Source organism: Megalops cyprinoides, chromosome 14 (assembly GCF_013368585.1).
Source record: "Megalops cyprinoides isolate fMegCyp1 chromosome 14, fMegCyp1.pri, whole genome shotgun sequence".
Taxonomy (NCBI): Eukaryota; Metazoa; Chordata; class Actinopteri; order Elopiformes; family Megalopidae; genus Megalops; species Megalops cyprinoides.
Window position 1 is genome coordinate 17,486,220 of NC_050596.1, and position 127,345 is coordinate 17,613,564.

The 127,345-nt window shown below is 40.7% G+C and overlaps 2 protein-coding genes across 2 annotated transcripts; one reads left to right on the plus strand and one right to left on the minus strand.

Annotated features, from left to right (window-relative positions):
• Positions 1–19,368: 19,368 nt before the first annotated feature.
• LOC118789367 (heparan-sulfate 6-O-sulfotransferase 3-B-like) lies at positions 19,369–97,324 on the plus strand. The gene is made up of 2 exons (XM_036545756.1): positions 19,369–20,218; positions 96,522–97,324. Exons 1-2 carry the CDS (start codon positions 19,677–19,679, stop codon positions 97,264–97,266), a joined length of 1,287 nt encoding a protein of 428 aa, XP_036401649.1. The 5' UTR covers positions 19,369–19,676; the 3' UTR covers positions 97,267–97,324.
• An 11,969-nt stretch (positions 97,325–109,293) lies between these two features.
• On the minus strand, positions 109,294–112,600 carry LOC118789272 (2-oxoglutarate receptor 1-like). Its single transcript, XM_036545615.1, has 3 exons — positions 112,571–112,600; positions 110,931–110,986; positions 109,294–110,323 (listed from the first exon to the last, which is right to left on the minus strand). The coding sequence occupies exons 1-3, from the start codon at positions 112,598–112,600 to the stop codon at positions 109,294–109,296; spliced, it is 1,116 nt and encodes a 371-aa protein (XP_036401508.1).
• Between the last annotated feature and the right edge of the window lie 14,745 nt (positions 112,601–127,345).

The following is a 127,345-nucleotide window of genomic DNA, read 5'->3' on the forward strand; positions in this document are numbered from 1 at the left end:
CCCTTGGAAAATCTGTGGCTCGAGTGATGAATGAAGGCTTTGTTGGCCCCTGATGCATGTCAGGGAGTGTGCTGCAGCCGGGCAGAATGAAACAAACCACAGCAGACAAATCAATAGAGAGGGGCAGGCGTCATGGTCTGGACTGGTGTGTCAGGTTGCTGCAGAACTCCACTTGTAGTGATTGATGGCTACCTGACTGCACAGCGCTACATTGATGAGGTCCTGGGACCTCACTTGCTATCCTTCCTATGAGCTCATTCGGACGTGACAAAGTCCCAGCAGAAAAATTGCAGGCCCTCGCCCCGCTCATGTAACAGCCGTCTTGCAGAATGAGAATGTGACAGTATTGCCATACTTGCTAGCCCTGGAATGAGCTGGGACGATGTGCTCATCTCGAGGGCTCTAGCACTACAGAAGACACATCCTTTTCTGCAAGAGAAGCAGGAGGAAATCCCACAGGAGTGTTTGCAACCTGGTGCAAAGCATGCATCACAAATGTACAGCAGGTATTGCTCACAGCAGTGGCGGCACATGCTTTCAAATGACCAATGTTAATCAGCATATGGGAGTTGCCTGCAGTGTGTGTGTTGTCCATACAATAAAATCTCACTTCTCCTGCTATAAATGTAGTCATCTTCCCTGTAGAAACTTTCGGTCTTGCTGCTGGGATATGTGAAATTACTGGCCATGACTCCACAGTATGAGCGACAGTGCGTTAACTTACTCCAGCCTCAGACATGCTGATGGCACAAAGGTATCATCTTCTGAGCGGGCTAGACATATTGGTCTCTTTCTCTGCTTGTCATTCCGGACATGCTTCTTATTTGTGTCATCACCAAAACTCAATATCTGCATTCTGTTGACTTGACACATTCTGTGAAGTGTACCCTGTTAGAAAAACACTGCCATGTACAAAAATAGAATGTAGTCAAAATCACTTAATTAGAATGAAATCTCTGTGAGAATCTGACTCTGAATCTGAGATTTCTGCATGAGAGGCAGACGACAATAACTCATTAAAGCTACTAGTTCCCTAGCATTTTTTGCCACCATTGAGTACACTCTTTGATGATAGTCAGATACGGCTTCAGAGGTTTTTGGCTATGCTTGTAACTGAGGTTAGAGAGAATAGACAAGGATGCTTATATTAAATAGAGAGGACATCTGCTATGAAATCCCTCAGAACTGTCCCCAGTGTCCAGCTGGATGTGTGATTTCCTGTCTCACTGAAGGGCTTGCACTACTCATCAGTGTCTCATATCAGACACAGAATAAAGAGGCTCCCGTGGCAGATCCCTACGTGCCTGTGCCTCCTCTTCTTATAACACATACAAAATGGCTTCTGAAAAAGAAAACATTGGAGACACTGTTGAGATCAACAATGCCGTCACCTCAGGGAGTACAGATGTATCTCTCAAGGCAAGAGATACTTCGCCAACTGCTGCAATCAGAAGACATCTTCACATCCCCATAAAGCACGTTGGCCTTGTTTCCACAGTGATTGAGCATAAATAGCTAATCTAGGGGAGGGCTGACGGAGACTCCTGCCTGCCAGATGGTCAGTGTGGGCCTCATCGTATTTGGATGTGACTGACACGACTACAACCGGATGCAAAGTGATATTAATTGCTGCTGCCGTCTCAGGGCTCGGCCTTTTCATCCCCTGCTGTCGCCAGCGTTTGGGCAGCAGCATCAATCACAGGCCCCACGCCATAGCAACACGGGCACCCGGACACCATGGGCCATCTGATAACCCGCCTCTGTGACCTCGGGGAAGCAAGACGCATGACGACCAGACTGAATCACACTGTCCACACTTTTGCTGGTGGCTTGTTTCTACTGTGGTATTCCAACTATATTGATAGAGGCTTCTGGCCTTCTTTACACAGGATATCACATGTCACGTTCAAATAGTAGGGACCTATATATATATATATAGTTTGTAATTCAGTAAAACTCTGACATTTTACTGAATTACAAACTATATATATATATATATATATATATATATATATATTTATTTCTTATATATTTCATAACTGCATAGCAAAGCCATCAAATATTGCCCTTGGCAGAATAAATTATCTGGGTTTAATTACTTTCATTATAATTTTACAAAAGCCCTTTAATAAAATCAAACGCTTAGTATGAGAGTATTTTTGCAGAGCTGAATTATTAGTTTTGCCAGCACCATTACAAGATGGGAAAGGCAAAATGATTATGTCAGCATGATTCAAGCAGCCTGCTTGGCACCCTGTACTGAAATATTATGGCCTACCAGTGCTATTCAAAATCTCAGATCACGGTTTTTCATCACACTTTTCTACTCATCTTTCTGCAAGACTTTAATTTAACACAAAGCTCCTTTCCCCTAGAGAGGCTTCTAAACATTGCATTCCAGCTTTCCAAACCTCTCCCATGTACTTACTCTTAGATGGACAAAAGAGCAGCTGGCAGCTAATTTGTTGATTGATCCCATTGAGGGGTCTTTTTGTGAACGGGCACGTGTCCATCAGTCCATGAACCGATTCACCAAAGCGGGTGACAGATTAGCGAGCACCTGTGGCTCTCCTGTGGTCAGAGGAGGCTAACTAGAACAGCCTTCCTTTAAGGTTTATGGTGCAGCACTGAAGCTTCCATTCTTCACATGTTAAATGTTGTCAAAGAGGAGCGGTAAAATCACAAAATCACATCTAAAGCAAAAATTGCAAATACCAGGTAACATTTAGGATCGGTGAGAAATTAAGAACAATATACACTGCAATCATCAACTACTGCTTGAGAGTTCATGGTAACTCTTATGAGACAGAATTTCAGGAATTTAGTTGGAGGAATCTGTAGAATTGATTTGTACTTGGGGATGAATTAACATTTTGCTCCAGTGATTCTGCCAGTGCATCGCAGAAACCTGGTATTGGCAGAGCAGGGTGCTGCACCGCTTGCATATGCAGCCTCCCCCCACCCCCCCCTGAGCCGTTTCTGCCATGACTCATGTCGACACGTCGCTAACGGACAGGCGCACAGCTGCTGAGCAATGAATAATACATCCATCTCATAATTAGAGACAGCTCCCCCTCCGCTCGGCACATTTTAAAAAAAGCTGTCAGAACATCGTCATTAATGACCCTTTAAACGATGCCCATCAGGACTGTGCACTATATCACCTGGTCCCCTCTGCTGCCTGACAGGTGTCAAATTGGGACCGAAAAGGAATCTTTGTGGGTAAAGGAGGAGACGGCATAAAGGGACTCAAAGAAAGCATAAGATGAGGAAGAGACTAGCCAAAGCTCTGTTGCATTACATTTAAAACCTCTCAGCATCACAGTGTCACAGAAATGTGCATTAACAGATTTAGTAAAGGGTGTGCAAAGTTATTATTTATTTGCTTGGGAGACACTGATGTAATGACATAAGTTAACTTCATATTGTTGATTTATGCAGATAGATACTTTGTGACTTAAGGAGATAACAACAGCGTCCATCCTGGGAGTCCGTTTACAATATACATATCTATATACATATCCATATACAATCTGCTGTTTACTTGGCCACTTCCCTAAAACACCACACAACATCACTACCAGTCAACAAATGGTGTATATGTTGATCAAAGTATACAGAAATTCTATACCTTGCAACTTTCCTCACCTAGCAGAGTGCCTTCCCAACTTTCAAACATAGCTGTGCTTCTGTTGGTGGCACTTTAGACAGAACAACAAGCAAGTCCCACAATCTGAACAGCTTGTTCTTGATGTGTCACAAACTAGCAGTTGTTACATATGTCACCTGTTTGAAGGTGGAATCAATTGTAGTCTGGAACACAATAATAGCTTTAATGTAATCAGCAGAGTACTTATTCCAAGAATCACATAGGTTCATACAATCTGTACATTTTAGTATTTTCCTTTGTACATTCCATACTGCACATTTGTTTCATTATTGACAGGTTATTAAATGGTTTACAGTCAGTTTTGGGGAACATATGGCTGCCATCTTATCGCAGATTTTTGCAGTTTAAGATACACTAAAATGGGTTTGTGAGGAGCTACAACCGTGCTCAGCTCAAGTAAACTGTAGGCTACTGTATGGTTAACCATGCTGTTAGCTTTGACCTCTGCTTGCAGCTCTCTAGTTTCAGTCTAATTATTTTAACAAATATTAATGCCTTAGCATTTTGAAAAATGGTCTATTTTCATTTTAATGTATGGCATGCAGTGAGCGTTTTCTCTATTAGTGTTGGCACAGGGAGGTGGGGCAAGAGGTGATGCACATGGCATATGGCTCATGTCCAAAACCCAAGCCTCTGCAAGGAAAAAGGTCTTTTCACTCATTGTTCATTCAATTAACTGAAGTTTAGCTGAGGCTAAATATGATATTCATAAGCTCGAAGAATTTTCTTCTTTTAGTGCATTTTGTTTTCTTTGAGGCGCTTCTGCAAAAGGTGTTGATTAACATTTAATAGAACTACTTTTTTGAGAACTTTCTCCTTCTTCAAACTGACTGAAAAATAAAGCTTCTGGGAGGCCCCACTGTCACACAGCCTTCCAAACATTTTGCCATTTCTTTTTTCTTTTGTGTAATATTCTCACAGAATGAAAGGTAATTATTATTTTTTTTTATTTATATATTTATACTGGTGCTACCTTGGAAAGGGTAGGCTTCTATGCGCCACATTTTCCTGAGCTTTAAGTGGAAAGTGACTTTCTGAACATTGATTTCTCACAATTTTTTTAGCATCAAAGTATTTCCAAGGTTAAATTTACAGTCATCTGAGACATTTACTTCGTTCTGAGAAAATGAGCTTTCATTCACCTCCCCCTAGCAGCCTGCTGTTTTGATATGTGTTTGGGGTCAATAAAAAGTAGTCCAATCCACACAAAGAGTTCCACTAAAGAGGGAATACAATGTATTCTCTCTTTAGATAATGATTTATTGGGGATGAAAGCAGAGCCCACAAGCATCTTATCGCTGTGTTTCACATCATTCAATTGCCGTCCTCACCCTCCTAGCTTGTCAACATTTATAATAATCCAGATGATCACTCCATAAATCTTGTGCTCATTTAACAAGAAAAAGCACAAATACGACTCGAAAATGTGCTATTAACTGACAAGAAAAGGGAACACCTTATGAAACGCACTCACCACAATGAATCAAGGTGACACAACTTGATCTTTGGAATCAGAAGCAAAATTCAGGTTTTGGCTTTTTAGATTATTATGAACATTCAATATTTGATTTCAATGTGATCCTCTGTGAGAGAGGTTTATTTATCTAACAATTTCCCAGTTCAGACAAAGGTATGTTTTAAAGAAATCCTGATGAGAAATCCTGAGATGATACTGCCCAGATATCTACTGCATGAAACATAGACTGATTTCAGGGTTATAGGAAGTGGGAGAAAGTGGGAGATGGAAAAGGACGACCAAAAAATCTCCTCATAAATCTCCTTATAAATGAATCGTCAGCTTTAGAAATTAGTGTACACAACAAGATTACATCATGTGTTGCACCAAAAGAGTGTCGAAGCATTGCACTGAGTTAGAGATTTAACTACAGCATCTTGGTCTGATGCAGGACCAATATTTCTCTTTGAATAAAAATAACCAGTCAAAATAAACATTATTGAAAATGGATGTCACTACAGAAACACTTGCATTGTGAAACACCCAGTACTAGAGTGTGGTTCTTTTATAACACAGCATAAAGGCTGTCATATTAGTGCAGTCATGACAGAAACTGTGTAAATATATTTCTTTTTACATAAACCTGTCTTCCTGTGATTCTCTTCTGCCTCTTGCTCGTGATGGGGGACCCAGATATGAACAATAATCATTTCCTATAAACGTTACGAAGACTTTGCCTATGAATCATACACACATATTTGTTGAAGTCACATTAAAATGAAATTCCAAAACCAGTAAATCATAAACAAACACCCAGAAGATTGAATGATGAGCCCGTAAGTCACCGGCAGCTTTCAGCATGTCATATTCCTATTCCTTTAACATTCCCCTCAAACTGGTCATCTGTTGGTGGTGGCGATGGCGGCAGAGAATGCAATTAAATTCTGCTGAAGTTATAGCTCCTAGATAGACACAGTCCTTGAGGGAAGCGCACTAAATCAGGAGGGGATGGTGCTGAGTGTCAGGGTTTACTGCATTGTCTCCAATGCCTCCTCATCTTCACCAGTAAAACACAGCCCCTGCGTTATCGACAGAGCTGAAACCAAACAATAGCCTAATGCTAAACCTGGGTTTCCTCATAGCACAGGAAAATTGAGGAGATGAGTTTGAACTTACATAACTATAATGTGTGTGACATGGTCTGTTCCTTGTTTTCCCTTATTTTGCTGGATTACTGGGGTGATTGAAATACCTTGTGCAATGTTATAATGGCATATTATTCAATCCCACAACTCTTAAGCACAAAGCACCGCACCATATGGTGTACCTGTTGTTCTCATCTCCATGGAAGTGTTCTGTCACTAACATAATGGTTCCAGATAATGGCTCCAAAGCATAATCAGCATAAAAGAGACAACCACAATGAAGGCTGGTGTAATACTGAGAAACACACACCTGGTGGGTTACTTTCCTCCCCGTCCTTGTATGAATAGGTAAAGGACAAGTGCACCATTTTCATTCTTGGGTTTATGCTTTATAGTAGTTCAGCCAATAGCAGTATCACCCCTGGAAACCTAGCAAAGGAGCATAATCGTGTGTTCCCTGATTTCAGGACTACAGAACTACAAAGAAAAATAAAAAGCATGTATCCTGTCCCGGCAAAAGGATAACAAGGTTAAATGTTGTGTTACACATGCCTGATATTCTTTCTGAGGGTATTTGAATCAGTCATCTGTCAGATATAACATTGTGTGACTGTTTGTGCTACCAGGAGAGACCTGTGCTGGTATTTCGTGTTTGTACTTAGGAAGAGGGGTTGCAATGCTAAGGCTTACTCCAACATGAAATTCACCACATTCATCTCCTCACACCACTGGCCCTGGTGGTGGCAGCCCAGCTACAGAACATTTCCAGTTTCCAGCAGCACAGAAGTGATCTGTATTCAAGGTCAGTCTGGTTAGGAACATTGCTAATATATTTAAATAATATTATTTAATATATTTAAATATTTTTTTTCTTTTTCTTTCCCCATTTTGGAATCGCCGATTGTACACAAGGCTAGTCCCATTGTGTCAACCTCTGCCCTTGCACAGGAGTGCTGAGGTGAGACCAACACAATCCTCCAACACAACTGCATGCAGCCATTCGATATTTTTACTACAAGTCACACAGCGGACTACAGTGAAGTGGGCGCTAATTGGAGGATGGGCGCTACTCTGCTGACGTCATCCGTGCAACCCACAGTCACTTAGCGAATCACAGGGTGCCTGTGAGTGGTGAGACAAGAAAACCCTGGCTGACCTAGCCCCCAAAATCCCTGGCAGAACAAAGGTAATTTGTTCTACAGCTGTCTCAGTCAGTGTGGGCAAAAGACATGGCCTGTTTCAAATCCAGACTGTAGGACTTAACCGTGTGTGCAAAGCAAATGCCTTGCAGACTGAGCAGCTCAGGACTAACTATTGTATTCTTATGAGAAAGGAAAGCACAATGTCATGTATATATGATATTGGGGATCATATTGCATATAGTATGCCATATGTATATAGTGATATTGTGTATATGATGTATATCTATATACATCTGTATCGATATCTGATCTATATCTATACATAATGTATATATGAGTGAATATTTTCACTCAAGACCCCCAGCAGGAAGATGGCCTTCTGATGGTGTCCATGCTACACTAGAGAAGAACAGTTTCTAGCTCTTCCCACTCTGTCTCCTCGCTGGTGTGTGGGCGCTTTTTTCCCAGAGCCAGAAGGAAGGGACATCGTGCACAACAACCCCTTCTGGCTCATGCACCAGACACCCCTCTTTCAATAACTGACTGAGGGCAGCTCTTTAAATGATTCAAGGCCAACACCCAACATTCCACACACTCCTACTGAAAACATAGACCTACAGAGTCCTTTCAATGCTGTACCTCAGTAACCTGGTCCTCTATGCTGTTCAAGCTTTATACAACACTTCATATCATATACTTTCTTGTGTTTAAATCTATGGGCAGATTAAGGTTTGATGCCTTAACAGTTATGTGTTTGCAAAACTGATGTCTCAGACTGATGTTCTTCGGTATGGATGTTTCACATGAAAGCCCCCTGAACTGTTACCCACTGTATTAAACTGAAATCAGGCCAGTTATTGGTCTCCCAGCATTTTCCCCTTAGACTAAAGCAGTGTGTCCCTAATATTCACTGCAACGTCAAGCAACTCTTATAGACAAGAATAAAAAATGTCTGATGTAGAGTACTGTTTAGTGGCAAATTGTACTGGAATTTATTTATGAATTACTGATTAATAAACTTGATGGTTTTACCCTTTTCAATGATTGCAATTAGCTGGCACACTCTTCAAGGAACATTACACACATTAAAGTACACTGAAGACTAATCACAAAGCAAAAGTAAAAAAAAAAATCCTTAGGGCCCTTATTATTTCTGAGTTAACCTCAGCTGTATTAAAAGTTCAGTGTAGTGAGCTATTACCCAAAACAAACAATGCTTTTCTGAAATTAACCTTTATGATTTCATTCATCATATTAATTTATCATTTTTTCCCAAAGTACATCATTTCTCTAAATTGTCTGTATTGTCTCCAAATCAAGAATTTATAGCCTTGTGTTTTGAAATTTCTTCCCCAAATACACAATGACTACATCAACTGTCTCTCCTCCTGTCTGTACTCACTGTACCTGCGCAAGTGCACAATAAGGTCAAAGACACAGTCATCATTCTCCATTAGTTTCAAAGCATTGTCAATAGCCTAATGAGAAGCTAATGCCTGAGGCAAACTGTCTTCACTCTCCTCTGTTCCTGTAATGTCTCCGACAGGAGGCCAAGGGGTAGGTACAATTAGAAACATCTCAGGAGGCGTTTCAAAAGTGGCAGGAGCTGACAACGTCTGCGCTTTAATAACCCTTTAGTCTGCACAATTACAAGTCAGTGTTTTCACATGAAATGCTAGAATATGCATGAGATACCGACTGATGCCATACCGTGTTCGATAAGCCAAAACACCTCCACAATGTATCTCTGCTCTCTGAAAAATTGCTGGGCATCAGCTTTGTCTGTTAAATTGACATCAAACTCAAAACTATTCTAAAGTCCTAAAAATGCAATCATGCATCCAGATTTGCAAGTAAAACGTGAAGCAGTCCACTACGAATGCAAGTGAAACCATCTGAAAGACAGTAAGATATCAAAAAGTAAGAGGGTTAGGGTTAGGGTCAGGATCTCACACTGTCACTGGGGAAGTTCATCAAACTCAGATCTCCACATGATCTCCCTTTCTTGAATTCCTACCTCTTTGCTCAGCATATATTTTCTATAAAAAAGTTTATATATTCATCATCATCATCATCAGCAGCAGCAGCACACTTATTTGTTACTTTTCACCTGGAGGAGAGACAGAAGATGTCTGCCCTCATGCTCCACACAGGAAGAGGGTGACAGTCAGCAGCACCCTGGCTGCAGCAGGCTCTGAAGCGCACAGGGGATTATGAGCCACTGTGCTGGGGGGGGGGGGGGGGGGGGGGGGTGAGGAGGAGGAGTAGGAGGAGAGTAGCTGAGTAATCCATTACTGCACCGAAAGGCCCGGACTCGGTTCCCTCTCTCCCTCTCACTTTATCAGAGCTGCAGTGTCGTCTGAACCACAGAAACCTTCCTGCATACACAGCCTCTGCTCTCGCATACTAATGAGTCACTCCCTCTCATGCACTAAAAATCAGGGAAGGAACCTCTCTAGACTCAGCTAGGACGAGAACCCGACTGGAGGAAAACACTCCCCCAGACAATTGCCACACTTCTTTTTTTTTTTGTTTTTTTTGGGTGGGGGGGGGGGGGGGGTGGATTTTATACATAAAATGAATCCTAGTTTCAAAAGATGGTACAAGAATACTTTTGGCTGGCTGCCTGAAAGATTTACAAAAGAATGCGTGTGACTAAATGTGAGTTTTCTGATAAAAAATGAAGCGGCAAACATCAGACAGATAAGACTGATGCTGTACAGTCTGTAGTTTCATTGTGTCAGAGTGAGCTGTTCTGGAGGGGAGAAAAAGCCAGAGAGATTGATGTTATTGCCAGCAGGCTCAAATGCAGGTGCAGTAGTTTTAAATTAATCCGAGAGCTTTCATTGGCATGTTTTCCAGGACGGCTCTCTGAGACTCTTTGGCAGGCTTAGGAGGTTGCAATAGTTAATGGTCTGATTGATCCACATTTCCCACTTGAGCACTGAATACACAGCGCCTGCACCGCTGACTGAAGGGTGCTGGAGAAATGGGTCTGTGCAGCAGAACTGTTCTTGGAACAGGGCTTAATGGGTTAACAAATGCTCATCCATCATCGTGCTCCACTCAGTTTATAAGCAGTATACATTATTTGTCCTCCTCATTGATGATGTTGACCACTGAGGGTCAGACTGAAAAAGCCAAACTTTTACCAGCAGGAAAAATGCCTGAAATTTAGGTCCATTTATGAAGAGTAGTCTAGCTTGAGTATGTAACCATAAACATGAAACGTGCTTCCGCATGTCATGCAAAAAGAATGGTTTGCTTATTCTACAGCCTTATATATTCAACAACCTCATATACATAAGCACCCACAAACACCACCGTAAATCCATTGTCTCCAATCCATTGCATCTTCAGGTAAAGCGACATCTTACAGTTAAGAAAGTGTGACAATACTGTGGGCCATCTGTAGCATGCCAGAAAAAGGCCTGCTCTCCCACAGGGCACCAAGCACACAGGCAAGGGGAGGTATTGCTGTTGCCAGGGAGACTTGCGATGAGACATGACATTTTTTCCCCCTTTTTTTCTGAGCCCAGTCCCTTTCTGGCATCTGTGATGTTTTGTTAGCACGTGCCGGGTAACTATTTCAGTCCTGGCTCCAGTGGAAAGTGGCACAGGGCAAGCCTGCCTCTTTGTTCCCTCTCAAATACAGCAGCTGACTGTGCCCACACCGGCTGAGAGCGGACAGGCGGACTCGGATTAGCAGGTAAAACCTTCTCCCATACCCCCGCTTCCTGTTGGACAGAGGCGGGCATCACACACGCTGCGTCTGCTGCAGAGACAGGCAGCCTGCCGTCCCACAGTGTCTGTGGGAGGGAGGGGATGCTTTCATATCGAGCCAAACAGCCCCAGAGACTGAACGGGAGCGGTGGCACAGTGGGCTTAATACACCGACGTCAGAGGCTCAGAGTGGACTGAAGCTAGAGATCGTCCAGACTGCCCCCGATTCGGAACAGAGCGCGAGGCATCAAAAGCCTGACGTGACACGCTCAGCCTTCTGAAAACATCTGTGGCATTTGTAGAACAGGCATGGCTTTTTGCGAAAATGCATATGCATGAAAATGCATAACCTTTCCAAATAGCCTTTTTGAATACATGCAACTCTGCCTGAGGTTTTTGACTCCATGACAGTACACCATGAAACAGCTATAGCAGATGTATTGTAACATAATATAAAATATGGAATAACATGACATGTCTTGTCACTGGGATTTGTTTTTAAAGTTGCTTTAAAATGCTCTGCACGTTTTGTGAGGTTCCACATGACACAGAAGGCTGTGTCTTAAAAGGCTGAATGGATTTCAAAAGACTGCGTATGCAACAGAGAAGCCTGCTTGGTCATTTCAAAAAGCTAAGCCTGCTTTCAAAATGCTGCACCTGTGCAACAGACTTTTCTGTGTCGCCTTTTAGTGAAGCACTAAGGATGAAAAGGAGAGAAATCACACATGTGTTGTTGTATTCTTTGCCAGTCTATCCCAAGCTGTTCTATTATTTTACGAATATTGGAAGCAATTAATTCAAACTCTGAATGTTAGCATTTGGGAATTACTGTATTCAGAGAAGCGAGCATTGGTTCAGCAATTGTCAACAAAATACTTTGCTGATACGTTAGATTTATCTGGGTAAACAGGGTGTTCTGTATGCTTGACGTATTTTAATATTGTATGAAACAGTGTCAATAAATGTGTATTTGTTTAGGAAAACCCTAATAATCACACAGCATCAATTTATATGAGTTCTTCCAACGCAGAGAACAAAGCCAGTACAAGACAAATTCCCATTAAGCAGGATGTTGGGTCTTTGGATATTACTGCCAGTGCTTGTGGATGAAATCCCACCTTCTGATTCCCCCAATTTCATTTCTCATTTCCTGGTTTACGGCCGCTCATGTCAGTGATCTGTGGGAACAATAAAACACGGACAGTCACCATCAGCTCTTTATACATCCAGGCCGAGCTGCAAAATCCAATTTTAATTTTCAAAATCTCCAGGCCCTCAGATCATATATCTGGTGCTGACTCTCTTTAAACTCAAGGTGTAAAGCTGAGTCAGCAATTCTCAGTTATTTCTCACAGTGTTGTCTGTGCCACAGGCCATATAAAAAATGCCTGCAAGCAGTGAAAGTGACAGGATGTAACTACACCAGGCAAACTTTCAATGATCAAACACAGGTACTCAGGTCAGGGAGGAAAGTTTCATTTCCAAATGGCCTGACAAATACTGTTTTCTGAATGAATTAATAAATTATCTAAATCTATGCTGTCTACATATACTGTCTCGATGGTAACACATACATACAGTGCAAGGATGATAATGAGGCATTCCAGTTCCATTTTTCTTTGAAGCAGCATCTGAATCCCATGATTACCTGGCTTTGGTGAATAAATTCTGACTGATGTCTCTTATTAGCATATAGCATGTAGCATTTTAGCTCAGAAAAACATTGTGGTCCTTCACATTTATCATTCTGCATTAAGAGACTTAAATAAACATGCCGCACAATATCTGAAACAGTTGAGATAATAGTTTAAAGCATAAACAGGTACATTGTACTAAACATAAGTTCATGGCGTAAAAAAAGATTATGTTAAAATAATACTTTTCTGCACAATAAGAGCCTTTTATGTGGCTGTCACTTTCTGTCATACATTTTGTCTCTCAAATATTTATTCTCATAAATATTTTCTCAGTAAATTAAAGCCAAATCCATTACATCAGAGAAAAATGGAATGGCATAAAAAAGAAAAAAAGAACTGTCCATAACATTAAAAGAACTGAAAAAGGTTACTTCTGCAACAACAAATACAACAACACATGCAAGGGATGATCGTTTATGAATAAATGTAAACATTGTGAGTATTGTCATGAATTCCAACATTCACAGCATTCCATATCAGCCAACTGGCATCTGTCCCCGTAAACTTTACAGGAAGTCCCTGAACATCATTTTCTGTCCTTAAATGTGTCAATCAAAAATGCATCAGGTAGGGCAGGGCAACAAAGACAGATAAGATTTTGATTCATAGGGAAAGGCAAAAGATTTTGACATTTTTGTGACATTCACTTCCTACAAAAAATTTCTTTTTCCACTTGATTTAACATATTCTTTCACAGTGTGACGGCATAAGACTTGAAGAAGGGGAAAACATACTTTTAAAGCACTAAGATGAGCAATGGACCAGTGAATTAACACTGGCTACCTTACAGTTTTATCATTAAAATTACTTATGTGATGTTTGTTTATACACGCATATACATATAAACATATACAACATCAAAGATGGGATATGTCATTCCACAAATGGGTACAGGCTAGAATTCCCAGGAGCAAAGTGTGTTTCATGTGAAATGTGAGGTGTGAATGCCAGATGCAGCGGTTCACTCCTCCTCATAACCCATACTGCCTTCCCTCCAGCCCTTAAAAGGGACAGCAATATTCTGCTAAAACCAACATGCAGAGAGGGTTCAGAGGGAGGGGAGCACGCACATCAAAGCCACAACAACATGAGGTGAGTGGAATACAGACAGGGAAAAAAATCCACAAACACCGCATTCAGATTTTACAAAGGCAGGAATAAATGTCAGTCTAATGCAGCAGATCACATAGCGTAGGAGGTGCCTACCAGAACTGTCCGTAAAACCATGTGTTGCATAGAGTGCATTGTACTTTGTACATAATTTGGTCATTTTTGTAACAGCCAAATTTGACATGAAATAATGTGTTTCTTATCAAAAGAGGAAAACTTACAGTTGTTTGTTTGTATTGCCAGCTCATTGCATGTTTGCCATGCTATTTTACCAGCATGCACTGTATCAGAGTGAAACGTTTACATTTAAACACGTTGTCCTAAAATGTGTCTGGATATGAAGATCATGGTGCCTGCCATGATCTCCATATCCAGACTGCCACTTCAGGAAATGGTGTGGTGCCCAACAATGTCTTAGGAGTGAGTGGTCCAAGTAGGCAAAGAGCTAATTATATGTCTGTTAAAGTAAATTTGCATTGTTTTGTATCGTTATCAATTGTTTTCTTTTATTTTGGTGAACTTGTTCGGGGAGGAATTTCCCTGCAGGTAGTTTTCAATTAAGCTTGCCTCTGCAGGAGCAGATGAGGCCCAGGGAGGGTACATCCATGCAATGGTTCCAGAAGCAGAAGGCTCATTTCAACTTGGGAAGGTTCAGCTGCTGTAACATGCAGTTAGGGCAGAGTTACAGTTATGTTTGCCTCACGCAGTGTTAAACCAAGCAGCATACATCTGTTCCACATTTAGGCATTGTTTTGGCTGCTCTTGTTATGTATTTCTTTCTCTCTTCATTTGTATACTTTATTTATTTGAGGGGTGTATTTCAGTGACTTGTTTTTCATCTAAATAGATAGTTGAAAATTGTTATCAGCAAGTTCTTAAGACCCTTTCAGTTCCTGCTTCAGAGCGGTATATAAGTCTGAAGCTGAGGCCAGGTTCCAGCATTTTCAAGCCTTTTCCAGAAAGGGGTTAAATGCTGCTTATTTTAGTTGTGTTTGTAGCTTCCAAGACCTGTAAGACCTCGTAGCTATTTTTGCAATGGAAACAAGGACTCTTATGTTCCCCGGTGAATGAATTCTGCTGTGGTTTTCCACTACATCTCCAATGAAGGCACTGTTTTCTGAATTGCAGCTCGGAAAAAGATCACACTACTTTGATGTATAATGAATACTTCCAAAAACTATAAATAATTTCTTTCATGATTTAAAAAAGTGCAAGAAGGGTTTTACAATCTCAAAGTAAAGAGAGTCCAGGAGGGCCATTCAAACAGTACACAGCAAGAAATATAGACTGCTGGCTGGTACACAAAGCTGAATTATGATGAAAGAGCTATTGGGCATCAGCATGGTTCCCCATCCAAAGAAATGCGATCAAATTAAATAAGTTCCAGAAAAGCAACCTTAGATTCCAAAGTGAAGTGAATTATGGTAACTTATTTGTGGTATGTACTGTAGACCTCAAAACTGTAAAAGAACAGTGGCAACATGGGATCTCATGTCAATGTCTTCTATGGCAGATTCGTCCTATAATTCAGGCACACCGCATTTTGACTTTTTGTCCAGCTGTGTTGTTTGGTTTTTTTTATACATTCAAATATGATGCTATTCCCCAAATAATATGATTTTGTTTTTCAGTTTGCAATAATGTAAGTTGTTCTTATAGGATAGCTTCAAATATTAAAAAATAGTTCTGAAACAGGTCCATTTCCAGATCAAATGCTGACATGCTTACTTAGCTACTGCAGAGCAGTAATAGTATTCAAATCATTTTAGGCCAGGTTGAGCTACACAAAAAATAGAGCTATTCCCTACAGGAGAAAGTCTCTTGCCATCTCAAAGATATTTTTGTCCATGGCTGTCCAAAACAGCTGAAAGAGTTCCAGCGGGGTCTCCACCACCTTCACCCCATTGAATTGGTAAGCATGAATGAAGATGGCTACCACTGTCAGCATTACATTATATTACATAACATTACATTCATTTAGCCAATGCTCTCATCCAGAGCAACTTCCAACACAACAGAACATAAGTGTATCCATTCAAGTTAAATCAGCAACAGTGTCAGACCAGGCTGACAATACTCCCAGACCTGTGAGTGTGAGCATAACACCATTCAAGCCCTACCCTGATTTAACTTGTGCAACCTGCCTAAACAAGAAAAGTGAAGTATACTACCATTTATCAGTCACAGATCACAGAATCCAAAACACATCGCAATACTATCCAAAGCAAGTACTACAAATAGCAGGTGTTAGGGGCAGGTATTAATGTGGAACCAAGATGCAGTCTGAAGAGGTGAGTCTTTAGTCTGTGTTGGAAAATGGTCAGTAATTCTGTCGTCCTGACCCCCATGGGGAACTCATTCCACCACTGAGGGACCAGACAGGGATCCCAAACAGTCACCGTGTTTGAGAGGAGTGATTCTGCCGGGACAGAACAGTCAGTTGCCCCATGGTTGCAGAGTGTAGTGATCTTAATGGAACATAGGGTTTAAAGACCCAACATAGTTATGAGGGTGCTGTCCCATTTACTCTCCTGTATGCCAGCACCAAGGTTTTGAACTCGATGCGAGTGATAACAAGGAAGCCAATGAAGCGAGGTGAGAAGGGGAGTAACTTGGCTACGTTTATGGAAACTGCCAGGCTCTGCTTCACTTCCTTGGTGTTACAGAGGTGGTTGCCCTGGATGGAGACAAAGGCAAAATATACTCACATGCCTTCACATTCAACACAAAACAGTCACAGACACAAAATTGTATTTAAATTGAAACTCTTCCTCAGTGACATTTTGCTGCAATGTCCTCAGATTTTTGGAAAAGGTTTTTAAAATGTTGGAGATGTGAGGTGCTCGGTAGGAAAACATGGAAACAAGGAAAAATAGAAAAAAAAATGTTTAAATTTCTCAAGGATAAGCACGATTTGTTCAATTGAAAGGAGGCCAATTTGTTTGGTTTATGGAGTAAAACTGACCATTTTATGTAATTAATTGTTTTACACTATAAACTAAGCCAGGACATGAAAGTTGTTCTTTTTGTTTGAAACTGATATTTCATCTCTTCCCAACACCCACTTAACACCTGTCGTGTATAATGCAAAGTTTTTTTTCACAGTGTCAACAAACTGCCAGACTTTTTGATCACCATCTTCTACAATAAATACACAGATGACTGAAACAAAAGTAAGCAGAGGCAGATAAAAATAGTGCAGTCAGCCACAGTAGGTGCTACAGCAGCAGTAACAGAATGACATATTTTACATTTAATATCACCACATGTGGCAACTAAACACAGTTTCACAGACGAAAAAACATAGCAATTTTAGAGGAAACACTAATATCTCATGCACATAAATAAACCAATGAAGTACACCTTAGGAGAAATACAAAATCATTGGACATGCTGACAAAAGTGATTTTTAATTCAGCATTACCAATGAGTTTTTTTTTTCTCTGTATTAACTTATTTTCATTGTTAAAAAGTGATCCTTACAAAAATATGACTCAATCAGTGGCCAATTTGGCTTTGTAGGAAGAAACCCAGATACCCTCAGTCTCCCACATCAAGCCTCTAAGGCATTTTGACACTAAGATAATTTCTCTTTTCAGTAAACCAAAATTCCTTTCATTCAACATATCTGTATATGTTTTATTAATATTTAGTTCAGTTGTCTCCAGTATCAAATGCCTAAGTAATGTTCATACGTTGGAAAACATGGTTGTGTTTATTCATCCCCTTGCTAATTAACCTGGAACTTTTATAAAATTTTATTTTATTTTTTTTTTTTATTTCTCTAACAGGTACTTGAAAAGCATTAAATGATGCAACTCAATCCACCTATGATATGTATATTGAGCATGACTTTCCATTCCAACTGTGTTTCTGATAATATAGCAGTTTAGCACTGTGAGAAAATAATCTTTGATAAACTCATTTTCAAAGCTACTGACAGTACATTAAAACAGTGGAGAGGTAAAGAAAGATACATAGTATACTTAATGCAGCTGATATGTTTTCATGATGATGGTAGTTTTAATAATCACGTGTCAATTCCTAGTCTGTTTTATTATTGATACATAACTTGTGAAGAGTTTCCATTGATTCAAAAGAGTTAATACTACATGAACTGCATTACTCCTCAATCTCTGCTCTAATCCATTACATAGACATCGTTCACATGCCTCCTCTTCTGAGTCACAATGCTAATGTAAGTCCTTAAAGTTATGGTATGGATTGTATCACAACAGTGAATATAATTAAACCCTAATTTATGATATCTGAATAAAATGCGATTTAAAAGTAATACTAGTAGTTACAGTAATCATAACAATCGTCATCACCATCATCATCATCATCATCATCAAAAGTAGAAAGTATGTTGATTTAAAACGGGGAGCAATAATTGTGCAGCCTAACTGGAACTGACCATGGTTCTGAAGCTTTTGCAAATTAGCATCACAGTGGGCCACAACTGACAATGCTGAAGTTATGAACATTAACATTTAAAAACAGAGCGAATGCAATACGAGGAAAAGACAATAGTGATTGAGAAGAGACAGAAAAAATAATAAAATATTTTTTTGACGTCTTGAAACTGGATCATTTCAATACAGCACAATTCATTCTCACTAACAATCCAATAACTCTGTGGCTCCCTTTTGAATCTTCCGGCGACGGTCAATTCACCTGGCTGCAGTTCTCTTGCTCTCTCTGGTCCTCGCATTGGGCAGTGTCCCGCGATGCCACTGTTTGATTGGCTGACATTAAAAGACTCGTTTTCTGTTGTGTCCCGGGAGTTGGCATTGCATTGGACGTTTCGCAATTATGTGAAATACTATTGGTTGCGTGATCTCCGCATAAAACGAACGATTGGTTAATTGCGTAAGGCACATACTACCCCGTTTTCAAGTGCTTTGAGATAAATATGCGAGCGTGAATTCTTTTGGTTTGTGCAGTGCGTGATACCGAACGGAGGGAGACACGCAGCAGCACGGAAGACGTTTTAGGACATTTTATGTGAAACAATTGACTCCCTCTAAATTTACAACACATAACGCGATATGAAGGAAATGTCGGAGGAAGCGTTTGATTGCCTTGGTGTTCGAAGATATTTCAAGATGTTATAATTGTTTCAGATACAGCTTGCGGTGCTGTAGGACTTGTTTCAGTGGTTTTATTGCAGGATCACCTTCCTGTGAATCCCGCCCCGTGGATTACAGGACTCTGGACTGAGAAACTCTCATTTTGCAAATAGTATGGACTTTTATCAACTGAACGCCAAGGCATGGATGTTTTACGGAAATCGATTGGCGTAATGTTATATTTTTGTTCGATAAGAAACACAACCGAATATATTGATTGGTTCTCCTCGCGTATCACAACCAACGACGCCGATTGTCAGATTGGGTAGCTGCAAAAGGAGAAGTAACATTTTGTTCGCTTGAAGTATAAATGCTTTTCTCAACGTTTAAAAAATCGCTTAAAGTTAAATCGTGTGTAAACTTTAACGTTCTCTTGGAAGTTTAGCACGTTTATTTGCCAGGAGCGGCTGAAGATGACCTGGTGTTGCTCCGATTTAAAGAAAAAACTTTGATTATTCACCAAAATACTATATGGCAGGGACCTCCTGACACTCTGTGAAACATGCAATGATAATCAGAATGGAGTTCGAAAATATCGTAGAATTGGAAAGTGTTTCCGAGTTAGTTGAACTAATGGCATGAAAATCACCTTCCCGTTATCATGGATGATAAATCCAATAAGCTGATCTTGGTTCCAATTTTAGCTATTCTTTTTGTGATGATAGGTTATCAATATATTTGCCCACCTGGCAGTAACTCGTGTCACTTCAGGACTGGGGATTCAAGGGGGATCAGCCCACCGCCGGCGCAGTTATCGCCAAGCGAGGACCTGTATCGAGACCAGGAGCTGGAAGATGACTCCCCTCCTAAACTGTCATCTAAGTTTAACTTCAGCGAAAGAGACCTTAAACGGCACGTGGATTTCAACATCAGAGGAAACGACGTGATCGTGTTTCTGCACATCCAGAAGACAGGGGGGACCACTTTTGGAAGACACTTGGTGAGGAATATTCGCTTGGAGCAGCCCTGCGACTGCCAGCCCGGGCAGAAGAAATGCACCTGCCACCGGCCGGGTAAAGCGGAGTCTTGGCTCTTCTCGAGATTTTCGACCGGCTGGAGCTGCGGTTTGCACGCCGACTGGACCGAGCTCACCAACTGCGTTCCGGCCATCATGGACAAGAGGGAAGCCCAGAAGAACCGAAGGTAAATATTTTGTACCATTTTCCAGTTTGCCCATAATTTTCTTTTTTCTCGGGTTTTAAGTTCGAGTGCGTGCCACGTACTGTCCAACTGCGATTGCCTTCTGACGCAAAACATGACTTCATTCATTTTCAGGATTTTAATTCAGAAATAGCGGGCCTTTATTTTGTAGATACACCTAGGTAATGGTTAGCCATAAACGATGTCAGTTTCAAATTAGGTGTATGTGATAAAGCGTGCATTGTCAGTGATATAAATGTGCAAGAGAATCATCGAGCTTGCTCAAATTTGACGACCTTATTGTAGCGAATTATTGAAGGTATTCAAGGACAGCAGTCGCAAAAATAACTTAGTTGTTTATTACCGGGAGGGTGGTAAAATGATGGCTGGATTGTGACATATTTGTGAAAGATTTTTGTGCTCACGAGACAAGGGAAATCCTGTAACTTTGCCTGTATCGTATGGAAAATATCTCAATATCAGTTACACAATAAAACTGAAGTCCAGACACTAAGTAAATAAAACGAACACTAAATTCGAACGGATTGGACGAAGTCTTCTTTTATTCAGTGCACGTTTCTTCTTTTCGTGTGTTGCACGATTTGGACACATCATGCAGTTTGATTGCCAGTGTGGTCTGCTGTACTGTAGCGACCTGCAACAGACAGTCTCCTGTATCGGTGCCAGTGATATGCGTGACTCCCTGTCCATAAACTCTTCAAAAATAAGAGACTTGCTGTATTCCATTTTAGCAGTCTGTAAAGAGTCTAACAAGACTTATACTGAGAAGAATCTTATCTTGTTTTGAAACTAAATTATTTTGCTTTAGATAGATGGATATTTGGTGAAAGGTGGTAAACGGGGGTCGGGGGGGGGGCAGGTCGAGTATTGGAGCCCATTCAGCACTCCAATTGCAGTAGATGGACCAGTTGTTCATTGGTGATGGGGGCTATATAGGCTATATACTTATAAAAACATGCTGTTGCAAATTTAACTCAAACTGAATTCCACCTACTCTCTGGGATAAATCTGAAATGTCTGGTTTCAGGAGTCCTATGAGGAGTTATTTATGTAGAATGACATAACGGGGCAGTAAATGCATACCAAAACATGAGGAATGCTGTCCTTTTTGTTTTACATTAAATATGAATCATTGATAATAATTATTTTTTTCATTTATATATATATATATATATACAACAAGTACAACACATGTGCTGAATATTTTAGACGATTCATTAAAGAGTTTTATCAAATCATTTATTGTATTTACTGTTAACAGGCCATGTCAACAAAGTTTCACATTTTACTGCATCAAAAAATAACTTGCTTGCCTTTTTTAGAAATTGAAAGATGTGCCCCTGATGTTTAAATGTGTTCAAAAAAATTTGTTCCTGATCTGTGACTGTCTTGACCACACCAAAATCAAACAAGTATAAGGCCTTGCAGGGCCTCCAGATACCTTAACCCAGAAAGTCTTGGTGATGTTATTGACTCAAAGTGTGTCTTTTGAGACAGAATGCTGTAGACACTTGAACAAATGCTAGTGCTATGAGTTGTGCATTTCCAGGGTATGCATCTCACAACCACTCATGTCCTTTTGAGAAAATCATGATATAAGTAAAGGGAATTCATTCATGTGTGGAGTAATGTTGAGCATCTGCTGTGTAAACATGCTGGAGTTGATTCACCTGCTTGGCTGCCAAGTCAAGGCTAAGTCATTTCCTTCCCCTGGATTAATGTTCACTTTTTGACAGGTTAATCTGTCCTGGGCTCAGCTTCACAGAGCACAGTGTAAATAAAAATGGCAAGTCATTTATGTGTTCCTCTTCATTAATGTTAACAGTTATATGATGATTATAAAAAGTGATGAAATGGAATGATTCGTCTCTGATTCTTGATGTTGCCAGTACAGCAACTACGTTTATGTAGTACTGGGCACATGTGCCAAAATATGCACAAGAGCTCTGAATAGATTATTATCTTGTTGTCAAACTGTTATTTCTGGGAAGATAAAACTACAAAAACATAACAAATCACCTCAAGAATAGAGTAACAGCACACTCTATTATTCAGGCTACCGGCTACATCTTCATAACGATTTAGATATCAGGAAGTGTTCGTAATTAATTTTTTGTTGCATCCACATTTTTTCCAGCCGCAGTCCAAGAACTTTTCAGGACAGAATTTAATCAAACCTAAAAGCAGGCATGAATAATTACTGTATTCAGATGGCTAAAAATGTGCAGGGATGATTGATTATATTTCCAGGCCTTTATTCCAGAGGAAAGGGCATCTATCTCTGTCCTGTCAGAGTTTTAAAGGTGTGGGCAGTGTGCAGGAGCCTATACTCTCTCTTGCGCTGACTCCCTCACTGTGACGTGTGGTAAGGATTACTGATCCAAGACCTGCCTTTAACTGCAGAGTCCCCGTCTGCCAACTGTGTCAAACCGACCTCAGTCAGCTCATTTAATTCCCAACTGCTGTGACGACAGCGTGCGACCACTGCACCAGCATATTCACCTTGTCATGCTTTTCAACAGGATAGTAGCTGGATAGCGCTATCAGTGCGGTAGCGCTGTTATAGAGGTGTGTTTGTAGTGTTGTTTAGCAGGGGTTATATGAAGGCATGGGTAATAGAAGGACAATGGTGCCAGCTTTGGAGTGGCGGTAAAGGGATGGTCCTCTTCCCTGAGAGGCCTGAGAGAGGGCCTTGTGGTGGCAGAATCTGGGCCTGCTAGGAGATAGTGTCATGCAGGAGATGGGAGCATAAGAAGTAGTGAAATGGGACTGGAAATTTACAGCATGAATGTGTTCACAGGAAGTGTATTGGTCTACATTTTTAAACAAGCTGACCTACATTATTTTTTAGTCGAGGCTGCGGGAACATCTAATTGTGTAGCTGAAGTACTCCTCGTCTTCATACACAAAGGATGCCTGGAATGAAGACATCTTCTCTCCACTCTTCAGCATTTGCTGGTACAATGAAGCCATGACAGTGGACAAATGGAGACTGGATTCAGTAAAGAGAGTTTCACTTTTCCTCTCACAAAACCAGCTTGCAAAGTTCTTCTCTTCTCTTCTCCTGAGTTGGGGAAAAGATGCTGTTTGCTGAATTAATTCTGCTAAATGAAGCCATCTTGTATGACAAGTCTTTGGGAGCGTGTTGTTTAAATGTGAATCTTGATGCTCTTAGGTCTTATCTCCTTACAGGAAAAAGGGAGTGTTTGGTTTAGAGGTTCAAATGGGAAATTATAAATTAAATCTCAGCAGTGGAAACAAGTAATGGGCACTCACCCTTGAGGATGCAGCTATTCAATAATGTTTCAACAAGACACACTGTAAAAATGTTTGTAATTTTCATTTAATTTTCCTTAGTCTGGAAATAACAGCACCAGGCCAGAAATACCAGTAAATTATGAAGTAAAAGTACCTACTTTTTTTGGAGTGTCTTCTGCTCACATATTTTAAATTGCCAGCATGATGGCAGGCTTTCTCCTATTCTGCCACGCAGGATGGATGGACAGTTTAAATATATTCTATTCATATATGTGTCCTGTTTTAATGATTTTATTTCCATTTCATTTGGTGTGTATAGACAGGATGTAGCGCTAAGGAGGGAAGCAGGGATAAATTTCATTGTGCAGTCATTCACAATTATTAATTGCTGGTGAATAAAAATGCCTAATCTGTCATCGCCCAGCAAAGTCAATTATTCCAACAAAGTGACTAATTGCTTTGTCATCATTCTGTGCTCCTACTCTAAGTGATGGGAGATACTCCAGCCCCACTGTTTAGGTGACTCATGTCTTACCTGCAGCAGACAGATTTTGGCACTTCTGCATTGACAGTCAAGAATTTTTTCCCAATACAGTAGGACTGCATACGCTTTCTGGAAATGGGTTTCCATATAATGAATACTTCCAGACTCTAACAGCATTAATTCAACTTTGGCAATGCGTGCGAAGGACAACGCTGTTGTGTTCAAACGGCATATGGTATGAAATGCATCCGACGAGACATACCATCACTCAGATTTGGTCCCCTACGTCAGCAAAAGAACTTTTCCCGAGCGGGACAAATGATCAGCGTCGGAAATTAAAATACGAGGAACATTCGGCAGTGCATTTTAATAGCTGAAAATTCACTCTATACCAAGCCCACTCACCACTTTCAGAGGAGCCTGCTAATCTCCGCTACTGGAGCTGCAGTGTATACAGAAGAGAAATCCCCCCCCCCTCCCCCTGTTTTGAGGAAGAAAAATACCAGGCACAAAGCTCCATGAATAGCTAGGCACAAGCACATGATTTATTTCTGCGGTGCCAAGTGTTTCTGTTATTCAGGGAAGTGCCTGGTAGATGTGACAGCAGCTTCACATTTCACATCTGCTTCATCAGTTTTCTACTTCATCCTCAGCTCCTTCCTTTTCATGGGCCTCGAATAGCTGGTCTAGGTGTGTATTTGTGGCAGGAGGATAATTCAGCTCTTTTCGCAGGGTCAGCTTCTGGTTTACAAATAAACTGTGAGGTATAATGAATAAGGATCTTTGCCTTCACAGGGTGGCAAAGGTACTTAACCTAAATTGCCTCTGTAGATATCTAACTGTGTACTGTGTACAGACAACATGTAATTGTGTACGTCATCCTGGCATCTGCGCATGCCAACACATAAATATAATATGTATTATTAAGAAATATTAAAATATGGCTGTGTTATTGTTGTAATGATGTAATCTCTTGCAGATAATACCCACTATATCAATGTAACAGTTTCTTTAATTGTAAGGGCATACCTTCAGTTAACACTGAGTGGAGATCACACATTGCTCATGCATACTGTCTTCACAGATTGACATTTTTGAAATCAATAAAAGATAAATTTAAAGTGAGTTCTGGTCATTTCCTGTAGCATTTATTTCTGCCTCCAAAGACAGACTGCTGGGCACAAATTAATCATCTGTGACAAGACCCGGCAGTATACTTCTGCGCATAGGAACCAATTGGTGTTGAAATAATCAAGCGTGTCATCCCCAACATCATTTGACTCTGTGGAATCAATGTGATTAGGCACTGGGCTTCCGTGGCTGAAGGAGTGTGGAAGGGAATGGTTATTACTAAGGATGTTTGGCCTTATCACTGTCTTGGTCATTGGCAGCTTTGTTTCACTGCATTCCGGAGTCTGGCTTCTCATTGTATAAAAATCCCTGATGCAGGAAGTGAGATGATTTCCTGACTGTCATAGCTGCTTGCTTTACTCATGCTCACTGCCCTGAGCAGGACCCTTTTACTGAGGAAAAGCGCTTCAGTTCAATAAATCTTTATTGTCTCTGATGGGCAATTCATTTTCCTGCCTTGTTATAAAAAGCGCACGATAAATAGATACACCAAAAAACACTGGATAGTTTCAAAAAGATAAACGGAGATTTGTTTCCACTCCACAAATAGGAAATGGGTATATCCGTCCTTTTTAGTGCTGATTAATGAAATTGCTCAGGGCCCAAAGGCTAATTTTGCCCTAGGTTCAGTACTTTGCGCTGCCTGCCAGATGTTACTGATTACCTAAGTTCCCCTTATTCTGTCACTGGGATTGCAAATGCCACAGACCGAGATTGCTGTACCATTTGTAAATACAGGCTGTCATTGTAGCATAGCATTAACTACAATGTGTGTGTGTGTGTGTGTGTGTGTGTGGGTGGATGGGTGTGTGTGGGTGTGTATTTGTTTGCACATTACAAACATCCCCAGAAGAAACATTGCTGGCAACACTTAACACTCGGAGACTTTGAGAGGGTAGAATCACCTCCCTGTCTTGAAGCTGCCGAAGGGGAACATTTCGTGCACTAAGGCTGATTTTGTTCACTCGTTTGTAGCAGAGAGGTGTTGGGCTGAAATGGCTCTCCGTCCTCCAGAGCCTCCCTCCTGGCTCTCAGATCCCCGCTCAGGGATGGAGTGAGTGTGGCAGCAGGGCCCGTCTCGCATGTCGCGGCCCACTCATAACAGCGTGCCGCGGCACGGCGCACCGAGAGCCAAGCGGGCTTCGAAAAGGTCACGCGTGTCAGAGCAGATCAGTGGAGTGCACCGCCAGTCAGGGGAAAAGCGCTTCTCATCTGCAGGGCCTCACAGAGAGCTCAACTGCAGGGCCTCACAGAGAGCTCAACTGCAGGGCCTCACAGAGAGCTCAACTCCAGGGCCTCACGGAGAGCTCAACTCCAGGGCCTCACGGAGAGCTCAACTCCAGGGCCTCACGGAGAGCTCAACTCCAGGGCCTCACGGAGAGCTCAACTCCAGGGCCTCACGGAGAGCTCAACTGCAGGGCCTCACAGAGAGCTCAACTCCAGGGCCTCACTGAGGGCTCAACTCCAGGGCCTCACAGAGAGCTCAACTGCAGGGGCTCACAAGACAACTCAACTGTAGGGCCTCATGGATGGATCAGCTCCAGGGCCTCACAGAGGGCTCAGCTCCAGGGCCTCACAGCTCTGACTTCGAAGACCAGGGTTTGGAGAGTGGCATTTTATATGAGATTTGATGCATGATTAACAAGAGCAAGAGTAAGCATGGGTTTTTGTCATGCAACCTTTTTAACTCCATGGAAGAGAGATAATGGCTGTTTGTGCTTTCTAGGTTATTTCCCCCAACCGCTTTGTAGTTAATGGTTTAACTATAAGCTTCATTGAGGTAATAAAGAAATGTGTGTTTCTGGATGCTCAGAATCAATCATTTCATTTCAGCCTCAGTCTACAGTCATTTCTGAAACATAAAAAATATGTAAAATCAGAATGGCATTTTGGTATGCCTTGCCGTGACTTTTGAAAAAATGCAGAGCTATGCAAAATGCAAATGCATCCAGCCCCCCCCCCCATATTTTCTGCCTTGCCCTGTCTGCCAGAGGGAAAGGTAATTTGACGGATCGAAAGGGAATCAACTGAAAAAACATCATGTTAGTAAAGTAAGTAACATAATGTAAGAGAATTAGGTAGAGAGCTCATGAATAATTCAGTGTTAGTGATTAATGCTTTTATCTCAGGTAACTGTGAGTATTTTTTCTGAGCAAAATTCAGAAAGCTAAATATTTAACAACACAGCAGCATGGTGTAGCAAACTGCAGCCCCAGTCAGTAGGGGACAACATTAAAGAAAACTACATAGGAAAATATGTAGCAGCAGCTGCTACCCCTGACCACCATATTGATTGGGATATGTAGAGGTATCAAACACAGTTGGTCCTATCTAAACCACAGAAGCACACTTCTCAAGTGGAGGCAGTAATACCTACCGTCATTATCAAAGGGATGTGTTCGAATCGGTTTCAGTATTTTAACACTGTAAACACACATGGGGCAAAACAAGCGTGTGCTGGGATGTGGGCTTCATTGATGAGAAGAGAGTGTGGCAATGGCCTGTCTCTACTGGCCAATCACGATGCTTAATGGGTTATCATTTGAATGGTACTCCCAGTCTGCATTATTCCCACAACTGAAAGGCAACACTCTTTCACTGCATTCTTCTTCTCACATGGATGTATTGACTTTAGATTTTAAACTCACGTTATGTTCAATAATCTACCATAGCAACAGTATATTGATGTAATCAAATGAATAAGTCTTACATTATTACATATGACTGACTCATTTAACAGCAATGCCTGAATCGAATCTAAGTGATTTTTCTGTCAAAGCCTTCATTTCTCTGCAGTCACATGTAGTTTCATGTAAAACATGTTGTTCCAGGCAGTAGCTCCTGTGCAAGCTAGCTATCTGTTCAGCTGAGAAGCTTAAAATGGGAAAGAGAAAGCTACAGCCACACCCCTCCTAGAATATCATCCATATTTACCGGTCATCTTTCATTTTATACAATTTGGGTAAAAATATTGTCAATGATCAGAGTTTAGGCTTACTGTCAAACATGTGGCTGGCTGTAGATTGACAGACTGGTCACATCCCTGGTGTGCACATGCATACCTCTGGGCCGCAGTGTAGCATACTGGTAAGGAGCAGGACCCATAATCTAAAGGTCGCCAGTTCAATTCCCCACTGGGGCACTGCTGTTGTACCCTTGGGCAAGGTTCTTAACCCAAAAGTGCTTTAGTAAGTATCCTGCTGTATAAATAGGTAACATACAAATACCTGTAACCTATGTAAGTTGCTCTGGATAAGAGAATCTGCTAAATGCCATCAATGTAATGTGTGTTTAGGGTAGCACACACAAACTTGCTAATGGGTTGACTCTTTAAATTGACGCTTTCTGTTGACCTGCAGGTGTAGCATCGCTAAATTGTCGATCGTTTAGTCTGAAATATTGGGTATGTCTTTCTGAGCCATTGTACTAATCCAATTTCAGTATAGTGCTTGGAGTCGTCAAACTCAGTAACATTATCCACAGCACACACACAAAATGTATCTGCACTGACAACTACTTGTCTTTTGCTGTAAATCTTTGAAGCAAAGATGAATGTAGGTCAGTGTATGAAGAACTGGGTTTGAGTAAGAGAAACCATATACAGCACTTAATTATTCATCTGTAAACTATATTATCGCCTGTCTCAGTCTCGGCTCTCTAAACTCTGAACAGAGACAGCTAACATCAATTAAATTACATCTGCTGTTGTAGTTCCACTGAGGTCTAACGGAATGAAATCATGTTTTGCAACGGAATGTTTTGGCTCAGCACCAGCAAAATGCACTTCATGTGTTCCTTGGATCAGTTGAAAGTTAGGTGTGAGATTACTGTTATGCGATATGAAAATACTCCTGTCATCATACCATCCTGAAAAAAACATCATAAAACATAGGGGAGGGGTCTGTATGCAATCTTACCTGATCAGGGTAACACACACAACACTTTTCAATTCTATGTTCTGGAAAAAGTCTTCAAATATTTCAAATTAAAATCTGGGGAAAGTATTTAGTTGAATACCCCTCTTTGGCTGAATTATAAACACCTGGCATGTATAGATACATGTGTTCTTGTGTGTATGTTTTTTTCTTAAAGGTATTGTTTTGAAAAGATTTACAGCACTACTGTTATAACTGCTGCTGTTTCTCCATTTTGTGGTGTTTCTTACACAACCCTAGAGATATGAGTCTGTAGGCTTGCTTTTTTTCTGAATGTGAAGTCACCTTGACTGTGAAAGAGAGAATAAGACCAACAGCACATTCTGCTGCTGCTTACATTCTCTGATTTCCTGCCTTTTTTGTGATAGTAGACGGTGGCTCTGCAATCACAACCATATAAAACAAATTGTTCAGTCGTAACTGTCCAATCAAAAGCACAAATGCCCACAATTACCCATTCTTTTCACAAGTTCAAATTGTACACGAGGCGTTGTTTGTCCTACATGGTGCAATGCTGTCACATTGATTCCCAGAACACAAGAACCTTGATTAGCATCTATTGAACGTGATAAAAATGCTGGCACATGAACGTATGACAGCATTAAATGGTGGCTATGTTAGCATTAGCCAATGCCAAACCTGTATGGTGCGTAGGTACTGAAAAGATGTATCTGTTGATGTTGTCAGTTCTGTTCTGAAAGACTGTTCATATCTGTATGAACTTTGTCTATTTTCTCTGGTCACCAAAGTGTTTCTATTTTGAGTTATTTTACTAGTCTGACAAAAAGTGTATATGTTTGATATTCACTCCTACACCCTTGGGAACCATCCAAATTGACATAATCCTACATATGATTGTTTTTGCATGTTCTGTACTGTATAATCACAATTATTCTCATCAAGATCATTCAAATTGACATTATATCCTCTTGCAAAATACTGATTGTTATACTTTCAAAACATTTTTACACAGGATTTTCTCCCAGTTTTAGCTAATGCTAATGATGAATAAGTATTAAAAATATGTATCTCTTATAAAATATGTAAGTAATGATTTTTAAATGTTTTGCATGTCCACCCAACACTTCCTGGGTTTAACTGCATTTAATTCAGACCACATTAGTTGCCTTTTTAAATGAAAGCAGGCAGGAGAATAGTATTAGGCTATGGGGCTTTGTTTGGCCATGCACAGGGTAGCTTCTGGGGATGTCTGGAGTGCTGTGTTATGTGGAGCAACCAGTGTCCATTCAACCTTAAGGTCACAGTGTGAGACATTCCTGCATGTTGTGCCTGATGCACATATATTAAACAGTGCTTTCGCAGGCTCTCCCTTCATAGAAGAATCAGAGTCACAAGAAAGCTTCAGCGCTAATAATTGTGGGTTATTGCTTCTGCTGTGGAGAAAGAACACACGTCTGCACCGCTCCCGGCAACAACAATACCCTGCATCATAGTTCATTCGTAAGAACAAACACAGAATTGCAGCATACAGCCCTGCTTTCCACCTCAGTTTATCAAGGCGTGTATCGCTGCCCACACCTGCACTTGCTGTCCAGAGCAGTTTGCAAGACCCTCCTTGTTGTTCACCTGAGCAGGCCTGTCATGCCGGGATGATCCTGACAGCTGTGGATCTTAGTGTTATTAACCTTGTTATTTAAGTCAGTGTTTCTCGCCCCTAGTCCTGGACACCTGCTGTGTGCCAGGCGTAGTCCAGCTGAGCTCTTTATAGGTTTAATGGACTTATCGTCAATATTAATCATTTGTTTGCGTTGCCAAGTGACAACAGTTGACAGAAAATGCGAATTTATGACAATCAGCTCCACTGATGTGTCAAATTTAGACCAGAATTCAGTTATTGAATTAATGAAGCTCAAGACACTAAGTGATCTGGTGCAGGTTTTGGAAACGCAGGTTTGCGTCCTGTTGTCTCATTCAATGCATCAGGCCTTGTACCTGGTACTGCAGGAGCAGTTTAACACAGAACTGATTATCATTGGGCAGGTTTGTGTTGTCGTCGCCCCTCTAACATGCTGCAGTTTGTGAGATACACTTCTTTAGTTCTGAAAACATCCCTGAAGGCATCATTATGGGTTTGCTTTGCTGCCGCTGTGCAGCGCAAGAGAAACAATGACTGCAAAAGGTGAAAGCTGAAGCACCCTGTATGTTACATTGGTTTGTTTATGGCTATGAGACATGATTTAAATCATTGTTTTTCACTGGGGCTTTTTCACGTGAGAACTGTATTCACTCATACAGTTGTTTTTTTTCACAGAATGATTCAAAGTGACATTGCATCTCGGGTTTGACTTTGGCATACTATTTAATACAGCGTTTGTTAGGGCCAGATCTCACTGCAAAGCTCTTTGTCCTTAACCTTGACCTTAAATTGAAAAATTAATTTAAGCAACTATTATAATTATTGTCAGATTACAAGATTTCAGCAGGGGTTAAACTAAACAAATGTTTTGCAGAAGAAACATTAGCAAAATTTTGTCATTTAAAGTTCAGTGCATAGCACACTCAAGTTATACTATCTGTATCACAATCAAGGTTGCAGGATTCATATGGATGCTGTAGAGAAGGGTGAGAGCAGTCACCCCACCCGGCCTCGAGCCCGGGTCTACGGGGTACCAACCATGCCACCGTGACGTCAAAGAGCCAGGCTCGTTGGTATGGCAGTCAGAGCACATACTCAACCATAGTGGCAGCACTCCGTCACACTGCCCTCCCCTTCGGGAAGCACGCCCATGCGCTTCACACACCAAGGTGTCCCTCACACATTCCCCTGCTGTACTTCTCCCATCCCAGGGTGCCCCACTCACTAGTGCTTCACTCATCTCTGGGGGGTCCCTCACACCGTGCTTCACCCATCTCTGGGGTCCTTCACACCAGGGTCAACCAAACCTGGGGGTCCCTCATACGGCTCACACACCGGGCACGCCTCAGATGGCCTCGCGGCAAGCCATCCCACTTCTGACACCATTTGTAGCGAAGGGTGAGAGCAGTCACCCCACCCGGCCTCGAACCCGAGTATATAGGATACCAACCATGCCACCGTGACGCCAAAGAGCCAGGCTTGTTGGTATGGCAGTCAGAGCGCATACTCAACCGTAGTGACCGCACTGCGTCACAATGCATAACCATAATCATATGTAAAAGGCATATCTGAGGCTCATCCTTCTGGTTTGACAGGTTTATAAAACACTGTGCTGTATAGTGTCAAACCTGAGGATAGAAGAGCATCTATCTGGGGAGAAATATCTGGCTTTTAATCTTGTTCACAGCAGCCTTGCATCTTAGATCTCCAGCTCACGACATCAGTGATTGCACATAAAAAAAATCAGTTTTATGACAAGATCTGCTGAAGTGGAGAGGGACAGATGTGAGCAAGCGCGTGTTGACACACTGGGGACTTTGAAAGCGTTTACCGCAAAAGAGAAAGTTTTTAGTGTTTGAGAGCCCTCACAAGCTCAAAAACCCTTTAACAATGTCACTTAGAGGAATTCACCCCTGTGTTCTGCCTCTTCCTTCAGATGAGAGAGGATGAATTTTAGCATCAGCATCGCTAGCCATATGAGAGGAAACTGGAGCAGTACAATGCCACTCGTGTGAGCAGAGATAAGGCTGGTTGGAGAGAGTTTCACATGCACTACACTGTGCATGACGACCATCCAGAGCTAAACGGTGTGTATATTATGTTTGAGGCCATCGTGCCTGGGACGTGCTTGAGTGCTTGGGTACACAGGGTCCTCAAGATGCATCATTATGCATCATGCATCATTAATCCAGCCAGGTTGAATCGCTGAGCCGCAGCCGTAATCCAGTTTGTTCAGTAATGGACCTGGAAAGGTGTTGTTACCTCAGCACTGAAATAGATGCCCTCTCTTGGCGAAGAATACAAGCAGGAGTTGGAGTTGTAATTACACGCATTAATGAACATAAATGAGTTGAAAGGCATTTCTGTGGAATGCACCTGAAGGTTATTAATGGACAGTATAGCTATGCTGTCCCTTTGTGTTCCACCATAGTTGCAGTGGCTGTTTCCTAAATGTGAAAGGCTCTGAGACCTGCTCTCCCATTGTGAATGTGGTAACATGTTGTCCAACAGGGACTTTGTGATTTTCGTACATTGTTTAGGCCAGAGAATGCAAGCTCTGCAGTTTTTCTTTGATCTCCAAGGGAAGTCACTATCTCCACCGCCCACCCTCCTTCGTGTAGTATTATTTTGGCAACTTATAATAAAGTCTAAAGCCTGATGTGGGGCAGTATGTTAGCGCAAACGGCAGAACCGGGTTGCATTTTAAGCAGCTGTTCAAGGCTTGCAATATTGGGTTTTCGATCAGCAAGCATTTACAACCATCTCCACTCCCTGAGTGCTTTTGTATGCCATTAGCTGATGTTAGTAGCCAGACATTGCGGTCAGGGTCAGCAGTGATATAACATGTATTCCAATAAGGAATTAGGGGGTTGTAATCTTGAGCTCCTTTAAGGAAGATTAGCAAAGGCGCAGGGAAGCCTCTTCATCTAAGGGGAGATTATAGTGCAGATTTATGCAGGAATCTGCTGCTTGATATGAGTGGTGCATCACAACGCTTCTCAGACAACACAAGTAGCTTATGTGGTTTACTCTCCCATGTGCTTTGATTAAACAGCAGAGTGCTGATTAGAATGTAGAGATTCCGCTCAATTTTAACAGCTGTGAGCATAAAGGAAGCTGTGTACGTTATGAGTCATTCTGCAAATGTGCTGTTTTTTTTATTTATCCTCCTGAAACGCCTCAGAATCAGAGCACAGAAGTATAAAACCACTCTGTGTAATGAAGGCAATGCAGCTGGCCAAGCAAATGCAGACCTCCTCTGATGCAGCTGTCAAATACTTGCTGGTCGGGCAAATATGCGTCTCCAATACACTGATTCAGCTGTTATTCACTGGTTAAGGGAGGGGTCCTGGCCCAGGGTTTGTCTGGCACCCTGTGCAGTGCCAACAGCAGACCGTCTCTCTGCGCTTAGCCACTTGGCAGAGCGGAGCAGCAGAACGTGTGCTTAAACCGACTCCATCTGCAGGAGGCATCAGCTGCCCCACACTCCGCGCAATAGTGCTTCTGGTAAACCTCACTTCATCCGATCCAATGGCCCCATACACTGAAAGCACATTGGGTCTATTTTAGGCATTGTTGTCATTATGACTTGGAGTGTGTTGATGAGTTGAGTTAGAGTCCCTCCTTAATGTTTAATAAATGGCTGTAGTTTCATTTCATTTCATTTCATTTCATACGGTTGTTTGCCATCATCACCTTATTTTTGAGAAATAACACTTTGATTACATTGGTTTGATTTTACCCTGCTAGTGTATAATACTCTTTAAAAAATAGTTACTTTTGAGATCTAATGAATTGAATTGAGTGAACTATTTTGTGAATGCAGGTAGGATCTACAGTGCGATGTGATGCCATTCCACAAGGTCAAATGTGACCTTGTGACAAACTCTATTATGATTAGAATTGTACATTATATCAGTTTCTTTGTTTAGTTATATGCATGGTTTTGTTTTGTTTTTCTAACACTAATATGAGACATGAAACCCGCTGAGGCAGTTTGCACTCTGTCAAAGTACCCTCGCTGTAAGGCCACCAGCTCGCTCACGAGTCCCTCTCTCAGTCTTTGTTTGGGTTATCTCAGCATCCATCCATTGACAGTGTGCACTGCGATCATAAAGAGGCTGTATGAACCTGGCTTTCCCATTTCCAGCTTGTGTTGTACACAATCCATTATGAACAAACAAAATACAGCAGACTGTATGTGACCAAGTGTGGCTTCTTAGCTTCTAGACTCTTTTCTTCATAGTTTTACGTGACCCTCCTACTAATCCTACTAATTGGGACTCAGTGCTTTCTCTCTCATGAAGTATGCATGTTTAAGCGTTATAATTCATTAGGAAGTCATTGAGAATTTATGAATGGATCGAATGTGCAAAATGTAGCAGCTGGTGTGTTCTGATGGATTTGACACATTTTTTTTTTTATCTTACCCTGGTTCTTCAGTTATTCCCCACATCTTTTCATTTAGTGTATCTGGAGAAGATTTCTCAATTTGCAGATCATCCACCACATTGAGAAGCAGTTTCAGAAAATATATTATCAATTTGCCTTGTTACCTTATCGATCTTTCAAATATGGAGGTTTCTTTTCATTTCCTTATTGATGTACTGCAGACACTGTATTTTGTAAAGCTTGTTTTGATACCTTTGGAAGTGCACACAGCTGGAATTGCATAGTGCTAAGCTCTCTGAGCCCCAATCAACCATATAGTAACTCTGCATCTTTGTACGGCAGAAAATGTCTGCTGTGCAACGTGGTGGAAGGTTTACTGTTAAGATTGTCTGTTCACAACTGTATGGGAGATTTAGAATCAGAATCAGATTCAGAACCCTTCAACTGAAATATGACACCTGTCTCCACTACGGGCTGATGAGTTTCTGGTGAAATATGTATTATGGCCCTGTAATATTGTGGTAGGCAGTGTCTACAGTGTGGTTACAGCTGCAAGTGAGAAACACCAACACTGACCCGGCAGTACATACGGTAAACCCAGCGACATCTATTATGCCCCGGCTGGCAATGGGGGAAATGCCTGGCTTCCAAGGCTTCACACAGCTGACAGTGTTCGGAGGTTAGTGTAGCACTTCCTGCCAGATAACTCTGAAAGACAGACGATCACCTGCAGCTGTAATCGGAGAACGTGCTGCAGGTGCCCTGAGTGGAAGGAGACAGTTGACTGTCCGTGGTGCTCTCGTCCTGTGCCTTCCTCTCCCATCACCATGGTGGTCAATCTGAAGCTAACCTTATGGCTGCATCTGGGAGATTTTCTAATATTCTACATTTCACTGTTTTTTTACAATAGTTAATTGCAATTGCAATTCTAAATTTTATGTTCTGAAATGAGAGATACAGGCCTCCAGTCTGCAACAGAACTTAGAGATATGAGCCTTGATATGAGGGTTGCACACTCGTCACTGGATGGGGGTCACAACCCTGTATAGAGAGATTTATTTCCAAATAGTTCTAAGCACCAATGTAGTCCTTGTTTCCTTGTTGAATAAATAAAATATATACTGTATGTTGCTCTCCTCATAGTAGAGCAGTCAGCATAACACTGTGGGCCTGGTTCTAACTAATAAGAATGCGGGTAAACATTTACAAATCAAAATTACATAATTCAATATTCAATAAGTGTCTCATTGGAAGTATAAGCACAGTTTAGGTCTATGGTAATATGTTTAAATTCCATTACTTTTTGCCTGATTACCTGGGGAGTGAATGGCTCATAATTGTTATCTCATCTCCAAAGCTAAATGTCTTTTTCAGCCTTGTGACCATATGACTAGATTTGGGCTCCAATATGACCAACATGATATATGCTCCAATATGACCAATCAGCTTACAAGCCAGTGGTCATAACTTCACAGGCAGCCATCACCACACACACACACACACACACACAAACAGAGTACCCTCAACTCCACTCTGCCAGAAGCATGCTCAAATCAGACCTACTAAGTCCCAGGCTGCCTGAACTACCAGCACTGAAAGTGCTGGTTTTCAACCCAGCCCATTAATTAGCCAGTCGTCGTATTTAAAAACATTATTACCCAACATACAGAGGTCTGGTTCATTACAAATGTTGCTGTCTTTTTAACAGGCAGGGGGTTTCAGTAGCCTTGTCCCCTCACACAGGAGTTAGGAGCCCAGCCTGATTCCGCCTGGCTGTCATTCAGTCAATTCATCAATCAATCAAACAAATCCAAACTCTTTGTGACGGAACTGCTACAGAGTGCATTGCAGTTAGTGCATCATATTCTAGAACTGTTCAGACTGATCAGCAAGAAGCATGCTACATAGATAATGCATTTACACTGTGGGCTTAAAGGGAAGATCATTGTAAATGCCTAATGTGTACTTGAGATCAATGAAAAGATCATTATAGTTGGAGGATTGCATTTTCAGTTGGAAGAAAAAGCAGCACACAGGAGTGCTATGGGACCTGATGTAGGGTCCAGACGCTTGTGCTGTCTACACTTGTCAACTACAGTCCGCTTCCTCCTGGCCTCCCAGCAGACCTCTGTAGCTGATTTAGAATGCAGAAGCATATCTGATCTGCAGATCAGCAGACTGATCCGCAGCCAACCCCAGATACTGTCATGTCACGCCTCTCTTCATCTCTCCGCATTGGCTACTCGCTATGGCTGGGATAAAAGTCTAAACTCTCATTCTAGGCTGCTGAGCAGTAACAAGAATGGCACCCTCATGTTTGCTATCTGTCAGGCCCTACTCTCCTGCGAGGGGACTCCACTCTATTTCGTCTGGTCGCCTTGTCGTCTCTTCCTGGAAGTCCTGCTCACCTCTGTCACGTCCCTTCTCTGCCCCTGGCCCCCAAGTGGTAGAATGAGCTCCTTACAGCTGTCAGAACAGCACTGGCCATCTGGTTTCCAGAATTCTTTCCCCTTCTAACATTGCAGTAAAAGCTTAAGTGGTGAATCTGATTGCACTGAAGGCAAATGCAGTATCTACTTGCCTACCGTATTGAATGCACTTTGCATAAGAGCTTCTGCCAAAGGATCTCAGAACAGTAAAAAAAAGCATACAGTAATGGCTGTCTTTGTAGTTGTTGGTGCAGCTGAGACCAATCCATATGCTGTATTGAGTATCGGGGTAATTTTTTTCTCTGGGGTTTTTCTGGCCTGGTTGAGCAAAGGGGTTGTGGAGCTTTCAGGGAAAACCAATCTTGATATGCAGTCTACTCTTTTTTTTAAACACTGCCAAGCTCCCCTCTAGGGTATTCCTCACCATTCTACCACAGTCTCACACCCAAGATCACAAGGTTGAATTTGAATTCCCACTCTTTCCGATAAAGAGAGGCGGTGAAAGCATGCTATTTTTCACATTCAGATATCCAGCTTGGAGATTTTCTGTCGAAAACACAGGTTTTCCCTAGCTTTTCCTCATAAGCATGCCAATGCCTGCTGCCTTCTGCCTCTGCAGATCAGTGCTTAAGAGACGCTAATGAAGACTAATAACGAGCGCCTCCCTCCATTGAGCATCATATGAAATATCAAAAGGCTGTTTCTGGTAAATACAGCTGACTGAGGGGAAAAAGATAACGGCGTTGTGCTACAGCGTCAGAGACTGCCAGCGCTTGATTATGCACGACAACGGAGACATCTTGTTTTATTAAATCGTTTACCGTCGCTGGAAATCGTAAGAAGCGGTCTGCCTTCAAGCCATGTCAGGCAGATGCGCATTTGTGCACGGGGCCGCCGCGTCCCTCTGTGGTAGGGGAAATGCAGAAAAGACGCTGCTCTCGGCATGTCACTCCCACCGCTTTATTTACTTGGCAGATTGACAGATCAAACAGCGACAGGGAAAATGCCAACTCCGGCACTTTCCAGTGTTATTTCTCAGCTGTCACAAGTCAGGCCTGACCGTAGGCATCTGCTGTAAGAAATAACTTACCGCAGGACCGATTTATCACAGCCAAGGCGAGAAAGGTCATATTTCCTTATTTAGGTCGAGTCGGTGACAGGTAAATGATGTTGCGGCAATACAGCGCAGGGAAGGTGCGAGTGTAGGGCCAAGATTCAGTTTAATCAGTTTGTTCTGTCCAGAACTATGAGCACTACATCTGAGAAAGGATTTGTTTTTCTTTTTTTTTTGTTTTTTTTTTTTGCACTCGCAAACACCCAGAAGATAGCCGTTGTTGAATTCAACAAAAAAGATGGTATGAACAAGAAAAAAACTGGATATGATGCGTGACCATCACTATGGCTTTATGGTTATGTTTCTCTCAGGTCTTTATTTATAGAAATTTGCATTGCAAAATGTGTCTAGTGGATCAGCTTGGTTTGTCTGCAGAGGTGGTCAGTGTTTACAGGTGAGAGTGTTGTGTTATGCAGGGTACTGCAAGAAGGAGAGAAGGGGCCTGGAGCTGTCTAAAATGACAAGGCAGCAGTACCCAAAAAGAGCAGTACATAGAGACTGCATGCTCACTGCAGAAAAAATGCAACAGTAGTATGCTTCAGACATCAGCTGATTCCACAAAATGAGTCTTTGCAGTGTCTCTATAAGGATTTCATTACAGTTCTGAGAACATCTAACCGTTAATATTTTAACATTTCTCTCTACAGGTTGAGAAGAGTTTTTGGTGGCTGACAGTATCTGATTACAAAGATGTACATAGCTATAGTTTGTAGTTAAGAATTGTATTCACATTAGTAAATACGTTGCTTTTATTCCAATGCAAATAACTTTTATCCCAATAAGATGGCAACTAATGACATCTGCTTTACAAAGCAGAACATAAGTCAAACCATGTCAGTTAAGTTCTACAGTGGGAAGGAAAATCATATAGCTGTCATACAATCATACAAAATCCAAATGTCAAATACAATGATCATTGTAATATCCTTCTGCAATACAATTGGTTGAACTATTTTTGAAGCATGTGATTATTTATAACCATAATTTATGAATTATATACCTTTAAAGCCTGATACCTCAAAACTATACTTTCTGGAGCTTGGACCCATTCATTCTAAGCGCTCCAGAGGTATGTGTACATTCCTGGAATAATTTGCAGGACCATTTCAGATCTGTTAAAGAAAGGGGTGCATTGTTTTTGGAAGGCGTATAATTTAAGTTAACATGCTTGAGAGAACTTTTTTATTTTCATCATTGCTTGCCTGCTTCTCTAATGTCATGTGTTCAGGCACCTCTGTCTGGAGTGGATGTTGTTAAATGAGTCTGTGCTCTGCTCTTGTATTCAATGCAGGATAACGCTGGCTCGTCAGACACTTAAGGAAATTTAGCTATCGCTCACAAAGGTCACCCCGTGATGTTTCAGCAAAGCCCCAAAGTTGAATCATTAGGACACAGAATATCCCAAACTGAAACGGGTACTCTCTCGTTGTAATTCCAGACTGAGAAGTACTGCATATGTCTGCTAGGGAGTCTAAAGAAAACAGTATCAGTTGACTCGCTGACTGACAGTGTGGAACAAATGACATAATGGCCTAAAACGGTACTCTGATATATCACATAAACCTCATCAGAGGAATCTGTATCCCTCAGTATAAACCAATGCTATTCACGCAACATAGTGAGGCCTCCAGAAACTACAGAAAATGTCCCATGTTCACTTTGCTTTTCAGGGTCCTCTCCAGGTGGTGTGACATGGCCGTGTTAGAATCCAGGAGAACATGTCTTGTTAAGGGAAGAATAATACCAGCAGATTATTTCACCTAAGGATATTTTTCAAAATGAAGTGACTTGTTTTTGGAACACCAAAAGGTGAGGTGCATAGTCTCATTATAATTATGCAACTAAACAACACAGATTTAATAGCAAGGCCTCTACTAATCTGGTTCTTTTTATTTCTGGAATTTGAATTTAATTGTCTCTATTTTTGTTGTGTTCAAAGACCTATTTTCATGTAATATAGGACTATCTTCACATGCATATTGCAGCATTCTTTAGCACACAGTACACAACATGCATGGTGTTCACTTTAATATATGGAATGTGCTATACATAGTCTTCAATAATCAATGTACACAGAATATTAAAATAGTATACAGTTCACTATACATAGTGCTCAGTATGTACCGAATAGACAATATACAGTAAATTGTTGAGAGTGTGTTTACAGCAAAATGTAAAGATATGCCTTTAATGTGGTGTTATTGGTCTTGCTTATTGAAGGTCTTGTTGGTTTTATCCTTGCCAAACCTCTGCTCAATGACAATGCAGGGATATCTGTATTGCTCCACTTCATCAATTTGTAGTGGTGAAATTGCTACAGTTCATTTTCAGAAAGCAAGTGTAAGCACCAAAAATCTATCAACATTTCTCTTGTCTTACTTATTTCATTGTTTTTTCTGCTTTAGATGATCACAGTTTTGGTTCAGCTATCTCATAGTTTTTATAGGAGGCCCAGGTGTCTGTCTTTGATGGGTGTGCTCTTACTGTCTGAATGTGAAGAGTAGATCATGATTGGAAGCCGCTACATCCACCAGTGGTATAATATATATACTGAGTATCAGTTTAATTTTCTAATAGCTTTGTTATTGTTTGCATTTTAAACTTTTGCACCATTTCCTTGTATGCAAACATCAGTGGAACTGGTAATTACTCTTTGTTTCTGTCGAAATTCAGGACCTTTTGATGAGATACTGTGTGATATTCGTTAATCTGATTTGCGAAGACTCTGCTGTTTAAATGCTCCTGAAACAACACAGAGTTGCAAAATTTGTTTGCTGGCATGTACTGCACATTTGGCTCAAAGTAATATACGCTTAACGAGAGACTGTTTTGCTCTAGAAGTTCTTCAGTCGATCTTACTAATTTGAATTTCCTGTCGTAATTGGCATTCCGTAACGTGAAGCGAAGGAAGAGGATTCCACAGCATGACATTGTTTGTTTAACGTGGGTGGCAATTATCTTAATAGGTAATTAACAAGTAATCCCTAAGATTTCTTTTAATTTTGTCTCAGGTTGTAGCATTCTCTGTCTCCTCATCATGTCAGAGAATATAAATGAAAATATGGAGCTTAATTTAGTAAAAATCAACTGAATAATTCAAAGAATATGTCTCACTTGTTCTCTGTTAATTAGCTGTATAGCACAGTGGCTTTGAGTGCAATGCATGATAGACATGAGGCTATAAACGTCAGTTTGGTGAAAACCTGACTTTATGAAAAATAGCCTTTTCATGAACATTGAATTTCCCAATCTGCACAGATCAGATTAACAGATAATTACTTCATCAATCTTCCTCAAATTCCATCATGGAGAACTAATGTGCATTTCTTCATAACAATGTAAAAATTATACAACTTTATGATGTAAAGGAAAATAATTCCACCAAAAATAAATTTTTCTGTAATGTAGTGCTACATGTACACTTACAATTCTATGTATTGTATTATTGTATTTAGGGAGCAGCAGTGTAGGATAGTGGTAAGGAGCAGGACTTATCCAGCTGTACAAATGGGTAAAAATGTAAAAAAAAAATTAAAATTGTAACCTATGTAAGTTGCTCTGGATAAGAGCATCTGCTAAAAATGCCAATAATGTAATAATGTAATGTGAAATTTGGAAGACATACATATTAGTATTGATTATTCAGCAGATTAACATATTAGTATTGATTATTCAGCAGATTAATTGTTTCAATGTTGATTAAAAAAGGTAGACGAAAAGTAACGATTGGTTTAGAGGTAAGGCTTGTGCATCCTCTACTCACAGCTCACCAGCCACTGCCGTCTGCCTGCCGGGCAGCCTGAGCACAGTCACAGTCCAGTGCTGAAATGCCAGCATTCACGAGCTTGTACTCAGCTCTGGAGAAGCGTTATTCCAGCTGTGTTAAATCCACTGAGTACATTTATAATGCACCTGAATGCTGGTGTCATACTTCTAATATAGGGACTTTGACCTTGGACTAGTTCCTGCAATGACAAAAACACATATCAATGCCAAAAACACTGCTACCCATAACAAATAAAAAGCCTGCAAACCAGATATGGTTTGTGTCAAAGTTTTAATCAGTTCAGACAATGTTTAAATTCAAAATACCTCCCTAATGAAGGCTGTGTAGTGTTTAATTAAGTGCTGAACCCTAGTTTGTAGTCCACCTTCAGTACCATTGACTTGCGTGCCTAATCAGTATACCACTACATGCTTTGCATTCTATTTCCCTGTGAATAGAACTCCCAGTTGATTCCACTGCTGATATTTTCACATGCACCGTTACAGCTGAGGGCTAGAGGCATTATGTGCATGGACAATGAGACGTCTGGCCTAAGAACTAGTATCGACGCAGTGCGGCAAGTTCTGGATCTCGCAGCCGCTGTCTCCCCTGGTGACGGGACACACGGGCCATGGCATCATGTTTGAAGCATCCAGGGGTTGAGGCAATACAGTTCTGAGGTCAGCGGCGGCCCTGCCTCATTTTTCTTCGCTGGGTTGACCTCTGCACGCGGGGGGCGCAGCGGGGGAGATTTCAGCCCCAGCTGCAGAACGCAGGGGTGCCAGCATGACAAATCGGCCCTACCTGCATCGGGTATTGACCGGCGAGAAATACAGTGTGATTGATTGGGCTGTTTACACCGCCGCCCATAATCTGCTTTCCAATTATTTAGCTGCATTGCCGACTACATAAAACGCTCTTGCAGGTTTCTCAACAAGGTCCCATACATTATCTGTCTGAACCCCTTCACGTCTGAATAGGGGGCGAGGCAAGAAGTTACAACAGTATTCACATTACTGTGACCTCTGAAGCGCACACATCTTGTTTTTTTCCTTCCTGCATGATGGGAATGATATTTTCTGCGTTGATATCCAAGTGTTAAATTCAATGATGGGGATTTCAGGAGCTTAAGTTTATTGCAAAACAAATATAGATCTCTCCATTGAGTATAGTTTCTTAGCGATTGCTGCCATAGACTGAGTTAAGGATAATATTTGTTGAAGGCTCCCTTAGGTCTGTTTAGATGAGATGTCATGCCAAATTATTAATCCTTCTCTTTTAGTTAAACACAGTAGGATTAGGAAAAATTAAAAGGAACACACAGTAACTGTCAGTACAGGAAAGGCAGTACAATGTGTGCCTTTTCTTGCAGTTCATTTTGCTCTGGCTGACAAGTCTGTGAATGTTTCCACTACAGAGTAATGTTCCTGATTTTGGAACAGCCACATGCTTTAGTGTTGGCTTAGAGACCTCCTTATGACTCACATTAATGATAAAATCATTAAAATGCAAAAGAGACACTTAAACACAGTGAAATGGAGGAAATGGAAGCACACATGGCCAGTGGAAGCCTTATTAAATCCTTAAAATATCAAATAATCAAAATAGGAGGCAGTGCATGCAATGCGGTCTACATTTCCCCTACATTTATTTGCGTATGTATGTATGTATGTATTTATTTATTTATTTATTCATTCATTAGTTCATTCATTCATATGCATGTCAGAGTCCAGTCTGTTTGAAAATAGCACTACCACCCTGTCTGCTCTTTACATTTAAACAGCATTGGTCAAGATTGCCTGGTAAAACCCACAAAAACCCTCAAGAGAATATTAACTAAACCTGACTCTGTCCAGAGTCCAGCAGTTTTTGCTAAGCATCTGCACCTACATAAATTCCTGCTGGTGAAATAATGCTGAAGTTCTCACTTGTGGTTGTGACCCAGACATCGAAGGCTTGTTTGTCACTACGCCCGTTCTGTCTGCCGGGGGGTTGTCCTGCACCCGTCTGGATCTGTCTGTATACCAAGTGAAGATGTCAGGAGTGCAATAGAGTTGATTGCTAACCACACTTAAAACTTGGCAAACAGATATCGCAAAGTTCCTGTATTGATCCGTGAAGACTTTAACAGCTGCAGACTGGGTGGTGTCCTACCCTCGCTCCATCAATATGTCAGCATTGCAACAGGAGACAACAATAACGTAATGTGAGCAGTGCCTCAGCCTTTTCAGGCTGACTTTCCTTCGCCCACAGCCTGCGCCAGTCTTATTCACCAAACACCAACAAATCAGCAATTGCCGAAAAGAATAAAACCTGCTCTCAAAGATCTGTTCCTAAATAGGTTGCTACAATGTGCCCATCTTCAGCCTTGTTTTTCCTGTACAGATTGGGGTGCGTTTAAATAAGATTTGCCATCCTGACAAACACTGTTAAAATGTACCTGAATTCCATACCAGAAATTACTCCTGAAATCGAGGACATACTGTTACTTAAACAGAACCAACTGAATTCCTCCCCAGTAACTGTCAGATCTGTGTATGTATGATAACAAAAAAGTAATTAGAAAGGATAAACATAAAGAGACAGATCAATTAGAAATAAGCAAAATTAATACATTTCATTAATACAAGTCATTTTTAATATATGGTGAAATTTCCAGGTTCTACAATAGATTCAAACTATTGTACCCTTCTCTGTTGTTAGTAAAGTAAAACATGTTTTCAGTATTGAAAAGTATCTAATTAATGTGTGGTGTCTAATGTTATTAGACCCCCAATACCTGAAGTACTGTGTCTCCATATAACATTGCAGAGCTCAATGGTCGTTGCATTATACCCAGAGCAAGTGCCACTGCATTGGGTGTCCCATATAGTGTGGCTTTGTTAACATTAATGTCAAGTTACTGAAAATCTCCAATATAGACATACCCAGTTCATTTAGAGCTCTATTGTAGGTGTAATAACTACCAAAAAAGTATCAACATTTGCACATTTAATGTTTAAGATGCATTTTCTCCTTGGTTTCAGTATGCGTTGGTCATTGTTGCTGTATTTACATCTGTATGAAGGTTAATATTATATGATTGTTGGGCAGATTTCCTTTTGACAAATCTGAGCCTGTGTTCATAATGTACATATATGTATTTTATACCAGTAGAGCACAGATAGGGCGGCTGAAATGCATTGTAGAAACCATATAGCAACACCAACACAGAACGGGAGTGATATTACACACCGAGGCAGGTAGGAAATACCATAGCTATGAAAAATATGGAGCTTTTCTTGGTTGATGATGGATTTCAAGTGTGTTGCAGAGGGAATGGAGGTCTGTTGGGCTTTTTTCTGCATTCATGAATCCATCATTCTGTGCAGTGGTAATAGTCAGGAGGCATTTTTCAACAAAGGCCAAAGATTAAAGTTGAAGGGGGGTGTTTTAACCGATCCCTCCCCCCAGCAATGTGATTCATCTATGCCAAAGGAAGAACGGGGCAGTGAATGGGTTCCAGTGCATTAATTTAAAACCAGTTTGACCATGTTCTTTATCATTTATTAACAAGGGATTTTTGATTGCAAATGGCAGTCCTTTGTTGCCCTACTGTTAGCCAAACCATTATTTTTGATATCCATTACTCTTAAATGATAAAAGAAGTTGCTGACTTGGGATTTCGATGATATTGGCCCAAGGGATATTGTACTTATTTCATATTTTAACTGAAATGCTAATTTTAACCTTGCAGCAGTGCCCAAGGGTTTTGCCTCACTGTAATGGTGTCCTGTGTCCTTAGCTGTTATCTTCTTTGTAAAGTTTGTCTGTTAACGTAGTTAATAATGTATGTTTAATCAGAATTACAGATATAATTATTGATACATAAATCTTTCTGTCTTACCCATCAATCCATACTCTGTTGTGTGTTTATTTGTCAGCAGAATACAGTGCAATCTCTGCTAATAATAAGAATGGTAATACAATAAAAGTGGTAATACAAACACATCAGACCAATCTGTGCAGAAAAACCACAAGTCGTATTTTTTTCATCAAGCAAAATATGAAACTGTGGATAGTTTTAAATGATGTGCATGAAACAAAAGTGATCAAATTTTAAACAATGCAACTGAGGCCACAGAAGGCACTCTTGGCTTTCAAGATAGCAGTAATGTGGAGAGGAAGCTGGAGTGAGACGCTCCTGAATTCTGTGTTTCCCAAAAGCAGTTACATTCAGTCACTGATGGATGCACAGGTGGTGATGTATGGACAGATGTCTGCGCATCTGCAGCAGCTGTGCTGGTTTAACAAGAATATCGCAGGTGCTGCTTGGTGGTCGTCAGCCCACACAAACAAAGCCACAAAAGGCTTCCAGCCTTGTCCACTCAAGGTCTGTCACAGTAAGGGAAAACAGCCTGTCTTTGGAGTAACAGCGTGAACATCGCTGTGGGGGACAGTGGAATTTCCTCCAGAGACAACCGCACACAAAACCATTTACATCAACAGGGCCAGTCATGTTAGAGGTGTCAAACTTTTCAGATGTGGAATGTGTACATCTTTACACGTTTTTTAGCAGCGAGGTCAAGAGAATTCAAATGTAGGAGCTTTTTCTCTGATTTCACAAATTGTCGTAATAAACCAGGGGCCATTGTTCCCTCTTGGTTGAACAAGCTAGATTGGGCAGGAGATTCAAGTAGTCTGTCCCTAATTCATCATGACAGTCATTTACCTAAAAGGAAAGTAACAGTCTCTCCAGAGGAAAAAAAAAACTTTTAAATGGTGAAGGGATTTACACTCCATCAAAAGCTGATTCACTGGCTAATTTGTCTCGATGCCTTGACTTTATTGAACAGCTTGCTGTCTGTTATTTCTGTGCAACTGTGTGAAGCTATTGTAAAACCGCAATTAGTTTCTGATTTATTTACTGTTAAAAACAGATAGCCCAAATGTGGTCTGTTCTTTCAGTACAGTTCAGGACTCAGAATGCTGAGCAGCTGTGAGCCACAAAGTTTATACCTGCATGATTCAATTTTATCAATGGTGTAGAAGATTCTGGTTCTGTAGGTTGTCCTGTGAGGTATCCCTGTAGAATGTCTTCGAGTTCCGATGGTGAGCCCATGTTGATTGCATGTCCCGTTTTCCATATTATGCACGAACTGGGTAAATGTTAAAATAGAAAGTGAGCAGTTGTTATAGGAAAACTATGTTTTGAGCTCTGGTGTTTGTAGATTGAAGGCAGTTGTACAAAGATGGCCATGTTGCTCTTGGTGTCTATTAAAACTGCAGCTGCATTTTTGTACTCATGGAAATGCATTGTGAAGAAGCACACATTATCCTTGAGGAGTCATTGCAATTGGATTGTCTGTATCAGAAGCATAACATTTACATGTTAATGTGCCATGTCTTAAAATCAGAGACTTCCCTGATTACGTTTTCTTCCGATTTATCTTAACACATGCTGTGATGGTTTAAAAGTCCCTTTTGCGCCCTGAGCAGAGATGCTTTCTCAAGCAAAGGAGTAAAGGAAAGCCCCAGTGCTCAGTGCATTAAAACAAACAGCCACAGGTTTATACATAACTTTTATTAATGGTTCTGGTTTTCAGACAGATAACACAAAAAGCAGGGGCTGCGTCTGTGTTTAATTTGCACGCTATATTTACAAGTTCAGCAATAAAACTGTCTGTCACCCTTGTCTACAGAAAGTGGTTTAGAACCTCTCCCCCCAGTCTTTATTGTTGGGCTGGCAATGGTACTGTATCTGTATTCCTACAAGGGGGAATATTACAGCACCATTCTGAGTTTGAACACATCTACTCATAGAAGGGTTTTTCTTCATTTTTACTGTTTTTCACATTTTAGAATAACAGTAAAGACATCTAAACCATGGAATAGCACAAATGAAAAATATGCAATGACTAAAAAAGTGGTAAACAAATCAAAATTATCTTATAATTTAGATTCTTCAAACTAGCCTAAAAATATTTTTAGCAATTTTTTTAGAAATTCATACATAGGCATCAACTTCACTATTTATACAGTATATTTATTTATACAGTATATGTTTGCAAAACAAATTTCAAGCTCCTTACATCAAAACATCTTGGAATGCATGTTTCCCAGTATCTTAATCAGGTGTGTCCAACCTGGACTGGTTCTGTATATTTGTACCGTTAATGTCAGCCAGCCGTTCACTGGGATTCTGAGCTTGTGGAATTCTCTTCCCCTGTGAGCCCTATGTGTCACACTGGAGTGAGTGTATTTAGGTGCAGATGAAAATGGAGGATGCTGCTCTGCTGCACTGGCCAAATTAGTTGGGGTGGCAGTGTGTCACAGTTGTAAGAAGCAGGGCTCGTAACTGAAAGGCTACAGGTTCAAGTCTCCACTGGGGCACTGCTGCTGTACCCTTGGGCAATGTACTTAACCCAGAATTGCCTCAGTAGATATCCAGCTGTATAAATAGATAACATGTAAACTTTGTAACCTATGTAAGCATTTCCTAAATGTCTGTAATGTAAAGAGACGAAACAAGCAGGGAGTAGCATTTAATGTGAGCAGGAGGAGTTTACTCTCAGTAGAAGCACAGTTTAAGAGAACAGCTGTGGTGAAGAACAGGGGCTGGATCATTCACAGCATGGTCCTGCATGTTATTCCAGGAGACAGAGAAAGAGGAAAGGGGTTATCTCAGCCAGCAGGCCTCTCCACAGACAGGCCAGACAAACGTGAAAATCAATAGGCTTGCTCCAAACAGCTCTCTACAAGGAGCTACTCAGCACTGCCTGTCAGCGGGTGTCCCTTAAGTAAGAGTGGAGGTGCTGACAAGGGTGGACACCAGAAAAGAGTGCCCTGGCCAATACACCCCACCAACTGAGTCGAACAGGTCATGGATTTCACGTTAAAGAATGCCCACAACAGGTTTGGAAGACTGTAGCGCAGGGATGGATGTGTCTAAGCCATAAATGCTTGGTTAAGATAAAGCTGTTGGCTACTGAGGATTTCTATGCCTCAGAGGATCCAAAGGCTAAAGACAGGTCATCTCTTCAATATTAAACTTTATGGAGCACACTGACAACCGTTTTTTGCTTAGGTGTCTATAAAAAATAACAGAGCTATAATATAAAAGTGCATTGAAAAATCATTTTCTTTTCCTTTGTTCTGCCCTTTTCATTTTAAGGACTTGTGCACTTGTGTTTTAATGTACTGTTGAAAGTGTATTGAATTGAACTGAAAGTTATTGCGCAGTCTTTATTTTGTGTTTGATTCTGATGTATTTAAGTGCCTACTAAACCACTTAAAAGTACACAGAAGAGATACAAATTATGCAAAGTCATGACAGACAATGATAAAATAAAATCAGTCCCATGGAACAATATTTGTTTATGATGCAAAAGGGGAAATAATAAGATATTCAGGGGGACCATAAAACCTTATACAGTCATATGATAAAATGCTGTGATGTATATTAAATAGGTTGAAATGACTCTTTTAGATTCATTCAATTCTGTCAAATTCAGTTGCAGTTGTGTATCACCCTCATAGTCAGTGTGCTGAATATATCCATATAAAAGTGCTTGTCTTCGAAGAGTGGGGTATTTTTTTATGTCGGGAGCTTAATCTTAATCTCTGTCATGCAAAATCTCTTATTCAGTACTTCTTCATTCAAAACCTACTCCCTCAACCCCCTACTGGGTGATGTGCACTGTTTAAAAGGCTTGAAGCTACTGAGGAAACACTTGTGTTAGAAATGATGTTACCTTGCACAGATGGCAAAACTATGCCCTGTAGGCCTTTGTGTAATTGGATTCATATGTTTTGTTGATTCATAGTTTTTTTTTTTTTTTTTCTGAAAGAATGCTTGCAATGTATTTGCAAGGAATGAACTTGTTTTGGACTCAAAGGATCTACATCCTGTTCTCCTTTTCATTCTGTGTTATGACAGATCCTATTAGAAGCTGAATCAGAGTGGAAGCACTGGAGAAGCATTGCGTGGAGCACTGTAGTCTTTTCATAGCAACTGAAGGTTGCCAGTGGTAATGAAGCCACCACTACAAACGAGCAAGTCATTTGGTGATTAAGTGGCGTGTCATGCTTCGAGTAATTGCCTTAATTAGCTATTGAACAGGTTTCTGGGTTAATGTGGTGACAGGTTTGCTGAGAATATGATTTACTGGTGGAAGTTAATGATTTCGCTCTCATCGTCTCATCATTCCTCGGAATGATTTGATTAACAGTACGGCAGAAGGAGATTCCGTGTTTGTTATTACAAAGTCAATTTCATGCCTGAGCAGACTATCTCTGACAGTGTTTTTGTTGTGGGAACAAAGTCCTCACTCACTTACTCACTGGTGGAGCTGGCAGCCAGAGCCCTGAGAAAGAACATCAAATCTGACACCATTTTCCAGTTGGGATTTACTGTGGATTTCTATGTTCCTCCGGTGGTGTTATGGCTTACCCATCCTCCGATAGGTCTGATAGTATTCCGTGAGGAGAGTTAAGTATACTGAGCTTCCTGGCCTGACCTCTCAGTGGCCCAATATGTATGCCTTTAAAGCACAACTGAGAAACAGGCAAAGACTGCTCTTTCCTGCAGAGAATGTGTACTCACCCCATTGTTTCCTAGTTTTCTTGTTGAATGGCTGGTACACTTGTACATCTGGTAAGTTATGAGTTGACAGGGCATACCCCATGCCTATACAGAGCTGACAGTTAGGCCTTTTGTTGGGCTTCTTGCAGAAATAACCACAATGACCATGACGTATGACCTTTTACAGAATTGTACTACCTTAATGTCTATCCTCATGTGCACACACAGAATTCTGGTGCGTTACTACAATCAGCCACACATTAAAACTTGGACCATTTGCACTTCCTTCAGTGTCATCATCGGCTACCTTAATGCCGCTGTCATGTTACATCATCACAAATCGATCAGCATTCCAGGTAAAGTTTCCCACCATAGGTCTCTTCTCCTATTCAGCTGATAGCCACATCTATTCAAGCCTGTGTTAAAGAAAACATTAACACTCGTACCTGCACTGATTACTTTCCAGTCTTTATAGATGTAAGCTTGTCTAATAATGCTAACCCTAACAATTTAGTTTTTATTCTGATTTAATGTAATTGCTGTAATTGTACATTGTTTCTTGTGGTGTTTTTGTTGATTTTTGTTAGGCCGTACTACTTGTAAATGTTTTAATGTTAAGTATCATGCATACACATCTTTTCTGGATAGTAATTTTTCAACTGTATTTTATTAATAACTCTCATGCTATTTGGCTTCTAATGCTTTGATGTGGCAGACTTCAAATATTGAGCATAGAAAAGGGGTATAGATGTGCCAAAGTACTGCTGCACTGTAAGTGGGGGTCTTTAGGCTTGGGCTGTTAGGTGGTAATATGAAGGTATATGGAACTTACAAGTTAACATAGACATGTCAAATGCAATCAAATGTTACAGCCTGACACGTTTTGGCATTTGACACGTGTATGTGATCAAGTTTGAAAGACCACATTTTCCTCAGATGGTAAGGTGAAAAATCACAGGGCCAGGTTATGCAGAAGAATTTAGGAAACATTGAGTAGAATTGCTTTGAAGTAGTGGTTGTTTAGTTGCTTAGCTTGAGGTAATTTGTAGAAATTTGTTTAATGTAACTTGGCCTCGTTCTGAAATTAAAAAAAAAATTAATTATAGACCTATTTTTGTTTTCTCATAACTTACAGATAATGTATTTTTGTACATATGAAAACTATGGAATTTTCAGGTACTGAAGATATCTTTATCATGCACTGTCCTTGGGACAGGAATTGCACTAGGGAACATATTCATCATTAAAATTAGCAGGAGAAATTGTGTTTGAAATCAGCAGTGAACGCCGCAAATGCCAGAAGGTGAATCGTGATAATGTCTCCTTTGTATCTGCATTATTGAGGGGACAGTACAATAAAAAGGGGGGATTAACCGAGATGGAAATATCACCACTTTATTGTTCAGCTCATTCGCTTCTCTGAGCTGGAGGCCCAGCACACACACACACACACACACACACACACACACAAACACACACACACAGCTCTGTTTTTCCTCTCTGTGGCTTTGATATGGAGACGCGGTCTGGCCAGCACCGCTGTGGCATTCATAGCTAGCACCATGGGCAGGGTATCTTGGCGTAGCGAGCGGCTGGCACGGTTGTTCCGGCAGACTCACCGCACAGGGAGCTGGACCTGCAGCCAGTTCTGAAGTTGGATTAGCACAGTAATGCCTATAATTAAAACCCTAATGCCCTGCTATCAAAAGGCTCTGTCATGAAACATGTGTGGAGGAAGAGTAGAGAATGGTAGTTTCTCACCACTCGGTTTAATGATAAGGCATCACTACCTTAATACCAGGGAACGTTTCAGCTATGCCGACTTTGCTGACTTAACGTTGAACAAGTCTTGTTTTGCTTTTTTTTTTTTTTTTTTAAATCAAGGTTATGCTTTTGTGTTGTGAAATCAATGTCAGAACCAGGGGTGTTTTTGTCTTTTGGTCATGTTTTTTTGGCCTATGATTGTTTTTGTTAAGCAGCGATTTTCCATCTGTAGTCACTTCGCACCATGCTGTAGACACTGACTACAATATTATCAAATGGCTGAAGTTACTCGATTGATCTTTTTTGTACATTTATTGACATGATCAGTATCAAATGTCAATGCCTACCAACGGGATTTAATGTAGCTGTTGAGCGGCAGCCTATTTGTAAGGATCTGCTCCCGTGTTGTGGGCTGCACTTTGTGACATGTTGAAAAGGGCACTCGAATCACCGTGTCACATGTCCTCGCCCCGTTCTATAGTGACGCATCTGCCATCGTTCATGTGTCTGCTTTGTTCTGTCATGTTTTCTTTCTCATAGAGTCTCCCAGAGGTTTGGCTCATGTGAAGGGTTTTATTGTAATATAAAGTAAATAATCAATGCATCCAAAAACAATTCTTTGAAGAACAAAGAAATTTCCCAGGTACCTTTTTATTAAAGCTATATCAAGCAGTAAATATTCTTTTTCTGTAGTGGGAAGGCTTTTATGAAATTCTTTTTAAAATTATCCACTGTTGTCCAGGAGTTCCTGAAATCTCTATGCCTAGTATTTTTTGGTAGAACTGTAAGGTGTGCTATGTGCTAATATTTATTTTTGTTGTCCTTGGTAGTAAGAGTATCTAATGTGTCAAACATTCTGCATATGGTCAAAAATGTTAACCTGAATAGACACATGGCTTGACTGTAGCAGTTTTTTGGAGCTTAATATTAAGTGTGTGCATTCAGTCTTCTTTTGTAATAATACTCTGACCATAGTAAATGAGCTGAACACCATTGTGTTTTTGTCTGGATTATTACTGTATTCAGCTCTGATCGCACAGGAGTGGTTTTCTGTGTCTGACTGTAGGGCGTGTAAAAGACTCATTTTCATCAGTCCATTAGTGCTGATGAAGGGAAGACAGTTGAGTGGATAGCAGTTGCATTCTCTTACTCCTGGGGGAGTATAATATTCCAAGGTCACCCTCCCCCTTCCCATAGTCCCTCCTGATAACACCCAGCAGACTGCCCCAGTGGTGTTCCCTAGAAGCAGACAACACCAGTCAACCTCTGTCCTCTATTATCACAGAATCATCTGTTGTCAAGTCTAGGCATGTTACTGACACAACCAGAATAAATGTGAAAAGGCACACCAGAGAATATAGTCCAGCCAGAGTATTTCTGTAGACACACTAAACCTTAATAAACCTGTATTGCAAAGGTAGTTAATTTGATGTGTGTTTGGCAGTGATAGTGTGTGGATTTGTGTTGGTAACCTGGTAACCCATCTCTAACCAGCTCATGATGTAATAAGATCCTCCAGGCCAGTTCATACCCTGCCTACAGGAAGCATTGGGGAAGATGACAACCAGAAAATGAAATGTGGATCAATATAAATTGCAGCACTTAGACAGTGACATAACACAGCATAAAAATCACTGTTTAAATTCATCAGCTCTATGCATTCATGGCAATCAAAGCATAAAAAAACTATCCGTGAAGGTCACATTACATACTAAGTCTGCCACTGTAACGCATCTCAACATGAAGGAAGACCCGATTAGATGCAAACGAACCCGACGCTGCGTCCTGGCTGCCAGCGCACGGGATGTATCTTCCTGCGGCAGCCCTGGTCCGGCGATGAACTGCAATAAACACGAGGAGCTCAAGAATGAGGGATCGCCGATGCTATCAGCGGTGAAGAGCAGGGCCGCGGCGCTCCTCGTAACAGCGCCGGAGCCCCCGTCGGGTTTCCGGCATGCCATGAACAGGCGAGCGCTGGCGCAGGGGCAGGAGTGCGCATCTGCTGCTCAGAGCCGGGGAGCTGGACAGCCGCCACCCGCGTTCAGTAAACGCCGGCGCAGATTCTCCTCCCGTTTTAACGTTCGCGGAAACGTTTTATAACCGGGTTGCAGAAATGACGTGCTCAGCTGGCCAGGGGAGCAGGAGTTCCAGAGGGCTAGGTTTTATGCAGCTGGCTGTAAACATAGCGTAGTGGTAAGGAGCAGAGCTCGTAACCAAAAGGTTGCCGGTTCAATTCCCCACTGGGGCCCTGCTGATGTATCCTTGGGCAAGGTACTTAACCCAGAATTGCTGCAGTAAAAATATCCGGCTGGATAAAATGGATAACATGTAAAAACAGTAACCTATGTAAGTCGCTATGGATAAGATGTCTGGTAAAATGACAATAATAAACCGGGCAGGATTGCAGTTGATCTGGACAGCGTCCCCACTATACAACTAACACACGAGAAGCTTATCTTGTGGGAAATTGCTGACAGACAGAGATCCAAACCAGGAGGCAACGGACAGGTTTTTGCAGCTTGTTGTATTTTCATCGGTCGACCTCTGATCAGTGTTGTTGACTCTGTGACGGTGGAAGATGAATGAGGAGTCTTGGTCAGTGGTGGGGGGGGGGGGGGGCGGGGGTTCCAGGGCCTGTGTGTGATGACGGACGTCAGCAGGGAGGGCTGGCTGCAGCGCTAGCGGACATGGTAATAAAACATACCGGCGCCCATCTGTGAGTGCATCTGGTGAGACGGGCGGCTCGCCCCACAGAACCGGCGGCCTGGTCCAGCGAGGAGGGAGCTCCGCCGCTCCCGTTCAGAGATCAGCCGGACTGCATCACAGCCCACATCGCGCATGTGAAACACCCTGAACCCGTGCACAGCGTTTGGTCTGCATAACTACCCTGTACTGCACTGGAGTGACGGCGTGCTGGGTGATCACTTGAATATGAATCCTTTCAAAATCTGATGCTTATTTCTCCCGCATCTAATGAGGCCCCGGGAGAGATACTGATGGCCGGATTCGCTAAACCCTTGCATGCAAGTGGAGAGAGAAAACAAAATGTCACAAAGACCTCAAAAAATGACATGGGATTGACTAACCAGTCACAATTGCTCAGACATCAGACTGACTAACTGGTCACAATTGCCAGACATTGGACTGACTAACCAATCAGGGGCCAGTATTCTGTCTATGTTAAGTGCCAGTATAATATCTCTGTGCAAATTTTAGCACCCCTATTAAGGCTCATGTTAAAGTGCCTATGAATTCAGTGTCATGAAGAAGCACAATGAATACTTTTACAGTGAAATTTAAGGTTACTTTTTTGTACTAGAGTCTCAGTCTTAACTAAAATGACTTGTGGTAGTACTTGAATGGTGTGCTCACACTCATTGGTTTGGGAGTGTTGTTGGCCTGGTCTGACACTGTTGCTCATTTAACTTGGATGGATACCCTTCCGTTTCTTGTGCCGGAAGACATTCTGGATAACTGAAATGAAATATAATGAATATAATGAATTGTGTAAAGCAGTATGATTTGGATCTGTAAAATATGATTGTTGATATTAAGGCTTTGGTATAATATTAAGAATAGTGCTGCAGTGCTACAATCCTATAGTGCCTTTGTTTCGCCTGTATGTTTTACTGGCACATCATTAATTATTTTTTTCTGAGGACACATCTTTTCTTAATTTGATGGTATAAATGTCATTCCCAACCAAATATATCTGGAGTGTGACTGCATTACAGAAAAAAACTGAGCTGGTTCAGGGATAGAAGTCTACATCATGTGTCAATATGTGTAGATGATGTCATTCTTTTTATTTTAAATTATGTATGAAATCTGTGACAAACAGAAGTACACTTTGAGGTCATCCACACAAACAGCCAAGGTACAAAATTAGAAGAAAAAAAGGAAATTGACTGGCAGAAAAGAGAGAGGAAGAACAGTATCACAGACTTAATAGCAGCGTTGGGACTTGCATGGCAGAGAGGAAGAACAGTATCACAGAAGCATTACGACTCACATCTTGTCCTACACCTAAAAAAAGGTAAAAAGTGACTGACCTAGATGCGACTGATGTTGAGACGTGGTGTAAGCCTAACCTACTTGGCTGCGTGTAAATGGGGTATTCAAACAAAAAGAGAGATATTGCGCTAACAGGAGAGAGCACCAACCCAGCAATAGCAAAGGGGTAACCGTACGCACCAGCTGTGGAGGCTCAGACAGCTTCACCTGAGCTGGCAGGCTAGGGTGGGGCCAGCTCTCTTGTGACAGTCTGTTGTGGTTGCTCTTTATAGTGGACACTACACAATGGCATTCAGAAATGTGTATTAGCAAAACAAAAGTAGGCAATTAAAGCACTATGCCCCAGGGCAGATGCAATATCTGGATGGCATATATTCTAAAACGGGCACAATAAAACCTGCCAAGGTGCTAAAAATGGAATGTTCTTCCGCACACGTCAGCTTGTACATTAACATCCAAAAACAGCCAAAATGGTTATTGCGATAATGCAATAATGCAGCAAAATGGTTCATAAGTCTGACAAAACCATGCAGAGGACCACTGCATTCCAAAATCGTCTTTAAAAATATTGTCATAATGTTGTGAAAATAAGTCATTGTAGTGTGTTTGTCATGTTGTATTTAATATTTAAAAACACACCATATTTGAAAAAGAACGTGTTATTCACTTTGGACAGTGAGTTGTGAGGGCTAGAAGTATTGATCTGGCGAGGTTATGAGGTAAGGCAATGAAATACTGTGAGAGGACATCATTACTGAGGCCACGGAAGGAGCAATACACAGTCACATGCCCTTGGTTCCTGCAATGATCAACATTACTTCAGCTGGATGTAACCGTTCTCCAAAATCATCAGCTGCTTGAACAGCCAATTAGGGTCGCGCTTTGACGATACAAGAAAAGGTCTCTCTTTTTTCACATGTATTTTCAATGTGCGGCCTACAGTGCTCGGGGGCACATGACCAAGGCTGGAGTGAAAAGGTGAAAGAGGGAAAGGCAATTCAGTTGGAGGGAGAAGGGAGAAGATTTGTCATGATGATAACAATTACCTCAGTCAGATACATGCAATATGTGAAAAGACGACAAACACGCCAAGAAGAAAATGATGCTGTTCCATGATTTTGCTATGGCAATGAACTCTTTCATGGCTTTTCCATATATGGCATAAGACCTTCAGGGACCCATTTTCATACTGTCAATATTTATTCTTATATTTATCTTAACAGGTCAATTACTAGTGATGAGTGATATGAAAACCTATTTCCATTTGTACAACATAAATAATTATGTCTGCTACACATGAAAATTTGTTGCTAAATTTTTGATTTTAAAGGTTGCAGTGAGAAAAAAATATTGCCTGATGAAATAAAAGAAAAAAAGGTTTTGTTTTTTTCTGAGCCTGTGTATTTATGAATAAACCTCAGAAACATATGGTGAATTTGTATGTAACAATTTAGCCATGAAGAAATATCCCTTTAAAGTCCTGCACGCAGCCTGCTCCCAAGATGTGGAGAGTTCATGACTGCAAAATGAAATCAAAGGTAGCATATGTTTATGCTGAGAACTCAGAAAAGTAATCCAATTTTGTACTAGGAAAAAAACAAAAACAGAACAAAACTAATAATTTAGTTTCAGCTCAACACTCCTCTCAAATAACAAGCTTAGATGCTAAAACCCTCTATAAACGTAATCTGAAATCTGCCATAGAGTGGCATTATAATGACATCAAAGCAGGACTGCTAATTCATGGCCTGCAAATCAGTGCATAGAAGAGACATTTTAATTCTTCGTACAGGCAGCAGGGGGAATGCTGGCGCTCTCAGTTCAGTTCAGGGTTCGGAGAGATGTTCTATTGCCAGAGATATTCTACAGTACCTCCCATGGCTCTCTCGGCCTTTTGGTCAGGCCCAGCGCCTGTGTTCAGTGTAGAGTTGCTTTTTAGTCCATTTCCGCTTCTCATTCTAAGGAACACAGGCTTTGTGTGAGTTTTTTAGGGGGTTTTGGCAGTATGGGGAGACGTGAAACTGCCTATCCCAAGAAGAACCCAAACAGCAGAACTAAGTTAGGTCATCTGGACCCTGTTCTGTTCTGAAAACTACATCTTGAAAAAAGTTTCTCAGCATGAACATTTGCAAAATAATAAGAGGCATATAAAAACCTGTGCATTGGTTAAATTTTCACATCATTTACAAACCATCATTGTTGAAACAGCTGCAAAAATATTACTGGTGGACCTACTTCAAGTTGTATTTTGTCTTTGATATTACAGTATTTGCTCATACATTAGTAGATGCTATATATACCACTGTAGAAACGTAATGTACTTTCATTTGTTCCTTTGGTGTAGTACTGATCTATCTCCTGGATGAACCTGACGAAAGTCTCTGAACATCCATTAGGTGCTTTATTTTTCAGTCACCAGCAGCTGATTTGCTTATGACTCAACATGATAAAAGAGGGGCTGTTCTGATAAGCATGCTGATAGATGCCCCTCAGGGAATTTATCATGATTGCATTTAATGAAGAGACCTAAGTGGGCACCACTTTTGATAATGCAGAAAGTCACATATTGTTCCTAGTGCAATATCTGGAGAAGCACTACATTGTGGTATGTTAATTATTTGTGTAGCAGACACTTATCCAGGGTATCTTGAATCTGCTACTCAGACCATGACTTTTTTATTTCCAGACTGTTTTTATCATTAATGTTTCTGTTTGTTGTGTCTCATATTTTATTGTATGTTCCCTGCTAAATACAGCATGGAGTACTCGTTTTCCATACAAGAAATTTCACATTGCACATCAAGTGTCTTCAATTTCAAGTGCATTTTTTAATGTTTCTGTCTTGCATATGGATTATATAATAGCGCTGACATAAATAATGCATTTAAGACTGTGCTTTCAGCAAAGCAGATGTTATATTGTACAGTACTGTGAACGGTGAGAGAAAGTGGAGCAGATAGAAGCAGCTCCCACTACTCACTGAAAAATGTCAGACTGCCTGGCATGGACTCTGTAATTAAAGTCTGTAGGCTGGCACCCTGCCTGGTTCAAGGACACTGCCGTCACTCTCAGTGTAATAGTTTTCCCTTTGCTATTGTAAGCTGCAGGCCAGGACAAGTCCCCATTTTAAATTCCCTAAAAAACTAGAGTTGTTTCGAGGGGGCAAGAGAGCTGAAACTGCCCCTTTGTGCGACCTTCCCGTTTCCACGTGTCATGTGGGGACATGGCTGGAGTCTTTGAAGTGGTGTTGTAGGTGGGTTTCCAGTTGTTGCATTGAAGGTAGCTTGCTAAACACAATGAGACAGTGCTCGTTCATTTAGAGAATAGGGTAGGCAACCCAGGTCTTGCAGTTGCTCAATCTTGCATATTTTCAAGGTCTCTCTGAACGGTGACAAGCTGAGCGCCTTGAGAAATGTGTAATATAAGCAACACATGCATTATGATAGGCTCTTCTGTCTATGGCTACATGTTTTTGTTTGTTTTTCCATTAACTATATTTATTAGGAATCCTTTTCCCCACAGATGGCATGGCGATAATGACCTAAAATTACAAGACAGCATGAGCAAAAGGTAAGGAGGGAGGGAGGAAAGAGAAATTAATGAGAATTCGCCAGGAGGCTGCTACTTGTTTCAGTTTTAGACACACCAAGTCAGCCACAGACCTGTGTAGTAAGACTGAAGACTTGGGCTGTGCTTCTTGCTGGTACAGATAAAAAGGGCCAGGGACCGGGATCACTGAGCCCTTGTCAGTTTCGGAGAGCTATTGGCAGAGACCTACAATGCTCACACAGACTACGGCAGAGCAGTGGGAGAGAGGTAAATAATTGCGTTGTCCTGATCCTGGATGGCGCGTAGGGCTGTGGGAATTGAAAAGAAATGGATACAGTAAAAGGTCAAATCTGTAAATGTGACCTTTTCCTTTGGGCTTTTCTGTCGAATGAAGAATATGGACCCCGAGCAAACTGAATATACAAACCTTTTTATTCTAAAACAATACACCATTTCTGAGCCAAGGAAAATGGCATGCGAGAAGCAGAACTATCAGAATTAATTATGAACATTTTTCTACAAATGATTCATGTGAAAACACTAATGTCGTGAGCCATATTTCATTTTGTGCAGCTGTCTGTGATTTGTAATTAAGTACAATAGCTTATCAAGTGTTTCTTGTTTTTCTTCCACCAGTGAAAAATGTATTTTATTTGTTGAACTCAGAGCAATATGGAGACTGCTGCAGTATTAGCCAAAAGAGAAGTTCGATAAACATATTTTATGCAGTATGTAAACTGGGTGTTCTGTCACACAAGTTTGATTGTCTGTCTGTGTGTGTGTGTGTGAGTTTGATTGTCTGTCTCTGTGTGTGTGTGTATGTGTGTGTGTGTGTGTGTGTGTGTGTGTTTGCTTTGATTGAGCAGAGTCTCACTAGACCACTGGAGCAACAAGAAGGAGTTTGAGGTGCATGGAATGTGGAGCAGGGGAATGGGGTGGCCAGGGATGATCATGGTAAACAACTGTATTCCTTAAAATATAGAATTATGGGGCTCAGTCAGTTAAATGCTGGTCCTGCACAAATTGAGCTCACTAATAGGAGTCCATAGTAGCGGAACACAATTGGCTATTTGCCGGGATAAGGTTGGTTTCCTCTGTCAGGGTCCACTCGCCTTGCCATTGTGGCACCCTCTAGCAGCTTGTGAAATACCTGCAACGATGTCAGTCCTGGTATAGCTATCCTCGAATTGACATTTGCTGTATTGTGGTGCACCGTGGGAGTCATTGGCTGCATGTGAGCGTATCAGAACTGCGTTTGCTTTTGCGAGAATAGAGGGAGTGTGAAAAGGAAAGCCCTCAGTAATGGTCGCTTATAAGATAATCTGTTCTTAACTTAAATGTATCAAGATTGACAAATGAATATGACAAATAGGTATCTTTGCTGAAGGTGTTTTTGTTTGTTTAAAGTCCTTTACCCTTCATCTGCTGTATCTGTATTTCTTGGCCATCAGCCAGAATCAGCAGAGGAAAATGGATTTCACTTTTGTTTAGGTTGTTTATAAGTGCCGTCACACACTGGGCCTGCTGTGTAAGTTAAAATATTTCAGTGGGCCCGCTGCAGTCATTAAGGAGAAAGTGAGCCATTAAAAATGAATCCTTGTCATTCCCTCACACCCTGACGTTTCTTCATTCCCTTGCAGATGAAAGAGTTCCACATTTCAGCATGATGAGGCTGAATAACAGAAAACAATCTCTGCCGATTTCGAAGGGACCAGCTCTCACTGATCACCTTCAAATAAGATTTATTTGTTTTGGATTTCCTTATTTCTGCTGTTGTCCTTTAACCTTCACATTGTTAGAAATTAGGGTAGAACAGAGATTAAAGTCCATACTTAGTCTATCTACAGTATACTTCATATTTAACAGCGAATAATCTTTTTCCATTACTTACTGTATGGAACCTTTTGTTAATTTTACTATCCACTGATCTTGCACTGTTGTTTGAACAACAATAACAGGTTGATGCACACGTCATTTAATTTAGGGTGAAGCACATGAGATAGAGTCTGGGTATTTATTTGAATTCAAAAGCACAACGCTTACCTCTGAAATGAGTCAGATTGCTTTACACTACGCAAGCAATTTTACATTGGCTCTATGTCATTGCCAATTTGATCTCAGATTTCCTTTAGTGGCCCAGAAAAGTGAGCAAGTCACAGTTAAAGAAGAAATTATCGCTGGAAAGAGGATTCTGGGCTTTGTAATGACACCAAAATTACAGTTATACTTCAAACCAAAGATACAGCTATTTAAAAGCAGCAATGATTTTACTCTGCAAAAAATGTGTTCACTATGAAAGCAAATGCAGTCAGACTCAGTCAGGCTCAGTGCCACATGGTCATATGTGGCTTGCATTTGTAATCAGTACAGGCTATATATAAGTTCGACCAGAGAAGAAAAAAATGGGATAGCTATGGCAGAGCTAAAGCCTTTCCTTGGAGAGCAAGAATTTATTTGCTTTTGTATGGCTTCCAAAGGGAGCGTTGTTTTGAAACACTCTGAGTTTGATATGTGCTGGGATATAGTCCTGCAACTGGTAGAAGCTGGTCACCTGAGCCCCTCAAAATCTTTTTAAAAATGTTGGTAGGTTTGAGTACTGCTGGCCATAAATTGGGAGAATATAATAATCTGAATAGAATAATCTGGTTTAAGACAGAAGACATTAGTGAAGATTAATGTGGGCTACCTCATTCAGAATATGCCAGGTGATCTGTTGGAGATGGAGTGAAGATTTTGAATTTAAAACAATAAAATTTTCTTTTAGGCTGTTGTCTACATTACATATGTATTTTGTTTGTAAGGCTTCGAAATTCTCTTTGTACTGTCAGCAAAAAGTTGGTCTGGGATATTTTATTCACTGAAATTATTGATATTCTGTAAGTGTAATTTTAAATGTATGTGTTTATGTAAAACTACCAATAATTTGGGCTGCCATTAGAGTAATGGACTGTACAATGCATAACAAGAAATGTTTCTGGGAACTAACTTTTACTAATTGGCCAAAAGCAGCAATAAAACTTTAGCCTGTTAGATCAGCACACAGAATGTCATCATTTTTGTGAAAACAACAGCACACCAGAGAGGATGGCTTGAGTTTCTAGACAATGCTTCATGGGAAATTTAAAGTTTCACATATTTTTCTAGTTTTAGTTGGACCCAATGTATGGGTACTATACTGACAACTGTGATGCTTTAATAACCCCTCAGCCTTTGACCCTTAATAAACAAGACTCCAAAAACTCTGCTAACTGTATTCTGTGGGCTGCTGTCTTTAGCTGCAGGCTCAGTGTTTTGGGCTTATGGGGGCAGATTATGCCATTGTGAGCCCACTTAGGTTAGAAATTCTTTTTGAAAATCCAGACTTCTTTTTCAACTAAAATAAAATAAGCCCAATATATCCAACAAAATGAATTGATCAATAATCAGGACATCACATTTAATGTGCCAGTTTAAATTACTGCGGCCCTGAATTGCAGTCTTTCAGGAAAAAAGTTATTCCTCCACTGATAAACACTGCTGAAAATGTATAAAATACGGCCAGCAAAAACAATGCTTGTGAAGATGACTGGGCCACGAGGCAGCATCCCCCGTGTCCTGTGAAATAGACCAGGAAAATCTTAGATATAAATGAAAGAATGAGTGAAGTCCATTTCAGCAAATCTGGCAATTGTGGCAGGAAAGGACTATCAGAAGTAACTCAGCATGAAATGACTCAGCAGTGCAAGTTAACTCCAGTGAGCTCACAGGAGATTCACTGAAATAACATGAAACAGAAAGCCTGGCTCCACCTTTGAGCTGAGTTCACCTGAATGGTTGCTTTCCATACCTGAACTGCTAAGCAGCTTACCAGACAGACAAAGAGGTTCCAGGTTTACCTGTCATGCAGTCCAGTTTCTCTGTTCAAAAACTGACTTCTAATCATCCACTGCTCATGAGCTGTTAAGGTTCTCGAAATAAGTGCAAATGCAGTCCTTGCTTTATATGTAAAGGCCTGTACCTGCCTGAAACTGCAACCTGAGCCCAACATGGCCCAATTGAACTGAACTGGGCCCAAAGACAATAGCTTCTCTTACCCAGCCTGAACCAAACCCACCCTGATGGAGGGACAGAATGTCATTCAGAATTCAGAATACAGCAAAAAGGTAGAACACACAATGCGCTTACTTATGCATAACAAGCATATTGTAAATTAAAGATGTGAAATTACAATCACATGTGATTACATGTGACCTAAACAGTGGAACATTCAACTGTCTGTAAATTTCTTACAGTATTATGTGCTCAAACGTCAGTATGAATATTACTAAGAATAATGCATTTATGTATACAAAGCTTTGTTGTACACCGAAAATATTTTATAACATAGTGCTTTTCATAAAGCAGTGATCATTAAATATAAGCTGAAACAGGCAAATCACAACACACAATACAAAAAATATAAGCAATTAATACAATGAAATTGCAGATTTAAACCAGTAAGATAAATGATGGATTAAAAGCCAATTTAGAATGGGGTGTTTTGAGAGGTGTTACACAAAAGCTCTGGGAGAAGCTGCGAAACTACTGTCCAAAAGGTTTTTGTTGTTGGTGGTCTAATCGGTTTCATTTCATTAGGTTTCTTGTTTTCATTAAGTTATGTGTTTACTCTTTATATATGTTATTTCGCTGTTCAGACCGAGTGCTTTTAATTAGTTCGGTTGCAGGTCCATACAGTATGACTTTTGAGTCATTTTGTGCAAATCTGTCAAACAGACCTCTCACCCACTCATGTAGGATAAACTAAAAACTTGCTTGAGATTCCTTGTTATGTTTAGCACACAAGGAGCTGCTGAAATGTGTTTTATTACTTCTACCCCTCATAGGTTTGTTTTGGAGCCAATTAAAATTACTTCCAACTTCTTCAAGACTCTGAGAGCCTAAATACTGAAAAACATATGTCATGTTGTGACTTATATCATTTATAGGTATGGGGGTGGATGTGCAATATCATTATGAAGAAATCTGGCTTTTACATCTTCATATTTTTAATTCAGCTTTACAAAGGGAAAATATAATTGATCTTAATGACATTCTGTTCAGCCATTGCATAACGTTCCAAAAAATATTCATGGATTAAATCAAACCGTCAGCCCAGTGTTTCAAAGCAGATATCCAGTGTTAATGAAACATTATGTACCCTTAAATAAATGTTGGCTACATTTCTATCGTTTCATTAAAAAAAGAAAAAAAATATTTTGGTAGATGTTCAACAACTTTGAAGGTAGGTAGAAAATTGAACAAATTCATCCTGACTTACAAATTGCAGGATTGGCAGTGGGAACTGCAGCACCAGTGTATTGTATAATGATTGCTGAGACAGTCGGATCAGAAACTGGTTGACGCATTCACACTACAGACATGAGAGGAGTGCACCACAGCCCAAACAAGGCTGGAGTGAGTGAAGGTATGTGTGTTGACTGACTGCCCATGTCTCTCAGGTCTTGGGATACGGCTGTCTGCATTTCCACCTGCACTTCCAATGTGACACTATCAGCAGGCACAGGCCTATGGGGGGGGGAGCAGGAGGAACAGGTGTGCTCACTCAATGGGCGGAGTGCGGGAGGGGGACATGGGAGGGGGGTGAACACGGGCCTAGCAGATGCTCTCTGTCACTCCGTTTCCCAGCTGGTGGAGATCATCTGTCTGTCCTGCTGGAGGCTGCCCGTCTCCAGGGGATACAGGGTGACTCAGTGACATGGAGATGTTCCCAGGCATAAATAAGCCCGCAGGTCCAAGTGTGTCCATGGCGGAGAACGGCTGTTCTTTCAGAGCTATGCCACTGATATCATTTAGCTGAAATGTACGGATGGCCACAAGACCATGTTAACCCACAGAAGTCAGTTTCCAAAGATGAACATGGACTGCTTGAATCCTAATACACGTAGCCTGCTAGGGCATTCCCTCTATAATTCCATTCTATGTGAGGAAAATATTGCCTTGCTTTCTAATGTAAACGCTATCTTAGTGAGTTCAGTGAATTTATTATATGATTGACATCTCCTCCACTATGCTCTAATCCTTTCTGTAGCTTGTTTGTCCATAGTCAGCAGGCAATAATATTTACGTAAAACTAGCACACTACCTCAAAAAATGGACCTGTTCAGTATGGCATGAGAAACGGGCAGTCCTGGAACAAATGGGCAGCCCTGGTCCACTGTTTCCAATATGGGCCATTAAGGCTCTGTCCCCAGTCGCTATGACAGCATAGTCATCTCAGAGGTCTATAGGAGATTAAACGTTACTTAAATGGTGCGCAACAGCCAGTCTCACTAACAAACGGTCAGGCTGCGGGCAGTGTTCAAAACACATACAGAGGACTGCAGTGGCTGTTACTTCAGCGCGTACAGTGCGGGTAAATGGCAGGACGTTCTGGTAATTGCTTGTGTATGGACTCCCCCTGCGGAGTGTTTGTTAATACAGGCATTTTCCAGGAATTGACTCTTAATTACGCCCATGTCCTTGATCATAATTAATGAAAATGATCTTGGCGTGTATTGATTTGAGGGTCTGCGCTTCCTCTGCAGGGAGGCTTTGAGCAAATGAAAATGCAGAAGGAGAAACAGAGCGAGCATCAGGTTGAGCCTCCACTTGCTGAGATCGATAGGGCTCTCTTTGCATAGCGTATAAAGTTGACTCAATTCATTTGTCCGTGGAAAAGGCCATCTTGACCTGTCACAATGAGTTGGGTGGCAAAGGCGATCCATTAGATGGAAACAGAAGAACACTGGTCCTCGTCCCCCTGTCTGTCACCATTACCCAACGTTACTCAGCTGACAGTTAGCCTTTGTTACAACAGTAGCCAACTGGAGAGAAAAGAGCTATTTTAACTTATTTTAACAACATAAATGATACACCTTCATATGATTTATGCAACCAGTTTCCTTTAACATGTACAATACATTTAATGTAAGTGGAACCTTTAATTGATCCCAAACTTTCAGGAAGAAGTTTTAGTAATTATTTGAAAATTTACCCCAATAAAAGGTTATCACAGCATACCAAGCACAGAGCAAATCAGTAACCTTCAGATGTAGATTTACTGGTGCTTGCTACACCTTTCCCTGGCTTTATTTTCTCAGAAAAAAAAAAACAATTAAACTCCAGGTCGCTGTTTTTCATTATCTGCGACTTTAGCGTGATTGCGTGTGTTTTGATAATGCAGGCAGCTTTGCTCAAATGGCTCCATGGCTCGCATGCGCTCGAGAGAGTGCACAGAAGGACAGCAGCCAGAATGCTTTGGGAATCGCATCTGAAGTTGTCTGCTGTATAAAGACAGGTGAAGGAAACTCTCTTTCGGTAATCACGTCCTAATCATGAGACGACCCTGGAGAGAGGTGTGATCGTGCCCTCATACACAGAAATTAAAGCCTAGCGTTGGGTCTAATGAAGGCCCTCGGCCAGGGTCTGACGTGCGGCCTGTCCGGTGTGAGTCACGCTAAGCGAGCAGTAATTACACGACTCTCGCATCTCCCTCTGATAGGGCAGTGAGAGATAAAATCCCTGAGTCGGCTGAAGGTAAGTTAGTTGGGTCTCTGTCTTATACAATACAGCATGTGGGGTGAGGCCCGCTCAAGGAGTGATAGAGAAAGGCCGAACAGTGTTAGAGCAGAGCCCGTTCAGCCCGAATCAACAGGGTGGATGCAGGACTGGACTGGTTGCATCTGAGTCACCCATTTCAGTAATTGCCTAATGTAGCAGAACTGCACCCTTGACAAGCAGACAGCACTGTCTCCCGGACAAAATTGCTCCTTAACTACTTTGCTGTCCGTTTATTTATAATTGCTGCAAGGTCAGCTGGGAGCTTGTACCCCCTTAAATTTTTTAAATTGTGGAAAGAAGAGCATACAGCTACAGAGAAGTCAATGCTGTTGAAGTGCACTGTTTTCTGGACTGAGGAATATATTGTTGAAAGCATACGAAGACTTTTTTAATGAGACGTGTTACAGACTGTTTGAGTGTAGAGGGAGTCAAAAGCAGAGGAGATATTTTGCTCAGCCCCATAGCGTTCTATTTGAGAAATAAACCTGCTAAATATTTCATTCGCCAACAGAAATGCGCTTCCACTTGGGATGAACCAATTGGTCTGTGTGACTGGGCTCTGAGCGCACAGCGCTATGATACAATGCTGGCTGTGAATATCCTGAAGGGAACAGGAGTTCTTCCAAAGGTTTGGCGAATTCATATTTTATGGCCTTGTTGGTCTCCAGGGTGGAGGTATTGCTGGTTAAACAATTTGTGGGTGTGATTTTTGCACAGAAAACACCTGTATGTGTTCCAGGCTGTCTTATTTTTAGCCCTATTTGTTGAACTCCATAACTATAATTAAACACCTCACCCTGCCAGAGATGACTCAAGTGTACACTGTTATGTCATCACACATAGTGCAGTCTCTTTGTCTTTCACTCTCCTTCTCTACCCCTCCCGTTCTCTCTCACTGCTTCTGACTGTCTCTCCCTCCCTCTTCCTCCCTACCTCCCACCATCCGCTATTGGGTGCTAGTCCTATGCGACACAGGTAAGAAAATAAAGTCCTCTCCCCAGTGGACCTGCAGTGCTGGAGCCACAGTCCAAGAAGTCTGTGACAAACTGAATAATTCATACAATTCCTCCAAGCCACAGATTTGTATCTGTTGTTAGATTAACCTCACAGTCTCAGAATGGCTAGAGCAGGGCTGTAAATATTCCCTCTGGGATTGGCGAACTGTGAAACCGCCCATCTTTGCTCTGACCTTGTCTCCAAGAGGAAATCACAGGGTCATCATGGTGACGTGTGGCTTTCAGAATTTTTCTTGTAAGTAATGACAGTCTTTGCTACAGCTCCAGAATGTTGCTGTCCTAATCAATTTCAATCGATCTGCAAAAGCCAAGCCATTCATCAGAAACAAAGTTCACATTCTCTGTGGTCGTGCTCTACGACTGTTTTCCCTTCTTTACCAAAATGACTGAATTGTTGGGAGACTTATTTAGGTTGATTTCAGTGTTGCTATTGGTCTTGGTTCAGTTTCTGATCAATAGCAATTTGATCCCTGACTCTTTTGTGCGGTAAACTGCATATCAGCTTCAAGGTCCTGCAGAAATGAGGATAAAAAGCTCCTGGAGAGTGCATAAGTATTTCCATGAACATAAGAGAAACTGTCAATTATGAATTATTAATATCCTGTTATCATAGTAATGGTAAAAACATCTCGATGCTGGCAGCAGTGGAGACCTGAGACATTGAGATAACTGTATTAAAAATTGAAAACGATACAAGCAGAATGTAATCGTCTGGCCTCAGAGTATCAGCCAGGGAGAGAGCAGGGCCTCTTCTTTCCATAACATAAAAGATAAAGCTGTCTGGATGGACTTGTGTTTTATGTTGTTTTACTACTGCAATTTCACCGAAGCAATGTAGGTTATTCTCTCAAGTGCGGCAGGAATGTTCCATATGTTGTTCAAATTGGTAAAACTATGTGCACTTGGTTCATATATACAAACCATTCCATAGTTTGGCCTTCTTTTAGTTAGTGATGTATATCTGCGGGTAAATTATTTCTGTTTTCAGTGTTATTGGTGTGCCAATATGTCCATTGTTGAGCTCTCCCCCAAAAATAGATTTCATGCAAAAGGTTTCATGTGAAATGAAATAAACACTGATGCATGCCGTATCGAGTTAAAGGAGCCGTGGGGGAGAGGAGAGTAATTTCCCTTTTGGTCGCGTGGCATTTGGTTTTATCTTCTTGGAGTTCCTCTGTGTGCAGCAATTTCACAGTCAACAGGCGCCATAGCAATATTAATCAGTGTCTTCAAGTTGGCTTTTTCAGTTGTGCAATAATTTGACTGTCGGTTTAGAGAATCACATAATTTGGCTAAATAACCCATCTACACTGATGCATAAAATAAACACACTTTTTTCAGAAAGCAAAGGGGATTATCAACACTGCAATCAAGTCACTAATTGGAGGAAGCCGTGTTCCATGAAAATCCATGAAATTAATTTATCAATTCTTGTAGCAGGCAAGTCATACTAACCTGCAATGAGGTCTTTTTGTCACATTCAGCAGCCTTCATTAGCCTGACCTGCATGTCGTCTCCATGCATTTGTCAAAAGATGGTTGCGGATTAAAGCAGAGAAAGAATATTGTAGTAGTGCAGATTATTGTAGTGTACCATTATTTCTCTGTATGTGACAGCTCGGCTACTTGCATGTAGGATAGTGAAAATGGGAAAAAAGAAAGAAAGGCTTGTTTTCATGACTTGTTAGCGAACGAGTCATTGTCTCTTGTTTGAGCAATTTGTTTTGCTCTCGTCTCTTTCACCCACTGCGCTGATCAGACTGACACTGCTTTGGATTTTCCAAAAGGCCCTCTGAGGCTCTGATCTGCGTTGTCACGTCAGAAAGCTCAGCACGTCGTCTGAAGCCGGCGCTCTGGTGCCCACCTTCAGAGGGGCTCGAGCACAGCGCTGTTTGCTTGACTGTTGCGTCACTACCCACTCTCTGACAGCGGCTGCAGCGAGCTCTGCTGGGCCTGCTTCATGGTCATCTCCTGGAGCTTCCTGAAGGTGCTGGGTGCCCTGTCGCAGTGATTACTGGGATGTCGTGAAAGCAGAACCAGCCTGTGGAGGAACACACAGGGACTGCAGCCTTCAGCCCAGCAGAAAAGTAACGTCCTCCCCAACACTGTGCGGTGTCCCCAGCCCTCACCATTACTCTCAGTTGTATAGGGGTTAGTCTGAATCAGAGCAGCACCACTCTATACATATCCATGCCTGTGGCCAGGGAAAGGAGGGGTTGAGGCTAAACTTGAGCCAGTGACTCCAAAGGAGATGTGCTATTTGTGGCTGCCAGACAGACTGGCTTTGTCTAATTTATTGTACAGCACTGATGAGCAGTGTGACCGAGATGGTAGAGTAAGATATGGCAAATGAACAGATGGTTCGACCGAGGAACCAGCACAAGGTGATTCATTGGTGTTATGAGCATTTCATTCACTGTTGTTTTAATTTGAATAAGTAGATAGTTGAAAGACCTAGCAAACAGGCTGTTTGAAACAGCACAAAGGTTTCTTCCCTGAAGTGGTTAATCCCAGGGACAATGTTTGATTGGATGTCCTAAGCAGCCTCCAGTAGACTATCTACAGAATGCATACAGGGAACTGAAATAATTGCAACTTCCAAATGCTGACATCTGCATGAAAAATAGAAACAACACAATATTCCAGTTTTTTTAAGGCATATCGTAGGTGTATTTTATATTTTATATAAAGTTGGGGACATAACAGTCAGAGCAGAAATGAGAATAGCTTTATGCACTTAAGAGAAGAATAGGTCTTAACCGTGTGTGGGTGTGCTCATTATATTCTATGGAAATGGTAGCTCTTCTTCGATGAGGAGAAGTTATTCTGTTAACAAAGAAGTTGTACATAGACTTCTCTGCCCTGTGCCTTGGAGTTTAGATGTGCAGCAACTAGCAAAAATAGGATGATTGCCTGGGGGAAATATAGAGATTCCTTGCTGCAGTCATTCAAAGTTTTCAATTCTTCCAGTTAAAATTCAGAAGTGAAAATGAGTCACCTGTACCTCCAGATCAGGGGGTAAGATATTCCGCAGCTCTCTGTCAGATAGATACCGTGTGGCATTCAGCTGTGAAAAATGATCTCCGGCCACAGTTCCAGGTACCAGACAGAAGGCGGAAGAGAGCGCTGACTAAATGACATTCTTTTCTGAAGGTCTGTAACTGAACAATCACCCTTGTGAATCAGCTGTAGCAGAAGAAACCTGAATATGTTTGCTCATTCTGATGCATAAGTTGTACCAAATTATGAAAATCAACTGTCTCAGGTTTTTCTGTGTAGATGCAACCTGGAAGTTTGGATACTCTGAAAACTTTTTTAAGCTACATTAGATGTGGGAAAGGCTTAATACTGTTTTTCTTTTGCTCGTGTCTGTCCAGGTTATTAATTTTGTTCATGTCAATAGTAACTATGATGAAAAAGAACTCCTAGAAGCTGTTTTTAATTATAGGTGACTCTTAACACACAGTGACAGCCCCAGTCCTGGATTTCTATTTCTTGTTGGAATTCTATTTCTTGTTGGAATTGTATGTTACACTGGTGTACCCAGTTGGGTTGTCAAGGCCCAGGTGCATGTTCTGAATTGTTTTTTTTCCCGTGCCGACAGCCACCAATCGATCACTTCTCTGTGGGCCTTGTTGAGGAATGGAATAAATCACTGGGAAAGACCACCGTTTTCCCAGCATGATCTCATTTCCGTGTCAAAGTCAAGCTCTGTCATTCCAGTGTGTGTGCCATTATGGCATATGGTCCCCTCTCTGAAAGAATGGCATAGAATGAAGATATTAAAAGACCTTTTAAATTGTTCACATCATTCCAAATCCCTGGCGAGTTTGTTCATTGTTTCTCTATGCCCTAGATGTGATGGAAACAATCAAACTTTGCTATATAATTCATATATAGTATATTTAAAGGGCACAGGAGTACTGTACTATTGCATTATGTAGAATATGCAATCACTCATTTTAAAGGAATAATGTCTTTTCTAGTCGAGACAGATGCCACAATCTAATTTTCATGAAAAATGACATAAGGCACTTATATAGGTAATGTAAGCTTGTATCTGTTTCTTGGTAGGTTATGATCTCTGATGGCAGACGAGTTCAGTGCTCTGTCACTGATTATATATTGTGCTGCATGTTCACCAGCACAGAGAGAGAGGATTTCAATAACAGGATCGCTCTAAGAGAAACCTCTATGGCCTGTTTGAAGTGAGTTGTATACTGTACAGAGGAGATGCTATTTCCCAGTGTAATGTGTATGTAATTAAAATGAATGGCAAGTTGTCTGTTGTCTACCCTGCAGGGATTGATTGGGGGAGTGTGTGAGTGGCAGCATCACTGGACGTGGAGGTGCAGTTTATTGCCAGATTGGTGGGTGGTGCGGGGGGTGCTAATTCTCCAGCCTCCAGCAAGCGGTAGCAACTTTACTGATCTCCGCTGTGTCTCTCCTCTAGGGCCGGAGTGTCAGCTTGTGGATACAATTCTAAATCAAAATCAGGCCCACGTTGTAAAAAAAATGAGATGGACCTGGACAGGCATTAAAGGTGTGAATATGATTTAACATGACAGAATCAAGCGCAAAGCTGGTGCAGAGGAAGAGTTATCCGGACAAGTTCACATTCACAAAGATGAGATAAAACTTTATTAGAACCACTCAACGTGTATCAGACCGTGAATAAAAAAAGGTAGAGCACAGTAGGAAAGTGGAAATGAGCCGTCCAAGGTCATGTTCACTTACAATACTGTATGCACATTCACTTCAAAGGGAATCTTCACTGGCCGCGTGTCTTTGAGCCGGGTGATGTGAACAACAACTGCCGTTGGCTGCAAAGAGGAAGCAGGGTGAGTTGCTTAAGTCCAGAAGTTGCTTCAAACCAGAAGTTGCTTCAAAGTTGTTTTCTCATCTATGCAAAGGATGTAGGTCTCATGCCCTAGGGATAAATAAAGTGGGCTGTGTCAGAATCGTTTCTCTTGACTTTCCGCAATCAATTGAAATGTCATTACAAGATAAAATCAGCCTGTCATGCATCAGTATCAGACTGCTTGATACATTGTCTCAAATAAACGATAACTAGATGGTCAGTCATTATTTGCTCCAGCTGGTCCATGGCCTGTCTCTCTAGTTTTGCCTTCTGGAGTCTGAAATTCATGGATGTTGTGTGTAACATGCATGACATAAATGAGGAATAAGCTATATCATGGACACTGGCCATGATCAGATTTACCTTTGACACTGTTTTCATTCAGCCATTGAAAGGTAAAGATCATACCAAGGTGCTGCCTCAAAGGGTTCAAAGGGTAAATGAAATGCAACTAATAACTCCTTAATTGAACTGTATAGTTGAACACACCCTTAAAGGCGGAGACAGACAGTGCCCCTCCCAGGAGTCAAATTTATAACATCGCCATCACAAGAATACTGTCTGCCATTTTTCACCACGTTTAATAGCGCCATCATTAAGATAACACATGGAGCGCGAAGAGCAAATTGTAATTACTTTTCTAAATCACCTTCTAGAAAATGTATCCTTTGTTGAAAATGAGGGAGGCATAATTAGACAGGAAGTTTTTCCTCTGTCTGGGTAATAGTATTTGGGGTTATTAAAAAACTTCATTAGGCTCAGATTACTGTAGCTCAATTAGAACTCTAATAAGTCACTAGAGGGATTTTCTTCCAATGACAAGAAAGGGTACGAGTGTAAAGCGTTACATACATAAGATGATCAATCTCATTAGTCTGGGATTTTTGCTTCAAAATTACTGAAATCATTTAAATCATTATGACTCATTCATTTATTTTCATATAATTTTTTTAGACTTCCCTTACAATTATATTGACTCACGGTTTAATTGACAACAAATCCAAATGACTAATCTTTAATCTAATTACACATTTTACAATGATGTTTTATTACAGACGCAGTGTGTTACACCACTGTGGGCGGTCAGCGGAGCGGTGTTCAGATGTTACTTTTGTCTGAGCCTGCCACTGTTCACATCCTGCTTTCTCAGGTGTCTCCAGTGATGCAAACACAAGAGAAGCAGATGGCCAGTGGCTGCTGTCCGTGGTCCTGAAATAAGACACCGCTGAATCACTGCTGAAGAAGACACAGTGGGGCGCGCTCTGCATTATACATGCTTGGTGTTTTCGGAGCCTTTGTGTTGTTGGCTTCTGCTTTTATCTCAGCCTTTTATCTAATTCTCTTCAACTTGTGAAGGCGACGTTTTCCATAAAAAAGAGTTTTCGTGTAAGAGTGATTATCTGGGCTTCTAGCCTGCAGATAAACCAAGTGTTCAACACCACAGATGAGCTATTAACTTTTGAACTGGCTGACAAAATTGCATGCTCTGTATCTGTCTTACAGCCTGATGGTAGATACGCTGGATAATGCTTGGGATTTGAGGGATTTTTTGTAGGTCACTATAAAAGGGCAGAAGCAAGTAAATACCTTCATTCTGCCTGGGTTTATTGATTCATTTTTTTTCTGTAGTAAAACACTTAAATAAGACACATGATACTGTAGGTCAAAAAGCTGAACTCCAGGAAATATGATAACTGTATGGAGGTTGATGTACATTGCAAGCTTGCAGATGTTGATAGAACACAGCCCTGTTATGGTGTTTGGTCTATTGATGTTTCTACAGGCTTGTTCCAGGATGGATTATATTAATGTATTGTTTTATTCATGCTAATAGAGATACTAACATCAGCTTGAGTTCCTGCAAGTGAATCCATTTATTACTGAGATTAGAGTGATACAGATGTGGATAAGTGAGTTAGACTGGTGGACTTTGGTATCATATATATCAGGACTAATTGTGTACAAAACATGTACTCTAGTGTCAATATCCTAAAAGGTATATTAAAATCATGGCTGGTTTTGATATGTCTAACAAGGATACAATACCTGATATGATGTATATTATACATAAAACATTACCCAAAATGGACACAGAAACCAAAGTAATCTTTCAGTTTAATCAAGTGACCTATACTGTTTTAATAAACGTTTTCTGTGCAATTTTAGACTTAGAATTTGCTAGATCTAAGATTTAAATAATCCTTTTTTATAATATCTAATTCCCTTTCATTAAAAAAGAGAGTTATGTGCAATATAATCCTGTCATAGTCACTAAACACTCACCCTGCATGGAAAGTCAATGTCAGCATTTGATGCCCTTGCCATCTTTAAAGGAATTTCTCTTAAATAATACAAATGCTACTTTCTTCTTACCCAGAAAGCCCTAACCCATGTGCTATGTAGCTTGATGATTGGCTATGAGGAGAACACTCTTGGGCATCCATTACCCATCTGTAAAAAATCAGAACTTGTGATTGGCCACCTGGGCGTATAGTGTTCTTTCTGATCTAGGTTTATACAGCCTGAGTTTCAGGTCTGAGTCTGCCAATATCATTAAGAAATACATGTAAAAATGTATTTATGTAAAGATGTAAATGTAAAGATACTGCATTGGATATTGCTATCTTTTTAAAAAATACATGATTTTTTCCCCCATATTGCTGCACTAGTTTACAATTAATTTCCTTAACACAAACAAAAACACAAAGAATGAAATGTCATGATAAAATAAATACTTCACTAAAATAGAATCCATCAGTTGCTGTTTCCAGTAATGTTTTCACAATGTTATGACAGTGCCTTCCCTGTACATATCATATCAGCAACAGTGTGAGGGGGCTGTGATATTAAAACGTCAAGGCCTTTTTTTACTGCCAGTGGATTCTGTGGTTTATGTAGCCTTGATAGCAAACCCACAATGCCATGTTGAGCTGTATTGTGCCTGTAAAAAGCCAGTGGACTGGAGGTTGAGCTGTGTTTAATTATGCATGCCCAGCTCCAGACTGGCTGTAACTGGGTTCAACATGTGTAAAACAAGCATTGCCCCTCATTCAGTATGGGCAAGCCTGCTGAGGCAAGTTCATAATGACATGCATTGCAGTTGTAATTTCATCTGTATTTGAAAGGACAAATATATTGACAGGTGAACATTGTGTATTTTCAGCTGCTCTTTCATGAGTTAATAATATGGTATCATGTGAATTTGTTTCTCAAAGCTGAACTGCCTTCACACTGAAACTTTCTCTAATGAAACAATGTTGACTTCATTACATTACATTGTCATTTAGCAGATGCTCTTATCCAGAGCGATTTGCATAGGTTACAGTTTTTACATGTTATCCATTTATACAGCTGGATATTTACTGAGGCAAGTACCTTGCCCGAGGGAGCCCTGCACCTTACCTTTACATTATAGTGCCACCCCATTTACTCTACACTACCACTTCATTTATGACTGCAGTTTTTCTCTGAAAAGCAGAGGAACTGCATTTGGAATGTATTAAAATCGACTGCCAAAACAGTCTCCAAATAAAGATTGTATTAGTTCAGGCAGTTGTAGGTTATATAAAAATCTGTGTGGTCGCGTGGGTGACAGGGGTGGTGTCAGAGTTAGAGGAGCTGGTGCTTGTATGACCCACTTTAATGCTGCTAAGGTCAGGAAATGAGGGATGACATTGAAAGAGTTGCTCACACAGGTGGAGAGGCCGTCGCCTCTGTCTTTGTTCAACGGGAACAGTGTGTGCTAGACTAATCACACAGGAGGGACGGACTGAGCAAAAAAAAAAAATACATCACTAATTACCTGGGGGCATTTGCATTTTCATTGGGACAGCTCTAACAAGTATCCCATCAGCTCAGCTGCTGACAACTACTGGTGCTTCTGCTAATGAAAAGAGAAGTTTGTAATACCCGTTAGTAATGCATGTATTAGCATAATGCCACTGGATGTGTAGCCCATGTAACCATCCTTGCACAATGAGTTTGATCTTCAAGATATAAAGGGGAAAAATCCTGCATGCTACTGGAATGAAGTGGAATCCTTGGTTGTACAGCTGACATCCTGTGCATTATTCAGAGTGACAATGCTGTCAAGGGTTTATGGGAAGGTTTACCTGTGGAAGCGATGTCAGTGAATTTAATTGTTATGCTTTAGATTTAGAGTTTGATGGCTTTCACTGATCCATTCACTCCAGGTAATGTCTGTTGTGCTCACATCCGCTCTACATGAACATGAACACATTGCCAAGGATTTTGTCTATTGTAGCAGGGGCATTGAGGGGCAGCAGTGATGAAGAAGGTCACAGTTTGAACTATGAGTTGACTGAGCTAGTAGGAGTAGTGACCATACTTAACGTACTTTGGGACAGAGAAAGATTAATTCAATCACATTGCCCTTATGTTTTCAATGCTCAGAGAGCACAGTAATCTGCCCGGCTCTGTGCTGTTGTATTGAATTGCTCAGGGACTGGTCGTCTGCTTTAGCCAGTCACAACTTCTGTAAGAAACAAAAATGAACACTAAAACTGCAGTTTGCAGAAATGTAGGTTCGCACTATGTCCATTTTCTTTCACTGGACACGTGTGGTTCTTTGTAAAGAATAGATACAAGGATATACGCCAGCAGACTACATTGTGTAAAAATGACGCGCTGCCAGGAACTCAGCTCAATGGTGAGGAGGTTAACAATCGGATTTCAGTGTGAACCGGATGATCTGTTGGTTATTGCTGTGCCTCAAGGACAGACGAATACTGTTGAATGATGTGAACTTGTAAGTGCTGCCAAGCCAATTGCTTGGTTATTTTGACAAATTGCAATATTTGTGTCTTTCTTGCTTCCTTTTCCTTATTCGTAGATCTGTTGTTGAGAGAAGAGAAGCAACTGGTCCCAGAGAACTGTCTTGTGCTCTCTGGGTGTACTGTAGCAGTCTCGAAGGGTGTTATCTGCAGAGGTTAGAAAACTAATGAAATGCATGGTGAAACAAAGGCTTAAAGCCTCAGCCTGTTTCAGCTCCCTTATCTGGAGCATTTAATCACTACTTGGATTTCTATTCAGCCATGGAATAGTCAATGCTAAGACATCTTAAATAGTTTGAGATATCAAGATATCATTTTATGATCTCTTCACAGGATTGTTTTGATTACATAACCACACAGCAGGTGCTCTCAGGGATGTATTTAATGTACATGCCACAAACACGTTATATATTTTTTGCTGGATGGCCAGAGTATGTACTGTATGAAAACCCATTAACTATTGCTTCGTGCCAGCATTTTGTGTAATGCATCCAACCCAAAGCCAACACCAAGTTTCAAGTACTTGGAATGCACCTTTTCACAAGAGGATAAAAATCTCAAACTGCCTTTAGATGTTCACATGCACTATGAAGATCATGCTGGGTATGTAAGTTTGTATTTATTGTAAAGAGCAGTCCAAGGAATGTTTTATGACAGTACATTAACCCTGGTGACTTTCCTGACAGTGCATTTTTCTGCTGAGAGGATATGAAAAGTCTGTGTTAGCTGGGGGGCAGTTTTTCTCCTGGCAGTACAGGCATCTTCAAAGCATGCACCACTCAAAGTGCTTTTCTTGCTAGATCCCTGACAAGGAAATGAAGAAGCTTGTCATTCACTTGTTCCTTCCCAGGTCATGTGCTGTCCCCATTCCATCACGATCCAGTCGCAGGGCAAGATACAGAAATGGTGCATTGCAGAGTGCTAGTTGGAGTGTGTGCAGTAGTCAGAGGTGTTAGCCTTTACATATAATGCATGTGAGGGATGGCAGTCTGCAAACTCACCCTCAGGGAACTAGGACATGGACACTATGAACATATCAGACTCAGATTTGACTTGGACTGCTGCCATCTTTGCAAAAAAAGTTTTACTTTTGTCAGTACATTTAACATAGGTAAGACATTCTACTGTCAAAGTATATCTTTCATCTGGAAATTTCAGCATCATAGAGATACATTGTTGCAACATGTATTAAAATGTGTTAACTTGCTTATGGTCTTGCACATCGGAGGGCTTTTGGAAGACGATAATAATAGTAATTATTCAAATGGTTAGTGTCTGGCTAGCTGACGGTTTTGGCCCTCTCCCTGCTTCATCCAGTGCAAGACACAGAACATGAGAGGGGCCTGGGTGCAGGCAAAGCTGGAGCTGGAGCTGTTGGTTATGTGTTTATGTACATCTCAGGGAAAGGAATAAATGTCTTCCTTGTTGTCAGAACTGATTAGTGTTCCATAATCCAAACCTTCACCCTAAATGGACATTTTTCCCTTCTCTACGATCATGATTTAGTCTGGACACCATGATAAAAAGACACAGTATCCAATACTAAATATGCTAAATGTCAGTAAATTCTTTGACACACAAACATAATTTTCTTGTGGTGAAATTACCGAGAAAGATGTTAGACAGCCATAAATATGCAATGGCTGTCCAAACCAGAACTAATTAGCCTTTGTAATCCAGACTTTCACCAATAAGGATGATGTAGGCAGAAAATATTGGAGGAGCAGGATGACAGTATGAGGGTTTTGACACTCTCTTCGCAGTAGGTGTGGTTGGAGCAGGAGGGGTTTGCAATGATGTGAGTTAACCAGTACAGTTACCTGACTTCCCATTGCAATAATCTTTGTGACTAAGCTGCATTCAAGGTACATGAGCAGGACACTGGAAACATGCTGGTTCTAGAATGTTTTAGGCAGCATGCTGGAGGTGCTGTCCCGGGAATGCAAACATACAGGCCTCTTTGACAATAAACCAAGGGCCTATGTCACAAACAGGGACCAAATGGGCTTCCAAATGGATCAGGCTAAGGCTAAGGGGGCAGTGTTCTGGCAGTGTTCGGGTGGATTATGATAGCCTTGTTGCCATACTCTATAGCATTGTCTAGCACCTCGTCAGACAACTGTTTGACATCAGCAGGGGTTGCAACTTTCCTCTGTTCTCAGTTTGCCCTTGTGTGGTGCACCATGGGACTCGAGGTGCAAAAAAGGGACCAATAAGATAATACGAAAATCATTTTTTCATGGATTTTTTTTAATCCTTAATAGCTTTTCACAACCGTGCAATTATCATACACAGGTAGTGTATGTCCAATTCCCACTCATTAGCTATTTGTCATTGGAGTCAGAGAGTATTTATTCAAAAAACATATGTTATACTGCTCCTGGAAAATATAAACATAATAATTATATGAAATATTTTTCAGGTATAAAAAGCAATTGCTTTTTTCTGTAAATTAATAAATCACATCAGGATTAATGGCCAACTGTAGTTGTTTGTTGCTTCATGCATTTTATGACAAATATATCTAAATAGCAAGAGTGGTCTTGTATACTGTGTATACTGTCTGATTCCCTCATTCGTTTAACTTCAGTCTGTGTTGTCGCCTTGTAACACTGAGAAGCCCATGACTTAAGCATTTGAAAGCTGTGAGAAGGTTCCCTCGCTCCGGCCAGTGGGTAACATGGCTTCCCATGTTTGAGTTTGATGGACTTATGCACAGACATCCGTTTCACATCTTGAGGCTCACCCTAAACTTTTTAGTGACATTCTTGCACCAGCCTGTAGTCTTGGCTCACAATACCAATTTAGCATTGCAGGCTACAGTTAGCTATCGCGTCACTGGAATGAGTGAGGTCCTGGATGCAGCAGGAAAATTTCGACATTGATGAAATGAGACACAAGATCCAATCATCTGCTACTATGCTGGTCTGAACAAAATTTGGCATTTCTATATGTTCCTTGAATAGAATTTTTGTAAAAACTTCTGTCAAGAACAAATTACACTTATTTCAACAAATATGTGGATGACTGAGGCCCAAAGTGGTTACCATGGAAACAGATATGGATAAAATGTGTGGTCTGATCAGTAAAATAGTTATAATTATACTAACACAGAGAAAAATTGTGTGGTTATATACAGTGCCAAGATTTGTAGATCAGCCAACTAACAAATCGTTACTTGCTTTTATTTTTCCCAAAAAGTGATAAATTAACTCCATGCTTGTTAGATTTAAGTATTTATTTGACAATAATCATTTAAATACAGATCATTGATCTGAGAACTGCCATAGATGTTCATTAAGTCGTATGGTAATGACTGAATGTCATGGAAGTAATACAACAATAAATGTGTGGAAAAAAATCTACATCACTTCACACAATAAGAGGGCATGGGTGCTTTCTAACAGATACCTGAACTCAAGCCAACTTTCAGATGCAATTATGGACTAGCAGTTTAATCATTTTTGACTTTGAATATAAAGTGTAGAGGTCAGAATGAGCAGCTGTCAAACAACGTGATTATCTGTTCTTTTTATCCAAAAATACATCTTATGAGAAACAGAATTCCTGAGAGGAGGACTATTTACATACCCAACACTAAATATTTTTAGGCAAATGTTTTAAACTGCATACCAATACTGTGTAGACATTACCTGTTCAATACAAGTTAAGTTCCAATTCCAAATATGTTTAAAGAGAGTAGCTCTCATTAAGAAATTAAATGAGTATTAATATTCAAAACCAAAGGTTGCAATATGGAAAAGTTATGAAAGAAGTGCACCTGTCTAATTATGGATGTATATTTGTTTCCCCACAGATGGATCATATTGAGTCTGGATGTTTGGATGATTATTCTCAGCGAGGTCTTTTCTAGAGTTTCAGTAAAGAAGCTAATTCGGGCAGGAAATAACACCTCCAGCCGCTGCTAAGTGCAGCTAATGATCTTGAAATTCAATCGCTAAACTCTACAGGCTGAGAGTTCTGCTTGCAAGATGCCATTAAGTCTGAGCCTCTTTATGTCTTTTTAATGAAGTAACCAAATTGCATCTGTAGCCAGCTATTTTCATCAGACAAAAACCTTAGGGAGTGCTGGCCTGAGAATGTATGATGCTGTTGTATGGGCCACAGGCTGAAACATTAGGCTGGTCATTGATTACTGGCAGCAGGTAAAACAGTTGGAGATGAAACCTTGTAAATCTTGTAAATAAAATACAGAGCGTTTCCAAATGAGACAATTTTCTGACTGACCTATATTTTTTCAGTACCTGAACAGTTTTAACTTGTGTAATAGGTGAATGGCTCTAGCAACAGTGGCTATAGTTTGTAGGAGGACTCAACAGCAGCTCTTGAGACATCTGTAGCAGAAGAGTGTGTTTTGAACTCGGATGTGATTTTTACCATATGCCGTGTGTGTTCAATATACATTATGACACTGCGTCACATGCTGAGGTCCAAGGAAAAGCCAGAGCATCACATAAGACTGTTCCTAAAGAGCCATGCTATCATTGACAATTTCTTCAGCAAACAAGGTCCAATAAAGTATAGCATTATGCATATTTCCTCAACTTGGGTCGGAAATAGATTAAGCAACAGTGTCTCATACCCGATTTGTCAGTGTCTGCATGAAAGATGTTGTGGCAGTGTTAGCTTCATCTGGTACTTTACGATGTGTGAATGTACCCAGGTGCACTGCCGGCATGTGAACAGCCCTGACTCAGCCCTGGCAAATGCCTCATTGATTTATTATTGTCCAACACTTCTCAATGGGAGTATTTTGTTGGCTGCATTAAATGGCCATCATAGGAAGACATGACAAATATGGAGAGGTAGTGCAAGGAACATGCCCTATGCTCTAAGCAATAGAATAAATAAAATGGAAAACAATTTTCAGTCTAGCATATCTTATCTTAGTCTAGCTGTATATGTAGTGTTGTGGGAAGCCTCCAACTCACCCTTTTCTGTTTTTATGTCCTGTTATTGCATTCGTCAGAAATAAATATGAATGTACCGTTATATTACCTCTGATTTTCAAGTACCAGTACAGTGGTTGTATTCAAATACAAACTGTTGACATGATTGCATGAATTTAGTGCAGGTTTTGCTTTGGAGTCTTCTGAATGCTTATTTGCAACGCTGGTCTTGTTATCGAGGAAGAGTGCAGAGATCACCCCACAGTACCATAAATAGAGCCATGCTGTCAGTCTTTCAGGAACACAGACATGTTCTCCAGACAGACCGGGGCACAGGTGACACCAATGCTGTGACTGCTGCCAGGGACAGTGCCACGGGATACAGTGGGGCCACTGGACTCAGGTCAACAGCCAGCTGCCCACCAGCTGAATGTTAGGAGGGCTTATTGTGACCTCATCCTTTTTAAAAAGAGCACACCATGTTGGGATGGGTCACGTACTATGTTTGTGACTTCAACCTTTAATTACCTTACCTTTACCTTTAATTCAGCATGGAAGGTCTGCACAATGTACAGTGTCTTCAGTAATACTGGTCAGTTAATTTGCCTATGGCTGAAGCTTTTCTGGACGTTTCTGTGTGTGGGCTGTCGAAGTTGTGGCGCACACTGTTTACATCATACTGCAGCTGCCCTGATGTGAGAGACACTTTATCAAGGCCTGGGGCACAGAGGCCTACTCCGTTTTAACATTCTCTGATTCAGTGGAACTGGCAGTGCAAACACAATAGCACCTGGTAGATGGAGCATGCAATGACGTCTCGGTCTTGGTGAGGTGCCGTGTCCCAGATTGTGACCTGTCATTGATGGACAGCATTTGGCTGTAATGACGTGCCTGGTTAGAAATTGCTGGCTGTGAACATCCCAGGCAGCAAGTGACAGTGCACTGACTTAATCAAGCCTCCAACTCACCCATTGGCCAGGAGTGTTGTTTTTTTTGATAACCTAGCATATTGCTTTCTTTTTCTGTTTTTATATCCTTATTTTCTCCAAGGTTAATATCTGAGAGGTTAAATCATCTCATCACCTTTGCCCTACCACCTGTCTGATTAATGAGGTGAGTTAGTAAATTAATCAGGTTGACAGAAAAACCTTTTACCATATTTGCCATTATAAAGTACACAGCACAGTAATTTGTTATATGGAGCAGTTATGCTTTGTTTATTAGTGCTAAATGTATATGCATAGTGTTTTTTATTGTTCTCATAATGCTGAGTTGGATTTATACAAACTGCATAGATTCAGAAAAGAAACCACTCTTTTGTAATCAGTGATTTAGTAAATCTTTGTGGACAGTCCTACAACTGTATCCTGGAACTTGAAAATACTGTTTCACCTTCTCTTTTTTCACATCAGTTATATAAGCACAGACTTTGCTATGATGTTAAGCACAGGGTTTCAGTGCAACATTTTTGTATTTTTATCTCACCATGGCCACTGACTCACTGACACAGTGTTATCAGTATGGTTTTCTACAAAAAAAATGTAGTAACAAGTACTCATAAACTCTGCTTTCGCAATTCAGAAAGCTGAAACCGAAAAAAGCAGAGATTCTGCCTCCAGGAGAGGATTTTTTTTTTATCAAGGTTATTTCTCTTATTCCCTTGTTGTCAGTAATGGGAATTTCCAACATACTGCCAGTATAATAAGCACTATATGTGGTACAGAAGTTGAGTGAGTTTTCATTCCTTTGTGTGCTTGTGGGTAAAGAGGAGGCAGTCGTACTGAAAGGTTTTAACTGAGGGGACCAGAGGAGACAATAAAGAATGGAACTCAGGACTCTGGCTGCCTAAACCAGTTTAAAGAGGTGATAGACAGCCTGATAAGAGGCGCTGAAACAATCTTTTGAGCACCACTAACTTGACTATATTAAGAGGCAAAATGTCTGTATTATCTGAAGTTAAAATACAAAAGCGCTATTAGTATTAATTAACCGTCACTGTGACTATCACTCGTAGACTTCTTTGGAGTTGAATAATTGTTTCCCCTACACAAATAATTAATTTTCAATTTAAAAAAATCAAATGGCTACTTACAAAAACACTCCATTAATTTGACAGTTGAAGGCTTCCTGATGCACACTACTGTTCTCCTACTGGCAAGTTCTCAAACTGTTTTAGTGTATAACTTCATCAACCAACAAATGTCACACGCATAATCAGTCTTTCAAAGTACTTTTACCATAATTCTACAAACAAAGTATTTTTTCCAGTGACAGATATACAGCATATAAGCCTAATCCTCTCTCCTCAGTATTTTAGGAATTGAGTGTATTGAGTATAATAATATGCTTTTATAAAATTGCTTCTAATCCCTTCATTTCAGGTATATTGAGCTGATGTTATTTGTTTCAAGGATTCTGCACGAAGGGAAGTAATAATCTAAATACTCTCCAGACCATTAATATATCACATCTCACTAAATGCATTTGCCTTGTGTATAATTGAATAGGCATTGGTAACACAAGTGCTTAATGTTGTTCTCATGAAGGGCCATCTGCTGCGAAAATGCTGAAGGGCTCTTGATGAATATTATTTAAAATGGTTTGAATGTCATATGATGTCTCCATATTGAAATAATTATCTGTATACTTCAGAATATTGCACACAATGAGGTATTTGAGCATGAAGTCCTCTGTTCTTATTGACCAAGAAAGCTAGGAATTATACCTTTATTGCCTGCTCTTTTGAAAGTCAAGTAATTATTTCAACAACAAAAGGGTAAAACCACTCTTCCTGTTGGACAAGCAGCATAGGATGAAATAGAGGAGAGATCTATAAGGTTTACCAGAACATAAGCTGGTATTTATAGTGATTTGCCCCCCAGCTACATGGCTGGTTTAATACAAAAATCATTCCTTGGCCTCTCCACAGGCTTTGCACTGGGAGGTGGGCCAAGCACCACATTAAAGAGTTCCCAGACTGCTCTATTTCCAGCTCTTATCCTAAACATGTTTACTCTGCAGCTACCACAGTACATCAGCGTATGACCGCACATGTCTGTTCACAGGTTTAGGAGAGGTCACACTCTCAGAGAATAGCTGCTGGCATGTTTCAGAAAAAGCTGGCAAAACACAAGGACTTTCGTTTTGAAGAGATGGTGGTGTTGCTTTCATCACCAGAGTTTGTTAGTCTCATGGATGCCTTGTTGATAAAACTTTCAGAAAAGCACATAGCTTGTCTTTTGTTGCATTTGTCTATCTTTTTTATCTCGTCTATTTCTCTGCTGATAGAATGTCTTCCAATACAGTTCTCTGCCTACATATCGCTTCATTTAGCTTGCCTAATAGGTGTAGATAGTTTGTGTAGATATTTTGTTAGTGGACAAATTGCTCAGCAGATGGACAATCAGCAGAGGATAAAGATTGAGAGTCACACCACGTGTGCAAGAATTACACAAATACTACATATTTGATTTCCCTTCAGGGGCTGAAAGAAGCAACTCCTCCACAAACAGGTTGTTAGCTAGCTTCCCAGGTTGCTAGTGATCTAAGGATAACTTTCTACCTAATTAACAGCCTGTGCTTTGCTAATGTACCTGCTACGCTACATATTTAGGAGCAACAGAGAACACTTGACATCATGATTGTCATGTTTATATTGGCCGATAACATAGCTTCCGTGTAACTATTTGGAATACATTCAAATTAATATTTATCAATACAGTGATCGGAGAGCACACTATTATTTTTTATTGCATATTATTTTGCTCCTCTGCTCACCTAGCTCTTGTATTTCTTGAAGCAGCACATTGACAGCAGTGCATTTTTTTGTCATTCTGGGAGCATTTTGCACCAAGGAGTTCAATTCAGCACAATTTCCACAATTTTACAATTGTACAACAATTGTACAACTATTTGTACAGAGCCATTTTCTCTTTTGAATTTATCCACTATCTAAATGGTAAAATCCATAAATGAACCACAACCAGAAGTGGTTAGGTAGCGATACATTTTCATGAAGAAATTGTTAATATTGACCCAATGAGACAGCTTGGTAGCTAGGCAAGCTAACAGTATTTTTTTCTGTAGTTTGCTAAATACTTGCTAATGTGTCTAGTAGCCAGCTATATTGATGTGACATTACATCAGTACTTATATCATTTTAGTGAAGCAGATCAGATTTTAGCTGTAGGTAGATAGCAATCTAGTTAGCTAGCTACTTCATAGCATTTCTGTGTGTGTGTGCGTGCGTGCATGTGTGCGTTCATGTGTGTGTGTGTGTGTGTTTGTGTGTGTTTGCAGGTGTGTAAAGACAGTGTTAGTGTGTAAAACGCTTTGCTGTCTTGTCTGAGGATCTGGGCGTTTCGGTGTTCATTGTGACTATAGCTGGCACTTAGCCTGAGGGAAGCAGCTGGGGTGAACAGAGCTTCTCTTAACATCCTGCTGTCGACTCTATCACCTGACATCAGCTATTACTCAGTCTGAGGCTGCCGCTGTAATTGAGATAGATACCACTTATAGGGGAGAACACAGACAGACAGGCCGAGGCTGACTCCAGTGGTTACCACGGAACCGAGCTGCTAACAGGTAAAAAGAAGAGTTTCAATATGTTCATTAATTCATAGTCTTGACTTTTCAGACTCCTAAGGAGTGTTTCCCCCTAGTGTAAATAGAGTATTGCTTTCTACTCATCCAGAGGAGATCCCAACAATAGGGTGGCTGGCACTGTGGTAGCAAATAGACCTGCTTTTTCAGGGAGGTTGCAAATAGTGTAGGGGTGTTCTGGTCATTTAGAACTACATCAAAACTACTGCCTATCATGGCATTGAGGGCATGCTGAACATTTTCCAAGAAATATGAACTTTGCCGTTGAATATTTTGGGTCGAACAGTTCATATAAATGCTTCATTTGTTAAACAAATGCAAAAGGCATCTTTTCTTGGTGGGTTGTATCGCAAAAGATCTGACCAGTCATATCTCATCATTATGCGAGACTCCTGTACTTTCAGAGGAATCAACTGCTGTCTGGGTGCTGGCTGTTATTGTGGAGCCACTGTGCTGGAGAAAAAGACCAAATAACCCACTGAGCTATCCCTTTGATAGTTAGAAAAAATAGAATTGAAGAAAATCCCATTGCCATGCTTAAATAAATAAATAAGGTTAATTGAATTTTGTTCTCCATCCTTCAGGGAAAACAACATTTCCCACAAAACATATTTTCAATCAAGGTTTGAAATAATCCTAATATAAATGTAGATTCTCCTGCAAAATACACACAACATTTTAATGTTCCATCAAATGGCAATCTGGCTTTTTAATAGATACATGTCAAAAATTGAATGATTCTTACAGGATTACAATAGTCTGAAAATAGAAACTGAAGTATCTGTTCAGGTAAACAGAGGCTGAATGGTCTTCAGAAAGAAGGCATTAAATGTGACCTCTGTGTAGCTTTGTACCTAATTTTCAGTGACAAACTAGTAGTTTTACTTACACTTCATCAGTAATGGTATTGATGAAAAATATTGTGCAAGTAGTACTTGCTTAAATTCACTGCAGCCGGAGTGCTGTAGTGGTGAGATAGGATGCCCCCCCCCAAATGTCACTTGTAAGAGGACTGATTAAGCTTTGCTTTGATGGGGAAAGTTAGAAACGGTGCAGCTGTCATGGAAATAAAAGTTGGAGAAAAAAAGCTTAGTGAGTCCCTGTCATGGGGAAGTGATTTTTGCTGGGTCAGCAAATGTCATTTGAGCTGGTAATTAATTCTCTGTGTGCTCTTTATTTCCATAAGGTCACATTAGTCCAGGCAATTTAAGGGCAGTGCACACTGGTCACAGACGATGTGAACAAGCAATTTGACACAAATGGCTTCATATGACATTTCCCCTCTGTTCACCTATTAGAAGAAGTATTACAGTGACCTTGGCAAACAACATTTAATGGAATGTATTTTATATGCTTCCTTATGTAAAAGTTTACATTATTTACATTTAGATACATGTAGAATATTTTGCTTAAACTATTTTCTCTTTTTTCTATTTGCTAGTTTTTATTACACTATACGTCTCTTGCTCATGGACATAAGAACAGCCTGTTGTGGTTGTCATTTCTCTAAGCTGAAAAGCCTCTCCCTTATAGTAGGAGCTGAGAGAGACCTGAGTACACATATGTATGAGCAGCAGGGTATCACCACAGGAAAATGCAGCCAGTCACTGAAACCATTTGACAGTTGTCCAGGGAGTCTGGAAAGTTCCATGGTTTGGGCAGCGTCTGATCTGCCCAGTAGGCCTCTGCTGAATGAACCTCTGACTCAACACTGCAGCTTTGAGCAGTCTCCAAGGCAAGGATGAAAAGAAGAGGGCATATTTTAAGAGTTTTTTCATGCCAGGTAGATCAACACACACATTTTTTGGTCAGATTAGATTACTTTTGCAAACGTTTTTCATTTCATGGAAGGAAGAAGAAGAAGTACTTAGTCAGTGGTCCTCTTTGATTTAAGCATCCAAGTAGTATGGCATGTCTCCCAATCGAAGTTTTCTCTATTTAGACTTTATTTGTAAGAGAATGCAACATGTAAGCAACAGAAAAGGTCAAGGTCAATGTTTCACTCCATGCAAATACAATGAAGAAGTTAGCATAATATAATGACATCTGTACACCAGAGTGACTTGTTGTTTGTAGGGTGCTCCATAGAAATAGCTACAATGACCAACTGTGGCAATATATGGCCAGACTTTGACCATTTTGTACTGTCTTCTGCTTCTTCTCCATTGTAATTTTTCTTTCAGAATACATGGTCGCAAATCCTCTTGTACTCTGAATAACACCTCTCAACTGGGCTGCATATTTCACCATGTTGACTCCAGAGCAATTCATCCGTTGCAAAGCATCATGGGTAATGACAAACAGGCACAGAGGAGGAGTGCCTTTTTAGAGTGTACGTGTGAGTTCCAATACGGATCTAGGATTTACTACTGATGAAGGAATACAAACCTCCCCTGCCCAGCTGCCGATGTTTTCAGGGGTTAAATCTATGGTCTCCTTTTCAGAAGGGTGCAATTATGGCGAAGGGCAGTAACGTAGAGTTGTGTCATTAAGCTTAATTCTAGACTATTACAGCATAGTGATGGATGGTGTTGACGTCGGCCTGAGTGAACCTCTGACATGGGTGCCTGTTTGTGTTGCACAGGGAAGGAGGAAACTGCTGTCACATTTTATGTGTCCCTGTCCTTCAGCAGTCTCTTTTCCCTTTGCAACCCAGTGCAGTTTGACTCAGTTTGTCTGACTTTCTTGGAAAGAGAAAGAGAGAGAGAGAGAGAGAGAGAGACTGGATATTAATTTTCTGTTGTTGTTTTTAAAAACGTATCACTTCATGGAGTTTCAAGTGATCTTCACTAAATTTGTAGTTGTTCCATTCAGAAATAAACTTAGGGAATCGATTATAATATAATCGATATATATTTATAATATATAATATTATATAATATTTGTAAAGCAGTATATTTTGAGAAGACCTGGCAGCTCCCCCACCATTTCCAACAAATAGCCCTAATTTTGTGTTGAATTTTCGGTAGGATAGCAAAGTCAATTTTTTATAGGATCAATACAGTCTGAAAATGGGTTATTCAGTTGCATAAGCTCATTATAACTTTCCGTCTACTTATGATTACTCCCATTGTCTGCATTCCAGTCCCCAGTTGAGCTGCACCGCTGCTTCTTGAATGAGCTTTCTGGAACCTACAGAGATGCAATATGGCTCGCATCCATTATTAAGCTGTGATTAGCCGCCATTTGGAGAGGACTTTGAAATGAAACACCTTCACTGTAACACCTATGGAAGACTCTGATGAGATATTCTCTTCTATCTTTTTATTTCTGAAAGGAGATATATTGTAGAAAGACGTGTTTTTTTTCCCCTTGTTTTCCTGAGTTTACACATGCGAGCTAATCAAGCGCGAGCCTTTATTTGCGGGTAATCATGACGTTTTTTTGGAAAGGGAAAAGAATCCTCTAGAAAAAGTAAACCGTTTACATAAGCAAACTGCTTCCAGCTCTGCTGCTGATTGCGAACGACCGTTAGGGGAGGTTATTAAAGGTTATTAACAATAGTTGTGTTGGCAAAACTCAGTGAGGCAGTAGGTGCAGAGGCTTCCCGGAGTAGGAGTACGGTTCACAGGCTCAGACGCTGATGCGTTCCGACACCGACAGTTTTCACAAATGACCTCTTCGCTGTAGCGCCGTGTCCACGGCACTTGCAGCATGTGTTTATGTCCCTGACGACGGGCTAATGAGATGGTGCGCGCAGGCCTCCCACTCCTGCAGGAAGAGCCAGAGCACAGCTGTAGCCAGTGGGAAGCTGAGCACAGCGCACAGGCTAGCACCATCACCACACGCAGCGAGAGCGTGTGGTGATGCACGCCAGGCTCACATCCACACACAGGACTGTCTCCCATGCTGTCATCATAATATAATACAAAGGGACTTTGGGGATCTTTGAATTTCTTGATTTATTTTGAATTTATTAATCTATGATGTAGCCTTCTGTTTTGGTCACCAAGGACCATGAAATTAATTTCAAGTCATCTGGTGACAGAAATAAGAGTTTCCAAATTCACTTTGAGAAATGTTTTAGGTTGGAAGTCCCTTTTGTGTATAAGCCAAATACAGAGACCACGTATTGATAAAGTATTGATTGTTACTTGGAGATAAAAAAAAAACCTAAATCACTCAAAATGAGTAATTCCAATGTGTCTACTACACTCCCCTGTAGTCAAAAACTATAAGCTTATATTGTTGCAACTAGTTTCCCCTGCTCCCCTATGGTTGTGGTGGCACCCGAACAAAAGTGACATACATTTAAAGGGACATAACAAAAAGGTCCTTCATGAAACTAATCCTACACAGATTCACTTAAGACTTAAATAATGTGTCTGCTGTGGCATTGCCTCTTGCGGCAATAGCTGGGATATGTAAGCTCGCACATTTCCAACCTAGTGTTAGCTACACAAAATGCAAACAAAGCTAGCCAATTGTTCACCAACTACAAAGCCCACATGCAGCAATACACAGGCCTATGAGGATACACACAGGTATGTATTAAGGCTTACCTGCATGCTTATAAAGCTTAGTGTGTATAATCACTGTGACTCCTCTGCATTAGTATACTATGACACTTGCTTGAAGAGTCAAGAGGAAGGACTACAACTACTCCATACAAAGATTGCTGATTGCGTGGAACACAGAGTTTCATTGCTCAATAATAATTTCGCTTTTTAAAAGGCTCTTATGTCTCTCTTGCTAAGTTGTTGACACAACCAGGTCTGTCTTAGGACATACATCAAGCTCTGGGCAATTTACTATAATCATTGGTCCGGGTTCACCTTACCATTGTACTCCCAATACTAAATGTAACCTTTATGAGCTCAGTGACCAAACTGGTCTTGGATTAGCAGATGCAGACATTTTCGTGTCGTTTCGTTTCGTGGTATGTTTGTCAAGATTCTTGAACAAACATACCAAGGCCCAGCCAATTAGGGGAGATTGAGAGGCATCAAATTTCTGTAACAAGTAAGGCTGACAATTTAGCGGTACCAAAAGAAGAAAATTCAATAGCTTTTCTTGGAAAAAAATGTCTGCTTTTACGTTGCTAATAGTATCGAGTATTTATCTTGTCTTGAGCCAGTTCTGATATGTCTTGAGGTTACCCAGTGAAAAGTACTGTGTAGATTTCAGGAATCATGGGATGGATGTTTACTTTTTTCAAATGTTGCTATGGCTGTTCAGCGTAGACACTGCAGTCATGCGTTCTGAGAGAGACCTGGTCCGTGGATCACATCAGAGAGACAAAAAAGCAGAGTTGCCATGTGAACAGGCAAGTTGTTTCTTAACACGAAACTGAAATTTCATCATTTAATACATGACACAAGAAGCTAAATCAAAACCACCAGTCATTTCTCTTTCGTGATGGTCCCATTGCAATTGGTGCTTGGTGCCTAAACTGTCACCAATTAACAAACGTGAGCCTGGAAGTGGCTGCTTAACGAAGAAATGATTTGAATATTTGAATATTTATTAATAATACATTGCATGCTCTTAACCCTTATTCATTTGGTCAGTTTTTGTTGGATTTTTTTAACATTGTAAAAGCTGATGCCTCAGCTAATGAAATGAGTATTTAACCATGTAATAACAAGACTGAATACATTGCTGGTTAGTGAAAAGGGTTTTTTTTTTTTTTGCAATAGACATCTGTCATGCCTCTCCTGAGACAGCCTGGGAGGGGTCTACTGAGGCTGTGTGGACCACCATGAAGAAAAAGACCTCTATCTGTCCACATTCTCCATGTCTGTCAGAACCGTGCCCTTCTCTGGCTCCATGTCCAGTGTATATGCAGGGACCTCCTTGGGCTTTCCCTTCTCCAATCGCAGCAGCGTACTGTACAGCGGCATCACAAACAGCAGCTAACATGGGTGCCATTATCACACCTCTAAATGGGGAACGAAACATCACTGAAAATTAACTTCGGAGTTTCACAGTCTTATAATGCTGTTGGAATTGCATTTGCACGGTCTTCACACCCCCTGAAACAATCCTGCTTCTTTTTCCTTCCTCCCACACCTTATAGGCAGCTCACCTCTCCCATCGGATCAGGACTGTTGGCAGGTCTTATGTGTGTTTATGTGCATGTGTTTGAGTGTGTGTTTTTGTGCAATAAGCGGATAAATATGGAGTGCACTGTATACAGTAAGTGTGTGTGTGTTAATATATATAAGAATGTATAGCGTGCACAAACATGCAGTATATACTGTATATAAACATGTATATGTGAATATAAGATTCTGTGTGTATGATGTGAAAAACACTCATTGACAAAACATTGTAAAGAGTGCTCAGCCTGTGCCATTAAGTGAAATCAACATGCTGAGGTGCATGTTGCATCTGTGGTTATATATTTGCAGCTATTCAGTAAAATCCCCTTTAATGGGTGAGTTTTAATTATGTGAGATTATTAGTAGAAAGCCCGGGATCTGTGTCAGCTTCATTTCTGTTGGTTTCATGTGGTGCAGTGGTTAGAGCGAGGCACTCTGATGTTTGTGAGTTCCATTCCTGTTCTTTTACCCCTGAGCGAGGTTGTTTCACTTCAGTTACTCCAGTAAAAATCCAGCTGTTTAAATTCGCTCAGAATGATGTAAAACTGTCATCACAGTAATTGCCCCCTGGTAAGGTTAGCTTTGAACAGCTCTTTGAACTGATGCGCTCCTTCAGTTGCATTAAGGCCAACAGGCTTCAGATTTACCTCTGCTGTCAGGTTTGTCAGACAGTGATACGTGTGTTTCCAGCAATGGATGCGGTGTCTCAGTAATCAGTCTTTATTCTCTGTGTTCTGTTTTTTTTTTTTTTCTTTGAACACAGCGGCGTTTCGTTGGACAGAGCCTTGCTTTCTTATCATCAAAGATTTCTTTTCAGAGTGATACAATTAAATGCCATTTAAGTGTTTAAAATGTGTGTATATTTTCACTTCCTCAAAGAAAATGTATACATTAGAGGGGTCTGAACTGAAGGAGCACTGGGCTGCATACCCTGTTTTGGGGGGGGGGGGGGGGGGGGGGCATTAGAGGAAACTCTTCATGTTTTGGGGTGGACAGTGTAATGTTGGGCTGGAAGGGGGGAGTGTGTATGGAGGAGAGAGAGTCAGACAGGCAAGGCAGAGAGCTGTGCAAGAATTGGCCCCTTTTTATCCTCACTGCCGCTTCTCTGAGATCACATCAGAGTTTTGCTTTGTCCACTATTCACTAAGGATGTTTCAAGGGGCAAAAAGGAGCCTAGCTGAACATCCAAGATACTCGCTGCCTGTGTATGGGCATCAGAGCAGAGCTGGTTCTAAACCAACACCACTGAAAGAGCAACCTGATTCTCTCAATATGGCTTTTATGTCATTGCTGAGGAATAACACCCTACCCAGGTAATGTGATCATATTAGAGATGTTATGATATTTAGTAACTGTGTAGATGAATATTTCATTCTCAAGTGGGACAAATGTGTTCTCATGCCATGAACACAGGTGGCAGGTGGAAAACACGCAACTTAGTATGAATTCACACTATTCACACAGACACTCAACATGCTCAGGGCATGCATGCAAATAACCAGTGAGGACGTACATGACTGTGGAAAATACAATCCAGCAAATATGTAGAACAAAGGTGTGAAGCAATGGTCTGTTCTTCACAGGTTATTGCTTGTAATTAAACACTGTTTAATCTTATATTAATGTGTTGCCAGCTGTTACGCTGTAGTGTCTAATGTTGCTGTGACTAGTGCAGTCTTGATCGTACAATTACGCAGTCCTGTCTCTCTGCAAAATGTCCTCTGTTCCGCAGAAGCCTGATAAATTGGAGTAAAGCTGTCTCATTTTTCTTCATGTTCACTCGCTGTCCCGGGGCCTCTCAGGGTTGAGGCGAAATGCCCATTCTTGTAGACAGGCAGTGAGGTGTGGGACAGAATATGTTTCATTTAATAACTTCTCTCTGTGAAAGTGCCATAGTAATGCATTTCTCCTTTGAGGAGTCAAACTGAGTGCGGTGGACAACTGTTAAGCACAATATCTGCGTTGTTATTATATACAGTGAACCCTGTGGTGGCAACTCTCAACCAGCAGCATGATACAAGTGAAACAAAGAGTGTTCTCTGTGCCTCTTAAGGGATCCTGGTAAAATAAAACCAAGGGAAGGCGCTTGGTTGGATGTAGCATTTAGTTCTAAATCAGCCTGTTGATTTGATGTTTGCTTGGTGCTGTGCGTCTAACTAAATTTTCTCCCTTACTGACTTTTTCCATTCAGCCTAAAATGTATTTTGAACGCGAATTAGACGCAGAAGTTAAATTAAATTAAATAAAGTCTTTCAGAGAACAGCCACAGGTATCCTTTAAGAGATAGGAAAACCAAAACCTCTATGAAGCAATCTGTTATCTAGTCAGAGCTTTCTAAACCCCCGCTTCACAGGCCCCTTAAAAGGTAATTTGGTTGTGTCCCAAAGGCCACCGCCTTGAGTTTTTTTCCCGCTGTTCGTAAAACGGAACTGATAAAAGCCCTGCCATTCACTGCCGCATGCGATTGTGTTTGTCTCCCCCTACAGGAACTTCTACTACATTACCATGCTGCGGGACCCGGTCTCACGCTACCTGAGCGAGTGGAAGCACGTGCAGCGCGGCGCCACCTGGAAGACATCCCTGCACATGTGCGACGGACGGTCGCCCACGCAGGACGAGCTGCCCACCTGCTACAGCGGGGACGACTGGGCGGGCGTCACCCTGCTGGAGTTCATGGACTGCCCCTCCAACCTGGCCAACAACCGGCAGGTGCGCATGCTGGCCGACCTGAGCCTGGTGGGCTGCTACAACCTGTCGTCCATGAACGAGAGCGAGCGCAACCACATCCTGCTGAGCAGCGCCAAGGCCAACCTGCGCAACATGGCCTTCTACGGCCTGACGGAGTTCCAGCGCAAGACGCAGTACCTGTTCGAGCGCACCTTCAGCCTGCGCTTCATCTCAGCCTTCACGCAGATCAACAGCACGCGCGCCGCCAACGTGGACATCGGCGAGGACGTGCGCCGCCGCATCGAGGGGCTCAACTTCCTGGATGTGCAGCTGTACGACTACGCCAAGGACCTGTTCCTGCAGCGCTTCCAGTTCACCCGGCAGCGCGAGCGGCAGGAGGAGCGGCTGAAGCGCCGGGAGGAGCGGCGCTGGCTGAGGGAGCAGAGGGCCTTCCTGTCCCGCCGCCGGCAGCAGGAGGAGGAGGAGGAGGAGGAGGAGGAGGAGGAAGAAGGAGAGGTGGTGGCCACCACCGAGGACTACGCCAGCCAGGTGGTGCGCTGGTGACGCCGCCGCGTACCTCGCCGCAATGGAGAGGAGACCTAGCTGGAGAAGGACACAAACGGTTTCTCTCTCTCTCTTCCCTTCTCCACGTCTCTCTGGCTTTCTCTCTGTCTCTCTCTTTCTCGCTATCTTGCTCTCTCTCTGTCTCTCTCTCTCTCTCTCTCTCTCTCTCTCTCTCTCTCTGTCTCTCTCTCTCTCTGCTTCGGTGTGAGCTTGTACTTTTTCTGTCTTGAGACTGCCAAGCCTGTGACTGTCACAGCATCCCTGCCTTGGAGTATCCTTCGGTGTCTTACATTTTCAAATGAATGGAACCTATTTATTTATTTATTTCTTTGTTTGTTTATCTGTTATCTGTACCTGTACCCCTAAATTCTGCCGTTGTTATTTATTGTCTTACAGATTGCACAATGATGTCTATTGACAGTAAATGACAGAAAGATGGCATACCCAACTGGACGTTAGCAGTATTGATTTTTTTATGACAGCTTTCAAGGACTGAGGGCAGACAGCAATCAGCAGGTGGGCAATGCAGTGTTCGTTGCACGGTTATATTGGCTCAGTACTGAATGAACTATATGACAAAGGAGTTTCTGCCACAAAGATGACTTCATATTTACAACAGAGAAAGCTGATGAGTGAGTGTGATGTCAAACACCACACTCACTCTTCACTCTTCAACTGATGTCCTGCTGGCGGTTAGCAAGCCTTCAAGGCATCAGTATCCTGTGGCTTTTCATGGGTCTCGCAGGTCTTGCATGTCTTTATGCATAGCTTTATAGCTGACCACATTTTATGGTCTTGATAAATGCAAAATATTAACACAGGTTTTTAAATCATAAAAAATATAATTTGATTAATTAGTTGTTGTAATAATTCATTTATAACCCAGATTTCACAAAAGGCTGAACCATTATGTCGTATAAAGCACATTCCTTTTTTACCCAAGCAGTCTATAAGCAGCAGTCTAAAACTAGCATTCATGTTTGCTTTCAGAAAACAGTGCTTAAGACATTTGGCATTTAGAATTGCTGAGTTGCTCATGTTTTGCTTTTTTTCACAGAACAATGTTTTGCTTTTTTTCACAGAACAATGTTTTGCTTTTTTTCACAGAACAATGTCACAATGCTAAACGATTTTTCACCAGGCTGCATGGGCAGTGCGAATGGAGTGAGGTTGGCTCTTAGTTTGTGGAATATAGAGTTCCAGGCTGTTATGTAAGCCTGTGCTTTGGTTCTGTTTGTTCCAAAAGCTTCATTTGATGCTTCATGTGAAATGCTGCATAATTTCAGAAGATCTTGTCACAGCCCAGGAAAGTGATTATACTCTGTTCTGTGTATCTGCAGTGGCATCTGTTCCGCATCGGACAGTTGAGAATGTACTCTGGCCTGTGTGCCCTGCTGTTCCCCTCTGACTGCTAACTGAATGAATTAGGCTGTGAAGTTATTCAAGGGCACGTGAGGAAGCTTAGCATCGCCCACCGACACAGAGCAGTCATATTTCTGATACGCCCAGCACACAACTCCTAACGTGAGCTTTCCGTATCCCGAACGCTGAGGAACTCTCCAAAAAAAGACGTTCCATATTTTCCAAAACCGTGAAATTTGCAGACAGCTCCTCCGGCTTTGATGTTTGTTTCGGGTTTTTATTTAGCAAATCTGTCAGGAATGTATACGCAGCTACGGATGGTCGTGCTTGAGGAAGTGGGTCATCGTGGTCTTTTTTGTCGGCACGGGCTTCATCCTCCCTCATCCATCCCTCAATCACAGGTGCTTCTTGCCTGTCTGCTGCTGGAGCTGGAGACAGATCGGGATGTGAGTGGGTATCTAATTCCAGCAGAACACCCATGAGAGAGGGACAGCATTGTCATTACAACCTTCTCCCAGCACAGGCTGTACTCTCTATATATAGGCTTGGTTAAAAGGCACCTCACCTGGTTCTCTGACAGAATAAAACCAGGGGAAAATGACCCGTTGGGTGCATTTATAAGCATTCTTAAGTCTACCTTGTATGGTCATTCAAATGGTTTCCCTTTCTTGGGGAATGCTTTCAAACTCATTGTATTGCTTGCTCTGTTCTCTCCTGTTTCCTCTTTACATTTTGGTATTTTGATATTTTGAGCTGTAAGTAAGATGAGAGATAATAATGCTGGGTTTTTTTGGAAGTTAATACACTTAGGCCATATTTTCTAATTGGGATGATCGAGAGATTGCTTTAAATGCATTAATAATGAAATATAAACTTGGAAAATTAAATGTTCAGTCTTTTTGATAATTGGTCCAGTGATAAAAAGGTAAGAATATTTTATTTTCTCTAATCATATTTTACCTCAATCAACACTGATATCGTTTTTGCTGCTCTTTTCCTCCATTTTTAGTTTTACTTGTAGAATTTCACAAGAATCATCAGTGAGTGGATGGTAGTGCAGATGACAAGAATGGTCAATTATGAATAAAATTTAAAAACCTGTGATACTGTGTGTGTGTGTGTGTGTGTGTGTGTGTGTGTGTGTGTGTGTGTGTGTGTGTGTGTGCACGTGCACGTGCATGTATGTGTGCGTGCGTGCCTGTCTGCCAGTCTAATTTATTATTGCATCTTGGGTATTGCATTGTAAATGGATGTCATTGCCATGATTTGTGCTAATTTATTTGAGTACATTGTGTTTTGTTGTGAGAGATCTGCTGAAAAGGTAATGCAGTTGTTTTCAGTTCTGAGCCTGAAGGAATTCAGAGTTTAACAGAAAGAGCTCACAATAATAAACAGTCAATTCTAAGCCTTATAAGCAAAGGAGGAAAGCGAGCTTCCTCTTGATCCCGGATCATTTTATGTACAGCAAGAATGAAGTCCAACTGTCTTTCACCCTTATCTGAGTGCACAAAAATGAGTCAAATGAATTTAAAAGTCATAACGAATGCGCAGCACCGCAATGCAAGGTCAGTCCAGACCTTGTCAGGCTTTTTTCATGATTGGAAGGGCTTTCCTTCATTTCATTTCCTTTCATTTTTTTCCTCATTGAAAAGATGGGTAATTGCGCATCTGAGGCGGGCACCTCTTTGCTTTAATAAGAACCAGTTAGAACTGTTCTCTCAGAGGAGGACATGCGTCCTCGGCAGGAGCCCAGTTAAGATGCCTACAGTTCCGCTTTGCGTAATCTCTCTGGCGTGTGGCTGTTCAAACGTAACTTTTTCATGTGTGAACCTGTATGTTCCCATTTGAATTTATCGTAATGTATGAAAATGAAACGTCTTCATGCCATTTGACGTTAATGATTTTATCAGTGGTTTTCTTGTCAGATCTGCAAATGCTGATTGAACACCATGGAAAACATTAGAAATAAATGCAGAGAACAAATACGACTGGGCTGTCTGGAGTCATTTGAATCCTCTTAAATCACTTGGAGTTTCCATCAGCGCCGGGCATTAGGTGCGGTTACAGGTGTGTCGCAGCGAAATGTCTTATTTAATGTGGCATTAGCCGAGTGACTGTTCTGGCAAATCGAGGGAGACCTTGGGGATGGGATTTTCTTTTTATAAAGCCTGCCATGGTGAAGTGTAAAGTTCTATTTCTGAACACAAAATAAAAAAAAAGTGTTCTTAACTGAGGAGAGCTTTCAAATAAGTGACAACCATTTGACACTAAACTGTTATACCACATGGTCTATTTATGGATTGGAACTTTCTGCGGAATGCATAGAATATATAGAGGCATTCTCTCTGGGCAGGAAAAAATAGTAAAATACATGCTGTAGTTCCACTGCTAACATTCTGTTTTACCCTTTCATAATACTTGGGATTTACTGAAGAGAATGTAAGCAATGAAGACAGGGACACATCCAGTATTTGACACCATGATCATTGGTCACCGTGTACTGTACAGTCAGTATTTAATAAACCATCACAGTGATACTTAAATAGAAGCTAGTGGCTTATTTGACTAATGTCTTTTTCATGTATCCAGATCATAGAAGCCCCCATGGCACTTTTGAGGTATGTGTCCCTCCTGATCTCTCTCCACAAGGTACTGGTAATGGCTGGCATCTGTTTCATCTGTGCTAGTGTACCAGGGCAGCACAGGGAATGACTTCCCTGTACCTCCAGGTATCATCAGAATGTATACACTTGTCAGATCTGTTGCTCTACAACCCCAGAATACCTGGCCATCTCTCCTGTGCAGGTTTACACACACTGGTTACATACCTCTGTATGTTCTGACCCCTTTGCGGGTAGAAAGAGAGTCCTACAGCATTCAGGACAACAGAAAACTCACCTCTGTAGACTGCATCTTGTCTCCTGTAAGTAACTGTTGTGGTTTCCCAGTCTATATAACACCTTAGAAGTAACTACAGTACTGATTTACAGTACATAAAATAACTCATTCTCCTTCCTCAAAGTATGTCCTCACTGAGTCAGAGGCCAAAACTGAGTATGGCTGTTTGTACGTCGCCACCAGTCAGTGGTCCCTCCCTCTGAACTACACAAGTGCTTGTGTATTTTTATGTTTGGCCACAGGGAGGAGCCGTTGCCCTACCTTTCCACCTGCTGGTGCTTGGTAGTTCAGCATGGGTAAATTTATCAACCTGTAATGTATATTTTACTGTTCAAGACACAGTATAAGGTTGGCATTTGTTAAAATCATGAAATTTCACGCAACAATAAGCTCACATATCTGAACTGTTGTTTCTTTGCATTTCAAAGGATGTTACCCATGTCTTTTAAAAATGTCTTTCCCTTGTCATTCCTTGTATAGGGCAGTGCGTTGCCTGTTGTCTGAGCAAAGAATTAAAGTATTCACGCAGCCTTGTCTAAGCTGAATAGTGGAGTCCTCTCAGGCATTCAGGCAACCCTGTCCTGCTTCAGAAATACCGGGCTGGATTTGTTTTGCCGCTGATGCCCTGTTATATACAGTAACTGTGCTCTGCCATTGTGTTATATCTTTGGTTTAACATGCTAACACCACAAACTACTGCTCAGACCCAAAGGGTATTTGTTAGAGGATGTAGCTTAAATGAGCAAATTCTTATTCTTATGCTTTTTTGCTACCATTGTTTTGCAACATAGATTTCATATGCACCCAATCAAGTTGTAATGTTTATAAAAATCATTTCACTATTCTTCCGTAGTAGATATAAACAGCTCAGTCACAAGAAACTAAATGTGTGGTCACAAATGACTTTTGTGCTGCAATAATGAGTATGTACAGTTGTCATGGTCATCAGTTGTCTTGGGTGTATGTTATACATTATAGCAAAACCCTGGCTGCCTATATGTACACACCACAAACAAAGAATTCTCTATTCACTGTCATTATGTAGTGGATATAGCGTTACCAATGCTGTCCTATTCAGTACCTGAACAGTAGCTTTCCAGCACTGGAGTCTATCTGGGATCAGTAGATCCACTTATGCTGAAAGAAAGTTGTCTGAGGTGTGGCTGATGTTTGGTCCAGGTCAGCTCCCAGATGCATTTCAAAATACATTGCGTGAGGTCAGAGGAAATCCCCCTAAAATGTCAGCTCACGGAATGTACTTCCTTAGCGTGCACACTAACATCAATCTCCCTCAAGTACCAATTCTTTACAGCTCTCTAATGAACTGAGCTGTTTGTATGTTTTTATGTTCAAAGTGAATGTAAAATGGTATCCACAGTCATTCATTCTCACAAAGGTCAGGGATTAGGGCTGTACCTCTGGCAAACATTCAACAAGGAAGAGGCTTTCAGTCAGACCCAGGAGGGCAGAGCCATTGGAAGCCCCCTTACAGTAACTTGGTAATTACACTTTTGCAGTTCCGTTTCTTGCTCTGATTCAAGGCATGGCGGGGGGGGGGGGGGGGGGGGGGGGGATTTTTTGCCTCATATGTTAAATCCGTTTGTTTAATCTAGCCACCCTTTAATGTGTGGAATTATCAGAAAAGAGAAATCTTCATGTTGTGGTAATGATTTGAATTTATGTATCCCCTTTTCAACATGTATAATTTTTTTCTGTGTGTATGTGTGCATGCATGTGTGTGCGTGTGTGTAAAGGAGGTGACACACCAGGGTGGTACATGACAGTAAGTCATTCTGACTTATTTCAGAGGGAAGACTCCATTACTAGCCCAGTAATACCGTTTCCAACAGCAGCCAAGTTTTCTTGGGGATTCATTCGTATGCTATCCACTCAAAGCCTTGCTCAATGCCTGCCATGTAACAAAGTGTTAAGCATGCCTGACTGAATGGCTGCAGAGTGGTTTGTTTGTTTGGGTGCTAGTATGGAAATGATGGAAGCAGCAGGTGCTCAGTTTATACATCAGCACAGAATAATTGCATTCATTCAAGAGTCTGTCTGCATGTCTTCATGCCCATATGCCCATATGCCTGTATGTCCGAATGTCTGTATGTCTACCAGCCCCTTTCTAGCTTAATGTATTTACCTTGTGAGGATCTTCTGTCACAGGTCACATGAGCACACCCTGCCGCAGTGAAAATTGCACCAGTAAATGCACCCACCATTCTCTTCAATGAGACAGTTAAAGTTAAAATAAATAAAAAAACCTAGGTGATGATTGGCTGTAGCACATTCTTGCACAGATGGTGTTGTTAGGTTCATAGCAGCGGTGCTGGCATAACTCTGTCCCCTGGCTGTTTCCTGTTCTTATCTCTTAGCTTTCCCTCTGATCTCTACATGCTTTGGTGTCATCAGACATCAGCCATATGGACAGTAATAATTTTACAGCCTAACCAAATAAACCATCCCTATGACCATGCAATGCCTCAAAGTACCAAATGTCTCTTTGAAATAGATCACAGATATAACAGGGGAAAGCAAAAACTGCCCTTGTGTTCATCGGCAAAACAGCAGGAAATTTTCAGAAGCATCATTTGGGGAAATACTGTCCACAGAGGTACCTCCCTTCCATGGACGCATCAGTCCTTCAGCCAAAGCTTATCTCATCAAACGCAAAGAACAATACACATCACCACACACAAATATTGCGGTGTACGTTATGTAAGAGTGTCCACCATCTCACGGAACCTATGGGGATTTACACTCGCACACAATAGTGTATTTTTACCACAGATATGCATTTACTGGAATGACCAGATGACATAGAAGAAGTGATAACAATAATAGGAAACAATAGGATGAAATTGAATATCGGGGAACCAAGGCAATGTTTGTAGCTAAGCTTTCAAAACACGCAATTGTACTGCCGCATTCTGATTCAAATGAAAAAGTAACATGAGAACTGTGTGGATTTCTTACTTTTTAAACTTTGCACGAGGCTTCCTTATCTGTATTGTAAGACTGTTTCTTCATTTCCCATTCCCAGCTAGGCGGTAAAAGTAGACTAGGAATTAAAAGCAGGTGGTGGCACGAACATTTATCAGTTTCTCTTTACTGTACAGAGTTCTTTCTGCTCGTAGCATAAATCGATAAAAGAATAACAAATGGAAATAAAGCAATGGGAGGTAAGTGGTTTGAAGGAAGGTAGTGGGTGGATTTTATGAGTTGACATACAGTATGGCCATACAGATGTGTGTTGCATCAGATATGAGTATTGACACCTCCCCCTTTCCAGACTTCTTAACTCTTTCTAGTGCAATGCCTAACCTAACCTCTGCGATTACATTGAGCTAATCGACATTTATTCAACTGCTAGATTCATAAATGAATGTTTGATTGTGTTTTGCATCAGTTATGTCTGCTGTATTTGTTGGAAATCCTTTTGATTCACAGCGTGGATCAGAATTGTCTTTTTAATGTGTTGATATTAGAATAATGGATTGCTTTTTTGTTTTATTTTGATATGTTTTGTTTTTTGAGTGACAGGGTGGTATGTGAGCTGTTGCCTATAGGAACTGATAAGACAGATAAAAGTGGTCGGGCTATAGGAACCCTTCAACAAAGTAAGAATGCTTTAATAAGAAGCTTACATTTCACACTGAATCTACTTGTGTGAGCTAGGCATGGCATAATCGTGTATTAAACTCTGATTAATTCTCCACTATGTGCAATGGGCAAAGACAAAATTATATTTAATTAACTCCTGCTGTGTGTCTGACTTGTTACAGCATTTATATATAGAGACCTGGATGTGTGCTTTAAGGCCCTGGCGAAGCATCCAGATCTATAAATGTTTAAGAGCAAATATTTTCCCTAAATGCAGAAAACATATTTCCAATTTAACAAACTCGGTAGTTAATGAATGTTGAATGGCCCCTACTTAAACTGAGAACTGCAGCAGTATATACCCATCTGTCTGAAAGGATCATACTGTATGTAAAGAGTAAGCTATTTAAATTTTTCCAGATTAGGGCATCTGCTAAACCAACAAATAATATAATTATTATATTATAATGTAATACTAGGACAGATCACAAATATGGGCACATAATGTATTGTAGCATATAATCTTGCTTTTTAATTAAACGCTGAGTTGTTTTCCTGTGTTGTACTTCACGCTGAGAGCAAACTGCAGATATAAAGAATGCTTTCCCAGAAGCCATTGCATGGCAAGGCTCTAGTGTAGCATATTACTTTCATGTTTGTTCATCCTCTACTGTCATGTTACATAAAACAATATAAGTATAAATGTGAGAGCAATATAAGAGCTCAGACGTCATGCTTACAGGACAACATTCCCACAGGAATGGAACAGTGTGTCGCTCATTCACTACCCTCTCAGGTGATTTCAAGATTTAGCTAACACTCGTCCTGCACTATGTGTCTTTTTATATGCCAACTGCCACAATTTCTAGAGTTATTCTACAAAGTATTTTAAAATTTGGGCTCTCTGGCACTTTAGTGAAGTATTCAATAGTTAATTCATTGAGCCTATAACATTACACTTGGGCCTGAATTATGCAACTGCTGGCAGTGTCTTCTAGTCACCACTAGGTGATAAATGTGCATTCAGAATTTATTGATATCTAGATGGTGTTGATCTGGGATCCATAGAAAGTGGTTTTAACTCAAAGATCATGAACTATGTCTCTTTTTCTCAGAATACCTACTGCTACAGGTACAGTGATTTCCACAAACCCACCATAACTCTTCCACCTGCAGCTGACAGGTGACAATAATGACATGTAACATCCTACAGTTGTTCAGTAGTGTTGCACCCTGAACACCACACATGATCTCAGGGGGGATACAGAGGAGGGAAACCTCACAAAATGAGAGGGAAAGGATCTAATGGGTTTCCTCCTGTTAGAGGTTTTAACACATCAACAAGGATAGGGGTGACTCTACCCCTATTGCCATGTTCTGTACATATTTTCAGTCAGTTTTCCTTCCTTCCAACCTCACTGAAGCATTTAATCCCTGAACATGTCTCAAAGTATAGATGTATTATATCATTTCACAAGGAAATTTCTGACTGATTACTCAGTTGTAGCCTAACTTGCTTGTAGCATAAAGGAGCTGCACAGCAGGGAACTGTATATGAAAAAAAATGGGGTTAGGATCGAGCCCAGGCACTGAACTGTCTGATTCATCACAAAAACTCTTGAAATAAATAGTTCAGCTCCCAGTCCCAATTTTTAGAGTATTTGTAGTTTTACTAAAGTTACTGCATCAATCCAAGTCTGGTGGATGGCTGACACACTGTGTTCTTCAAATCTGCCCCTGAAAGACCACTGTGTGTGTTCATTTTTTGTTCCATCTTGGCTCAGTTAATCGTTTGGTTGAGCTATGAATTGGCTGCTTATCCGGATTCAACATTTCTTGATCTGATAATTGCAAACAACTCTCCAGTAACAACAAACCCAGATAATGTTTAAATGAAAGGCTCACTCAAACCTGATTATCTGAACCCGGTCAGAACTAAAATCGGCAAACACAGTTGTCCAGTGGAGGAACAGTAGTCAAACATGAGAGTGTATAATTATGTCCCATTTGTGTTATTTTGTGTACATGCATTACCTTATAATAGAGATGCACTGCATCATGTCAGATTGCTTAGCATGCTGAGGTCACATCCAATAACCATCACAAATAATTGTTCTGTCATTTGGCCCATCTTTCTGTAGGTACTTTTCTCAAGCACACATACCACTTGGAAGATGCAATCTTTTACTGACACCACCTTCCCCCTCCATTGCAGTCTGCTGCTGGCCCTCAAAATGCAGGGAGGCATTGTGTGGACTTGTGGGTACTCGTATTATAATGCAATCCTGCTCTGATCCTTTGCACAACACCAGATTTTATCAAGCGCTACGTTACCTCTTTGATGATGTTGCTTTGCAACTACACTAACTACATTAATGTGTCTCATTACTGAAGCTTTCCATTACCAGGTGCAGTTTACAATTAGTAATGATCAAATACCAAAAACAACATTTTGAAAGTTTAGATTAAACAACGTAGCTTTTTATTCAGAATATTTACATTTCAAATAAGGTTTTATAACAATGTTTTTTGACAGAGTGAATAATATTATCAGTGCATACAGTGATGGACAACACAGGTTTAGATCACAGGTATGGCCCACAAAGTCAGATTCATACCTTTCAAGCCTTTCCTTAAGCCCCTGGCTGTGAGTACATGCAGACTGAACAGGCAAGTGGGTGAATGTGCATCTGTGGGCCAATAGGGAATAGCAGAGCTAAGGCACAGAAAACCGATTTCACTGCTGGTGTTTTTAAACAGTGTTAGGGAGTTCAGGAGCGACGTTTCACAGCTAACAGCAAGTCGGCCTGCTCGGTACTAAATCTGTGAGAAGAGGTGATATCCATAACTTTTCTTTCATTTGCTCATTCCAGATCATGCAGCTATCTAACCCAGGACAACTTCAGATGTGCCAGATTTTGCTTGTCAATCATTTTTCGGTTTTGAGGTCTACATAACTCACAGTGTCATGTCTTCCACAATATGCATTATTTATTATTTGGTAAACAAGTTGAAGACATAAAAATTTGGAAATTTCTTGTCATCAGTTGAGCACAGTCATATCACTGAAGTACCTTCCTGGAGGGGGCCAAGTGTGGCAGCAGAGACCAGCACTCATTTCAGAAGGGTAGTGAAGAACCTGTCCAGCTACCAGGTCTTGCTTAAGTTCCCGGTTATAGTTCTTGGTCCCAGGGCCCCAGGTAGAAAAGGGGTGATTCCAATTCTAGAACCCATCTGCACTTTACAATAAAAACTGAGTTGTTCATTTGAAAAACACTTGCATGGTTTCATTTAATGTTTTTTTGAATCTTGGATGTAGATGGATGTTTAATGATTGCAAGCATTTACATGGCAATGCCTTCAACAGCATTATTTAACAAGTTTCAATGAAACTGTATTTTGGTGATACATTTGATAATATTATACTATATTGCACATTTGTACAACAACTGCATTCTTTATACTTAATTGTGTGTATTGTTTGTTTATCATTCTGAAAGTGATACTAATTCTATCCTTTAAATTCAAAGTTCTGACATCTGTGAGTTAATTTTAAAAACCCATAAAACAGCCATTTCAAACCTTCGATTAGTGACTTTTTTGTTGTATTTATAAATGTCACCATGTATGCTTGTAACAGAGATGTTGCTGGTTCAGTTCAGAACTGCTGCTGTACCCTTGGGCAAGGTATTTAACCCACAACTGGCTCAGTAAATATCCACCTGTATAAATGGATAGAATTGTACATCACTCTCAATAACAGAATCCGCTAAATGACAATAATGCAATGTAATGTAATTTGGAATTCACCTGTTTGTTTTCTTCTAGTCAATTATAAATGAATTAGGCACTCTGCCCAATGTAGACACGAATGCCAAACATAGATGATAATTCACAGTTGAATCAATCTTTTTTTTAAATGTTCTAATATTTCTGACCATGAAAATGAAACAAATATTAAATAAATATGTAACAAGCAAGCACATGCTTACTGTAAATACAGTATTTCATATTAAACATTTCAAAAGGTGTTAATTGTGCACTGAGCTAGTAAAGGTATCCAGATAGCTTTAAGTAACATAGTAAGTTTGCTTGAACACAGCTGGCATTTTCTTCCTTGAGGAAGAGCCCTTTGACCCTATCTGTTTGCTGTGTGTTGTCTGCTCACAAAGTGCTGCTGGCCGGTTTGCTGATCACAGCCACGGCCGTGTGAGGCTCGGGTTTGGAGAGCCAGTTCTTCCAGTGGAAGACGCTGAGGAAGGCCTGCTGGAACTTGTCCCCGGCCAGCGTGTAGAGCGCCAGGTTGAAGAAGGTGTTGAGTCCCGCCACGGGCCGGGAGATGATGTAGGCCGCGTGGACCCACCTCCACATCATGCAGGGCACAGGCCTCCGCCTGGTGTCCACACGCAGCACCCTCAGGACGTGGTACGGCATGAAGCACGCCACGAACACCACCAGAATGAGCACGGTCAGCCTGCGGGCGCGCACCCGGGCCGGGCTCCGTGTGTGCGGCCCCCTGGCCAGCGCCCGCACGATGCAGAAGTAGCAAAGAAAAACCACCGCCAGCGGCAGCAGGTAGCCCAAGACGGTCAGCAGCCAGCCGTACCACCACAGGTCCCTGGGGTCGTTGCTGGCGAAGTCCAGGCACTGGGTCTTGTTGTTCTCCTCCACCATGGTGATCATGGTGAGCATGGGGGTGATCTCGGCGGCGGCGACGGCCCAAACCATCAGGCAGGCCACCACGCCCCAGGACTTCTTCTGCACCTGCGCCGCCCGGAGCGGGTGCACCACCACCACGTAGCGGAAGACGCTGAGGCAGGTGAGGAAGAGGATGCTGCCGTACAGGTTGAAGTGGAAGCCGAAGCGCACAAAGCGGCACATGAAGTCCCCCATGGTCCAGGAGTCCCCGTTGGTGTAGTAGTAGACAAGGAATGGCATGCTCAGCACGTAGAGGAGGTCTGTCACCGCCAGGTTTAGCATGATGATGCTGCTGCTCTTCCACGGCCGCATCTTGGCCACGTAGATGCCGATGGACGTGGTGTTACCCACGAGGCCCACCGCGAAAATGGTCCCGTACATGACTGGCAGGTAGTACCGCTTCATCAGCACGTCCACCTGGGTGCAGTTGTTGTAGGATTCATTTTTGTATAATCCGTCAGTGGCCATTACAGTGTTGTGAATGGAAGCGAGCAACCTAGAAACAGGAAGTCAGACAGAATTAAGAATACTTTATAAGTGTAAATTAACAGTATAGATCTTTTACAAGACTGAAGCATTATTCATTGAAAAATCTTCTTTTGAGCAAACAGCCCATGCAGTATTAGCCTCGGTTGGTTTGTTTTGTAATTTGTAATATTGACATACTGTATATCAACAAAGTTCCAACACAGAAAAAAAACATTTCCAGCAAACTCCAGCATAACTCCTGCATAAGATTAGTTGGCCCCTTGGCCCCTTGGCCCTTTGGCCCCTCTCTATTTTAAATGCACACACAACATTTCTCTGCACATTAAAATAATTTCCAGTGAATAAAAACTGAACACTGACATACATGAAGCCAAGGCTCCAAAGTCAGCTCCAAATGTAATGCAAATCTGTATTGAACAGTAAGTCATTAGTGTAAAAAAAACAAGAGAATTAGAATTAAAAAAGGAAAGATCCCTTCTTCAAAAAAAACATTCTCTTATGTATTTGATCATTGTGAATCTTCAGTCTATTTGCTCATAAAGGATGGAAGGATGGTGAAAGCAGTGCTGTAGTCCCTCTGGATGCTTTGTTGGTGGTGCAGTGCTACTACTCACAGGAGGCTGTAGTGCTGCTCCTTTACCTGTGTCTGTTGGGAGTTTCCTGGTTCTTCCTGCAGATCAGGGTGTTTTTACAGCATCCTAGGACCCTCCCACGCCACACTCTTCTGGTCCACTGCCAATGGGAACATCACAACACCTTCTTCGCCTCTGATTGGTGCAGTCAGATTAACAATCTCAATCTCTTTCAAAATACCAAGGCATCTGACCTACTAGGGATTACATTACTGGTAAATTCACCTAGAACTTTTGAAACGTCTGACTTTGTTCTTGTACCTTTGAAACCTATGTTATATGGCTCTGAACGTGATGTTTAAAATATGCATTGGTCAATGCAGAGAGCCAGGATGAAACAGAGGTGGACTGCAATGATGCAATCAGAAGATCTATCCTTTTTTCAATGGACGCTCAAATATAATTTGAGCAGATGGAGCTGTCAGGGATTAGATTACTGTTGATTTCATCATGAGAGCTTTTTATATATATATATATATATATATATATATATATATATATATATATATATATATATAAATAACTAAAGTTTCAATTCCATCTAATGGTTCTATGTTCTCTCAAAGATATATTTAATTCACATTCTTCTTGAATATACTTTATGGGTTTTGAATATTATCTTACTTGCACAGCCAGATTAAACCGTCTTTACATGAGGCAGGTGAAGTTTTGACACTTTGTAGCACTGACATAAATAGGTTAAAAAAATTAAGATTGGTCACACATTGTCTCTCCTAAAGATGAGCTTCAAGGCTGGTGTTACCAATGGATCTCGCATGCAGATCTAATTCAGTAGGCCACCATGACTTCTGCTGTCACAAAAGGAGCTACACTTCTGTTAATAACCTGTCACAATTAATCTTCCTTTGGTCTTTTCTTTTCGCTGTGACTGGAAATTCATGCGGGCAGTATTTTTTCTTTCCATTTTTCCTTGTATTTACGGGGTCTGTTCCCTCATAACTTATGTTGCTCCACTCTTACAAAGTCCACAGTGTCACACGTGCTCTACGGTCCATCTTTTCTTTTTCACCATAGAGTTCAGTCAAGTGAATCATAGCTTTCTTATGTCTGTTACCAAATGTTTAAAAGGTCACGTTTTCTTTGTGATCTTTACCAACGCCCCTATGTCCATTGAGTTACTGCACGATTCACAGTTTTCACCCAGAGTTAAATTTATCGCGCAACAGCCTTGTCTTGAAAAGCAGCGACAAGACCGTTTGCACAATAGAAGTCACCTGAGAGACACAAGTCATTCTGGAGTCATGTTTATCTGGCTTGTACCCAAGAACCACTCCCTTTTCCTGTGAAATTGAATATCTTTATGCGTTTTCTTTTATTGGGCTCACATCTTTTTTTTTTACAATAATACGCATACCAGATTATTACATGATGCTCCTTGCATAGCCAAAGAGAGACAGCAGCCTTGCTAAGAAATAACTGTTTGTATTTTGTTGAGCATGACAGTTGGATTAATGAATCAGTGTCAGGTCAATGCTGTGATGCTGAGCTGTACATGAGCCCTGAACTCAGAGTATTGTTTTCTGTCACAACTATAAAATAAGTAAATTTAAGCACAGCGTCGTCCCATAGCTTTTTATTGACAGAATAGCAATCAGCGTTACCAATGAGTGGTACATCTCGTCAATCTGCATGTTCTTCTATTAACACTGCTATCTGTATAGTCCTTTCATTACAGTGAGTATGGCATATATAATGGGGTATGCAGAATAGAATGTTGTGGAAATACAATACATACATATTGTTTACACACACACATACATATATATATTGCTTTTGATGCTGAATGTCATGATGACCATCATTAAAACTATGACGTTCAACTTATCTTTTGCCCTATTTAGGGGTAAAAGTCCACTTAGTCTCTTAAAAGTCTCTTAAAATAATTTCGGTAGGTAGGGTAATAGGTTAGGTGAGGTTTCTGAAGACTACCACAGATTCACTGAGGTACATTGGGTATTAGTAAGAAATATAATGACCCTTTTCATCATTCTGTTTTATCATTGTCAGACAGAAACAGTTTCTGTAACACAAAGACCTTGCATGCCACCTAGAGGCACAGATCAGTAATTTCAGTCTAGGATTAACCAGCACCAATTCAGCCAATTGATGGTATGAAGTTCATCACTTCATAATTAAACATAATGGATGAAAATGTGTGTTCCCTACAGTGTTAAATAAGGGGGGAAAGAGTGCAGAGAAGACAGGAGGAAAGTGAACAATATTAACATTAAAATATGTGAAACTTTAAAAATAACTAAAAGAGGAGAAATAACAAAAGTGGAAAACCAATTAATACAATTTATATTCAATCTCAAAAAGGCCAGAACTCTCAGTGTTGTATGGGTAGAATGACTAGCCTAGCTGGGTTGAATGGCATGTTCTCATCATTACCTTCATATGTTCCTATATCCCTCTGTGAACAATATGCCAATAGATGGCATACTTGCCATCCCAATACTTGTATTACCTGAGACTGACAATGAAATTATTTTAGGTGACAAGCAGACGTTTACCCCTAAATAGAGCAAAAGATAAGTTTTATGTCATTCTTTATTATACAGCAAATTAATTTTACATTAATCCCTTTGGTAGGTTGTAATGATGCTCATCATGACATCTTGCATAATAAACACATTTTGAAATTTCTTTCAAAAGTTAATCTCAATTTAAATTCAAAAGAAACTATTTGTGTATTCAGCCTCACATTCTATTTCATTCCTAATGATTTGACTTGGCTTTCAGTCTGGATTTTTTATCTGCTGATTCATCCTCTCTCATCCGCCTGCCAGACTACAAGCACTTGAACTTCAGTGATAGAAAATATTGTTTGGCAGTTTTTATTACTGTCTGTGTAACATTTTAATAACACTGACTGAATTTGATTTTTTGTGGATAATGGTATAAGCCAGAGTTGTGAATATGTTCTCTTATGGGCAAATAAAGGTCAAATGAACATATTAGCCATAGATATTTCTTGAGAACAAAAAATATTCTATAACAATTTTAGAAAAGGTAAAATCTTGTTGATACTTGGGACTTATCATTCTCTGTTAAATCAATGGAAGAGGTATTGTAATTACTATTGTAGTAGTGGTAATATTAGTGGTATTAGCAGGCCCTTTTCTATAACAGCCTAGCTGGTCTTATATTGAGATTCATTTGTAGAAATCTATAGAGGTGATTTAAAATGTGTGATTACAGCCCTCTCCTCCAAATTGTATGGTTTACAACCCATATAATCCTAATTCCTTCATTAAATTTGACATTAGTTTTCATTTCCTGGCAGCAAAAAGACCAGATTGTTGAGATCCAATTAGGAGCCGAACTATATAACCAAAACTTCAAAATCAATCTCTGATCCATTTGCAGTCTTGGGTTATTGATAAGAGTAAATAGCCTGACTGTCAGTTAACCTGCTATGCAGCTTCCCTCCCTCTCTTCTTCATGGGAGTGGCTGGTGCCTACTGGAAGTGATCATCTGATAGACAAAAGTTTTATGCAATTAAATTGAAGGTTGACATTGAATTGCTGTAATAACTGACTCCACAGCCAAGTCTTATCTGAGGGAGAGCATTATTATGCACAAATAAACAAAAAGGCTTTTTTTTACCGTGGATTAGTGTAAATCAACATCTCCCATCTGTGACTGTTGGTATTACCATCATGATAAATAAGCCTGAACCCACACTTACCATGTTTTCTGACAAATATGACAACACTTTGGCTTTTAAGAATAAATTGACAACTGAAAGAAGAAACTTGTGTAGATTTTTCCAAAAAATGTACACAAGTTTCTGTCCCAATATTGTTGTTTAGAACCTGCACCTTAAAAAGTTAAAAGGTTATCGAAGGTTAGTTAAAAAGTTGTATTTCATGTGTAGTCATAAGAAATTATGAATAATTGTCCTTTTTAAAACTGGTGATTTATTAGGTTTTTCAGGCTGTGTGCTTTAAAAATAATTTTTAAAAAATCATCTTGCATTTTTAGAGCTCTAGGTATAAGCTGGGACTTGGCCAGAGGGCAGGCAGTTAGTGACACCATGCTATGTGACCCTGGCATTACTCTGAGACTGTTCACAAGAGCCCACCATAATATCCAGATATGATTTAACACCCAGACACCATGCCTTTACCCTTTTTATTGGTGATAACATATATAGAAAACAAATATTAGAGACCTCACACAGTCCTACCTCTTGGTGTTCTGCCTCTGGCATGCTGTAGACTGGGTTTGCTCCAGCACGGACGTGCTTGACCACCTCACTTTGGCAGTGACATGCTTTCCCATGTGTCCCTCAGATCAGTGGCAGCTCAGCCCAACACAGCACCATCATGCCTGCCACTGATCCCAGGCCTGCTGAGCCATATCCTTTTGCCATATACCAGTGAGTGATGGGGGAAGTGAGGTCATGAGCATGGGGTTGGTGAAGCCAGTGGGCTGGTCCTTTCAGTGCTGTTTACTTTTCTTTAGAGCTGGCAGAGGCTTGTGGGAGGAAGGTGGGCGGCCTTCACACCTCTGCTTCAGACACGGGCCTTGGAAGCACAAAGGAACGAATCGTTGCTTTTGCATTTTATTTCTCTCAGCACCCCCCCCACCCCCCCTCACACACACACACACACACACACACACTACAGCTGCTCTACCATCAACAAAGCAAATGTCTCCTTAATGTTTGATAATCTACATTGAGTTTGTCACCCAAGCCAGGCTTCTTTAACTTGGCTCCAGAAAGGCTGGGATGAAATGAAATCTCTCCTGTATGTCGGGCAGATGGGGGGACATGACTCAATTACTGTTAGCTTCTGCATCCCTGGAGGGAGCGACGATGACATATCCCATGGAAAGCGAAAGCACAGGCACAGACACGCGTTCACCTATTCACGCGGAATAAACACATTAATATGCACATTAATAAAGAATAAACAAAATAAACAAAAATGTAAGGAGAAGCAGCAGAATTCTGGTAGCTCTGTGGTGTTTTTTTTACACTTTGCTCCACTCGCATTTTTCACACCTGAGGTCATATTGATTGGGCGCTAAACTGTGAGAAAGTCTGTCAATTTACTAGACTGAGAGACATGATTGATACAGCCTTGGAGATACAGGGAACAAAACTCTTGCCAAAGTGCCAGTGGAACTCACGTGAAGCAAGACATTTTAAAATTTGTGTTAACAAAGAATTATAGGCAGGTGTTTGCCTTGAGAATACTGGGCAGCATAACTGATATTATGAGAAAAGAGCAGGAATAAATAAAATGTATTTCACAGTGACATGTCTAGGATTTTCATTTGGGGCGGCAGATGGGCGTCAAAGAATTATTTTGTGTAAGCTGCCAGAAGTGTCTGGGATAAGCTAATTAAACCAGCCCGCCCTACATAATTTCTCTGTTTTGTAAGGGTCCTTGTAGAAACTGGCTGTGATTCTTACGGTTTTGGTTATGGTGGAGATGGCTTTATGTTTTTCTTGTTAGGGCTCGTTATGGATGTTATTTTTTGTACTCAGGACCTGTATTTTATTTCTGGTAAGCAATAAAATACAAAGTAGTTAACTTAGCACAGTAGTTAACTTGTGTTAGTGCTTTGGTGATGTCGCATATTCATTTGCAGGTCTGCAAATATTTTTAGCCAAGTCTGTCACTGTTGCTCATATTAATCAGCTGAATGCATTTATGTTCCCCCATGGGTAAGAGCATCTGCTAAATGCCTGTAATGTAATAAAGCTAATTAAAACAAAACACCTTTCTCTACTGCATCCTGTATTCAAGACAGAAATTCACCCAAATGAGAACGTTGACTCTTTGTTCCACAACATTCCATAACTTCCACTTTTCCTGCCTTTGGCTGCATTAAGGATTACACCAGATAGTGAGCAAGGCCAGAGTATATAGTCCCTGACGAAGGGCCTCATACCTCTCCTGAAACGACCTGGAACCAGTGTCTGGCTTGATTTCGGGAACAGACTGAACCTCTTCTGATTAGCACAGAAGAGTTGCTCTCTTCAGTATCCTGAGCATCTTCTGTGGCATTAGCCTGCATGCTGCTATTGTCACTTTCACTCACTTCATTCGATATAGATAGAGTCACTTCATTCAATATAGACAGATAAGGGCTTCATCATCCTTGCTGCCCCCTCTGTCTTTTCTGTCTACCATTGCCTTGCTTTAAATATATCATCTTCATCCCAATCTGCATATTTTTTCTGCATCTTTTCTACTGCCTCACATAAATCATAAGCCTCACCGATCAAGGTTGCCAGCAAGCACCTTAAAAAGAGGGAATAATGCTATTAAATTAGAATCTCAATGGATGTAAACTAAATGCAACTGAAGCAGCTATTATACCTTGCTTATTCCAAAAATATCTGTGCGACAGAATTACATTACAGCTAGTGAAACAGCTTCACCATGTTAAATATATGAGGTATTTAGGAGGTACAAATACTCCGGCATACCTCATATATTGCTACAAATACTTTAAAAAAAACTTAAGTGCAAACATTTGAGTTTATAGCAGAATATCAAATGTGAATTAATGTATACACAAGTGATAATTATTCATTTACAAATCGATCATTTGTAAATTTCATGGCTCATCATTTTCAAAAGGAAGAAATACAGGAATGGATAGCCAGTATGCATTCCAGAAGCAATGCTAAGCATAAAATCTTTAAAAAATCTTAATCTTAATCACTTCTAAAAGCTTTACACTAAGAGTTTTTAAATCAATCAGATTGGTCTTAATTACTGATAATATTATTTGGTGTTTATTTCAGACATTTTATTGATACATAAGCAATGTATCCAGAATCAGTTGTAACCAGCAGTTAAGTTGCAAGTGCAGTAATAGGGTTATTTATGATGCTGGGGATATCGTTATTTTGGAATTTAAATAAACCTGTTATTTACCTTTGATGTCTGATGTCACCTTGACTTGAAATCATGAAAGCAATTTAGTTGCAACTCATTCTTAATATTTCACATGATTTTTATTTTTAATCACCTGGATATAGGATCTTTGGGTGAAGAACGTTCAGATCAGCTATGTTTTTCCAAAGCCCAATATATACATTATTCTTGAGCAAGTCAAAGGTGTACAATACTTAGTTTAAAACCACATCTACATTTAGTCATTTAGCCAACACTCTTATCCAGAATGACTTACAAAAAAGTACATATAAGAAGAATATTGACAGAGTGCTTTGAGATCACCATAATATAAGAATGCTATTGCTATGCTTGGGTTACAAACAGAAACTACTGTGTTGCCTTAGTAACAATGAGCATTATTATTAGTTTGATTTCAGATCATGCTGCTAGATAAAAGAAAAGTACAGGCAATTAACGGCTTACAAGTAAAATCATTGTAAGTGCTTTTAGCTTTTAGCTTAGATCCCATCCTCTCAGGGGCAGAGCCTTAGCAGTAAAATATGCTGACATGACGGTATCCTTTTGCCGCATTAGAGCACAAAAAAAGAGCTGCAAGAGAGGGGTCTCGGCCTTTGCGGTCAGAGGTGTCCTCTGTCCCTTGCAGTGTTGCATTAGATGTCACCTGTGCGTGACCTGTGTCCATGGTTCCATGCGGCTGAGGAAGCTGCCAGGCTGCAGTGCTGCAGCTTCGGACCTCTCTCCCCCACTCAAGGAGGGGATTGTAACTGAACAATGCAGTACCCCCCCCCCCCCCCCCCCAAACTCTCTGCTTCCCTCTCCCTCAAGATCAAATTATGGTTTGCTGGCATGACTTTGCAAAGGAGAATAGTGCCATATCAGGTTTCAAGTAGGAAATATGGGATGTGATACACAAAATAATTGATGCACTGATATAATATTAGCAGATTAATTATAAGTAAGAAGAGATGATATGGCACAGTAAGATCAAGAAGACAGAAAAATGTGCAATAAAACATAACTAATAATAAATGAATAATAATACAATCAAACATAAAATGAAGAACATCATATTTGTGGGTTTGCTTTTGGATGTCGTGTCAGGAAACGGGTGGGTGTTTCCCTCTGTGCTGATGTAGTCCATCTCTTTGCCAGTCCTTGCATTAAGAAATCCCTTTCTCTGTATCTCTCTCTCTTTTTTTTTCACAGCCCATCCCCCTCCACACACACGCTTTCTCTTTCTCTCTTGTCTCTCATTTTTTTTCTCCCCATCTGTTACTGTGTGGTGGTTTTTCTGGCTGATTTCTTACCTAGAACAGATTCTACTCGCAGAGTCAGTATATAACATACACACATCATGAGGAGTGAACATAATGTGAAGCCAGTACCTCCAATTTTGTTTATTCTCCATTCACAAATATGTATTTAACTAGCTTAGAGAGTATGACATCATCATGTGGGAACAATGTGATATATAGAGACTGAAGCAAGTTGCATTACATCCCTCTTCTTAACACTTCTTGACAATTTACTGAATGTTGTAGGAAAAGTCAATGTTATGCCCCACAGCTTGTTGGATTGTTCATTGAAAAATAAAACCTGGTGTTCGGTAATTCTGTATTGTTCTTGTACTAATGGCCTGGAGAGATGTTATTATCCAGTATGAACCTAGGTCTCATGAATGATCAGAAATCTTTTGCTCCTTCAGAGACATAGCAAGCACATCAATGAATCTGGATTAATGCAAGTCTTGTCTCAGGTTTTTATAATACAATAGTTTCATAAACTTTTTTTTTAATCACTCAATAAAATAGAAAAATTGTTATTGATTACAGAGTATTGACTATTATTATTATTATTATTATTATTAGCAGTAGCAGTCATGGTAGTATACATGTGGCACGGTATATTTTCTGGAAAGGAATGGATAAAAAACCATGGCTTATTGGAAAAAAATGTAAGATGATCCCATCCCAAGAAAAGACAGTCAAAATCATTCATGGAAAGTACTGTAATAAAAACTCAGTTCACTTCATAAACCCATAAATCCAGAGATTGTTAGGTGGCTGGAGGGATGTCCATTGTTGGGATGTGGTTGGCTGTGGGAGGGGTCCATTCATTCAACAGCACTGAGGGCTGCCTATCAAATGATGCCAATTGATACAGTGGAGTGTGAATGATTTTTGTGGTAACCTCTCAGTTGCTGGGGACCAGGGTGCATGTGTACCTGTTGCTAGGATGACATAAGGACAGGAGAACATGAGAGAAAGGGGAAGAGAGAGAAGGGTCAGTCACAAATGGAGGGCTTACTATAAAGGTTATATCCTCTAATGAATTGAAAGAGACCTTGCTCAGGACAGTAACCAAATCAATCCATCATAATCATAAGGAGCAGCATTAACAGTACATTTGTCATAACAGTTATAATCATAAGAGTTTATATATTAATCCATAGTGTCCACTGTCTAAGGGTGGAACTGTGAAATAGTACTTCATCAATGAATATGGTACTCCCAAGGTTGGTATATTTCATTGCTTTCAAGAACAGATGCATGACGTCCAATCACAAATCAGTGGAATGTAGTCTGACCTTCCTTACAGTTTGGAAGTGGTTCCTAGATGTTCTGTGTTTCTGTGAGTAATTTGGAGTAAATCCTTTCACACTCTGGTTTTTAGTCTTCCTCACCATCTGCTGCTGGAGGGGTGGCTGCAGAGCTCAGTGTGGTCAGCACACTGCAGGCCACGCCCCCTGCCTGCGGCCAGCCATTCTGGTCTGGTCATCTTTTTTCTGTGATCCTCGCAACAATATGGGCCCATCATTCCAGGCATACCACTTTCAGTTTAGCGGAAAGAATGTGTTTGTCTCCCTAAATACCACCGTAATCCCATATCTGGCACCCGGTAAATGACAGAAGAGGCCAGCGTGTGCAGTTATGCGGAGCAGGAGCGAGGGGGGGATGTTCCTAGGAGTGAGGCAAGATTAGGAACTGTTACAAGGCACCGTAACCAAAATTATTTAACATGCACATCTCATTAATGTGCTCACAAGTGAAGCCATTAAAGATGGAGACTGCCATACCTGCACACTGGGAGAGCACCAGCTGAAACCCTTAATGCCAATACCTACCCTTCAAATCATTGATAGACTTACAGGATTTTATACACTGGTTTGGATTTGTAGGGTGAACAGATCTGGCCGCAAGTATTTTAATTCATTTTCATGGTAGTAAGGATTAAAAGAATCTAAGCAGGGGAAAACAGAAACGCTAATGCTCATGTGATTGTGCTTTTATCAGCTACATTGACCCATCTGGAGGTGTTGTGACATGGAATCACTATGCTGAAATGCTTGGTGGTATAGCTCTTAGGATATGCGCTATATGTATCTTTCCATGATGGTTTTGTAAGTCACTCTGGAAAAGAGTTGACCATAATATTCTGTAGTGTAACAATAATCTGTGGTGCATTTTTAAAAAACAACAAAACTTCACTGAGATTTGACAATGTTAGTTGCTAGTCTTACTATCAGTTTGCATGACAGATGTATTGCTGGTGGATATCACAGCAAAGAATGTTAGGACTGCAGTATTACAGTTATAACCCTAGCTGCACAACCTCTACACCACATTTCTGAGCAATAGACTTCATTGGCTACCACTGCAAGGTCATTTCTATATTTTGATTATAGGTGAAGCATTTTTAACAGAGTCAGATCAGTATCCTCAGGCATTTAGTTTTCTTCTTCAGTACAGGGCCCATTCAAAATGGAATCCACTGAATATTAAAAATATGAAAGAAATGTGTAGAGTATATCTGTGCCAGTCCAAATTCTAGTCAGCCACCAAGACTGCAAAACCAAGGATCACTGTGTGCAAACAGGCAGACAAAGGAATTGGACACAAACTGTAGGCACAGATGTGAATGTAAAACAATGAGGTCAGCTGGTTTTCCAAAGCTTAACTTCTGAAAGGAGCGAGTGAAGTGTCAGACAGGGGAGGTTCTACTGCTGTGACATTCATCACACCTCCATCGAAATGAATTGATAAAAGTAACATTTCCATGACAGAAATCGCATTCAGGAGCTAAACCACATAACTGGAATTGGGAGAGACAGTGGATAACTTATCAACATTTGAATGATGATATTCTACCACCCATGATAAAACTGTTGCATGGAAACAGGAATTCATGCTGTTCTTTGTATTTTGGGGGCCAAGTTTTGTCTTGGCTCCAACCTTCATTTTTCAAAGAAAATGACACAGCTTTTGGAAACTACTTTACAAAGCCCTATAGAATGGGGGAGGTAAGAACTACATGCACCCCAGAACGTCGACTAAAATTTTTTTTTTATTGTAGTAAGATTTAAATGTTTAATTGAGAAAGACGCTGTAGATTACACAAGGTTGTTTCAACATTTACACTGTGCATCTAGGAAGCACATTGGTTGAGACAAGGTGGGAAAAGGGAAATAAGGGTGCTCAAGCGATCCTTTGCATGAAACGAACACAAAATGAAGAATGATTATGGCCTTTCTTCTCATTTTTATCATCATAATTTAACCTGACAGACTGACAGATTCTGTACCAGATTTCTGAGATTTCTTCAGTACAAGGAAAATTCCTCAGCATAGCTACAGTATGCACAGAATGGCACTGCTTTCTGATTAGATGTATTCTCTTTCCAAAAAGCAACACTAAAACCCTCTCAATCCCACCCTCAGATTCACACGAGCTGGGAAACTGAAATGTGAGGAGAGAAAATAAAACCAGGATATAATGTAAGCTGTCCTGTAGCTATTCATTTTGGTTGAAGCCTTTCCTGCAGCTTGATCAATAGGAAGGCCTTTGGGACTGCTCGTGATACAGTCTGAAATCATTACACCTTCATTACGTGGTATCACCTACTCTGAGAGTAGTCCAACTCATAATCATCGTTCCAGGTCTCTCCATTAGCTGTGTCATCATTACTGCAATTATAGAGGGAACTGTTCACATTATGCTTTCATTAATATTAATGTTTTACTGTATTTGAACATAATTAGCATTTTGCTGTCTTAACAAAAACTTTGGAATGATTATGCATGTATTTAATGGTTCCATATAGATTATAATGTATTCATTGATCACAGCTGCTTGAATGACATGCTTGCTATCATATACACTGAATCTTGTAGTATAGGACTGCTTTCCAGTGAATGAGAGATGCCAGAACTTAATTAGCCAAGAATAAATATCAGGGGGGTTGTATCATAGCTCTTTAGCAAATGTCAACTCAAATGATGTTCAACATAGAAAAAATTAACAATTATGCAATATTGTGTCTAAACATCATTTTGACAATTATTCACTCCTAATGTCTGTAATGTTGAGCCAAATGCTTTCTTTTACCAAAGATAGGGTTATGCGTTTCCACTCTAGCCATTATTGACACTTGAGTATCACCACTAGAGGGCTTCATGAGGCAGGGAGCAACTTCCAACCATCATTCAAGTGTTTCAGTGGCTATTTTCTTACTGTATTGAGGGCTGATATCTGGCATGCATACAATGCCATTCCTTCACTATCCATCACTATGTGATCCTTTTATCCAGTATTCCAGTACAGTCTGGTAAATCAGTGGTTTCACCTGCTTTGGACTACTTTTAGGGTGACCATATACACTTACTAGTCCCAAATATTAATGGATTCTTGTGTATATCACTGCAACATGCAAGATACGTGGGAGGAAAAAAAAGAATTACACTTACAGTTAGTAAGTGCATCCTACAAATAAAAACAGCTGAACTGAATTTTTAAAAAGCTCAATTCTCCCCTTCTGCCCTGCACATGGTTTTTCTTTCTCCGTTGTGCTGTGGGCTTCGCAGGACGATCCATTCTGATGCTCTGGCAGCAGGAGATGAGCTGGTAGTTTCAAGGCTCCTCTGGAGACGGTAGGCCCTGATCTGAGCTCATAATCATTGCAGAGAGCTTCAAAGGTAAGATGGAGCACTGCTTACAGCTGGGCCCTCCTCTTTTACACCCTGGAAGATTCCCTGTGAGGAAAGCCAACCTGACAATATTCATTACTGTCACAAACGGCTATGTTTTCCCCCCTTGCTCAAACTGTGCTATTTCCCCTCACAATAAAAGAACCATTTTTCAGTAAATCAGCTTTACTTACTAGTCTGTTGTCACAGGGGGTAGCTTGAGTCTGTAGCATTGACTCTCTGATCCATATATAGTTGGACTTAAACCTATAGCTTGTTTCCATTAAATACATTTTTTTTTCACACCATAGTCTCTATAGTGGATGCAGTACCCATCTAGAAATGGTTGGAGCAACAGCAGTTTGGCTGCACATGGAGACATTAATGGTAGTGAAAGAGGTATTTTTGCAGAAATCTGTGGAATGCAATCAAGGAATGAATCAACCCCTTCCTGGGAAGAAATTTGCTATGGGGCAGTTGAAGTTCTTATACTATCATACACATCACTTTTTTTTCCAGAGTAATCACGCTAGTTATCTTTCTAACAAAATATGATAATATGATTAACGCTGATTGGATCAAGTCTGCTATGGAAAGTTATCTATCGGTACAGTATTCTGAACAAAGCCTTGTTTGATATAGACTCTCTATAAACGCAGACAAACAATTCCAATGGAGATACATCCTGTCTTCACAAGTAAAGAAAAAAACACAGATATGATCAATGCAAAGGTCAGATCATGCCTATGAAGAGAAGACTGTGGTCAGTGCAAAGGTTTATTGTATAGTTTTTGCAGCTCTAAACACTAGTCTTTTTTCCCATCCCTATTCAATTAAGGCACGTGATGTTCATTCAGAGCTATAGACCTCAATGCACAAGTAACCTTTCACTAAGCTGTTCTCAGTGCTGGCTGTCATTTGACTTTGCCTTGCTGTATTGGTAACTTCATGGTGTGTTTTATTTGACCAACTAGTTCTGCGTGAAAAAACATTAAACTTCCCAAAGTGTATCTGTAAGAAAAATATCAATTGTTCGGTACCATTATCACCCAATGTTTATTTATCAGTAGGAGCCTGTAAGATGAGCAGGCAGAGCAAGAGAGAAATGTCTTACTTCTGCACATTAATAAGTACTTAATGGCTCATCTCGCAACTTGGCTTCCGTTGCCTAGTCAGATTACACAAGTTAATTTATGGTAGGGGTTGAATGGTGTTATGCTCACACTCACTGGTCTGGGAGTGTTGTTAGCCTGGTCTGACACTGTTGCTCATTCAGCTTGAACAGACACACTTTTGTTGTCTTGTGCTGGAAGTCGTTCTGGATAAGAGCATCTGCTAAATGCATATAATGTAATATAATGTAATCTCAGAAAAAGCTAAAAGTAAAAAACGTGCATACACTGGGGTATGCAGAGAGTTTTAATAGGGCAGCTGCATCTCGCTTGTATAGATTACTGTTACAAGGAATCATACAAAGCCTTGTTAGACAGGCTGTGGAGGAGTTTGTCACAATGCTCAGTATTTAAACCAGTTGGAGAAAAGCAAAGGTTTTTCGGTCTAATAACTATGTTTACACAAAGAACAAACTGAGTCATTCATATGTCAGGCTCCTCCTGTGACTACCTTATGCTGATATTGCTTGACTTGGGCCTCAACATTTTTACCATATACTTTATTGTGCTCTGCTATTTAAATTAAAACCCCTCAAACTGCACCCCCAAAGGCATTGATATGTGCTATTAATATTATAATCATAAAAAGTGGGTGTTGATGTTTACAGGTGCAAGTGTTCATTGGGAACTTATAACTATGAACACAAACACATGTTTGCAGATGACTTAAATAAATAACTGTCACGAGAAGCCAAGTCAAAACAGCAGCCAAGTATTAGCCAAACCCAGTTACAATAAAAAAAAAACTTACAAAGTGTCCCATGAGGACCGGATATGAGAAACACTGTGAAAGAAAATACTGCAGCTTAGCAGCAGAGACGGCCACTGCTATGTATTGTTGTACAAGAGAGTTCATCATTACATGAAAGATCAAATTTCTTGCCAAGCCTTGTCTCATAAGAGCTGGTAAATGTATCATTTACGATTTATTTACTTACTTGACGCCTTAACCAAGGACATCATAAAAGCATATACTCTAGATATTATCCATTAATACAACTGGATGTTCACTGGATTAATGCAAGTAACCCACCACAGGATACAAGACCAGGTTCCCACCTGGATCATGAACTTGCAACTTCCTGGTTTAGTTCCCTAACAACTATGCCTCACTCTCAGATTAAAAATATATACAGTACAAGGCCACCATTTTGGCATATGGCATGGACATATGTAACTCCATGCGTTCAGAAATCAGAACAATAAGCAGATATTCCACAGCAGCTCTGAGACTTTTTCAGTCTGTGTCCTCTCACCGCAGGAGGTCAGGATGGCACATCCACAGTAACACACACAGGGTTAAATCACAGCCTTGAGCACAGTGCGAGCCTGCAGCCCTCATTGTTCAGTTATTCAAATGACATGTGGGCAGCGCTCAGAAGAGCCGATTTCTCTTCATCACTGGAACTCTGATGACTTCTTTCCTTGACCTGTGAAAATGGGCACTGATGAAAATGAGAATGCGTGGGTTTGCTGACATACATTCAATGCATTCTCAAGTCCAGCATTCAGGGTTTTTTTTTCCACAGCAGCATGAAGATAACATAACTTTTTGAAAATATTATAACTGACATCAAGGGTGGTTGATGAATTTACGTTTGAGGGTGAAAGTTTTCACCAAATTATTTCATCAAAATATTTGCGCCTAACTACCTACCTACATAAGCACCAGAATGAAATTATAGTTGCAGAAATGGACTCTTCACCACATGGCCGTAGATTTGAAATCAGGGGGGCTGCTGTTTTAGCCTTGAGCAAGGTACCTCAATTGCTTCAGAAACACACATATGTGTGTGTGTGTGTGTGTGTGTGTGTGTGTGTGTGTGTGTGTGTGTGTGTGAGAGAGAGAGAGAGAGAGAGAGAGAGAGAGAGAGAGAGAAACAAAGAAAAAGAAAAGGAAAAAGAGAGAAACAAGGATTTGTGATCCAATTTCTGGATTCAAGTTATTCCTACACCAAATGATTTTATTTCACTCTGCCATGCAGATTCATCTCACACCCTCAGTCATGCTACAACACATATCTGATTCTGATTCACAGTCGATATCAGATAGCCAAATCTCTCATGACACTGCAGCAGCCTTGAGCTGAGATCAGACACGGTGTGCAGGCTGGCTATAAATCTTGCAGGTATGGAGTGAGTCTTCCAGAAGGCAGTGGTAGAATTCACATTCTCCTCCACTTCACAATGGTTACCACAATCACATAATCACATAGAAGCTGGGTAAGTCTCCTCCACCAAAACAAATTAAATATTTGTACTACTTTTCTGTACTTCTTTCATTATGGGTTATTTACATCTTATATGTAATACCTGGTAAGTTGGTTATGTCATGACTTTTTGTACCTCCATAT

Bases quoted from the DNA above. Each gene is read 5' to 3' on its own strand.
- LOC118789272 (XM_036545615.1), bottom strand. From the start codon at position 112,600: ATGCAGATTGACGAGATGTACCACTCATTG. The intron at 110,987-112,570 runs GTAACGCTGATT...CCTGATCTGCAG, and splicing joins ACGAGATGTACCACTCATTG to GAAGAACCAGGAAACTCCCA. The intron at 110,324-110,930 runs GTGAGTAGTAGC...TCCTGTTTCTAG, and splicing joins GAGCAGCACTACAGCCTCCT to GTTGCTCGCTTCCATTCACA.
- LOC118789367 (XM_036545756.1), top strand. From the start codon at position 19,677: ATGGATGATAAATCCAATAAGCTGATCTTGGTTCCAATTTTAGCTATT. The intron at 20,219-96,521 runs GTAAATATTTTG...CTCCCCCTACAG, and splicing joins GAAGCCCAGAAGAACCGAAG to GAACTTCTACTACATTACCA.